This window comes from Lycorma delicatula, chromosome 8, assembly GCF_047948215.1.
Source record: "Lycorma delicatula isolate Av1 chromosome 8, ASM4794821v1, whole genome shotgun sequence".
In the NCBI taxonomy this organism is placed as follows: domain Eukaryota; kingdom Metazoa; phylum Arthropoda; class Insecta; order Hemiptera; family Fulgoridae; genus Lycorma; species Lycorma delicatula.
Genome location: NC_134462.1, coordinates 46,627,657 through 46,771,835, shown reverse-complemented (window position 1 = coordinate 46,771,835; position 144,179 = coordinate 46,627,657). Strand labels below are relative to the sequence as shown.

Here is a 144,179-nt window from a genome sequence, read left to right as displayed (position 1 = left end):
CCGAATTAGAAAGAAAACTTTTTTTCACGGGCCGAACAAAATATTATAATTAAAAAAATGTTAAATACAAAAACGATTCATTTAAGTAAACAAAATTTTATTATGGAATTTTTTGTACTTTTATTAAGATTCATTAAAGAAAACGTTTTTTCACAAATATAAGTTCACCTAATGATTACAAAATATTTCTTGGCAAGTTTTTTTAAATTTCCGTATTTTCCATTATTCAATTGCTTATAAAATATGCTAATATTGAAAAATTTTTTGCAGCCGTATGTTGGCCATGTCTGATATAGACTATTACATTAAAACAAAATATAAAATAAACATTTTTCCAATCAAGTTGTTTTCTTTTATTTCAATTAGTGTGATTTTTCGAACTAAAAAATTTTTCATCAATTTTTATTTTAAAAAAAATTGTAAGACTACGGGGTTAAGTGACAAAAAATTAAAATTTTTATGGAATAAGATTAAAAAGTTCTAATTTGGATTAGCGATTAGCATGGACAAATGTGTTAGAATTATCGGGATCGATAAATCTAAACCGTTAAGTTAATTCGCCCAATGGGCTTGTCTAATAGTTAACTCGTCGTTGCAAATCACTTGTGTAACTACTAATTTTCGAAATCGAAGGTTCTGAGATTCAAATCCTAAAAAAAAGGTTGATACTTTTATACGGATTTGAATACTAGACATTGGATAATAGTATATTTTGATAATTGGGGTTCAATTAACCACACATCTCAGGAATGGTCGGCCTGAGGCTGTGTAAGACTATATATCTCATTTACATGTTATGCACATTATCCTCATCTCATTGTTTATTGTTCTCTATTTGAACAGATTGCAAAGTATACGTTAGGAAAATAAAAATAACTTAGGTAGTTCTGATGGAGTCTACAACATCTATAATCGATATTTATCCATTACAAATATCGATTGTTTTCTATTATAATAGATCGTTCTATAGTATTTAATTATGATGGAACTTTAGACTGGTAAACATGCAAATAAAAAATTCCACAAAAAGTAGCGATGGTTTAACGGTTGCACCATGATTGTTTAATTCACTTTAATTTTTATCGGAATGATGTGGTGCTATGAGCTCTTAAAGTAAATTCTTGGTACTTAATTTGAATTTTTGATAAATTGGATCAGCATTGAACAAGAAGCATTTTGATAAATAAAGAAATGTACGAACACTTGAAAACAGATTCCGTAAAAGCAATAAAGTTATAAACTATTTAGTAATATAATTCAGTTTTAATCTACTTGTCAAAAACTATTGTTCGAAGGATTCATTAGAATTTACAAATGCATCAGTATAAAATTCACGTTATTTCATTTATTAAATAATGCGGATCGAGTTATCTGTATAAACAAAACTTATGTTACTGGACAATGAACATCTTAAATAAAATGTATGAAGAACCACTACACAATACAAAAATAAACTGTATGATTCTTGAGAAACGTCCTCGAGAATAGTCGATCAAAATTTCTTTGAAAAAAGTAATGGAAATGCTTTTATCTCACGCAAAACAATATATTTAAATGATTGAACAAGTTTTATCTCTTCAAATGTGGAGAAACCTGAAACAACAGAGACATGTGGTATCACAAGGATAAAGAGATTAGTCATACGGATAGACAGTCAATGAATACAGTTAACCCTTAATGTTTGCCGACAATATCGTCTCCAAACATGGCAATATTCCTTGGCTAGATCGTCCGATATAAGAGCATTCGATTTTTTTTTATCGGTTTACCTAAAGATTAAGATTAAGTCGAAGATTAAAGAACTTTAAGATTAAAGATTAAGCCGATCTATTTTCACAAAATGCTGAAGAAATGAAAGAAAAATTTCTCACGTTATTGTAATTTCTGTAGAATATTACGACTGTGATAAAAACATAAAAGCTCGATTGAAGAATGTGAGAATTGAAATGGAGGTCATTTTTATTGTTTGTATTTTTCATAACATAGAATCGTTAAATGTACGGCTTTTTTTGTTTTTTTTTTCTAATGAGGGGGGAATCCCATTTACGGACAAAGTGTCGGACTCGCAACAGGTTCCTCTAGTTGTTATTAAAATGCATATGTATGCCTGCGCCCTACCGACTAAATCTAACCACCTCATCAACTCCCATTCTGGGGCCGGATCCGCGATCAAGAACTACACGGCCCCAGGAGGTGCCTTTAGGCAAGGGGGAATCCGGAGTCTCCGTGCATCATCACCGCCGCCCACCTGCGCATGCGCGGACGAACGATGGCTCCGCAGGGAGCCGTCCTTCACTTCACCCCCGCCCACTCGGTTCTGACGCCTTAATGTAGGGATCCGTGAAGGGGACCCACACAGGGTATCGGTCTTCTTCACGAAGGGGCGAGGGAGTCCCAGTGTCTCATCACTATCGCCCATCAGTGCAAGCACCGACGAACGGCAGCTCCACAGGGGACTGTCTCTCATTCCCTCGCCATTCCGTCGTCTCGACTTTTCCGTTTTCCACAAGAATACTTGTGATAAAACTGGTTACTGCCCGAAACTCCTACGCTCCGGACAACATACACACTACGATGTTATCGACTGCAAGGCCCCAGTGACAATTTCACAGCCGTGGTTTAATGTGCAGTTAAATTATATTAAATAAACTACCATTTTTAGTAAAAGTTCTTTATTAAATTTATAGATAAAAAATTATAAAAATAGATTTGAATCGTCTGTTTTACTGATGCCTTTATATTAATTTATTATTTATCATTGGATTCATAATTGGGTTGAGTTTTAATTAAATGTATATATATTTAGCCGATCGACATGGCAGAGTGGTAGCGTCTTGGATTTTTATCTGGGGATCGCAGGTTTGAATCCCGGTTTGGTATGGCATTTTTCATACACTACAAAATTCAGAATCATTAACTATAATTTTAAATTAATTTTTATGAAATAATTTTGCTATTAATTATAAATAAACTGGAATATTTTTCAAGACACAAGATTTACACGAGTTTAAACAAACAAGCAATAATTATAAAGTAATCAATTTCTTTGTTATTAAATAAAACTTGCTTACCTACTTCATGTTCTTGGATATAAACTACAAAAGTAATGGTATACTTGACCCGCTGATCTCTTTGGCTAAGTAGTAATACCTTTCATAAGGAAAGTACTAAGTTTGAATCCTAATCATTTAGCTTGAGACTTTTTCTTTAATAAATAGTTACCAGTACTTTTTTAATTTATTTTTCAAAACCTTACAAAATATAATTAAGAAGTAATAACGTGGAAAATATATTTGAAGTATATTATATTTTTGAAGTCGTATGTTTTTTTATGGATTGATATCAAATTACTGTACGTATTAATAATGGTAAAGTTTCTAAGAGGTGAAACTGACGTATTACCAAATGAGTACTAAATTAGGTGGAAATAACAATTTACACATCAGTTCAGTTCAGTTGTTATCAATATTAATTTTAAGTTTAAATAAGCTGTAGGCTCAAATTATAAAAATAAACAAATTTAAAGAATAGAAATAAATTAAATAATCAACCCAGTAAGATACTTTATATAAATAAATACATTTACATAAAAAAACATAAAACAGAGATAAAATCTGTGATTAACCAAGATTCTAGGGTTAGAAACTGAAGATTTTAGACCGCCAAGGAATATCATAGATTGAGTAGTTTGTGCCTTTATAACTTTATTATAGGATCTGGGTGACTTTTTGATTGTTGCATTGGTATGAAGGATCAGTGATTCTGTACCTTTTTATTTATTTTAACAGCAAAGGCACAGCTGTCTGTATTTTTAAATTAAAATCAATACAATTTAAAGAAAATTAAAATGAATCAACCAATTTGCTTTTTACTTAAAATGTTAGTTCTATAGCTAACTGTAGTGTGTTTTATTATTCTTCACGATTATAGTAAATTTTAAAATGAAGTAATAATAATAAAAGTTTTAATTGGATTTAAATGTCCATATTAGAAATGAATTTTAGGCAGTTCAATTAACAACACTCTCCTGTAATATATATTATTATTTACTGAATACTCAAATAGAAAATTATTGAAAATTTAAATGTTAGATACTGGACAGCATTAAGATGATTTCTGTTTTAAGTAGGTGAATAACCTGTTAAAAGAGATTAATCACAAATATAATTCATACCTCATGCATTCCCCCCCCCCCCCCGAAGACCATTGAGGATGGTCCAGCAGTAACGCATTGCGCATCCTCAGTGGTTGCCTGGTCTCTAACCTGCTGGGACACCACAGGATCTGGCGATGCCATGCCCTGCAGGGGTTGCTCACCCAGTAGGCCAGGATTCGGTCTTTTCTTTGTGCCATACCTCAAACCAGTTCCCTTCCAAGGAAGGGATCTATCCGGGTCTTTTCAATTTTCCCGAACTCAAGGGGTCACTGGTCAATCATCGAGAGTGGCCCACCTCAGCAAACTGCCCTCTCATTAGCAGGGCTACCCTTGTATTCCCTACCTCCAGTATTTGTTCCCATCCCACTCCCTAGCATCTCTCTCCTTGATCTGTATTATTCTGGTTACCATAGACGCTATGTTTTCCCATTAATATCTTTCTTTTAGCATGTACTGCAACGTGTTTTCTGGATGCAATTGACTTATCCCAAATGAGTGCCTAATCTCGTCCCATCTATTACATCTTTATATCGAGTGCTCTACCGAGTCAATTTTGTTACAGTATTGGCAGTCTGGGGTCATCCGTCTACCAACTTCATGAATTATGTTGGCATAATTCAGCACATTTCAGTTAATTGGTATCAGATTTCCTGCATGAAACATTCTATGAAAAATGGATAGGCTCTTGATTTCTACCTGTGGGGTTCCATTTGAAATATATTATTGTTGGCTCAACTCAACATTGAGGATCTTCAACAAAGGATCCTAAATGAATTTCAAGAAATTAGGAATACTTCCAGAATTTTTGAACGGTTAAGACAATCTATCAGAAAAAGACTGGAGACTTGTGTCATTTCTAATGGTGGAGACTTTGAACAACTCTGATAACTTTTAACAATAGTTATCTGTTTAAGTACACCTAATATTCTACAATAATTAAAGTAAGATTATCACAGGTAGTTATTTTATTTTTTTAATTATCAGGTCTATGATTATGAAAAAAATATTACTTAATTTAATACTAATTTACAATACTAGAATTAACAATAAATAAAAAAAATTGATATTTAATCGAATTGAACGTAAAGTGGAGGACATGAAAACAGATACAAAATTACATCAATTTTCTGCCGTAATTCGGCTATTTGTTAACCCATTTAAAAAAATAAAATGTCATTTTATTCAAAATAAAAGGCTTAATATTTTAGCAAAGCATACATTTTGATTAAATTAATATTTATGGAGATATAATGGATTGATAAAATAAACATGGCCGCCATTTTGTAATTTGGGAAGGTATTAAAGTCCTGATTTTTCTACTAATTTTATTACTATTACCAAGACAAATATTAATGTATACCTGTATATGAACTTGAGATACAAATTTTTATATAAAAATAACAAAGTGGCGGGCAGGGGGAAAACGCCATTCATTTTAGAAACACTCTGAATATCGATATACCGTACATATATATATATATCGAAATTTTGGGAAAATTTAGTACTTTTTAACCGGATCCGAATTTTCGGACGAAAATCACAAATATCTTGAAAACGGTCGGTCCTAACGCTCTGAAAAATGTTTTCGACCTACCCCATCGCTCACAGTAGTACGCGTCAAATGACTATATTTTCAAGTGCCCTCAGGTCGCCGTTCGAAAACTGGGGAGGGATGCAATGGGGTGCCACCGTAATATCTCATTTATATTTTAGTGCGTTTAATTTAGTAGTGGTGTTTTAAGAATTTGTTTTACATTTTCTTATTTATTTATGCGATTGTTTTTCTTCATAAAATAATGAACTATAACCAAAAAATAGGCACCGGAATGTACCGATCACTAGTGAAGAATCCCGATTCGTTAGAATCAATTTCTAGGGTTAAATTTCTAATTTAACTCCAGTTATATCAATTTTCATCATTCAAAAAAATATATTTTTACACAAGAGGTAATCAATTTTGGACACCTAATAATCCCATTCCGAGACGCCGCCCGCCAGGGCAACCCACACGGAGGGCCTAGCTGCGGAGCCGTGCCGTAGGCACGCCCTGCAGCTAGTAATTATTACTAAAATGAATAACAAATTAAAGTTACTGTACATTTCAATACACTACAGTTTAATCAGTAATAAATTAAACTGAATTAATTTCAAGTTTTTTAAATTCTTAACATAATTAAGTTACCACAATTCACATTTTTTTAAACGTAAATTTATTATTTTTAATATTCTTGGCTGATATAACTTCAGTTTAACGCGCATAACGAAACAATTATTATTGTTTTATTAGTTTTCTCTTAGAGCTTTTATAAAAAGAAAAAAAAAACATCTGCTTAGACAGACAGACCAGCTGCTTGCTTGTTGCATTTTATATAATATTATATAAAGTATACACTGTATATTTTATACAGTAAGTAAATTATATCTATTGAAAGACATGCACTCTGACTGGTTATAACACCTGCTGAAGTTGTTCTGTAACTTTTACTTACTTATAAATAAAAACTGCAACAATATATTGAAGTTGAAATAAATGCATCTATCAACCTCAATTACAAAGTTTTTTTAAGAATGCATTTTTACACTTCAAGGAAATAAAAGTGGAAAGACAAGTCAACAGAATGAATAAACTTTATAAGTATAATTAATCATTTATCTAACTTCCTAACAACACTCATAAATGATTTTAAAAATGTTATGTTAAATATTAATAAAGAAGACTTTTTCTGGAAAATCTCATTCTTAATAAATTTTGGCTTTACCAATAATGCCGAAGCAGTTACAAGTTGAAATTTTCTCTCTTGACCTGTTCAAAAATATCAGAATTTTAACCCTTATTAAGCAATTTTTTAAATATTTATTGAATTCTTTATGGTGATCCACATTAAAAAAATTTGAAATTTAATAAAAAAAAAATGAAATTTAAAAGTCTTCCATATTTTTTATAAATATGAAAAATGACATTGATCATATTAATGGAATAAGTTAATGTAAATAATAAAAAGCCAAACATTAGACTGGAAAAATATAAGATTAATTAAAGACCTGACTTATGGAAATAAAGAATACTCATACTGAATGGTTCGATTCTGAAGAGTAGTAGGACTCAATCTCATTTAATACATATGTTGAAGATGGAAAACAACATTGAAGAGAATGAAAGACTAAGATAATAATAATGAAGTAAGATAAATAAATTTATGAGTTAAAAATGGCATAGTACTATTAGGAGATAAATCATAGGGTAATTAAAATCTGTAGAATGATTTCAAAATTAGAAGACAAGATAACGGAAAAATGAATGTTAAGAGAACAAAAGAACAAAAGTGATGAGGATGTAGGACAATAAGTCTTAAAAGAAGGAAGAATGAAACAAGTAAAACACTTTAAAATCTTAGGAACCACAATAACAGAAGAATTAAAGAATGAAAAGAAATAAATTCCAAGATAGCAAAGGCTAAAGGAACTTTCAGTAGATTGAAACAGTTATCATGTAGTAAGATGAAGTTGTACATGAAACATCTTGTAAACTATTCATATTATGTCTGGAGAGTTCATCATACATGAATGTGAAACATGGATATTAAAGGAAAGGGACAAAGAAAAGTTGAACAAAGAAAATTTAATTATTGAAAGGAGGAACTGGAAAAAATAAAATGAACGGAGAGGTTAAAAAACAACGCAGTAAGAAGAGTGAATGAGAATAAAAATTTTATAAGAACAATTCAGAGTCGATTAGGCAACATCAAAAAAAATTATGCATGGATCAGTAGAATCCATCTCCCTTCTTGATGAGAAAAGAGGTTGTCATCATAAACAATTTAAAAAAAAATCAACTAATAAGAACTCAAAATTCAGCTGGAAAGAAAAAAGAATGCAAACAGAAATGTTGCAAGGGAGTTGACTTAGGTGCACCCTTGCAGTTTTAGACACATGCACTTCAAAGATTGTTAACAGCTCTGGAGGAAGGAATAAAAGAATATAGAACAAATATAGGGAAAAACTAAAGTAATGGAAGTAAACAACAATGATATTTAGTGGTAAGAACAAGTGAATAAAAAATAAAATTCCAGATATTTGGGGACTATGTTGACACGAGAAGTGGAAATAAAAGAAAGGATAGTGATTTAAAAGGAAGCCTAAGTGAGAGGCGGGAATTACTGTGCAATAAAAGTTTGGACTTAGAGTTAAGAAAGAGGTTAGCCAAGTGCTGTGTGGGGTGGCTTGTTGAATGGAAGTGAAACATGGATGATGAGGAAGAGGGAGAGAGTCTAAATTAAAGCTTTTGAGATGTGGATTTGTAGAAGAATGGAGAAAGTAAGCTGGATAAATAAAGTGAAAAATGAGGAAGTAATAAACCGAATTAAAGAAGAGAAAGCACTAATGCAGGAAGTATGCAGAAGAAAGAAAACTGGTCAGGACATTTGGTTAGAGGAAGTAAAGTCATGACAACTGCATTGGAAGGACATAATGTTGTGAGGAAGAAAAAGGATGAAGTTTACAGGTGAGGCAAAGATTGGAAACACAAGAGAATGAAAAAGAAGGAGAAGGCTAGGACAAGAATTGATGGAGACAGTAGTGGTGTAAGGGACTTGTTGCCAATCAGAATACCAGATGATGCATTAACATAAAAAAATGTTTATTTATATTTTTTTCATTATCATTATTACCCACATTGCCAGATTTTATTTTAGAGGGCGTCTGGAACGATGTTTTGGCAACCTAAAACCAGTACAGTAATAATATTGCAATTTTTGTTATGAATTTTCATATGAAATAAGTTGTTTGATATGATTTCAATTTATGTATAGTGCCAAGAAATAAAAAAACAAGTTTATTTTATTGAGGATAGAGAAATTTCCAATAGTTTCTAAAAGTACTGTACAGATTTTAGTTTTTATTTTCCTCAGTTTTTAGTTTCCTTTACATTAAATTATAGCACAGGTTAGTATTCAGATTTTAGAATCCCCACAGGAAACCAATAAAGTTAGGCTCTTTTGACCCAGAAGATAATGAACGATTAGCAAAATAATAAAACAGGTAGGATAGCACTGGACATTTGAATGAAGTGTTGAATTCCAGGCACCTTGGACAAGCTTCCTTTTGAGTATAAGGCTGATTTTATCTTCATTCATTACTTAACAAGATATAATGTCTGGTTTGATGGTATTTTCATAGACATAACCCAAGGGATTTCCTCTCTACATAATTACCCATGTTTTTATCTCTACTTCATATTCATGCATTAAAAATCATTTTTATTTCTACATTTGTTAAAGAAACTTCCATCCTGTTTTCTTATATCATTTTATAAGATGTAATAATATCACTTTCACAGTTTAAAATTGCATCATCAATGTTCTTATAAAATTAACATAGAATCATATTAATAGAACACAATGTCAATTATTAAAACTATCCTTAACTCCATGGTTATCTAACCATACATAGAATTTTATTTTACTGTGAGATGAATGTCATCAATTTATACATACTGAAAAGAAACACAATGAAAGCAACATTAATGGAATTTTTTTTAAAATAGATATGTTAAAGAAATATTTAGTTTTATAAAAATTTCTGGTTTTTGGGAATAACATTTTAGATTGACATGTATTTATATGATATCTTTATAAAATTGTTGTGCACCTCCTCTGTTTGTGATATGTATTAATTAGTTAACATTTATTTAGAAGAGTTTAACAAACCCCTTCAATATATAATAGATATTATTTACGTTTATATATTCAGTATGGTTTTACCTAACTTACTTCATTATAATTATATGTTAGTCAACTTCAAGGTTTTTACACAATAACTTTTTTTCTTGGTTGATGATTAATTCACTAAAAATAAGTTCGACAGATTATGGGTGGGAATGTGGAATGAAGATTTTTTTTAATGTAACCTTTTAGATGTATGAATGTTGTTGGCACTTATAAGAATGTTCTCAAAATTAAAACAAAATAGATCAGATCATATTATGGCAACATTAACAAAACTATAAAAATTCAAATAAATTGAATTGAACACACAAGTTAAAGATCAACAACTTCACTAACTATTATAATGAGCGAACTGGATATATTTTCAATGGCATATAAAAATACTATTGCATCATGATCAACTTTTGAAGACTCCCCATTAAGAAATCAGACACATAAATAAAGCTATTAATTACAGCATATAAATTTCTCAAATGGCTCATAAAAGCTATGAACTCAAAATTGCTAAACAAATATGAAATTTGTGTATACAATAAACTAGATAAAAAATATATATTAGCTGAGCTAACATAACCATTTTTTATATGTCAAATAACTATTTGGCATTCTAAAACTGTTTACAAACTATATTACGATGGCTGATAACAACTAGAGCATCCTACATTTCCCAAAAAAGGAACTGCATAACACTTTGATAAGTATTAAGATCAATTAACCACGAAAATAGAAAATGAAAAATTTGGTTCACTATCAAATAAGTTCTTCTTCTTTATTAATGTTTTTTTCAGATATATTTCATCAGGGACTTATTAACAGATCAATTTAACAAAAGGCCTTATGGTAAAAAAATTCTTAAGGAAATGAACAATTTTGATTATAAGAGAGGAATGTTATCGTTTTCAATATTGTACAATAAAATATTTTTTCAAATTTGTGAGTTAATGTAATAATATGTATCTAATGATAATTATGATATGTATATTGTAAAGCATTTCAAAAAAAATATATGACTATAAACCAAATTTTTCTCAAATTTTTCTGCAGCTCATTGATCTTGACATTTAACATTTTAGCAGAGGAAAGATGTTTAATAAAATTGTTTCTAAAATGAAATTCTGGAAGTACATTTATATGTATAAGTAGGGCTACTCATATTTGGGAAGAAAATTTTTTTTCAAAATTTTAACTACATCTTGTCATACTGATTAATGAATAAATGAATTAATTAATGCATGAATTATTATTCTATATCAATGTGATGGTTCTCCAATATCCTAAATATTTGCAGGAGCAAATAACTTTAGTTAAAACATTTTATAGACTAGTTGTTTATCTATGTAAAATAACAGTGGTTGTGATTCTACCTGGTTCAGCAATTTTACATGAGTAGAATATTTTGGCAATGGCCTTTAGAGCTTATGTCAAAACAAATGTCCTAAACTTTAATTACATTCATTAAATTCATCATAAATAAAAAAATTACATTAAATTTACTTGATATAAATTATATCTTAAAATAAGCTGTCATGAAATAAATAATAAGTATTTTTTTACAGTTTGTTAATGATGACTTCTGGGATTAGTTTATTATGATATATTTATTTTAAAAAATTGTCAGACTGGCATATATTTGGTCCCACGGTAGTTACATTCAGTCAACCCTATTCTCATAATACAGTAGCTCACCCCTTAAGAGATCTTAATTCTACTATCAATTCAATATTCTCCTACCTCTTCTACTTTAGGGATTAATAAAAAAAGGTGTGTTTTTATTAACCAATTCATTAAAAAATTTCTGTTTATTTTTTAAATATTAATATTAATTTTACGATGGATGTTATAAGAATTAATTAAAATTATTATATTTTCATTAGTTTGAAATGATAAAACATACATTTTTTTTTTTAAATTATAAGAATACTCTAAAGAGAATTATTTATATTCCAGGAGGTTGGATTCAAATTCAATAAAATCTTGATTAATGGAGAAAGAATGCACTTGAAGAATGACTAAGAATGCACTTGTGGTGATAAAATGCACAAGTAAATTAAATTAAATTATTTTATTTACTTTTTTGTAATATAAAAAACATATAAAAAACATATAAAAACTCAGGGATGCACTGGTAAATTTTCCAGTACAGGAACCTTTGATTTTGGCTTTTGTAGACCGCAAGAATATGGTCCACAGCTAGAGGCAACATGACAGTGTTATGAATAATGAAATTTCATTTTGATGTTTACATTGATAAGAAGCAAAACTTATAATTTTTATGTCAAATGTTTAACTTTTTTTTGTGAATTAGATTTTTTGCCACATATTTTGTCTCCGTTTACCTACAGATATTTAAAAGCAAGGACCACTTTCATGCAGTCGTTTTTTTATAATTTAAGTTATGTTTTTTATCGGCCCATAATTTGTTATCAATAAAATTAAAAGTGAAGTGCAGGTTAGAATCAAACCAAACAATTTTAATATCCACAAAAACATTTATTACATGAACATTCATTACACAAATTCATCAAACACCATTTACGTAAGTGATATAATCATCCACTACGAAATGTAGTAACAATGAATAAATGAATGTAATCTTAATGTAATTAATCCTCCATCAAATAAGTTATCATTGTTTAATGATTGTAATTTAGCTCATTTATTGTTTCACAATATCAGTTTATTTAAAACACAAGTATATTATAATTTAATTACTTCAGAGGTATAACTTAAAAATAAATTGGGTTATATTTCAGTCCTGGATAAAGACATTAAAATACTGTTTTGTGTATATATATATATATATATATATATATATATATATATATATATACAAATTGCATTTGAATGAAAAGTACAAGCACTTTTCTTAGATTCTGGATTTTTATTATTAAAAATAATTTAAGAAATAAAACCAACATATGTCACAGGTGAATCTTCTAACAATATTTTAAATAAATGATATAATTTCAACACAAATGCTAAAAATCATGAATTTTGCAAAGTTAAAAAAGTTTAACAAATTTAAAAAATAATTTTTATCAGTTTTTTACATCTTTATTGCCTACTGAATTTTATGTTTCTAATTAATATAAACAATGAATAAGTTTGGAAGTTCTACTTTTAAAAATTAATTGAAACTTGACAGATTTGAAAGAGTGCAAAAAGACTTCTGAATAATATTATTTCATGTTTTTTGTCAAAATTCTGAATTAAAAACAAAATGGCTCATTTGGTTTATCAAATTTTAATATTTTCATAGTTACATGTTATATGCTATCTTTTTCATGTATACAAGCATCAGCAAATAATCTTCAGAATATAATTGCAAAAAGTTAAAAGTTACATATTTGAGTGGAGTGTACATTCCACATCATAAAATTCTGGCACCTTGTCTATTTTTTGTATGTTTAAGTAATTATGGGAAAATGCAATTTTCAATTTTTATAAAATTTTACAGTAACATCCCTGAAGTGGAATTATATAACTATACTTGTTTTTCACAAAATTTTCAATTTTGAAATGATGGTTGATTATTTTGCAACCATAAAATAATGAAGAAATATGTTGGAAGGGAAGTTTCCTTCACTTTGCCACTACTGGTGTAAACTGATCACTTATCCCTCCTCTAGTCCTGACATGACATACCCTCATGTATTATTTTCAGTTTGTCTCTTAGCCACTTTCACATTTATTCCACCTTTTCTGCCTGCCTAACATTTTTCTCATGAGATTGTTCTACAACTATACGCTTTAATCACCTAACACTTACTTCTATGTTTTTTTAAAATAATTTTTTATTGATTTCCTCACTAAACATTTCATTTACAAAGAAATATTAAAAATAAAAAATGTAAATATTCATAAAACTCAAAAGCGTCAATAATGTTTTATATCTCTGTAACCGAATTTGTGATATTACTACAGTGAGATTATAGTTTGTTCTGGTTAAAACCTTTCTAATCAATAATTTGGTACTATACTTTTAATTTGTTCTTTATTAATCTAGTTTTATTATAAAGCATATTTTATAAATTTAGTAGAAAATACGTTAGTTAAAATAGTTGAAGAAGAAGAATACACACCAGACCAAGTATTTAATGCTAAGGAAGCAGGTATTTTGGAAGAAGATGCTGAGCAGAACATATTTGGCAAAAACAGAAAAAAACTGTCAGCGGTTTTTAAGCTGCTAAAAACCGGATTGTCTTTTTAATGTGCGGTAATATTTCGGGAGATCTTTTAATAAGGCCTTTATTCATTAATAGAGCACATCGTCCATGTGCAATGAAAAGTGTAGACTTTGATAATCTGCCAATGCATTGGAAGACTAACAAAAAAACATGGATGATGACAGGAATATCTCCTATCTGCTTCAATAACCTTTTTATTCCTAAAACACATAAGTAAATGAAGGACAAGGGTCTTCCATTTAAAATTGTGAACATCCTGCATTGGAACACCCAAATGTGAAAAGCTTTATTATTCCTACCACACCATACAACAGCCTTTTGCCAAGAGTCTGGAGCTCCTCGCGAAGTACACTGATCCTCTTTGCGAGGATCTGATATTTGGCACGACGACGAGTGTACACCTCCAGAGACGGCGTCTGTAGCTACATAGACGCCAGTGGTGTTGATGTCTGAGGTCACCCAAAGGAAGATAGTGGCAAGGCTGGACTTGAAGTCCGGAAGGCAGTTGACGATGGTGTGGGTGATGGAGATCTGCCCCGTCTGGTCCTCCAGCGGTGGCCAAAGGACGCTTACACGTCAACCGATCGTGGATGTTAGTGGCCTGGACGCTCAGGTGTCCTACTTTCGATGATTGGACGGGGACTCCCTTTGGAAATTCACGACGGAGGTAGGTAAAGTAAGACGTATTCCCGGTGGGGGATCCCTCTAGGGTTCCCCATTAGAGGCGTGGCGTTAAGACCGGAGTCCCGGTGGGGGGACTCCCTTGGGTCCGCTTATTAGAGACATGGCGAATGATTAAAGACCGAGTTCCGGCTACCCGGGAACTTTAGTTCCTGCCAAGATAATAGTTTGAGGCAATGGCACCTCCTGGAGCTGTGTACAAGCTTAGTTGCGGATTCGGCTCCAGGGGAAATAGTTAAAAAAAGGGGAACGATAAAAAATATACATACGTTTACATGTTTGTTTATGTTTTTGTTTTGATAATAGTTTAGATTACATTTAAAATACATTTACATTTTAATGTTATTTTATATTTCGGGTTATTTTAGGTTTATTTGTAGTTTATGACTTTATTTTTGTTAACTTCTTGTTTTGACGTTTTAGTTTAGGTTATTTACATGTTTATAGTTTTACTGAACGTTAGTTCACGGATGGGAATGTCATTCGTATTGGTGGCCATACCCCATCACCTACGTACATAGTCGTTTAGGTACGGATGGGGTGGAGTATGGCATCGTAAATGCCATGGAAGGTTGACCCTTCGGGGTCAGTTCATGAAGACTAGTTTCTTCTCTTTCCGAGTACGCTGTTTGTGCATCGTTCGAAGATGCCTTACAAAGGAAGACTTGACTGTTGAACAGTGCGTAAAGAGCGTGTTGTTTTTTAATGAAACAACAACGTATTGCTTACACAAATACGGTTTCATGCATATTTTCAAACTCAGTGGTCACCCTCATTTAAAATAATATGTACACTTTACGAAAAATTTAATAGTGATGGTTCAGTATTTGAGTGTAAGTGCGAACGGCCTGCCAGTATTCGTTCTCCACAAAATGTCGAAGCTATCAGAGCAGGGTTGTTGAGGAGCCCGGGTAAATCAATAAGAAAAGCAGCAACACAACTTGGAGATCTCGGCGATCTGTCTAGCGAATTTTAAAAACTGATTCCCATTTGTATTCGTACATTATATTCGTGCTGCCTAAATTAACGGTTGACAACAAACATCAAAGAATGATGATATTTGCTGAATGGGCTGTGAACCATGATGTATTGCTGAATAATGCTTGGTTTTCAGATGAGGCACATTTTCACCAAGACGGGATTATTAATAAACAAAATGTGCGTTTTTGGGCTTCTGAAAATCTACACATGCTTCATGAAAAGGTGCATCATGGTTCAAGAATTACGGTACGTGCCACTATATCAAGTCATGGGGTAATAAGGCCATTCTTTTTTGAACAGACAGTGAAAGTGAACATTATCTAAACATACTGTATAATAATTTTGTTCCTCAACTTCTTGCAAAAGGGTTTCAATTAGAAAACAAGTGGTTCATGCAGGATGGAGCCTGACTGCACACAGCTAATGTTGTTTTAGACTTTCTGTAACTAGACTTTCTAAAAGATTTCCTAATCGTTTTGCGTGTGGACAAAACTGATCCCCAAACAGTCCTTACTGGAATCCGTGTGATTATTTTCTTTGGGAATTTCTAAAGGAAAATATTTTCCCTAACATCCTCATACAGTGATGTAACTGCGAGTGCTGATCATTGAGGCGTTCCAACGGAATAACAGAGGATATGTGTCGTCGAGTTATTAACAACATAGGAGTTCATGATGAAGAAGTTGCTAGAGGTGATGGTGTTCATATTGAACATGTGATAAGCAGAACATAATCTCCAGGTATATAGTAAACACTTTGTATTTTACTTTTCTGTGTTGCGATTCAAATAAATATTTTTTAACAAAACCAAATGTTGGATCATTTCATGCGCCAGTCTGTACATGCGCCAGTAAATAACTATTTAAAAATCATCAGAAACAATTATTTGAAATCATATGAAAAAGTATGAGAAAAATAATTTATAAATTAATACATAGAATGCCACAGATTTATTTTGTTATTTTTCTTTTTTACAAAGTTATGCAACTTTACGTACACCAAGAATAAAATGTCCTGGAGAGCATTTGTAAGAAAATTCACCATATGGATTCTCACTAGGCAAACACTGACTGGTACCACAGCATCGATAAAAACTTTTAGGGCCGCACTGAAATTAAATAAAACAATAGTAATATACATAAAATAAAAAAATATATACATGTAGTATTTTAATGTATAATTTTTGATCTTATATCAAACATGTACAAATACATCTATTTTTATCATGAGAATGAAATGAAATGATATGGTCAAAGAAAATTTCAGGAACTGAACTGGTTGAATATTGGCTCAAATTTCTACCAATAGCCAGTGGAGAGGGAATAAAACTTAACTGTTTTACATTATTTATTAGCAGGCAGGGATGCACCAAGGATGATTTTTGAGTTTAATAGTATATATATATAAAATATATGATGTATACACAGTATATATATGAGGTCTGTACATAAAGTAGTGAGATTGATTTGGAAAAACTTTTTATTTACAATCCAACTATAAATGGACTCTATCACCTTCAAAATAAAAGTTATTTTGTACTTGTAAACGCATGCAATGAAAATCATGACACTTTTTGGAAGTACTTATGTTAGCGAGCAATTATTTTCCATTATGAATATAATTAAAAGCACCGAATGAGGATAAATGACGTATTATTAAAAAGCGACGTGCGAGTTACTCGGTAGTCTATATCTGCAAATATAGACCAACTGGTTGCAAAGAAACAAGCCAAATTTCTCATTAAAATTTGCTTGATATTTTTCCCCATAATAATTATCTTTTGCTAAAACATATAATAATTCTATTATATGTTTTATATGTGTTATTTTTTTGTAGGGTTATTATTTGATTCATTTTGTTAATAAAGAAATAATTTGTGTTTATCATCTAGTGTTCATATTTTAATATGTTTCTTGTATGTGGCTCGCACAAAATTTTTAAATTTGTAGTTGGCCCCTTATAAAAAAATTGCTCATCCCTGCGCTTTCTTTCTCTTTTTGTTTGAGAAGGCTTGTATGAAACTAACGCCAGATTGTACAGGATTCCTCGTGCCGAAGGAATTTCTGTATTGTTGATGTACAACGAGAAAGGACACCTTCTGCTCAGCTGAAATCTTTAAACAGCTTTTCTTCCTTATAACAGGAGCATTCCTGAGACCTGGCCAAATATGGACCTTCGCAGTTATGCATTTTTCTTCTTCAGCCCATGTACTATCTTTGTCCCGTACAGCTGCAACGTGCACAAACCTGTTACTTTTGGCAAGCAGTTTTGGTGTGACCAAGACCCTGATATTTAAAACAGCGTCTTGGATTTGGTATGCACGCTCGCACATGAACAGAAAGGTAACCAACCTTTATTCAATCAGGAACGGTAGGATCAGAAAAGATTAAAATGGGTGAGGACGGTTGATTCAGCAACATCATTCTCCTTCCTCATAATCCTTTGCACGGATGTGATAGTCTATGATAATAGCTCTTACAATATATCCGCTAGTTCAATACCAGCCTGGTCACGGCAAAAAATCACTTCCTTGCTGAAATTCAGCATATAAAGTTATGAGATTGTAAAATAGAATTCAACATATATAGTAGATATGGGGTTCTACTACCACTGCATCTTTCCCTACATTCTTAAGGCCTAGGAGTTTTCGGCATTGGTCTTCATTAAATACTCAATCAGTAGTGTACTACTCCTAAGCTTCTTAACAGATTTTAGAGACCCACAGGCTGTTATCACACATTTATTAGAAAGGGAGAAAACCTTTATAAAGGATTTTCCTTTCTCATTGTATTTATCTAAAAAAAAAAAGCTTGTTAAATTACCACTCTCTGGTACATTTCCTGTATCCATTTCCCTAGATACATGTTCAGCCAACAACCATGGCTGAAGTCTCTTCAGACACCCAGGTTTCTTAGTTTTTTCAGGTGGACCAACAACCACCAAAAGAGTTTTATTAGGCACTGCTATATGGTTCTCATGAGTACTGGCAATATAACAGATCATTCCAGCAGGGCGGATGTGTACTGAAGCTAAAACTACTGAAGCTTAAAACTAAGTTCTAGCTAACTAGCTAGAACCTAGTTTTAAGTACATGATCGTGGAATAGAAAATATTCAAGGAAATTGCTCTGCAAGGATATCCTTCCATTTTTTGATTCTATAAAATACAAAGTATAATTGACTCAGAACAAGTGTGTTTTTCCATAAAAATGTTCCTTGTTTTAAGGTTAACAGAAGTTTGGCAAAAGTAAAATTGACTTCTTTATAATTATGTGGCAGAAAACATCAAATAAATCCTTAAGGATACAGATGAAATTCCAATGTCTGAAAAAATAATACTGTTATTTATTATTCACAACATTTTTTTAATAAAACATCTGGATTAGATGCTAAAAAATATAGAATTAAACTCTATTTTTCAAAACTCTTGTCAAGCAGACTAGCTACATACCATTAGCTGATAATGTATGATCCATTGATCTGTTTTCACCGTCTGGTAAAACCTTAAATGAAGTCAATTTTTCCTGAAAATTTGTTTTTTTTTTATTTTCATCATTACTCATCCTTCATTTTCAAGTTTATTCTCAACCACTTGTTTGGTGTAGAACAGTATGTGAACTGGAATCTAAATCCTTGCTTTCTTAAACATCAGTCATTTTTTTAGATTCTGTAGACATATTCTTTAGAATTGCAGTAATGTGAGAAATTAAATAATTATATAAAAATGAAAAAAGTCTGTATTCAATATTTCAAATTAAATGTACAACTTATTTTAAGAATTGTAATGTAAAAAAGATAAGATTAGATTAGAAGCTTTTGAAATGTGGTGCTATAGGAGAATGTTAAAAATCAGATGGGTGGATAAAGTGACAAATAAAGAGGTGTTGCTGCAAATAGATGAAGAAAGAAGCATTTGGAAAAATATAGCTAAAAGAAGACAGACTTATAGGCCACATATTAAGGCATCCTGGAATAGTCGCTTTAATATTGGAGGGACAGGTAGAAGGAAAAAAATTGTGTAGGCAGCAGGCAACATTTGGAATATGTAAAACAAATTGTTAGGGATGTAGGATGTAGGGGTATACCAAAATGAAACGACTAGCACTAGATAGGGAATCTTGGAGAGCTGTATCAAACCTGTCAAATGACTGAAGACAAAAAAAAAATGTAAAAAAAAACTGAAAATCTAAATGTTTTTGGATTTTGGGCTTTTTTGGACACTTTTGGTTCAGTTGATTGTAATCAATAAGGGAGATGCACAACTAAAAGTTACAACAGTACTAAATCCAAGATTTCAACATCCTACGGGTAATCATTTTTCAGTTGCTTGTGATACATTCATATGTACGTACAGACGTCACGCTGAAACTAGTAAAAATGGATATTTCTATTGAAATCTGAAAACCAAAATTCTTTGCAATCACAATACTTCCTTTACTTTGTACAAGGAAATAAAAAAACTTAGTTTGTTCTCATATGCTACAAACAAGAATATTTTGTTATTTTGTCATACTAAGGCCTCACCCACATTTAATTGTTATGAGTTCTAGAGTAATATTGCTAAAGTAGATTTTACTACTTACTCTTTCTCCTAATTCCAAACATGTACCGTAACAATATACATATGTTACAAACGTTAACAACAAAAGTAACTTCAGTATTTTATATGATGTTACCATAATGACAGTGATTAGAAATTTTTGGTAATATATATAAATCAAGTAGCAAGAATGGATGATGTAACTTAAATGGATATATCTATCCAATAATCAATACTGTGTAGTATCAAGATGTTAAGCCAGTATTTATTTGTTTTTATAAAATTATTATTAATAAAAAAAATTATGTTAATAAATTAAACAATTTATTGTGTAGCATCAAATAATTAATAATATTTTTATTACTTAAATTTTTTACTCACAGCTATTCTTTCTTTATTTTTTAATTTATTATCTCTATTAATGTTTTAAAAAATAATAAAATGCTTAACAAGCATAAAATTTCTATGATTTTCAGAGTGCATTAAAAGACAATAAAATACAGTTTCATATCACCATACACAAATACAATGATGTCATTCATTTTTTTAATATTTATTAAAAATTTTGTTACAGTGCCCCCCACACACACACGTGCAAACACACACACACACAAATAATTTATTAATTCTATTTATGTTTACTACTGTATCATAACAATAAAATGTCTGAAAAAAAATATGTATATATTAATCGTTGTATAATTTTTAAAGTAAAATTCCAACAACATGACAGGAAAAGTCCATAAAATAAGGATATAGAGAAGGCATGTGGAAATATTACTTTAAGGATGGTGTAGCACGTTTGCAGGACAACTCGTGCACCAGAATTTCATCCTAGTTAATTAGCTGTTCTAAATTACTCTATAACAGAACAGTCATTTCAGTTTAACTAGTACACGGGAAAGGGCCATCAAAAGATGTTTCATATAACCAAAGAAAGGGTTTCCAGTTTTTTTGAAGCTGTGTTCAGGATATCTTTTTAAGGTAACAAAATTAGTTTATTGCACTGTTCTGCGCAATGTTTAAAAGAAATATTACAGCATAAAAGTACTAAAAGTGATCCAAATTATGAGAAAATTGTTGGCAACCAAAATGAAAATTTAACAACGAAGACCCAAAGTGAAAAGAAATGCAAAAATATCTCATAAATCTTCAGTTGAATAAATACTATTAAAAAATCAATAAAACAAAAAATAGTAAATTTAAAACTTATCATACCCTCACATATACAACCACAAACATTCTTATGCACTTCTTTTTACATGAATACACATACATAAATGCATATATTACAATTACAATACATTCATAAACTCAAACATCTACAGCCATACACAGTAACAATCTAATTTATTTTTCTTAATTCATTTTTTTTTAATATTTCAGTTTTTGATCTTTTTTTTTGTATGACAGTTATAAGAAAAGGAGAATAATATTTTTATAACAACTATTTCAAAATATAAATTGTTCAAACCTATCAGTTTGAGTGGACTTAATTGTTATAAAAAAATTTTGTTTTATTAGTTAAAAATCATGATGGAACTAAACCAGAACAAAAATTTATTTACTCAAAAATGTACCTTATTTAATATGCATAGCATACAAATGTACTGTTTACAAAGCTACAGCTATTACTAAAAATTATGTGAAAGCATATTCTTACATAAAATTATATCCACAGATGTGGTGATAATAAAAAAAACTATTCAGCAAATTATAATAAATATAATTATACCAATTTAAATGACATTCTTCTATTGTGTCACTTGGTAGTTCTTATTAATATAAATTCTTACAAATATAAAACTTATAATCATAAAATATAAATCTCCGAATTATTATTAACAATAATAATAAATTTTCCTTCATTTAAATTAAAAAAAGGACAATTTTGTATAAAATAGTATACTAAATTTCATGTTTTGAATTAATATTTCCCTCCAGTTCTGATCTTAATGACAGTAAAATGACCAAAAAATGACTCTAACCAAAACACATTTGTTGTTTTCACAATAACTGCTAAAGCTAATGATGCTTAAACAATGCAGCAAGAGATTTTTAAATTAAAAAAAAAAAATTATACTATATTAAGTTTGACAGCAATACTTTTTTGGCAGTTGTGTTTTTTAATTTTAATACTTACCTCTTGTTTCTATAGTTTCTGCTACTACACAGTACATAAAAAATTTTCTTCTGAATGCACACGATGACTGAATTACTCTTCAATAATATTTTTCAGTATTAGAATGAAGCTATGAGCGTAATGAAAAGTATGCTTTGAAATATTATATTGTCACCCCCCCCGCATACATTTTAGAAATACATAAATTTACTTATTTACACAATGACTAAATTTATCTTCAATAATATTTTTCAGTGTTTAGAACTATGATAAATTAAATGTATACACTGAAAGGTAAAGTTGTTACAAGAATAAATTACACGTACTCTGAATACCAATTATAAATGTATTTAATGTAAAACAAAACACAGCCAAGCACAGAAGCCACGCACAAATGACTGTATCTCTCTCGCTTGAATAACCTCGGCTTCCCCAAATGAACATATCACAACAAAGCCTTACAGATCATATTTATTTACTACCCAGCTGACTGTTTCTTCCTCATTTGATTAAACTCTGCTCACTTAAATTTACCCAAATGAATGTTTCAGCTTGTAGCCTTACATGTCATACTTATTCACTATCCAGCAGACTATCTCCTCCCTCAGCTCACCCGAGTTTACACGAATGAGTGTTTCACTTCAAAGCTTGATGGATCAGACTTTTTCAAAATGCCCATCTAAAAGTGTGCGGTGTGCCTAAAAAAGTTTTCACTTCAAAAAGCTTCAGATTGGTTTAATGTAAAGTGTGCTGTGGAATTTATAGATTCTTCTTTTAATATCCTTTAAAGAAGTGGTTTAGTACCTAGGAAAATGAGGAAAGATACAATAACCTGTATTAATCTTTGATCTATCTGCAGTTTGTTGATGAATAAAAGGAATGTATGACATTATTATTTCTTTATCGTATCGGAAGAAAAAATTTCATTGGAAGGTTTAGATCAAACAAAATTAAGTTGTAAAAAAAAATTTTAATTAAGGAATAAAGCTAAGAAAAACAAAACAAATATAATATAAATATATATGCATCACAGTTCATAGACATTTATTAAAGATGTATAAGTAAAATATTCTGTGTATTTTTAATTTGGTATTACAAAAAATGCTTTATTTTGAAAAAATATTTTTATTAAGATATTTCTAGTTGGATTCATTCTTTTCTTTTTAAGTATAGTGGAGCCGTTCTAACAATCCACTTTCCTTTCTCTTATAGTAACAGGTCAAAGCCATTTATCAGAGTGGGGGCCACAGATTGCTCAATTTTCTGACACGTCGAGTTCAATTCAAAGTATAAATGAAATTTAAAAACATTAGCTATAGTACAATGATTGTACATACGAAATGTGCAGTGCCATATTAAAAAAATTTCTTTTTTGTGTAATTTTTTTATACTGTATTATAAATCTTTTAAAATAAATTCATTCATTGGTCAGTTTTCGAAAATGTACAAATTGTTTTGTTGCTTACATAAAAATTTTTTATAAGCATCTGTTGCATGCATTAATGTGTTTGTAAACAAATTCATAGCTGTCTCACTGCCAGCTACAGAATTTGAAATAGTCTAAACATACTAATCATCATGCTTGCTCTTGTTTCCTTTCAATAAATTGCTGGTTTCTTAAAATCGAATGTGTGCACAAGCCATTTGTTAGTCATCACTTCACCAACAAAAACAAACATTTTAATTCTACAATAAAAACAAAGAAACTTATTTGTATAGTATAGAAAACACTAGGCACAGTCGTTATTGTTAAATCATCTTGTGAATTTATGTAAAAAATTATTAATTGAATAAGTTTTTACAGATTAATTTTTATTTTATGATAGGAATAATGTTTATTATTTTTGGTTTTATTTAAATTACGCATATCTGTATATCGGGCGTGTCTCAGTGTTTTTATAGTTAGCAGTTTTACATTTGTAGTTATGGAAATTCCAAAGGAAATTGGTGGTTGTAAAGTTTTACAGTCAAACTCGTGAAGTTATTTTCAATGTCTGCAAAAAGAAGCTGCGTTAGGCCCATGGTTAATAATTAAAGTTCAGGAAAGGGTTGCTGAAACAAGAGGAGTTTCTCACTGTAGCATTTGGGGAATAATTGAGAAAAGTAATAAAAATGCAGCATCAGGTAGTGGATTTTCTACTCCAAACAAAAAACGTTTGTGAAATAAACTGAAAATAGAAATTAATAACTTTGAAAAATATGTTATTAGACAAACTATAAATGAATTTCATGTTTTCAAGGTCAACGATCTACTATAAAGATTATTAACAGTAGTAAAGAACAACTGTTAAGGATGGAAAATGAGGTTTGCAGGAGGTTATTAAAAAATTAGGGTTCAAGTGGAAAAAGATGCGTAATAATAGACAATTTCTGATATAGAAAAATTATATTCGGAAGAAACGAATACTATATCTAGAGGGCTTAGAAAAATACAGAGCTGAAGGAAGGCCGGTCATTTGTATGGACAAAATGTATGTGTATTCAAGAGACACAAGGAATAATTGTTGGACCGATTCGAATGAAACATCCGGGAAAGTTGCTACAATTTCTAAAGGTCAAAGAGCAATCACCGTTCACGATGGTGGGGAAAACAGTTTTGTAAAAGTTACGATATTGATTTTCAAATCTGGACAAAAATCTGGCGATTAGCATGATAGTTTGAATTATAGAAATTATGACGAATGAGTTACAAATCTACTCCTTAAAAATTTACAACATTCAGTGTTAGTCATTCATTGATAATGCACCATATCACAATCTGGAATTGAATGGTGCACTGTCATCAACCTCTAAGAAATGTAAAGTGATTGAATGGCTTGCAGAAAAAAATAAACCGTTCAATGAAAAATTGTTAAAACCCGAGCTATGTAAATTAATTTGTCAGTAAATCAAGATTTAAAGAGTGTAAAATAGATGCTTTATTTGCTGAAAAGGGTCACAGTGTATTACGGCTTCCACCACATCACCTGGACCTCAGTCAGATTGAGATGATATGAGTTATTATAAAGAATTATGTTGCCAATAAAAATGTGACTTTCAAATTGGATGATTGTATAAAATTAGTGAAAGATAAAATAAGTACAATTAAATTAATAAAGTTGACTGGATGCAAAAATGTCAGCATGTGCAACAATTAGAAAAAAATTATTTAGAGACTGAACCCGTGATTGATCAGGTATCTGAAATTATAATGGCTCGGCAAACGATTGTGAAAAGTATATTGGTAGTAATCGTAACAGTAAATCCAATGACTATGATGATTCAGACCCTGAAATTGGCGGTATTTTAGAGTTACATTAATTAGGGAAAGTAAATAATGTTTTTTGTATAGGTTAGAATACTGCTTCCTATTATGAATAAGTCCTATCCCGCATTTGTTGTATACCTCACAGTTGTACATCTACTTACTTTCGCAATAGCCTTTTTATAAATGCTTGTTTGTACATAGATTGGTCTGGTTAAGAGCAGTAATTCTTGTTTTTACATAATTTTATTCTCTTTTAGTATGTACTAAGATAACGATTTTTGTTGTTTTTTAAAGTTTCTTATAAAATATCATCTATAGTTCATTTATGCTGGCTAGTGTAGAAATTAGTTATTTCACAAAGTACAAGAACAGGTTTAAATTGTATGTATACTTGATTTTTGATTTTGACAATGATTGTTCTTTAGTGGGAGCTGTTATGTAAGGATAACATTGTTCCAATGTTGTTATGCAAGTATAAATATCAAAGACATATATTAATTTGTCCAATGCTGGTAATATTAAATTAGAAAAAAAAAATAGTTTAATATCAACTGAATCAAATTTTAAAATATTTTCAATTTTTGAAATTTGTTCAGTTTGTCGTTGGAATACTGTTTTGTTTCAATACTAAATATATACACAAAAACCTATTTAAAGATAATCAGAAACAAAGTTGTGAAATTATCATGCAAAAATATAGGAAAACTAATTTATAAATTAAAAAATAAATGTAAAATGTTTTTTCTCTACAAAGTTACATATACTTACATCTAAGTTCACCAAGAATAAATTGCCCTGAAGAGGATCTGTAGGCAGCTTCACCATTCATATTCTCACTAGGCAAATGTTGAGTGATACCACAGCATGGATAAAAACTTTGATGGTACACTGAAATAAAATAATAATATACATAGAACAAAAAAAAAGAAAAAAGATAGACATGTAATATTTTAATTTATTGTTTTTGAATTATTATTTTGGACATGTACAAATACATCTGTTTTTATCACAAGAAGGAAATTATATAACAGTAGAAAAAAATTCTAGTTATTGAAAGCCCCTGACTTATGCAAGAACTGAACTGAACTTGGACTGCCTGAATATTGGCTCAAATCTCTAACAATATCCAATGCAGACAGATAATAAAAATTAAATTTTTCTTATCTAAATACTGCTTCTTCTTTAAATACTTCTAATTTAATAAGACAATTCTTCTCAAATACATTTTAAAGTTTCATTTTCTCCATTTTTATAGTTATACATGAAGTGTCATCATAAAGTATCTGACTTTGGCTCTTAAAAACAAAAATACATAACCTATTCAGTTCAATGACTTGACACTTCAAAGTAGACCCCTTCCGATGTAACACACTATTACCAGGGATGTTTCCATTATTGAAAGCAGTTTTAGTAAGCACAAGAAGTTCTTTTGTCACATTTCTTTTAATCTTTTATTGGTCTTCAAATCTCTTTCTTTTAAGCGGAATTTTAACATAGGAAAGAGTCAAACCATCAGGTTCGGTGTTTGTAGATTCCAAAATGTCTGGCAGAACTGCCATCGGTTTTCCTTTTGTCCATGAATGTGCATTAAGTAAATAACGCTGTACGTCAAATTTGTATGTGGTTAATATTTTAGTCCTGTTCCTACGAAGTAATTTCCAGGTTTACTTCTGATATTGTTTTCTTCAGTTTACACTCATTCTCAGATACAAGAAATACAAACAAACAAAAATACAGTTTGATAAAGCTCTCAATTCAGATGCCAGTATCGTTTCTACTAAAATCATTGTGAATTTCTTTCTCCTCATGAAGTACTTATCAAATAATTTCCTCTTAATAGTCCTGTGTTCTCCTTTTTCTGTCTAGTGAGTTTGTTCAACGACCCAGAAAAACGTCCGTAAGCTACATCCAGTTTTCTGTAATTCTTTTCTATTCTATAACAGTACATTTTTTAGTGCAAAACAAGGTAAATAATTATATAATATTATAATTATAATATTAAATTTCTTATTAAAAATCTATTTACTTTATTTTTCTTATTACTGTTGATGCCTGGTTTTACTGGAAATCATCACGATGCATTCACAAGTCTGCACTGTATACAATGAAAATAAAAACTTGCTTGCATGAAGCAGACAGTCTGTGTGCAGAGCATTATATTACTCTTTTCTTGTAACATTAAGCTCATTCAGAAACCAAATATTCTGCAATACAGAAGTTTAATTATTTTCATAAATAGCAAACATTCTTTTCACAATTGAAATTTATTATCGTTTTGTTTAATTTCAGACAATAATTTCTTTTAAAATATTTAACATACATACAAATATTTCATACCACATACATTACAAAACCAAATAGTTTTTACTTGTATTAATAAATTATTAGAACACTCCCTCCATCAAGTAAGTCATAAACTGAATGACCAATTTATTTGAATAAAGGTAATCAAAATATTTCATTTGAGTTATATTTATATACAGTTGTAATGAGTATTAGTACTGATGAAGTTTATATAGTAATAAATGGATGGTTATAGTGGGGGATGGTGGGCAGTCAGTGGAAGGATAGTGGGCAGATTTTGGCTGGACGGTGGGTGGAAGTTCTAAACAAATTTAATATAATAATTATTGTACACGTTGCTTATGATGAGAATAAAAAGCTCTGTAGTCAAGTTCGTGAAACAGTAAATAATCTATACAATTTTGAACAAACAAGCTATAAAGTCAGGAAAATTAAGCATTTAATACGCATTCAAGAACCACTGTAGCTAAAGCTTGTGGAATTTCAAGATCACAAATTCAAAAACTCTTAAAAGAAAAATAGGAGTTTCTTAACACTAAATCGTAATCGTGCTTTAGAACACCAAAAAAGTACAAACAATATTCAAAACCAGTTAGTGGATTAGACAGTTTTGATCAAGAAGTGTAATAGTGTACGACAAACAGTTAAAGAGTTTTACGCAAAACATAATGAACTGCATATTACATGAAGAACTTCAAAACAGTATTCAATTTAGGTTCCAGAACTACACCAGCAGCTCTCCTAAAAGAGTTATGGGTTAAGTAGTGTAAAACTGATAACAGGAAACTCTTGATTGAGAAAGAAGACATTTGGTGGAAGAGGGCAGAATATTTAAGAAAAATTACTGATGGCTGGCTAGGCTTCCCATACGTCTGGGATTAACCTGAAAAGACCTGGTTTTTTGTACTGTTCAGGGTTTGAGAATTTTATGACTGGCAAGGATTTTTTTAAATTTTAGACCTATATGTTCGACATTATGCTTTTAAACATTCTCTTATGGCCGTGCATCTCTCAGCTGACCTTGTAGTAATCGCTGACGTCGATCTTGACGGGGGAGCAGCTACCAGTGTCACCACAACCTTTTAGTTAGTCATTTGGCATCACAACAGCCACAATGTGTTAATGTTGCTTTCATGTGAAGTAACTCTACATAGTTTTGATAATTTTATCTCTATTCATTTTTTGTCTCATCATTTACCAATGGGCAAAAGAAAATGTGTGTTTAATGTTAATCTGCAACAGGAATACAAATTTTTAAAATTGTGCAATGAGAGTAACAATGAATGTGATTATTGCACACTATGTACTGGAGAATTTTCTGTTGCTCATAAAGTAAAGGGTGATATTGAAGACCACGTGAACCAATTGTTTACCAATGCAATGAAAATTCTGAATTATCACTAAAGTTTATCCAGGTCCTGATCAATTGGTTCAAGTCGTCGATTTAAAGACTGATTTAATGGTCAGCTCTGAAGACCTGTGCATAAGTTGTGTTTGCCACCACTGACTGTTTTTTTTTTTTTCTTCAGTCATTTGACTGATTTGATGCAACTCTCCAAGATTCCCTAACTAGTGCTAGTTGTTTCATTTCAGTATACCCCCTCCTACATCCTACATCCCTAACAATTTGTTTTACATATTCCAAACGTAGTAAAATTCCCTTGTCCCTATATTTTCCTGAAACTAAACTGGTCTTGAATGAAGACCAAACTGTCATATTAGACCAAACTGGTCTAATAATTGAATATTATTTATTTAAAATAAATAAAAATACTTCAATATTACTAATTGAGAATATTGTTAAAATAATAATTTTATTGATTGATATTATACTTTATTATTGTAACTCATTTATTGTATTTTGTTAATGTGCTTTATATTATGGTTATATATTGTTATTATAATATAATATTCTGTATATTTACATCTTACTCATATGCTCTTCTAACGCTACTCACAGACTAATTATTATACTACATTACATGTACATACGTACTACACACAGGCACATATGCAAACAAAATGAACACAGACATACAACATACAGATATTATATTAGATTCTATAAGTCACTAGTGTGTGATAAGTTATCATTATTTACACTTTCTATCCAATGGCACCACGGTTATTCGGACCATTGGACACATCTCCAGCATCACGAACAACATATTTAAAGAAATCCTAGTTGCTATAAGATTATAGGTACAAGTTTCCAAGAATATATATTTATGATATTATTACAAGTTATTAATATTATGAGCATTATGTTTATTCTTATTACTGTACCATACTTATGATTATCATATCAAGGATTAATGAAACTGAGCATTACGATTATCATTCTCATTATATTATTCTTACGGTGTATTACTACTTTTATACATTGTCATTGATTTGTGATCACTATTATACATTATATTGATAATATATATAATGTATATATACATAATATGTATGTACATAATATGTATATATACACAAAGATATACATTGTATTCATATTTGTATTAGTGTAACATTTATGTACCTTATATTGTAATTCTCATGTTGTTACAAGAAAAAAGAACTTCTTTCTGATAGGCAGTATGTTCAGATGCATTTGTTTTCTTTGTCCTCTTGCTTAATTTAAAAATCTCCTGTCATTTTCTTCCTTCTTATTTGTTAATGAACCAGCTTAATCATTGTTAGAATTATTAATGTATGAATTTTCACTTTCCTTTAAAATGTTTAAGAAATAACATTACTAAATTCTATATATGTTCTAGCTACACAGCAAAATTAATATATATATTTAAAAATGTGAACTTAACTAAAACTACGAAACTACTGTAACATAATGCAGCTGTTGTACAGATAGTAAGAGTGGATGTTATATAAATAGATATATCTATCCAATAATCAATATTGTGTAGTAACAAGATGTTCAGCCAGTATTTATTTGTTTTCATTAAATTAAAAAAAAAAATAATTATATTAATAAATAAAATAATTTATTATGTGAATCACCGGATAATTAATAATATTTTTACATATTTTTACTAATGGCTATTCTTTCTTTATTCTTTTTTAATGTATTACCTCCAATAACACTTTAAAAGATGATTATAAAACAATGCTAAGCAAAGCATAAAATGTCCATGCTTTTCAATTTGCATCAACAGATAAAATATAATTTCATTTCAAAATACACATACAATGATAATTTTTTGTTATTAATTTGAGAATGTTATATACATGTGCATGCGCACAGGTAGATATGAAATATATAAAATACATAAATATATTATAATGGTATTATGATACAATAGTAAACATGTTAAAAAAAAATTATACATTATATATATATATATATATATATAAAATATATAAATTTAAAAAAAAAAAGTTTTTTTAAGAAAAGTCCTTGATAAGAAGAAGGCATATAAGAAATATTACTTTTAAGATATGATGAAGCATGTTTGCTAAATCACGTACTTGTACACAGGAAATGGATGGTCACCATTGAAAGATGCTTTATATAACTAAAAAAAGGGTTTCCAATTTTTTGATGTTGTGTTCAGATATCTTTTGTAAAAATGAGATTGTAAAAAAAATAATTAATAAATCAATATATTTAAATAAAAAAAAAAGTTATAAAAAATGAGATGAAGTTCAATTTGCACCGATATGCCCTTGTAAGATCCAAATATTTCATTTGACTATAATCTAGAACCAATGAAAATAAATACGACTTATGATATATCATTGAAAAGCTCTCAATGAGGGCCAATTACTGCAGTTAAGATGTTACAACAGTCCTAAATCCAAAATTTCAACATCCTACAACTAATCGTTTTTGAGTTATGCGAGATACGTACGTACATCCACACGTCACATCAAAAGCTACTCAAAATCGATATTTCTGTTGAAATCTTAAATTTTTCACGAGCACAATACTTCCTTTACTTCATACAAGGAAGTAAAAATCAATAAAACAGAAAATAATAATTTGAAAATTTATCATACATTCACACGTACACAGCCACAAACATACTTAAGGATCTCTTTTCATATGAATACAAATATAAACATAATATATGTCAGTGAACAATTACACATACATTCATAAACTCACACAAACATCTACTACCATACAACGTAGCATTTTAGGTATTTTTGATCTCTATTATTTTTATTCAAACTATTCTAAAAAATAAACTGCTCAAATACATAGTTTGAGTGGATTAGAGAAAAAAAAATTGTTTCACTATTTAAATCTACTTTTCTTCTTTCTGAGAGAAGTCATGCCATAGCAGGATTCATGGAATGGTAAAAGCTACTTATAATTTTGAAGAATAGTAAGTATAACAGTTTTCTCAGGCACTATTTAAATTTATTTAGTTTTACTAATTTTAATTACTATTTTATTTTTTACAATTACTAGTTTTAATTTTTAGAAAACTACACAATTGATACTAGGTAAAAAATTATATTTTACCATTTTTTTTTTAATATTACAATGAATATTTATTTATAATTAAAATATATAAACAGTCAATCAAATTCCATTCAGAAAGTAGAATTTAATTTGCTACATGATTACTGAAATCAAGTATAATGGTTAGTGGAGCAAACCAATGTCACTTGATCTTGAGGCTTATTGCAGAGAAACAATTTTTATTAGATACAGCTGAGCTCAATGGTTTTACTAGATAGATCACTGAAAGCATAAAGAAAATAATCAATAAACTAGAACCAACACAAATACTTTTACTTCAGAATCATGTATAAAAATTGCATACTGCCCTTTGTAAATATTTTAAAATCACAACTTCAACATTACCATGACTATATCTAGAAAATAGCCCTCTGACCTTGGAAATGCTAAACTAAACTGTCAAAAAAGTAGGCATTTATAAATTGATCTGTAAAGAGACAATAATCACATTGGTTATGTAGGGCAAACTAAAAAAAAAAACATTTAAGTAGAGTAAAGGATTTGGCTTATTTATGTAAAAAAGAGAAACTGGTGTAGTGTAGCCCAACATTGTCTGAAAACTGGTCACTAAATATTTTTTTTCAGAAATGTTGGTTTTAAAAAATACATGAAATTGTATAGTTGGGAACTCACTTTATCAATTCTTAGGCAGATACTTCATGGTTGAACAATGATAAGGGACCAATATCCAATAGCCTGTTTGAAGTAAAATTTGTTAAAACTTTTTTGATAAATTTCATTATAAGAATACTGTTATTCCCCTCCTTAAAATTCTGTTCATGGATGTGCATATCTCTTTGATTGGTTTAAGGTTCATGATGTATTTACCTTTCTTAAGATACAAGATGTGGCTATTAAATAACGAGACTAATGCTGTTACAGAACTGCGCATGTACCAAATTCATACGACCAACAGCTGTGTAGCATGAAGCCTTCTCTTTCGATTGTTGTTGTTACAGTTTCTGTAGATATATTAGTCTGGCCATGGCCTTCATTTGGATAACATCTGTTTTTTTTTGTTTTGGTGAAAAAATGATAAACATTTAGAACAAAGAACTGTCGTGAAATTTTATATGAAACTTGGAAAAACCACTACTGAAACTTATCTTTTATTAAAAAAAGTATATGGCAATGATTGTTTACCATGTGCACGGGTTTTTGAGTGGTTTAAGTGTTTCCAAGATGGCCGAGATGTTGAAGATGATGATCAAAATTCAAAGTAATGATGATTGTTTTTGTCAATATTTATGGGATTGTATACCTTCACTGGGTTCCTGAATGTCAAACTATTAATCAACATTACTACATTGTGGTTCTTGCTCAACTCTCTGGAAAATAAGAAAAAAAGACCCAAATTGTAGAAGAACAAGTCGTGGGTTCTTCATCAGGACAACGCACTGTCTCACATTGCATTGTCTGTGAAATGTTTCTAGCCAAGTATAACACTCAAGTGTTAGACCATCCGCCTTATTCACTTGATCTGGCACCATGTGACTTTTATCTGTTTCCAAAGGTCAAATCTGCATTAAAAGGAACAAGATTTCAGACCGTTGAAGCTGTGAAGAAAAAGTGGCATGCGTCATGAAAGAGCTCACAGAAAAAGACTTCCAGCACTGTTTTGAACAATGGAAAATTCACATGAACTGTTTTAGAGATAGAGGAAGGGTGTATATTGAAGGGGATAATAGCTAAATATGCATAAATTTAAAATAAAATATTTAATAGCATTAGTCTGATTATTTAATAACCACATCTCGTAAACTTCAGCTACCCCATCTATAAAAAATCCATGCACTAAGTTAAAGTGAGCACTCTAGATATTTTTAAACTAAATTCACACTTTCCACTGGGAATGCCTAGATGGCATTATTTTATTTGCTTACTTTTATTTTTTATTCATATTCTATAACCTGGCTAAAAATATTTTAGTAAGTGGAGTTAATTTAATTTTATAGAATTGCTCACTAAAAGAAACTCACAACTCCAGTGCAATACTGTATCCAACAATGATTACCACACAATGTTAAACACAGGAAAAATTTCATCATTTTATTATATTATGTATCGCAATATACTAGACTGTCTTTAAGTGTTATATTTTACGAAACCATGATGAAAAACATATCTGGGCCTTGAGAAAAACAAGGACCGTACTCATACATCCAGGAAAACAAAATAAATACACAGATAGGCATTACAATAGTGAAGCTTCATAAGCATTTTGAAAACTGGTCAGCCGAGCATATCATGATTTGTTTATCAATGTAGAAAAGCAAAATTTATAATTTTTTTTTTAATTTACCTTATTTAAAAAAAAAATAAATAAATAATATCTCTTTACTTTTTTATTAATATTTTGTAATAGGAACTGAACAAAAAGAATTTCGTGCAACTTCTACAATAATAAATATTTTATGATCTAACAGCAAACATAGGAATTTAATTTTCCAAAAAAAAACTACCACTCTCCTTACAGAAAAACTATAGAACAAAAATAATTAATTACATATACAAAATCGCAAGTCTCATAAAAAAAAAATTATCTTTTGAAGTACCAATATGTTTTATGTGAGGGTGCATATAGCACCCTGCAAATGATGTATATATATATATATATATATACATACATCATTTTGCTTTTTATTTTTATACTAACTCTTGTCCAAAAAAATCATTAGGCTTTGGTGTATACAAACAGAAACTTCTGTATCTATAAACGTCTAAACTTATAAAGATAAGTTTAGGAACACAAGTAGACTTGTGTTCCTATTTTTGTGCCACTTTTATCTTGATGGTCTCTATTGTTGTGAACAATTTCTTTTGAGAAGCATCATAAGCTGATAATTTCTCAATCTTCTATCTTGTACCTTCAGCTTTTTTTTGAAATTGTATGTGTGATTGTAATTGTATGTGAGGTTAGGATATCCTAACCTCTGGTGTAATTTTTGCTAATTTGTACAAATACCAATCAAGTATAGAGAAAAGCACAGGAGTTATCTACATCATCATAAGATTTACAAGTTATGGTGACTTTGTGTCTGAAGAATTGCTGCCACTTTCACTAAGGATTTCTTTGCCGCCATTTGAGTAAAACCAATTCTCTAGTTTGGCAAAGTTGATTTTCTGCAGCATTTCTGTTTCATGACTCACTACTTCCAACTTAAGGAGTGGAGACTTCCTACATCTTGCTAAATGTTGCCACTAGAGTTTTAGCAAAAAATAAGGGTTTTCTCTGCAAGCTTCACTTCATGCATCTATTTTTACAAAGATGTGTACCATTTCTTATAAATTTTCCTGCTGAGTTTCCAAAATGTGGAAACTCTTTTCCACATGAATTGAGTTTACACATTTTATACATGAGTTTACACATCAACATAGATATGTAATTCATTTACATATAAATGAATGATCCCAACTTGTATTAATTTTGGCAATGTTAGTTTATTGAATAACTTGTGAGGAAGAGAATCCAATTTCTCCATTCTATGCCATATTCAAATTCCTACATCATAACTGTTACTGAATATGCTCTTCAATGATCTCTTTTGGTAAATAATTTAATAGGCTGCAGCATATAACTAGACCAGTTAATAATTTAGTTTTCTATGACCCTTAATTGTTCCAGGCTGTCAGTATAGATTACTGTTGATATCCTCAAAAGTTCAGTTATCTTCAAATAAGATTGTTTTTTGGCAAAGAAAGTAAGTGCATACAACTGTTGCTATGATGATGACAAAAGAATTGATCATTGTAAAGGTGCTTGTCTGTGTGAGCAGAAAGAGTAGAGTAAGCAGTAAATCCAGGTATTGATGTCCAGGGTGTAATTGTTATAGCTTGTATTGGTTATTTTCAGGGCTAACTCATTAATACAGAAATATAAAGGTTGGAAATAAAAGAAAATTTCAAAAAATGGAGGATGATTATGAAAGCCCCTGAGTAAAATATTTTTTATTGACAATTCAAGATTTTCTAACACTTTTATTTTAAAATATATAAAATTTAAAATAACATGTATAAAATAAATTTTCAAATTATTCATAAAATGCATCATAAGAGTTGTCTCAAATGAAATTACAGAAATATTTTTTTTCAAAAATGAGTTCCAAGTTTTATGACAACCAGCAAAGAAGTAATCAGTATATGAAACAATTTTACTAAATCCTCCTAGTTTTATAGTTGTTTTGATAGATATATAGTAAGATTTCCTTACAAATAGATTTATTTAAGAATTTTTATTGTTATACAAAAAATATGCTGACAGTAACTTTCAAGTTTAGGTAAATCTAATTGCTGGTTCTACGATTAATGTTAAAAAATGAAAAATATCCAAATAAAAATTGATTTTAATGGAAATTGCACCTAAAAAGTGAAAAAAATAAACATAGCAGAGTCAGTGTCTCTACCTCTAGTTTGAATCCCACTCAGACATGACATTATTACAAACACTACAAAATTAATTTCTAATTAAAAAAAGAGTAAGATAGCTGTAATTGGGCGTAGGTCAGTAATAGTTAAAGGACAAAAAATATGTAAATAATAATAAACAAACACATCTTTCACTTTTAATTTCTGAAAAATAATAAATTAAAACAAAATAGCTTACTTCATTAACTGTAACACCATCTAATCAAAAATTCAATAATCTGTTTTTGTCAACTTTTTTATAACTTTGCAAATTTCATTAAGATTTTATTTCAATTACAACACATAAAAACTCTCTTTGCAGTTATAAAACTTTTAGAATTTAAATTTGAATTATAAGGTATAATTTATAATATTTTATAAAAAAATATATTATTTACAAATTTATGGTTAATTTAATCTGGACAAAATAATTTACAATTTACTGTGAATTTTTTTACAAACATTATGTTCAGATCTTCCTATAAACAGTTTTTCAATGAAAACAGGAGAGAAGCACAAAGTTTACAATCTTTTCTATGTTCAATGAATTTTTTTTCCTGATAACATGGACTACACAAAGTGGCACTGCAGCTTTATGAGAATTAAATACTGCAGTCATATGAGCTGATTATTGTAACTGAACAAATTTTTTTTATACATTTATTTTACACTGAAAATTTTTGATTTATTTTATAATGCTTTTTATTACTACTGAAGTTTATATGTTATAACTGAAGTTTAACTAATGAATCTGGAAAGATAACTACTTCAACTCTATTAGTAACTACATTACATAAAACAAAATTTTTTAAATACTACAAATAATAAATTTACGTATAGGAAGAAAGTGCTCGAATAATAATTAGTTGATGACAAATTAGCAGAATGATCTGGCAATTGGCCAAATAGATGTAACAGAAATATTTAATTTTAAGGAAAAAATTTAATTTTAAGATGTTACTCACTTTATTCATTTATTACTCTAACAAACTAATTAATTATCTACAAATAAAAGAAAATACTATTATTTTATTACTTTTCAGTTTTAATTGATTTTTCTTGATAACTACTATTTATTTAGGCAACAGCAAAGTTAATGCATTCTGAATAATGATCCTTTTGCAAACTTCTGCAGAACATTAGAAAAAGTTACTGCATAATTCGTTTACATACAAACTACAACACATCATAGTAATTACTTTTTTTAAATATCCATATCACGCAATTTAAAAAGAAAGCTTTAATTCATTGAATACACTAATATCCAAAATACATTATAATGACCTAATGTAAACAATCATTATGGTTTATTTGACATTATCAAAAGTAGGAACTGCAACCTCAGTATATCGGTAAGAATCAAGTCATCATATGAAACACCCATTATCAACCACATAAACAAAAGGAAACACATGTCAAATTTATTCCCTGGTTGCCCCTTAACCCTGGAGTAGTCGCGCGGTTGACAGTTGTCACCCACCTGCTATTATTTAAGGGTTATTCCCTTTCCATAACCCCCACCATTCTATCCCTTTCAGTATCTTTCAAGAAGACCCTATTGTTGGAATCTACAGTGTCGTCGTTCAGTTTACCCTTCAACTAAGAAAGGTATTTCACCTCAAACTAGTTTGGTTGACAAGTATCCCCCATGCGACCTTTTAAGTTATTTTACCGGTAAGTAATTTTTTCTTTAATAATTTGTTTTATGAGATAGATATTTATCAATTTGTTATTTTTCGTCTATTTAGTTTTTTCCTTCCAATAGAAATAATACCTAAACCCTATTTTATTTTTACATAGATCATGTCACAAACTAACAAAAGAAAAGTTGAGTACTCATCAGATCCCAAAATTTGGCAGCAGTGCCTCAAAGAATTATCTGATGAAGAGGAAGAAAGGGATCCCGAAGAATCGGATTAAGGCGAGATAGATCATCTAAGTGAGAGTGATCGCAATACGAATTCCGAGCAGTCAGCTGATGAAAACGATGATTACGAGGGTAAGTCACAAAATTCATTTTACCTCGGAAAAGATGGCAAAACACAATGGTTGAAGTGTTTACCTAAAAAATCCCACAGGAATATAACTGGAGACAATTGGTTCAGCAGTATTCCGATGGCCAAAAATTGTTAGAAACTAAAGGGCTCACATATGTTGGTACCCTCCGGAAAAACAAAACTGAAATCCCCAAGGAATTTCAGCCAAACAAACACCGTTCTGCATTCTCGTCAATGTTTGGTTTTCAAGAAGACTGCACAAAAGTTTCTTACTGTCCGTTTCTGTCAGTTTCTTACTGTCCAAAAAGGAATCTGGCAGTTCTAATCTCAACATTACATCACGACAATTATATCGATGAGGAAACAGGTGAGTTGTCTAAGCCTGAAATCGTAACATTTTATAACCACACTAAAATTGGGGTTGATTTACTTGACCAACTAATAGCGAGGTACAATGTGCAAAGAAATACTCGTCGATGGCCAATGGTTGTGTTTTTTAATCTCTTAAATATTTCAGCGATCAATGCACTTTGTATTTACAAATCGAATTCAAAAAATAAAGTGAGCAGAAGTATATTTTTACAAAATTTGGCATGGGAAATGGTTAAACCACAAATTCAATATAGGTCTACAATATTGCAACTACTATAGAATTAAGGCGCCGGGCATGTATCCTTCTTGGTACTTCAATGCAAGAGCCAGCATCAACAAAAGGAAGAGAAGGTGCTAGAGGACATTGCCATGACTGTGGGCGACAAAGAGATAAAACCACAAGGAAATGGTGTGATAAATGTGAAAAGTGGATGTGCAATGATCACTTAAAAAGTGTTTGCCAAAATTGTTTTTAAAATATTTGTATTTTGTATTAAATTTATGATATTCATAACAGTTAAAAATGTGTTTGCTTTTATAATAGAATCTACTTCGGTAAATTTGTGACTTTTACTTGTACTTAAAAATGCTTTTGTTTGCTTTTACAATATATTTTTCAAGTTATTTCATGATTGTTTTTATTTATAAACCCTTTCTAACATTAAAGTAAGGCATAAAGATTAATAATTAAGTAAGTAATTAAATTATAGGACACAAAAAAATCAATCTGTGGGTGACACTGGTCAACCATGCGACCATTCATGTAACTGTTAACCACGCGACTACTCCAGGGTTAAAGGACCTGTAAGTAATATTAAAAAAATAATCCTTTATTAGAATTTTTTTCTAAAAATGTAAAAAGAAACTAAGGGAAAAATATTATCAAGGAAGGCTGCAAACGCAAACAAATTAAGATAGTGTTATGCTTGAACTTTTAAAAAATTTTCTTAAAAATATACAGCAAGTGGTAGGGATGCTCCAGAGGTTTTTAATTTAAACAGACACCACTCCTTTTCTCTCATCTCCACCATTGCATGGTAAATGTAAAGACAAATTATTTAAATAGCCCTTTATAGATGACAACACAACCTAAATAATAATGCAACTAAAATTATATAAAAAATAAAAACTAGTTTAAAAAATAAAGAATAAGAAAAAATATATTTATTTGGAAACAAACAGAACGATTTTATTCAATGAAATGGAACCAAATGTTTCCATACTATCTCACTATAATAAAATATACCTAGACTATTTTGTAAAAACTCAACAGAATCTGATATTAACTTTTTTTTTCTTGATGAAATTCACTACAGCAACTTGAAACTTGCAGGCAGGAATATGAAGTGTAATTTTTTAGCATATGAAAAAATGCCATGCCTGACCAGGATTTGAATCTGAGATCTCCGGATGAAAGACAGACACTACCACTTGTGTGGCATGAGTTAAATTACATTTATCTCTAATTTATATTATACACAAAACAGTTACAGTTCTTACTATGATTAAAGATCACACAGCACTTATAAAATACTAGAAATTGATGTAATGATGAAATCACTCGGATCAGATCACACAGTACAAAAATAACATCCAACTGAATTGAAACTTCAAGAAAAATTAATTTTTAATAATGGTAAATATTTACCAAGATAAATAAAGAAAGGCACATAAAAAAATAGATGTTTAAATATAAAAATGTTGAAAATATCATTTAATCATTAAATAAAATGGAAAAAACAAACAAACTTACATTAGTAATAAAAATATTAATGCTGTCACCAAAACGTGTTTCACTATTACAAAAATTATGTTTACTATTGTAAATTTCCTAATGTAACAATATGGATTATACCCATTATTCACTTACTACAAAAATTTATATCATGATAAATTACTCTACATATAAAAATAATATAAATAAAAAATATTTAATAATAATTATTCAAAAATTCATGCAACCCAAAATTTGAAAATGTAACTTGATAGTAGGCATAAATAGAAAATTATTCTTTAGTTGTTTGTAACAATGAATCTTTTTCTTACATGGCATGCATTCCTTTAGTTGAACAGGCAATATAATCAAATTATTAGTGATGTGTCTTTTACTGAGATGTAAAATCAGTTTTTTACTAGACCAAACTGTTTTATTTGAGATTATCTGCAAATTAATTCTAATATGCTGATGGAAGAATTATTTTGGATTGTTTTCTGATATTCAAGAATAAGAGATGGTATCTACAAGAATACACACTTGTCTTGAGATAGATGATTAACATATCTGCCAATTGTTTTAGAATTCTTCTTTAAAAAATAAGAAAAAAAATCTGTTATAATGTTAAAACAAATTTAATACTTTCTTTTCTAATTTATTACCTGATAATTTTGAGTTACATGAATTTCAGACAATCGAATTACTATAACATTATACACTATTACCTCATAAAATTAGTATTTTGTAAAAATTGGCAACACTGTTCCTTTTTCCCTTCATTATTTTTAAGATCATCATAGTTATTTAATAAAATATCAACACCATTAATATTATAATTAAGTTCACTTACATCATCAGGCTTAACTTTAATTTTTTTATAATTAATATAATCCAGTCTTTCTTTATTATTATGAATTTTTAATTTATGATCTATAAATTTATGTCGATCAGTAAAAATTTTTAAACACTTTTTACAATTGTACTGACTCTTTTTGCAATGTAAATTAAAATGACGTCGATAAATATCTAAACGATTTGTATTAAACGAACTACATATATTACAATTTAATGGATACTGATTTTTATGTAATTTACGTTTGTGTATCGCACGCAATGACATATTACTAAATCTTAGATGGCATAATTTACATTCGTAAAGTAAATGTTCATTTTCATGACTTAATCTATGTATTTTATAAGAACTATATTTTTTAAAACTTTTCCCACATTTATTACAACTATAAAGATCATCCATGTTATTATGTTTAATATTAATATGTTCATTTAATGTACTGATATCAATAAAACTTAATTCACAGATTCGGCAGTATAAATTTAATTCACATGTATGACGTAACTTGTGAAAATTTAAAGATGATTTACTTTTAACCAAACGATAACACACATCACATTTATACATATTATTACCATTTCTAAAATGTAATTTATCATGTCTAATCAGTTCTTTAAAATTTTTTACAACTACATCACAAAAACGACATTTAAATTCATTTTTATGATACTTACAATAATGTTTCAATAATTTCCATTTAAAATTAAAATTACGATTACATTTTTTACAATAATAATTATTATTTTCATCATTTTTCATTAATTTATGTTTGTAAATTAAGTGCTGTTTATAACTTAAAACATTATGTGATTTAGATTTACATAAATTACAATACAATACTGCTATATCATATGAATGCACATGAATGATGTGATATTTCAAATTTAATTCATCATGAAAATTTTCATTACAATACAAACAAGAAATATTCTGTGGTATATTACTATGTTTAACTGCATGTTGTTTTAACATTAAATTATCATTAAAATTAACATTACAAATGTGGCATATATATTTATTTTCATTAAGTATCACTGAAGAGACAGAAGAATTATTATCATCATTATTGTAATAGCTGCTGGTATGGTTTTCAAAATGTGTTAATAATTCATCTTTTGAATTTCGATGTACTCCACAAATACCACATTTATATACAACATTTAATGTTTCACCTAATGGTAACTCATTAACAGACTCTGACAACTCCACTTTTTCATTACTTTTTGTTTCATGATCAATATCATTAATATCTTTGTCATTATTAAAATCGGGCCTACAAGACTGGAATAAACTTCTACTTTTAATTTCATCCATATTCTCATTTATTTTATGTGAAAATATGAATAACTTGTCTGAATTTTTATTAATTTTTCCTGAAAAATTAAGTTGATCTGGTGTTTCAACATCATAAGATGTAACTTTTTGTTCACTCTTAACTTCAACTAAACCATGACTAATTTCTACTCTCTTTGCATTACCACCATCATCAAATTTTTCATTATAACTGTTAACATCATCATCACAACAAATTTTATTATTTTCACAATCCCTGTTCACATCAATACTATCTAAACAACATTTATTATTCATATGTTTATTTAAATAATCTAAATTAGGAAAATTTTGATTACATAAATTACATACTTTTTCATCAATTAAATTTAAATGAGTTTTCTTCATATGATAATTTAATGATAATAAGTCGGGGACTTTAGTGTTATCACAATAGATACAATCGTAAGGTTTTGAATTAATATCGTGTCCATTTGAATGTTTAATTAATTTACAATATGAATTAAATGACTGACCACATATCGAACAGACTAAATCTCTTTGTGGACGTACCTCAAAAAAATGTTCCCTTAATGAAACTAAATCACCTCTGAAACCACAATTACCACAAACATGTTTCATAGGTTCATAATCGGATTCATCATCATCATCCTCTTCCATTTCATCTGTATCTTCACCATTTTCATTATCATCTTCATCATGACTTGCATAATCAACTTCACCAGCACCTACATACAACAAATAAATGATTTTATCTTTTGCATAAACAAAATATAAATGCATTAAGATTATCAATACAAAACCCACTACCATAACTTAGATGCAGTAAAAAGACAATTAGCCTACATCTCACTACTTTTTTATTTTTAAAAAATGCCATTTATGATAGAAAAAGTATCATCACTGTTCCACAAAAGTTGTGATCCACAAAAGTTGTGAAACCAAATCTGAACAATTCACAAGCACCGTTTCAAAATATAGTGTTATACGACTTATTGAGAAGTTCATAATTGTTCAGGTTATCATTTTATCAAAATTTTCTAATAACACAGATACTCTGAACGGAATATCTTCTATATATTACACTAAGAAAAATGCAGTGTTATAATTTCCTAATCGCATTTTTTTTTATAGCAGTCTTAGCTAGCATGCTGAAAATAGTCTTTGCTTATAGAAACGTTTGTAGCTTTATCTAGTACTTGGATGTTGAGTAATCCAATTTTTCTAACGATGACCCTTTGCAGACAAAACAATTCCTCAGTTTCACATCATTATTGCTTTAGCATTTGAAATATAAATATCATTGCAGAAATAATATCTGATAAGGGATATAAGGTAGATCATTGTATTTGGCAATCAATCATATCACTAAAATCTTATTTTACTTCTAGTATGAGGGCTTTCACAAAATTTTATTTTCTTTCATAACATCAATGCACTCTTTCAAATACTTTTCCTTGTCTCTTTTAGTATTATTTTTAGCTTAATGTCATTATTTACAGTTTGAGGCTATTTCATTTATTTTCATGCCTGATTTTCTGTTTCAAATCTCATGTTTTCTTCTTAAGAAATCACTTTTCTTAGTTTTTTCTTTGTTACATTAAAGCACTAAAAGCTGAGATGGCTGAAAAGATACATTAATACTACATATACATTATTTCCCAGATGAAAATAAGTAATTACCAGTAAAATAAAAACATAAAATAATAGCTACATCCTATATAACATAACACTAAAGTATGGTAATAAAAATTTTTCATCTAAAATAACAAAATAAATATTCTAATAACTGAATAAACCATCATAAGAAAACAGTGATATTTTTAGAATGTTGAGCCTGCATTGTAAACATGAAATTCATTCAGAAGAAAGAACAGCATTTTGTATCAATGGAGGTAATAAAAACAGGTTTTAGTATTACTCCAAGAATATATAAATAAACAGCAATTAATATCCCTTTTCTTTAGATAAACCAACAATTTCTAATTTTTAATAAAATAAAGGAGTTATTGAAAAAAATTCTTTGTTACAGAAATCAGTTATGCTATATATCAGGTATTACAATTTACAAGCATCTTACAATTAATTAAAATACAAACTACGTGTTTATAAAATAAATATGTATATCAAAACAATAACTGGCCATTTAACTAAAAACAACAATATTTCTATAAATAATCACTATCAGCCTGTGGTACATTCCAAGTTACGTTGAATCAAGTTTTAAAAGAAAATTACTTCAGATAGGATTCCTGCCTTATCACAAATTCAGCTCTTTTCAAACAAACATGACTTAAAAAAAACCTAATTTGAATCAAGTTTTTCACATCAATAATAAAACATGAATCACACTCTATAAAAACACAGGGTATATTAATATTTTTCATCTTTTAGAAAACCTAGTGAGAATGAACTATAAAACTACTTTTATAGGAAGAAAAAAATAAAAATCTATTGACACTAAAAAAAAATTAAATTAATTACCAATATCATCATCATCATCATCATCATCCTCTTCTTCTTCTTCAGGTACATTTTTAGTATTGTCAATTTCTTCAATACCTTTCACTAAACTATCATCTCTATTATTTTGTTTGAACATTTCACTGTTATTTTCTTTTATAATTTTAGAAGAACAACTGTCAACACTAACGTTTTGTTTACTATCATTACTTAAAAACAAACTGAATTTCCTCGGACTGTCTTTAGAATTACATTCATTACTGACATTATCGAAATTACTTTTTAAAATATTTTTAAAATTGATATCAGAAAAATTGGAATTTGATGATGAATTATTAATATTATTAACATTCTCATCATCTTCTAACATACAATTATTACAGTTATGCTTGTTAAATTCAGATTCATTTGAAAAAGATCTAAAACAATTATTACAATAATACGCATTATGTCTTGAGTGAAGTTTCTTTAAAAGTTTACTATTACTCTTTCTTTTTAAGTTATTAAATAATTCATCATTATTGTTTTCAACGACTGATTTATCAATCACATGGCTATTTTTCATATGTTCAATGCATTTATATCTAGTTACGTACATTTTAAAACAAATACTACATTTAAAAAGTTTAACTGAAAGTGATGAAGAATTGTTTTTTAAAAAATCACCAAAACAGCTACTACTACTTTCACTATATTCACTTTCCATAGCGAATGTAATATGACTTCTCACATGTTTGTCATACTCGTTCTTATCATTTGTATTGAATTCACATATATTACATTTTAATATTGCCTGTTCATCATTTTCTCCTGAATGTAGATCATTCAACTGTTTAGTTACATCATCATCATCTTTCCTATCATCTTTTACTCTAGTTTCAACAAATCTTTCTTGTCCTTCCTTAACAGCATTACTAATCTGTTAAACAAAAAAAAAAAACAAAAATTAGTATAGTTTTTAAAAATTGAACACAGAAATCAAATGCCTGATGCTAATCAAAATTAAAGATCTAGTCCAAAACCTGCTTTACACTTAATATAAAACTGGTTTACGATAAAATAATCTAAGAACTATTCTATTTTTTTATTTATTATAGATCAACAAATTATAAACTCAAATAGAAAAGGAGCCTAAATAAAGGGAAGGATACTTCTCAAGATGTATTTAGCTCAGCTCATTAAAAAAGTGTATATGATTTCATGATTTACTGAGCAAACATCTAAATTATTCCCTATCTCCATTTAAGTGCAATTAATCATGTCAGGTGTTGAAGTTATAACAATGATGAATCTCCTCTCTCATTCTCTTTCTCAAATGTAAATCATGAATCTTTTCAGTGTGGACGTTCGCCACTTTTCAATTGGTCCAGATAAAAATCTGTCAATATCAGGGATCTTGTCAGCTTGGAAAAGGATTGCCTCTCACAAACCAATAATCAGAAAACCTATTACTATTATAAGAGCATCTTGATCATTTTGACTGCAATAGGGTTGTGGTAAACTGTTTTGATGAAAGTTCACTGCTATATCTTCATCCCTTACATACATCAATAATCTGAAGAAAAACAAAATGTTCCAAGATATTCTTGGATATATATCCAAGCAAGAGTTGCCTGCAATCATTTTTTCAATAAATATATAAGAGATCCACCGCCAAATCATGTGTTTTTCTATACCAAATAAGATCAAGCGTAAAATAGAAACCAGCCAAAAAAAAATACATGAACTTTATAGGATATTATTTATGAAAATCATCAACAGACTAACATTTATCAAGATAACTAGGCTATAAATAATAATACAGATTTCTTTTTACAACTTGTTTGTCCAGTTTACAGGTTTGTTTGTCAATAATTATCTCAAAAAACCGTAATCAGAAATTAAAAAATCATATTGATTGGTTGTTTAGACCATCAACTTCTATGGTAGTAATAGCCACCAAATTTATGATGATTCCTACAGTTGTAATGGTTGCAGTTTAAATGCAGTCACTTAATCAGTGAACAAATGCTATTAAAAAAACTGTCATCATCATCAATTTTTCTTCAATTTAATAAATTTAACTTGTTTGGGATGATCACTAACTTTAATTTCATGTTTCAGCTGAATCATGTAGGCATGTTTTTTTAAAGGACATATTGAATAGTAGCTTTAGGCATATTAAACAAACAAGTTAACAATTTGAGCAATTAACAGATTTGTTCAGGCTACATAATGATTCCATCTAGAAAATTCACATTTTCTTTCAATGTTGGGGTTTAGTCAGGATATTTCACAATGTCCGCATTTTTGTTTCTTTAAATTGAACCACTGAATTATATTATAGGTAAGAATGTTCTGAATGCAACTATATCAATCAATACTGCTATTACAGTGTCAAGTGACCAAACTCAACGTAACACACCTCACATCGTTGCTTTTTGTTCTATCTTTCTACAACAGTGGATACACTACAGTGACATTAAGCAGTAAAATGGTTAATGTATACATCTACACTGCATTCATGGTCACTGCAGTAACCAAAATAAAAACTTTCAGATTTTTTACCCAATTTTAATACAATAATTAAACAAATAATTGTATTATTACCAAAGATATTTTATTTACATTAAAATCACAGATACACATTTTGATGATTCTCTATTTCAAAAAAAAAGAAAATACATTTCTGTGATTCCATTTAAAAGAGGTAATATCTTGGCAAAATAATGCTGATAACAGAATTCTTAAAAATAAATAAATGTAAATACATTTTTAATATATTCATGTCAGCCAACAAGAATGGTGTTTTTAATTGTACTAAATTTAATTTTATTAATTTCTACAGAGATTAATCTTTGTAAAAATAACTTCTCTCTAGAAAATTAAATAATAGATTATTTTCAAATGTTAAATTGATAAAAACAATTTTGAAATGCATGTATACATGATATAACATAAACTGCACAGGTTAATTATCAGTATAATTAGCATAATTAAAAAGGCAGCAAACCATTAAATTACTATTTGTAAAAAATAGATTATAAGATTTCTTTTTTTAATAATTACTCAACTTCAATTTTTTTTCTAATGAAATATGTTATCCATTGACTGTAAATTAAATTATTATGATAAAAATTTCAGAAGAGTTAAATAGAAAAAATGTATATAAGTAATACATCATTGAAACAAAAATGTAACTTTTATACCTTCATTATCCCCTGATAATATATTTTTATCTATCATAAGTGTTTGTAAAACTTAAAAATGTAGAACTGGCAATTAGAATATACTTAATAGACAGGTTACATTAAGTTTTTGTGAGTAAAAATTAATTAATGTTTACTTTTTTTAATTAAATATTTTATAAATCAACTAGTATATTATGTACCAATTTACTCAGAATTAGGATACCAATTTGCAAGAAAAAAAGGTTTAGGAAACCCATCACATAATAAGTAAGTCAATGTTTGCGTTATGTACAAATGCAGTCTAGTTAAATTAACTAGATCAGCAAGTTACAAAATCTGCAAATGGCTGAGTGGAAAATGTTACAAAAATCATTGAAAATAATGCCTCATAGATTACCTTCTGCACAAATTTTAAGTGATGAAAATAAAGCCTTACATGAAGATTTCTGTATTGGTGAACAAGATGGTTTCATTCATTGTTTAATTTTTGGTTACGAGTTTACTTTTCACATTAATGCACAGATCAAGAAACATATGCAAACATAGGAAACAGAAAACTCTACAGAAACTGTGCAACATAAACGTGATTCATCTCTCATTTTAAAACAATGTATCACAAGGAAGACCAAATGTAAATAATGAAGACTAATTAATTAGGGTGTTCCATGCACATGACAGTTATTGAAGTATTCATATGGCATACGATGAATAGTTGTTTTCAAATTCTGCCTGTGGAATATCATTATTGTGTCATTGTAATAACCAGAATAATCTGTTCATTGTCATATGATATATTATTTTATATATTTTTAAAATGAACTATAATTCTTACAGATATATTATATTGAATTCAACAATATGGCAGAGAAAAGGAAATCTTGATTGTAGTTCTGGAAATCTTGACTAAGATCTACAAGTGAACAATCATGCCCAATCTGTTGTGTTGCAATTTGTTCCAGTTTATATGCAAATGTTACATAAGTGAAATATATTAAATGACACAAAAGTGATAATTATAATTTTAATTATTATAATAATTTTAATTCATCAGAAAGGAGTGACATATATACATTAAACTAGATTATTTTACGTTTCAAAATAATTTAGTTCTAAAATTAGTTTTTTTTTTATAAATAATTCACAAAATACCCAACTGGCAAAACACTGACAAGTCCCTATCCACTAGAGAAGTTAAAATAGTGATAAACCTAGATTACTAATTTTGAATGGCCATAAAAACAAATTAAAAAACTATTCAGAAGATTTCATAATGTCAATTTTCTCTTTTCTAATGTTGTTAAGTACCTAAAAAATCAATTTTTCACTAATGATATTTTTTGATTCTAATCAAAAAAATTTTTATATGCTCTTTTTATGTTAAATGCTCAATGTTACATTTTTTTTAAACAATAAAATTTCCTGTTTAACATTCAGTGTGGTTTAACTCGCATAACAGGGTTAATAAATATAAACTGAATATTTTTGTAGCACTGATAAGATGCTAATATAAATCCAAGTGTGTGTTATTTATTATATCTATTACTGTACTTGTCAACTTTTATCATCAAATTTTAACTTGTTAAAGGTAACAACATATTTCAATATGGAAAAGTTGAGTGAATTAATAATAAACAATTAATTACATAACATTACTTCTTAATTATTGAATAAAAGCATTGAAGTCAAGAGAGACTATTGTACTCAAATCAGTACAAGTATTATTTTATGTAAATAAGCTTCTCTCATTATTGATTCAGCCAAGCAGGGTACAAACAATGCTCTTTTATTATTATTATTCCAGCAATCGCGACTAGACTCCAGCACAAGAGTATTTTGACTGACACCTATAAATTGATTTAGAAAAAGGAAGACATCGTACTTAACTGGTTCAACCAATTATGAATCTTTTTCTTTTTTGTTAATACTTTGTAAATATTCTTCAACTGAATGCTTCATGCCAAACAATTCAACAAAAGTACGATTTTGGTGATTTTACTAAACTCATTTTGGCAGTTTTCAATTTAATAGGTTTGCCAATATGTTTCTCTCTTTGTGTATGTGCATGTGCACACGTGTGTGTGTGTGGGTACAAATTCATTCATAATCTACATAATGACAAACATAAATACTTTTTACTCTTTAAGGGATTAAAGGTACACACAGCTCACAAGTTTGTAAATGTTGTATATGAGAAAAAGCTGACAACACAGTAGTAGGACTTTCCAGTCATGCAGCTTTTTTATGATGCACAGCTTACACACACAAAACTTAATTTAAAATATTCAACATTTTATTTAAATATAATATTTTTTGTTTATTTAATTCAATGATTCTAACTAAAGGTGCACGCGCATACTGTATTTCATTCGCGCAGATGTGGCAGTACTAGCGGCAACTTTAAATGCTTTTTTACACTTTAAATTTTATTCAATAATTTAATTATAACAGTCACCTGTGACATCACAACATAGCAGATGACTACAGCAGCTGTACATCAGTGCTACACAAGTGCTCCCTATGGTGAGATGGGGTATTAATGACACAGTTTACTCACTCAGCCACTAGTTCATTTAGAGCATTTTTTGGAGAGGTATATCATTTAGAAAACATTTTTTTTTATAGTATTTTTTAATTGTTCACAAATAAGACCTTAATAGGCAAAATCTCAAGATATTAAGGGCAGACATGGCACAGAAGAAATGAAAAGACAAAACCTTACATAGATTGAGCCTACCTAACAAACAATAGGTTAACATTTCCTGATTAGACACTCAAGAAAGTGCCTTACCTTAAGAATAATAATAACATACAAAAAAAAAACATTTCCTTGACATAAAATTCAGAGATATTTAAATGGATAAGCCATTAATCATTATAATAAAAACAAGAAAAATAAGAAGACACATGACAGAAAAGGATGACCCTGTTTTTATAATAATGACAATGACGACAATAATATATTAATCCTCCGAGGTAAATCCATCTCCATGTCTGGATCAATAACATCTACGATCCATGTCCGAGGGGGGGGACAACGGCTGTGCACTTGTCTCAGACTTGCACAATACTCCAAGCGTCTAACGGATCTCTGATCAATTTCCATTTTGGGTCATGTGGTGTGTGGTGATGGGGGTAACCACTGTCGTTTTTCATCTCGAGACTAAACTCCTCTGCGTGTTTGCCGTGTGCAGAGACCTGTATTGCTAGAAATGGGGATCCTGGCGCTTGAGCGAAAGCTAGCCGTTGGTCTGGAAAACCACGTCTAGGTGTAGCAATACGGCGCTTTGGCTAAACAGGAGGACGGTTTGCTAACCACTGCTGGTCAATCGGCTCGTTTACATCTGTACCTTTCGCTTGTGGAAGAGGCGGGTAAACAGGTGAGAGCCCGAGATGGGAACATACTGGAAACATCGATGAGGATATAACTGAGGCAACAAGAGCAATTATCAGTTCGGCGAAGGAAACCGTTCCTAAAACCACCCCAACTTGAGTGAAACCAAGTGCACCGTGGTGGGGGGTCGAAGTAAATCTAGCAATTAGCAGGAAAAAGAGAGCTTTCAATCTATTCAGGAGACAACCTACCATGGAGAATCTAATATCTTTTAAAAAAACATTGTGCCTACGCCAGACGTGCCATATTATCTGCAAAAAAAGCATCCTGGGAAACACATATCCTCCATCGACAGTGACACATCTGCTTCACAGGTATGGAAGACGGTAAGAGCCATAGCTGGCCGGTCCCATGGCCATTCATTGAACGCGTTCAAACAAGCCGGTGTCATCGTAGTCGATCAACAGGCTATTGTTGAATTGTTGGCCGATCAGTTCGAAACTGTGAGTAGCAATGAAAATCATCACATGGATTTCATTCGCATCTCAAGGCAAGCATTGCTAAACTTTGTAACAGATGACAACCTCTTTTATAACGTACCGTTTGCATTCGTCGATATTCAATAGTGTCCTAAATAGCTCCAGTGATAGTTCACCTGGATATGACGATATTCCGTATGTTCGTCAAGAAGCTTAACAACAAAGGTAAAGCGTCGATGTTATGCTTGCTCAATAGAATATGGGCCTCAGCTTCTTATAAACAAGTATGGAAAGAAGCAGTGATCATACCACTTTTGAAACAGGGGAAAGATCCTTTAGACGCTAAGAGTTACAGACCGATATCTCTCACATCGTGTATTAGCAAACTTTTGGACAAAATGATAAATGCTCGTTTAGTATGGTTGTTGGAAAAGAAGCAGCTTCTTCCACCATATCAAATCTGATATAGACAGCATCATTCTACGACTGACAACATGATACTTCTTGAGAACGCAATACAGAATGCTTTCATTAGCAAGAAGCACTTCGTAGGCGTGTTTTTTGACCTTGAAAAAGCGTTTGATATGATGTGGAGGTATGGGATCTTAAAACAGATGCATGACTGGGGACTATGTGGAAATCTCCCCATGATTGTCGCCAGCTACTTATCTCAGCGGACCATAAAAGTATGCATTGGCAATACGTATTCGCCAAGTAGGCACTTACAAAATGGGGTTCCACAGGGGTCACCCCTTAGCGGCACTCTGTTTACAGTTGCTGTCGATAGGGTTCTGCAGGCAATATCACCAGGAATTGGTAGATGTATGTATGTGGACGATCTGACGGTTTTCTACGCCGACACGGAAACTGCAATCGTCTGCTATAAGTTACAGCGGGCAATCGATAATATTGTTGATGCAGCTGGACAGTCTGGCTTTAGGTTTTTGGCCGACAAGTCGTGCGCTGTACATTTCAGTCACTTTCGGAGGGCACACCCTAGTCCACAACTTACAATGAAGAATGTTAGGATTCCATATAAAGAAGAGGTCAAGTTCTTGGGACTAATCTTTGATAGAAGTCTTACATGGCGTCCTCATGTACAACAATTGGCAGCTAAATGCAAACGGGCGTTATACATAATCAAATGAATGTCAAATATCAACTAGGGATCGTATCAAGAGGTAGTTCTATGTTTGTATACTTCTTTGATACTATCAAGGATCTACTACGGCTGTGCTGTTTATTCCTCGGCTCGAAAGAGCGTTCTAAGAACCTTGGACGTTGAATAAAACGCCAGGAGGTTTACAACCGGTGTCACGACTTGTACCAGACCAGCCAGGATCAGAGCTTGGGAATTGCTGGACAAGTACGATATTGTGCTTCTGAGAGTTGCTGAATCAACAGTGTGTGAATAACCACCGTGGCTGCTCCCATTGACCATCTTTCGAATGTATCTGACACGTTTTAGGCACTGCAGTTCTGAGGAAATAATTCTTAGTTTTCAAGAGCTTGTGAGCGAACACGATGGGGAACTGGTCTTCTACACGGATGGCTCTATGACAGCGAACGGCGTTGGAAGTGCCTTCCATTGTGTTGGCGTTAGCCATTCATGGTCCTTGCCGACAATTGCTTCTGTTTATACAGCTGAGTTGTATGCCATCTGGCAGGCTCTAAGGTACTGTGAGCACTATAATGTACCATCCTTTTTGATCTGCAGCGACTCACTCAGTGGTATTCAGGCACTGCAGGATGCGTACTCGACGGACCCCTTGGTGAAAATGATTCTTGCACTGCTTCAGGTGCTTAGCGAGAGGGAACAATGGAGCACATTGATGTGGATCCCCGGACACTCTGGTAATGAGGCTGCGGATGAGGCAGCTCGGATGGCTGCTGAAGAGCCTGAACCAGATGGGATGTCCGTCAGACCTGGCGATGTTAAGTGTCACGTGTCTGCCTGTGTCAGACGTAAGTGGCACAGAGTTTGGAATGGGTTAACCACAAAACTTAACAGCGTAAAAGACTCTCCTCGCAACTGGACCACTCCACTTCCGGTCAAAAGGAGAGAGCAGGTTGTTATAACACGATTGCGAATAGGGCATATGTACCTAACGTCTGGTTTTATGTTGACTGGCGGCAATCAACCAGTTTGTGAGAGGTGTTATTATAGGTACTTATTATAGGATTACATCATACATCGCGGTCTGCGTTGTCACTTTGGAATAACAGGAGTAATAAAACAAGTTTTGAGATATGAGGATTGTACAATTAAAAACTTGCTGTTTTTTCTTTATGCGGCCGGACTCTTCTATTGCATTTGAATTCAATTTTCGGAAGCAGGTCTTCAGCATGTACTCTGTGTCAAAAGCAGACAGCTGGATTTTCTTTTATTTGATTTATTTTCACTTTTTTGGGGCTGATTCAGGTGATTCACCTTCTATCAAAGTGTCTGTATTTTTATTTTTATTACTCTACTTTATCTACTTACTCTACTTCGTTGAATGCTAACGTTTATTTGTGCTCTTTGTTTTGAGAGTTGACAAGAACTAATTATCTTCGTTATCGATGGCAAAAAAAAAAATAATAATATACATTTGATTAATTTCTTATGAAGGAAGTCATATATAATTAAAATCAACACATCATGTGTTTAGCAATTACTACAATTAAAAACAATTACTAATTATTATACATTCATAAGTAATTGACACTATAATCTAGTTATAAAAAAGTAAATAAAATTATTAAAAAATGTATTAGAAAAAGATAAAATATATAATTAATTACAATATTTATTTCTGGAATACATTAAACACGTATGGATTACATGTAGTCAACAATTTTTAACATTTTATTTCCTTCTACCATTCTTTCTCTGTGAAAACACAAAAACTCTACTATAAAAGTATTCCAGATGATAAAATGTTATTGAATCAATTGTCCAAGTCATTATTTGAAATTTGATAATTTCTACATAAACGCATATACAGAAATGGTTTTGAATTTTTTAAAGAACCCTCACAAACTCATATAAGTTCTATTTTTTAAACCCTATACAAATTACAGTCTTTTTTTTAAATAAATATAAACCACAGTAAATAAGCATTAAGAATTAATTCTTTATTTTAACAACAACAAAAACCACATAAATCAAGAAGTATCAACTTCCTTCCCTAAAATTCAAAACTTAAAAACAAAAGAAAATTAAATAAAAACTATAAACAAACTGCACAATAATAAAAATTGGACCTAAATGCTACACTGTAAAAACAAAAAAAATTATTGAAATTATCTGTATTTCCTAAAAATAAAATTTTGAGGAGGTAAGTCACTGCAATGGGTTACCCACTACAAGGAATTTGCTATACTCAACCAAAGTATATAGAATGTAAAATTCCCAAGACTACAGAATTATGCGTGTAACAAGTGAATATGACAGACATCTTACCTATAGCTCTATAGGCAAATCAGAAAAAAACAACTGTTGTTATTTTCCCTCAATGTAAAAAAAAATTTAACTCAAATGTGAATTAAAAAAAAAATAAATATAACTATTATTCTTACCTTTCCATCATAATCATTTGCTAGATTGTACTTCTTTTTTAAATAACAAAGTAATGTATCTTTAACAACTGATAATTGCCTTTCCAATTTATCCATATTATTAAATAATGAAACACAATGTTTACACAAATAATCATCTTCTTGTACAATAATAAGGAACTCATCACCAAGTAGTTGACTTATTTGGCTAGGAAAACCACTTTTATTACTTGAACTACCAAGCACTAAATTTACTTTTTGTCTAGTTATCTTTTCATCACAAACAAAACAATTCACTGGTGGTTCAATATTACATGAAGGTGGCCGTCCAGGTCTTCTTCTTGTCTTAAAAATAAAACAAAAGAAATCATCTATGTATAAATTATTATTACACAAACATACAATGAAATATGATTAGTTAGAAAAAAATTTGATAATTCTGATCAGATGTAATTAATTAAAAAGAAAAATGATCGCCTTAAAGGAAACAACCTTTTGGCACTTACCAGCAATATCCAGATGGTGCTGCAAAGGTGATTTAGTGCTATTAATAGAATATATCTAATAATTAAGAAACCTGGTAAGCATATGGTCAAATACATTTATGTGTTGTTCTCAATTTAATATATAATTTTAATCTAGTTAATAAATATGGTGCTTTTCAAGAGGATGCCTGCAGCAAATCTGTAGTTAGTCAGTTGTTAGATGACGCCACTGAAAGGAGAAAATAAATGAATAGTACATATTTTTTTTATTTTTAAGTACATACATTGTACTGTAATATCATTAAAATAATACAATGATACTGTAATAATAAAATAGTAAAATAAAGTACAGTATTTTGTGAGTACAGTAATTTACATATATCATTTACTGTGTAACTTAACAGGAACCTAACCTGTATTTCTGCATTAAATGTGGGTCTCAATTTACACGATTTCATTATACGTGGAAATTTTATGAACATCTGGAATTAACATAAATATCCACGTAAATTGAAGATGCACTGTATAAATTTATTTTTTTTGTCTTCAGTCATCTGACTGGTTTGATGCAGCTCTCCAAGATTCCTTTATCTAGTGCTAGTCGTTTCATTTTGGTATATCCCCTACATCCTTCATCCCTAACAATTTGTTTTACATATTCCAAATGTTGCCTGCCTACACAATTTTTTCCTTCTACCTGTCTCCAATATTAAAGCGAATATTCCAGGATGCCTTAATATGTGGCCTATAAGTCTGTCTCTTCTTTTAACTATATTTTCCAAATGCTTCTCTCTTCATCAATCTTAATTTGTCACTTTATCCACCCATCTGATTTTTAACATTCTCCTACAGCACCACATTTCAAAAGCTTCTAATCTTTTCTTCTCAGGTACTCCAATCGTCCCAAGTTTTACTTACATATAAAGCTACGCCCCAAACGTATACTTTCAAAAATCATTTCCTGACGTTTAAATATATTTTTGATGTAAACAAATTATATTTCTGACTGAAGGCTCATTTTTCCTGTGTTATTTGGCATTTTATATTGTTACTGCTTCATCCATCTTTAGTAATTCTACTTCCCAAATAACAAAATTCTTCTACCTCCATAATCTTTTCTTTTCTTATTTTTACATTCAATGGTCCATCTTCATTATTTCTACTACATTTCATTACTTTCGTTTTGTTCTTGTTTATTTTCATAAGGTAGTTCTTGCGTAGGCCTTCATCTGTTCATTGTTTCTTCTAAATCTTTTTTTTACTCTCAGCTAGAATTACTACATCATCAGCAAATTGTAGCATTTTTATCTTTTCACCTTGCATTGTTACACCGGATATAAATTGTTCTTTAACATCATTAACTTCTAGTTCTATGTAAAGATTAAAAAGTAACGGGTATAGGAAACATCCTTGTTGGACTTCTTTTCTTATTACGGCTTCTTTCTTATGTTCTTCAATTATTACTGTTGTTGTTTCCTGCTTTCTTTGGTATATGACTATAACACTCTTTTTGAAGTCTGATGTAACTTCCCGTTTTTTGTAAATATTACACACCAGTTTGTATAATCTATCAATCGCTTCATCATCTGCACTGTGCAGTAATTCTACAGATATTCCGTCTATTTCAGGAGCCTTTCGGCCATTCAAATCTTTTAATGCTCTTTTAAATTCAGATCTCAGTATTGTTTCTCCCTTTTCATCCTCTTTGACTTACTCTATAACACCATTTTCTAATTAATTTCCTCCATACAACTCTTCAATATATTCCACCCATCTATCGACTTTGCCTTTCGTATTATAAATCGGTGTACCATCTTTGTTTAAAACATTATTAGATTTTAATTTATGTACCCCAAAATTTTTCTTAACTTTCCTGTATGCTGTCTATTTTACCAATATTCATTTCTCTTTCCACTTCTGAACACTTTTCTTTAATCCACTCTTCTTTCGCTAGTTTACACTTCCTGTTTATAGTATTTCTTAATTGTCTATAATCCGCTTTACTTTCTTCATCATTAGCATTCTTATATTTTCTACGTTCACCCATCATTTGCAATATATCGTTTGAAATCCAAGGTATTCTACCAGTTCTCTTTATTCTGCCTGTTTGCTTCTGCTGATTTAAGAATATCCTTTTTAACATTCTCCCATTCTTCTTCTACATTTTCTACCTTATCTTTTTTACTCAGACCTCTTGCAGTGTCCTCCTCAAAAATCTTTTTACCTCCTCTTCCTCAAGCTTTTCTAAATTCCAGATTCATCTAACACCTTTTATTCAGGATTTTAAACCGCAATCTACATTTCATTATCACTAAATTATTGTTGCTACCAATGTCTGCTCCAGGCCCAGCTTTGCAGTCGACAAGTTGATTTCTAAATCTTTGCTTAACCATGATATCTATCTGATACCTTGCAATATCACCTGGCTTGTTCCATGTGTATATTCTTCTACTATGATTTTTAAACTGGGTGTTGGCAATTACTAAATTATACTTTGTGCAAAACTCTATAAGTTGTCCCCTCTTTCATTCCTTTTGCCCAGCCCATATTCTCTCACTATATTTCCTTCCTTGTCTTTTCCAATGCTTGCATTCCAATCTCCAACTATTATTAAATTTTCATCCCCTTTTATGTGTTTAATTGCTTCATCAATTTCTTCGTATACACACTCTTCCTCATCATCATCATCATCATGGGCGCTAGTAAGCATATAGACGTTAACAATCGTTGTTGGTTTAGGTATTGATTTTATCCTTATTACGATGATTCTATCGCTATGCATTTTGAAATACTCTACTCTCTTCCCTATATTCTTGTTCATTACAAAACCTATTGCTGCCTGCCCATTATTTGAAGTTCAGTTAATTATTCTAAAATCACCTGACCAAAAGTCGTTTTCCTCGTCCCACCGAACCTCGCTAATTCCTACTACATCTACATTTATCCTATCCATTTCACTCTTTAAATTTTCTAAACTACCAACCTTTTTTAGACTTCTAATATTCCATGCTCCGACATGTAGAATGTTATTTTTTAATTTTCTGGTGACCCCTTCCTTAGTAATAATTCCCATCTGGAGATCCGAATGGGGGACTACTTTATCTCCGAATATTTTACCAAGGAAGGTGCCTCCATCTTTGTAAAAAGCAGCTGTAATTTTCCATTGCTTTCAGCTGCACAGAGAGGATTGAGTGAAGTTGATATGGTTGTAAGTCATTCTAACCTTTACCCTTAACAACTACTGAAAGAGCTGCTGCCCTCTTTCAGGAATCATTCCTTAGTCTGGCTCTCAACAGATACTTCTCCAATATGGTTGCACCTTTGGTCCAGCTACTCTGTATCACTGAGCACTCAAGCCCACTCGCCATCGGCAAGGTCTCATGATTCATAGAAGGAGAATAAATTTATATAAATAACTAAATATATATATATATAATTTTATATAATAAATAAATCTAAAAGTAAATATATAATCAAACCAAACTTAACCTATGCTCGCTTTGCTCATTAGTTAACGTTAGCCAAGCATAGATTAAGTTTGGTTAGATTACATTTAGTTATTATATAAAGTTAATTATAAATTTTATTTATTTATTTTCTCCTTTCAGTGGCACCATCTAACAACTAACTACAACGACACCTGACCTACTACAGATGGGCTGCAGCCATCTTCATGAAAAGTATCATAAATACTTAATATTAGCAACAAATATTAACATTAATAAATTACATACTGCTCAACATATATATTGTTCAAAGCTTTCATGAGCTACATATAAACATTTTTAAGTTATAGATAACAACTTTGTATAAGTAACCTATTACTAAATGAAATACACAAAAGTTGATTCAATTACTTCGTGTAAATATTATATATGTCGTTTATCTAAGGATTTATTACTTCGCGATCACATCTGAAATGAGGATATCTGCCATTGCTGAGAACAACAGCCAACGATCGAGGAAAGATTCAAAAACAAAGACTATGATGGTTTGGTCATGTCTGGAGAATGAGTGAAAACCGATACCATACAAACTTCTCTGGCATGAACAACCCGCCTATTAGAGTCCAATGAACAGCTCCAAAGAAAATGTGGATCAAGAAGATAAATAATGATACAAATAACTGCAGGCTAAACCTTACTGAGGCTAGGACAACGGTCATAGATCATCATACATGGAAGCATCTTGTTAGTGAAATAACAATCACCCATTCAATCATCAGACAACCATTGGCACCCACAGTAGCATACAGGCTTAGGAGTCAATCCAATCCAAACACCAGCTAGGGATCAAAAGAAAATGAAATAAAGTCCTTATGGAATTCAGATTCAATAGACAGCAATAGAGTATTTGCAATTTTTTCAGACAGAGCTATAATATCACAGTAATTATAATGAAAATGAATTTTCAATTTTACTTGCACCTCCAGCTTACCAACAGTAATCACTGATCTACCATCCAAAACAAAGTTAAAACCTACATCACTACACCAGCATTACAAAGTGCTTTCTATTAAGCAACTGTAAACAAATGCTTTTTATAATGTGACTGATTCATTCAACAAATACTTTGTTTTATTACAAGTATCCTAGTTTATCGATTTAATCAACTATATACCAGTATATCATTTTTATATTAGTTTTTATTACAAAATATGTAACTGTTGTTTGGTGTTATTGAATAGATTAATTCTGTACTGCAAATAATGTCATCAAAAACCTAATGACTCATGGTTTAAATACATTAAATTATTAATCATAAAAACAATCTGCAAAGAATTTTCAAACAGATGATGAATAAAAAATTATGTGTTCTTACACCTCCAAACGCACTATTTTTTTTGTTAATTACAATCAGCATTATCCAAAAACTCATTACAATCATACTTTACACAGTGTTAATACTACACTGTATGTATATATAGGAATAGTTATAGGGTCATTCCAAAGAAAATCAGCAAATGTTAAATTAATTAGTTGCATAACCAATTCACAGATTTTATAAAAATATTTCCACAATAAAATAAATAGAATTTAATCATACCAGCTCAAATACTACTATTTGAATGATGTTCCTTAAAATCATGTTTGTTTCTGGTAATACCTCAGGGATAAATTATTCCTTCCTCCTAAGAAAATAATCCTTAACATTATTTTTATAACCCTAAATTTTATAACAATTCTTAAAAAATGAATTTTTGTCAAGTAGAACTCATTAAAAGCTAATTGGGTTTACTTATTTGTAATTATATCAACTTATTTATTTGAGAATTCCTAGTTGTTTTCAGTTCTTTTCACTCATTTGATTTTTTAGAATAGAGCCAACTTTTTATTTTCAGTAATAATGACAGTGGTTTAGATTTTGTATTTTGTACTTCTACCTAACCTGATGAAGAGAATGTTGAAAATATTTTTTATTAAGAATTTTGAAAACTGTAGTCACCACTTTTTAAAATGAAAGTCGACAGGAACAAATAACAATAAAAATCAAAATATGGCTTTTATAGTTAGTATAATGATGAAGTGAACATTTTGGTTTTTTTAAACAGATGTGACATAAGCAAAACAAAACTTATCTTCGCAGTTTCACCGAGAAAACATCAAGGAGAAATACGATCCAGAGTAAACTTCCAACCTGAAGAAATATTGTCAAACCTTTAGTGATTTTTTTTTACAAAAGTAAAACAGAAAATTGATTTAAATTCCAGAGGTTTCTGGAAATCTAGTGCAGTTTTCTTAATTCAGGGCCCATAACCAGCTGCACCCCTTATTTATGTGGTAATGTTATAATAATTGCTTCCCAAGCAAATAGAATATGTTTTTAATATTAATAATACAGAATTAGGAGAGCAAGTATCATTGTAACACATATCCTGGCCTGGTGATCCAGTACCCAACAACAGAATGGTGGCCAGGGGCAGTGTCTACGAAGTATTAGCATGAAATGAGGAAATAGAACATCACCAAGAGCAAAAAAGATCAAGATAAAGTTGCACCCTATAGTGTTCGTCTGCTTGCAATTCAAAAATATGGTTTTTATCAACCATATTTTTTGGATTTTATAAAGTACAGCACTGAAAACTGATCATTGATCTCGATCATATATAATACACTTTTAACTAAAGTTAATAAGAAATGTCTTACAGCTTGTCACAAAACCAGCTTAATTTTCTTATGAGTTTAAGTTTAAATGCAAAAATAATACTAGAAGTAAATTTGAATTACATATTCAAAATAACAGAGTCACAAGTCACTGTGCAAATGAAAACAAATAATAAAAATAAAATTGTTAATTAAACCCTAGAACCAGCATACAATTTACATAAATATTTTCCAAATATATCAAGTAAAGATCATCAATCCATGTCAAATCACCTAAATGGTGGTTGCATGATCAATTTTATTTTTGTATTTTTTTATACATTAATTCTCAACTATTTCATAAGTTCAAAACCAACCTGTTTTAATCTTTGAAAGATTGTTTGTATGCACTAGGTTAAAGTTTACAGTGCCACGCACACCAATTTTTATTTTTTGGCATTTGTGCATATTCCAATATTTTTCAAAAACTAACTGACTAAGAGACTTGAAACAATAACCATTGTATTCTACACTGAAATTACTACTATTATGTTATGTACATAATTTTCCTACCTTCTTTATTTATGTCCTAAAATCAGCTCTGAATCAAGTATTTAGAATGTAAAAATTTAAATATTTCACTATGAGGAGAAAAGGAATAAATTAACTCTAAGATTTATACCCTTACTTAAGATAGTTCTAAAGAGCCTGTTTTTGAATTTTCAAGTCTGATTTTTCCTCTATTTTTAATAAAAAATCAAAAGTATAGAATTCTTTAAAATGAATGATTTTTGACTCAAATGAAAAAGGTAAAAAAATTCAGAAATTATTTGGTTTGAAGCCCCATAGGAGTAGAATAAGCAATAAAAATTATGACACTAATATTCAACTGATTAAAAAGATACTCTAGTTACAATATGCCAAAAAATTCTACAAGTAGAAAGTATCATTTCTTTTTTCAAGAACCAGATCTTTTACTTACAAAGAATTAAACTTTTGTTTAGCCATACAGTAAAGTTAATTTGATAAAGGTTCTTATAATGTTAAAAAATGATTTATATTGATGTTAACTGGTAAGAAAATTAGTGAAATATTGTTACATGGCAATGAAAATGTAAGGTGTATTGGCCATACTTAGGTTAATTTATATGTATTCTAAAGGATATATACACCAAAAAGTGCTAAAACTGAATGGTAATCAGATTAACTCGATTTAAATTTAAATATGTTTTTCAGACTACTTTATAAAATAAAAGTTGCTTAAACAATATTATCCAGTTTTCTACAGAGAGAACAGTTAAAAATTAGCTTATTTTAAATGGCTGCACTGTAAAATATGATTCTGGCTGATACACTCTTCTAGTACGAAACCTTCAAAAACAACAATTTTTATTACAAAGCACAATTATACTGTGATAGTTTGTAACTTCTTACTTGAATTAAATACCAAGATGCTTGTGAAAGCTACTACAGGTCTGTTGTTAATCGATACAATTTCATTAGTCTTTACATAATATATATGGACATAAAGTAAATGTTTTGAATAAATTATTATTTAAATACACAATTCCTAATGTTCTTTTTCAAAAATAATAAAACTTTTTCGTATTATTTAACTTAATAATAATGAGAAACAATTAACTAAAAAAATTAAATGATTAATTATATTAAATAATTATAAAAATACTCATACATATATATTACATAGTTTATACTTTATTTTGGCTTACGAATATTTTCGAAAAAGGCTAGGTTAGTACAGTTAAGTAGAATGATATTTTTAAAGTAAAAGTTACCATTCTAGAGTAATAAAAGAAAAGTAAATTTTACTACAATAAAATTCATTACCACTAATGAATTGTTGCAGGAAAATTTAATATTGAAATGGTGAACATGGATGTGCTAGTTATAAATAAGCATTCTTTTGTGGTGAAGATTTCTTTTGGGCTGAAACTGCATAATTTAATAATTCACCGTATAAAAGCATATACAACAAAATAATGGAATGGAATAACTACAACGTCGATGGTCGATGATCTCAAAGCAAACAGCCCAGAATAGTAAATATATATGTAATCTTACATTAAACTGAAAAAGTTACAATCTAAACAAGTTACACCACAGAGATATAACAGAAGATGAAATATTACAAAAAAATTAAACATCAAAATAATCAAAGCAACTATAACCATTTATTCTTTTTATGTAGTACTAGGAGAAATTGCGACATCAAAAAGTATCACGACTCGTAACATTACAGACTTATTTTAATTAAAAGATTAGAACAGTTACTCACCTTAGAAAACCTTTTATAGGAAACGTTATAATTATCACGGCTGTATATCTTTTCCATGTCACTTATAAAAAGACATAAAATATTTTTAAAACCTTATCATAAATTACAGGTTAGTATGGAAACGCACATTTCACCTCATAGTAATGGCGACTATCTTGATCTAATTAGTTTCATCAAAATAATCATTCATTAAAAAGATTTACGTTTTTTCTTCATTACGAAAACTATTTCTAAACGTCTAATTTATCAACCTTAAAATAGTGTTTTTAAAAATCACTATAATAACCAAACCTCTCAACTTTCTCAAATAAATCACTGCCGACAACTTCGAAATTGTAATAAAAATTCCAAAAAAGAAAACAATATTTTTCAACCCAATAATAGTAACGTAAGTAGAGAATACAGTGAATTAAAACAAATAAATACATTTACTCGATTCATATCACTACTTTAATCAGTATGTTTCATTTAATAGATAAACAATATAAAAAGATATGAAACAAAAAAATATTTAAAAAGCAAATAATTGATTGATAAGCTTATATAACATTTGAGCGAACGTTAAAGGCACATACAAATAGAAGTGTATTTAAATTGCAATGAAATGCAAAGGAGTTCAGGATTCATTTTGTAATATTACACAACCATTGGGAAAATTACAAATCGAATCTTGCATTCATAAAATACATTACCTTTGTTTTAAGGAGCGTGAGCGGGATGGTGAGATATTCAAAGAATTAAAAAGTATTGTTAGAGGATTGGCTACTGGTTCATCTAATGCTCGGAAAGGTTTATTTGCAGCTTTTGTAGGATTAATTAGAATTTTCGCATCTACAGTTTGTTTTCGTACGTGTTTTCATGTAATTGAAAAAGAATTATTAAGTTGTATTAACAATTAAGATGTTTACATACGATTTACATTAGCTTATGGTGCATTAATTTCTTCTGGAAAATTTTTAGAAGCGAGTCATGAAGAATACAAAAACTTACTACATAATTTTATAACTGTTACCAGTAAAAAATCTTATTTGAGATTAGCAGGACATACTTTTCTGATAGAAATGATAGACAAGATTAATCAAGAAACATTTAAGACATCAGTTTGGGATATTATGAAAAGTGAAGTTATTGCAGAATATAGAGTGAATAAGAAACCATCATTATACCTATATCATTTATTATTGATATTAAATAATAAATTTCCATATATTGTCAGTGAAAAGTTTTTAATGGCTGTTTTTCAGTTGCCATATATTTTCCATGAACACAATCTTAATATAATTGATCAACTGCTAATAATCCCACATTCTTCATTTATTGATTCACCAATTTATCAACAGTTGTTTAAAGGTTTGATAGAAAACAGTAATTTACTGAGGAAATTTTGGCTAAAAGCTGATGAAACTTTGCTGTCAACCAGCACTGAGAACTTGATTTATATATTTAAGTTATTTTCCTTAACCATTGAAAATATTAAAGATAAGAATTTAATAAAATATGCATTTAACATTAATTTTGTGATACTACTGGAAAAACAATATCAAATAAAATATATTGAAAAATCTCGTATAAATGCAATTCAAAATTTTATAAAAGTTATAACAGAAAAGAGAAATTTGTTAATTGATGAAGTTAAGAGAGAAATCATAGTCAAATTATGGTTTTATCGAGGCAATTTTAATTTTTTTTTTGTTAGGAATGAAAACTTTACAAGCATTGATTAGATATTCTGACAAAGGTACAGTAGAATATATAATTAATTTATTTACTGATATTATAAAAGATAAAAGCATGAAAGTTATAGGTTATAATTTAAAAAATGAAGAAATAAAACGTTCGTGGAAAGATGGACATAAGAAAAAAGCACTTGGTATCATAGGTCAACTGATTTGTCATCCCACAATAAATAATTGTGTTGACTGGAAAATAGAACAAATGAAAATAATCATTGATACAGCATTTTTTACCAAAACAGCATCACACAAATGTGTAAAAGCTGCTCAAAAATGTTTCTATAAAATATTAGAACACAAATTTATTCAACTAAATGATCTAAAGTTGTTTTTAAAAGGTTTAGTAGTTTATATTGATGAAAAGATAAATAGTAACAATTATATTTCATTATACAAATAACTAATAAAATGATAAAATCTTGGAAGAATATAATAAATTTAATGAGGCTTTTCACCAAATAAGTTCCACAATAAAGATACTACCAAAATCGATTGTATTGAAAAACTAACAATATTTTTTGACATTATATTTATTATGCTTGGATAACATTTTTTAAAGAATCTTTATTAACAATAGAATATATTGAAGAACTTCATGTAATATACAAAAAAATGTATTTAGAAGCAAACAAATTTACTAAATTAAATTTCAAAGATGATGACAATAATGAACCACACTGGACTGAAGTCTTAATAGATTTAATATTATCTTTACTATTTAATAATGATAAGTTTCATAGAAATATAATAAATAAAGTATTTATTTATTTGTGTACTTATCTCTCTTCGAAGAATATTCAACAGATTTTATATGAATTAAATAGAAAAGTTAATAGTAATCTGGATGTTTCATTATATTCAGATTATGTAAATAATGATTATGTTTCAAAATTAAAAAAGGAAGTAAATGAAAATGTTAATGAATATGATGATAATGATAAAAATGATTCTCTTCTCAAGAAAAAAAACAGCAAGCAGTGTTGCAAAATTCAAAAATATTAAAAAAGACATTGATTTTCACGAAAGTAAATTTTGTTTTAATTTAAAAAATGATAAAGTGATTAATAATGAATATGTTAATTTAGATGACATGGATGAAGATGAAGGTGAGGTGTTGGATGCTTCATTTTCAAAACTTATTAAAAAAGGGAATACTGAAAATTTAAAAATACAAATGGCTGAAATGAGAGAGTTAAATGATTTTAAAATAAAAGTTATTGAACTCTTACAAATATGGATTAAAACAAAGCCAGAATTCAGTTTAATACTTGATGTAATTGTATCTGCTTTAAAGCTTTTAAAAAATTCTATTATTAACAATAGTGGTGTTCAACTACAAACTAAAATAAAATTATTTTTAGCAAGATTAACATCATTAAAAAGATTTTCATTCAAAGAAAAATGAGATATTTCACAGTTAATTTACTTAATTGAAATGTTAATGAATAAAAATGATAACATGAGGATAACATACATAGTTTTATCACCAGATATTATTAAGTGTTGGACATTTATTTTTAAAATATCATTAAAAAGACATAAAAATACAACAAAAATTAAGCCAATTATAATTAAAGCTTATAGAGAAACTTTAAATAATTATTTTACAAAAAATAATTCAATTATACCTTTTGGATTATTAAAACAAGTGTTTAAATTATCATTTAAAGAATTATTTATTTTAATGAATGATATTATTAATTATTTACTCAATTCAGAAATACGTTCATATCGTCACAGACATGCTATTCAGTTAATACAAGTATTTTTTAAAAATAGATGTTTATTTGATTTTAGTATTTGTCAAAAATATAAAAATGACATTCAAATGATGTTAGAAAAATTAAATATATATATGAATTTAATGAAAGAAAAATCGATAAAGTTTTATTTGCTTCTAGTGAAACTGAAGAAAACCATTAAAAAATCAGGTATTTTGAAATATACAGAAGAAAAATTTATCAATGAAACATCAAAATACAAGACTGGACATGAAAATAAATTAGTGAGTGTTGGTAACTCAAACAAAAGAAAAATGTGTGATGCACATGGAAATAATAAAAGAAAAAAATTACATTATCATAATATAATAAAACTAACTTCAAAAAATGAGTAAACGATTATCTGATTACAGAAAAAGTGTTTGGTACTAAATACAGGCTGCATATTCAATTAGCTTTAGGTTGTATATGCATTACTTTTTTAGTATCTAAACAAAAATCAACTTTTTCTAAAGAGGTATCAAAAAGATCTATACTTCTGTAAAGTAGGTGTGATGTATCATTAACAGAAAATGTTTTAGTTTTAGCAATACTAATCAAAACAATGTAACAGATTTTGTTTTGAATAAAAACGATTTATTAAAATGAAAAATTGATAACTTATTTATTATTTAAATATTATTCTTCTCAATTTTTGAATCCAATAATTTATGGCTACCTGCCCTGAGGCATGTCTCTTGCACTAAGTCTGTGTCTCAAATTTATATTAGTAGCTAGACTTTTAAGATGCAGACAGCCCTTACTTCCTAACAGAATATTTACTCTTTTCTGACCTCTCTTTTTACACCTTTCTCTTTGTTGCTTTTAATGCTATTTTAATCAATCCTGATTCTATTATATGTCCCAGCCAACTAATTTACCTATTCTGAAATGTTCTGATTAGACTTCTGTCATTATTTATTCACCTCATTACTTCTTCATTTTTCATTGTCATTCCATTATCTTTTCCATATCTACATTTTAAATGCCTCCAGGCTTTTTTTCGTATTGTCCATGTTTCACATCCAAACATAACAGTTCATTAAATATTTCAACTCTTATCTTAATCTTGCTACATAGTAACTTTATGTTAAATGCTTTCTTATCTGTTGTTATTCGTTTTATTTTTTTACTTTTATAATCTTCTATTAACATAGTACCTATAAGTACAGATACTTATCTGTATTGTTTTGGTTGTTCAATTCTTCCTTATCTTGAACAGATATTCATTGACATACTGTGATCTATACTCGCTTGTTAGTTTTCCTAACATTCATTTCAATCCATAGTCTGTCTTTTAATTTTGAAATTATCTGTTGAGTATCTTAAACTTCATTTCATAAAGAAACCATGTCATCAACAAACCTTATACAATTTATTCTTCTAGAGCATTTTTTAATGCATATTAAACAAGATTGGTGATAGGCATTCTTGACTTAATTCCCTTCCTAAGTCAAACACTTAGTTCAAGCATCCTTTACTTTCATAACTATTGGTTATTTCATAACCATCTTTCTAATGTATTTTTTGGCTTCTTAATAGTAGTAAGACTAATTTATCCTATTTTACACAGGTGAATGCTTTCTCCATGTATAAAATAAGTGCTTACTTATTTTATTTACCTCTTTCTAAGTATCTCCATAATAATTCTTGTTAGCTCAATTATATTGCTTGTCTCGCTCCCCATCAAGAATTCATTTTGTTCTACTTTAAACCTTTCTTCTATTTTTTACTCTTTCTTCTGTTCAGAATTCACAGAAGAATCACTGCTGAATCCAAAATTAAACTAATTGCCCCATAATCTTTATTGCACTATACTTTTTTGTAATAGAATTATAGTTGTTTTTAAAAACTTTTGTACACACTACTGTAGAATGTATTACACAATTTTACATCTCCTTCTTCATTAAGATATTTAATTACTGCTATTGACAGTTTATCTATTACTATGGGTTTTACAATCTTCATTTGTTTTATTGTTTGTAAAACTATTAATTTTAGGATTGCTATTTCTAATTCACTCCTTTGATTTCAAACTGATAATCTTTATGGAAATGAGAGGTTTTCTGTCAAATTGGTATAGGCCCTCTTCTTCTACCATTTAAATAGATTTTCTCTCTCTCTCTCTCTCTCTCTCTCTCTCTCTCTCTCTCTCTATATATATATATATATATATATATATATATATATATATATATATATATATATATATATAGTGCTTTGCCATTCCTAATGGCAATTTCTTTGGTGCTTGAACAAAAGAACTTTTCCTTTACTTAATACTATTTTTACTTTTTAATACATTAGTTAATTTTTTCTTTGTAAATTTATTAAAAAAGGTGAGCAACATAAAACCGAATCCTTAATGAAACCACTACCCAACACTATTTATGAAAGACTCGCACACAACTAGCGGAACTAGTGGATGTATATGTTGCTGCCCTTTGTCAGGCGGTTACATGTCAGTGCAGTATATGTTTTGTTCCAGCACAGTATTGTGAGTGCAGTTGTCTTTGCGTAAAATACCTTATTCAATCAGGAGAGGATAGCTGTAGTTGACACCTATATTTGTTCTGGATCGTTTGAAGAATCACATCAAGTACCTGTAGAAAAATTTCCGAATGCCTGTATCCCAGCGATGAGCATCAAATATGATTTAGTTAAAAATGGTGTACAACAGGTTTGGTTTCAAATGCAAAACAAAATAGGCAACCTTCCGTTAGGGCTGCACAGGTCATTGCCAATATTGAAAGTAAAATTACTGCCAGTCCAAAAAAATCACATGCAAGTTATCCTAACAATCTGGTGTTAAATACACATCTTGTTGTAAAATTCTTCGCGAGTTAAAACTGAAACCATACTGCATTACAACTGTGCAAAAACTGAAGGAGACAAACAAACCAAAATGACTTGATTATTGCAACTGGCTTCTTGAAAACATTGTTGGTGGACAGATAGACTCGATGTTGTATTTCATGTCAGACGAGGCTTGGTTTCATTTATCAAGATATGTTAATTCGCAGAACACCAGGTATTGGATGGCATGGAATCTTCACAAGATATTTGAGTGTCCACTTCACTATGAGAAAATTTGTGTTTGGTGAGCAGTTTCTGGTAATCATATAATGGAACAATATTTTTTGACCTGGCTGTCAATACACAGGTTTACCTCACAATTTTTGAAGAATTCTATGTGTAATTAACTGATAATGAAAAAGAATATTCTTCTTCCAACAAGACAGAGCAATGTGTCCACAACTAATGTTTCACTGAATCGCATTCATGCAGCTTTCACAAATGAACGAGCTGTCAGCAGAGGGTGGTGGCCTCTACATTCCCCAGAGTTGTCTACTAGCAATTCTTTCCTCTGGGGTTACTTAAAGACAGAGTTTATGCATCCAATCCCCACAATATTGATGAACTGAAGTTGAACATTCAGCTTCAGATGTCTTGAATGTTTTGTGTCAGACGACTCTCAATATGATTTGTCTAGCTCATAAGTGAATCAGTGTCCAAGGTGGTCATTTTGAACATATTTTGTAAAAATAAGGTAAATAAATGCAACATTTAAATTATGTTTTATGTTTTTCTTATTTATCATTCACAAAATTTGATTCCAATATAACCTACCGATTCTGCAGCGGTTACGTTATGGGTTCGGTTTTATGTTGCTCACTCTATATATGAACATTTGTCTGCAAGCCATTACTAATTGGTTTTCTAATTTTACCTTCTTCAAACTTACTATTTTTCTACATTCTTCTTCTTCCATCTTTTTACTCATTTCTTTGGCAACCTATAGCTTCTTACTGTAACAAATTCAACTGTTTGTTCTGCTGAACAATCAGCAATTTATCTTAATAAAATAATGCTCAGAGGAGTTCCAGTCTTTTTCCATTAGTTAAAGAAAGGGATAGTTCTTTCATATTTTTCTCTGGAATCAGTCACTTGTGAATAAAGTATGAGAGTACTTTTGTTCTTTCTTTTTGAATGTCCATAGTTTAGAATCTATGATACCACAACTGGCACAAATCCTTAATTCAATGAGGATTCTTGTAACTATCTACAGTTCTTTTAAAAGCTCTTTTCCCAAACATAACCTGCTTCTTATTTCATGCATGCAGCTAATGTATATTTTAAATTAAGACATATTTTGCCTTAATGGTTTACAGACTGGTGATATTGATTTTGGATATTTATTAGAAACTGCTCAGTGGTACAAAAATGTAATAATTGCTAAGGCTTCATCCTTCAAAGAAGTAAGTAGATAGTGTAATTTTTTAATAATAGTCAAATCATCTCTATTATGTTATTAAATCAATAAATATATTAAAATAGTGCTGCCACTCTAACATACTACTTCTAAATACAGGTATATTATTAGGTTGTAGTTGTATCTGTTTAAATATTGTATTTAAATTCATAATTTATTAAATGTTGCAATTTGCGTTCTATAATACACAAGTCTTGCTCTCGACTTGTTAACAATACAAAGATGAAATTATCATCATCATATAAATGACGTCATATTTGTCTTACAAATTAAAAGATTCCTTAACTGAATTTGGTTCCCCAAGAACATAAGAAAACTGAGAGATTGTTCGATACAAGACCTTCAGTGATGAGCAAAGTCGATTGCTCTTATGTTTAACCAATATGGGCGGTATAAGTGTAAGTGCGGTATGTCATAAAACCTTGATTACTAGCCGAGGAGTAATTTTTTGCCGGGATCTTTTTGAGATGAAAGAATGGGAAGTCAAGGGCAACATGCTTGCTTTTATTAGAGGTTTCTTAAATGACCAAACCTTTCGTGTCATTTATGTGTTGGAGATTCTCCCTAGGGTAGTGGGTAGTGTCTTCTTGGAGAATGGAGTACCTCAAGTATTACTAAATGTGTGCAGCCACCTGTTTCATGTTCATTTGTTGATGATTTTGCTATGTATATTACGTCCTGTCAACAGCCATAGCAGAGAGACAAAGAGAGCCGCAGCAGAGAGAACAAAACACTATATCTCGCCTTGAAGCTTGGTTACGACTTTTTCACCTGAGAAAACAAAATGTGTAGTCTTTTCTCACCTGCAGGACCCCTTTATTCTGCAAGTCTTTCTCAGCGGAGAACTAACGAGTAAGTCTCCTGATGTCGGATTTTTTGGTTTATTTTTTGATAGCTGCCTTACATGGGTCAAACACATCAAAAGATTAAAAAAAAATGTTCCAAACTTTTTGGTATACTGCTAGTTCTTAGCAATATCAATTGGGGGCCAATCGGTTATATATGTTGGTTTTTGCTATTACTTAGTTTGTTCCTGTTTGGATTATGATTGTGTCGCCTACTCTTCAGCACTTAAAATGCTGGGTGCTGTACATCATGCTTTCCTTTGGCTTGCTATAGATGCCTTTAGACCAAGCCCTGTCATAAGCATCCTTGTTGATGGCAGTGAGCCATCACTTTGGTATATGCAGGATCAGGTTTTTGCATCTTATTTTACCCATCTTAAATGACTGCTGAATCACCTGGCTTTTGACGCCTCCTCGGAAATCCTTATTTTCGAAGGTATGAGGACCATTCACATTATACTGCACCTGTAGGTATTCGTACCCAATGTTTACTGTAACTTATAAATGTTGACAAACCTTCTATTTTTCTAATTTATCCGTGTTCTTATCCTCCGTGTAGAACCAGCCTTAATAATACGCATAGAGGGGGTTAGGCGGTCCAACCATGGGACACTGCCACGTACTTGGGTGTCTGGTTGGACCGCAGTAGGAAATTCACACCCCAAGTGCATGAGACAGGGGATAAAACTGGACTATTTTATTAAGAAGCTCACTAGACTACTCACTAATGTTGGAGGAACCCGGGCATCCAAAAGAAGATTATATGTCCATGTAGTGAATTCATTGTTATTGTACGGGGTTCCTGTGTGGGACAGACGTAGAAGTGGAGCGCAACAAACGAATACTCTAGGGGCTGCAGTGGTGTATTGTTCTTAAGACCATCTCGGCGTACGCCTCTGTATCAACGGAGACAGTAATGGTTGTGGCGGGAAGTCCGCCTCTGCAGCAACTAGCTATGTGCTCTAAGAATAACAGCTAATCAAGAGAGGAAGGACAGGCTGTTTTAATGCGTGATTGTCAACGCAGATGGGATGTGTCCATCATGGGCAGGTGGACACATCGGCTGATACTAGGTATCGAGGTCTCGGTCGGGAGGAGGTTTGGTGAGACCAACTTCTGGTTCACACAGTTCTTGACAAGGCATGGAGTCTTTAGGAGCTACTTGTGTGGCCAGAGGAGAGCGAAGGATCCTGACACATCCGAGCACATGGTATTGCAGTTTCAAAGATGGGAGGCGCAGGGGTGAGGGTGTGTCGTGAACACGGGGGTGATGGACGTAGAGTCCATAGTAGAGACCATGCTGGCAAGTGCGGAGAATTTTCACACGATAGCAACGTTCAATATAGGATGTTGCAACAAGATAACATCCAATCACCTAGGTATAGCGATCTCGCCAAGTTCAATCTATGCAATGAAAGCACCCTTTGCAATTAATTGCCGAATTTTAACCATTTAATGATAATAAAATTTAATACATTATGTGAGCCTCCTTATAACGCGCTTAGTTTTTATTATTTACAGAGTTCTTATCGTCCTTCGAAGATGTCTGCAGTTAACAAAAGTCGGGCCCTCTGACTTCTTAGGATACTCCTCTCGTTTATGACTCTCTCATCCACAAAGTGGAAGCAAACTACCACCAGATTATTACACAGTTTAGCTGTGTGTCAAAACTGGGGACATTTTTAACAACGTTGAACATTAACAAATTCTATATATTAATAAATGCTATATTGTATTGTGTCAGGAATACTAAAAGAAAAAGAAGGGGAAGCAAGGGGGGTGAGAGACAGCCTCGACTGGAGTCGTCATCTGTCCATGGGAACGTGTGACACGGGTAAGCGGCGGCGATTAAGGTCGGGAACTCTCAAGCCCCTGAGTTATTAAAACTGAGACCCGGCAGGGGTTCTTCTCGGGGTTACTGGTGTTAGAGACAGGCACAAAAAACCAAGACCTGGTTATGGAGGTGGGAACGGCATAGCCTGGCCTGGCTGCCCACCCTCGTGGTTATGTGAAGGCACTTCTCAGAGCTGTGTGATGCTTTAATGAGTATTCAGCTCTGGGAAGCAGGAAAAAATCGTTTGTTTTGCTGGTTCAATTAAATAAATAATAGTCTTTATATTTTATATTGTAAATTAATTTTATTATAATATTTGAACATTATATATACCACAATTGTATTAACACATGTTGAGTGATTGACGGCTGGCATAAGACTGACCAACAAGAGCGTAAGAGCATAGTTAAAAATTCATTTAAAAAGGAGTAGCAGAAAATGTGAGAGTTTAAAAAGGAGTAATGAAAAAAATAAAAATTTATAAAGTAACAAAACATAGTGAAAGATTTAAACAGGAGTAAGAAAAAAATGAGAAACCATCACTTAAAAATTAAATAACCTCATTTAAATAACCCTGAGACGTAACACGGGTGATTAAATGTTTGGCCAAAAATTGAAATTAGAGCCTACCACTTTTATTGTACTTTCAGTATGTTTTACAATAACTTTTTTGTTGGAATATTAGTAAATAATATTATTGCATCTTTTAAATAAATATTTAAATGAATAATTTTGAGAAACTCATGTGAATTTTTTATATCATAAATTATGGGGTTGTGGTACTTAACCAAAAAAAATTTCACTAAACAATTTCTGTTATTAAAAATATTTTTTTTTTAAAGTTAATCAGTAGAAGATTTTCAAATTTTCTGCATGTTATATACATTTGATAAATTCTATAAAAAATGAAAAATATTGTTAAGGGTCGATTAATTTTATGAGCCATTTATTATCACACATCATAAAAATCATCAATAGGATATTATAAAGATTTATAATTGCTTTCTATGAATTTAAAGAATTCCTTATTGTAACCAATAAATATAAGATGCATTTGATCAGCTTTATCTACTCGACAAATTCTTTTAACACGATTTTAAAATTTTGTATCATACATTAAATGATGAATCTGTACATAAAAAATTCATACCCATTAATGTATATTTATTAAACTAATTCATCAATGTAAAAAAAAATGTCATACATGGAATAACAAATGGCACTCCAATATGCAAGCAGCCCTGGAGTAAGTACCATTTTAGAATCTTCAGTAGTAAGAAAGCTAGATGTCAATGTGGTAAAGCGCTACTGCTTTAACTTTGATAAAGAATGTACTAAGCTTAAATACTAATCATGATTATATTATATTCTATCTACAAGTTTGAGCTTATAAAGATAATTTTAGTCATAAATAAAAGATGGTGAAATGAGAATATACAATTTTGTAAATAGAAGTGTGCAATTCCCATACCTATTTAATTAGAAAAGAAAAATTTTGATAGGTTAGTATTATTTTTCATCATTGGTCAATACCAATGGGTGGATTTTTAAGTGATTTATATCAATAAATAGCATTAATCCTAAAATTATCCAGAAATTAAACCAACATTTCTCATGTTACAATAATTTAAATCCAAAGTGACTGACAAAAAATAATTAACTTTGGGTACTGGTATATGCAAACATGAATATCAAATTTAAAAGAGTAAAATTGTTTCTAAAATTGTAAAATTATATTAGCAACTGAAAATATTTCATAAAAAAAGGGTATCTTGCTTTGACTGCGTGTTAGTCATCTACTAGAATCTCATAAAAAAATGAATATTTTTCAAGTTACAAAACATTAGACCAAAATAGACACCAAACAATAACAAATAACTTCTATAATTCACAAGAAGAATTCCTTGGTTATAATTAAAAAATAAAAATTGCCTAGAAATCCCTGCTAAAAATCCTGGTTTAATAAATTACAAAGAAATTGTTTCATAAAACAGGGGAGTACCTTCTCCTCTGTTAACATTTGAAACATCAAAAAATTTTCAACTAATTATACTGAAAGTCAGAACAAAATTTTCCATTTATTTGTTTAAATGCATCCTGAGTGATTAGAAAGAAATTCTAGAATTAGAAACAAAAAAACCCTGCTTAGCAAGTTATTTTTTTAATAGATTCAACATTTAATATAATTTTAGAATTAATAAATCCACAGTCAATGCATCAATAAAGCTCACTTATACCATACTAAACCTAGGCCAGCGCCACATACAGAAGAATTGAGGCTACGGCCAACATGATAATTACTCTTCGTTTGGCGAGCCAGGAGCAGCCCGTGAAGACATAAGTTTATTTATGGCGTTTGCTGACCTTTCCATCTTATTACAGACTTCTGTGACGTGTTCACTGAATCTGCTTGCTCTATCTATTATTACGCCAAGATATTTGACCTTACCCCTCCGATGCAACAGCTGATCACCGATTCTCAGTTCTATTGGCCCCACCTTGTGTCTCCCTGTTAGGGTTATGAACTCACCAGTTGTAACTGTAAAATACGACGATTCAAGGCTTTATTTAATTTATAAATGTAATAATAAAGCATTTTCTTCTCTTAAAATGTCTATAAAATAACTTCCAAAACCAATAATAAAAATATAGATATAAAAATATTTACAATAAATCATGTGTATAAAGTTGAATTGTGGTAGTGATAATTGTAACAAATTTTACACAGGCATGACCAGCAGAACTTTGTAAAAAGATTTAAAGAAGAACATTTATAAGTATTTAAGTATGGTAAACAAAAATTTAATTGTGCAGACCATATAAAAGGTAATAAGCATAAATTTATTTCTATTATTTTCATGTCTTGTAAATTAATGAACTAAAATGCAATCTCTTGAAAAAATCCACACAATAAAAAAAATATTATTATTATAAATGAACAATTAAATTTTGAACATAATGAATAGTTTAATGCATAATAAATGTTAATATAAGATTATCTAATAATCATAGCAGGCCCTGAGGAGATAATACTTTGTTGTATGAAGCAGTTTGGAATTCTGTTACTTGTGTTTCTAAGGTGATAACCCCTCTGGTTATTTACCTTTTAATTTCTTTTCTAATTAGTTCTAAATCATCAAAAACGATGTGTTTGCATCTTTCTCTAATTTTCTTTTAATAATATTTCAACATTAGTTATTTTTAATTTTTTGCTATGAAAAAGTTTGTTTGTGATTTATAATGTCTTCTAGATATGACTTCATGAGATACAGATATATTTTGTAACCTCCCAATTATATAGATCTACAAGGTACCAAAGTAATAAGAATGATACATAGTATTGCAGTTCTTATTTAAGTCTAAAAACAAAAACAACACACTTATTGTTTTTGTTTTCACAGGTTTTTTCCCTATTCCCTTGGGCCAGACATACAATGAAGTAAATCTCAGCCCAGGGGAGTGTCCTTCAAACTCAAACGTGCCTCCAGTTCGGCTCGCCGAACAAAAAGATCTTGAGATCGTCTGGGTGGTCAACTAGAGCGATGAATTGGGCTGCAAGAGAAAGAGAGGGCAGATGGTGAATGAGAAATATGCCGACAATGATTTTGCTAGATATAAAGAAGCTTTCAGTTCCATACCGTGGGGGTCCACTATGGAGTCATTGAGAGAGAGAGAGAGAGAGAGAGAGAGAGAATGGCATTAGTAATTACCTTTGCAGGCAGGTTGGAGGTTATCTAAAGGAGAGGTAGACCACAGCTGATACACAACCTGGTGGCTGTTGGTTTTAGCTACTTGGAGGTGTTCCATTAACTTCCATTTGATGCTGGGGCCCCTGCTTAGGAATGTGGTTTATGACAGCGTGTTGAACCTCTGTCTGCCAGTACGGATGGAGACCATTGCATCGTCATATTTTACAGTATAAAATATAATACAATTTTTTATTGTATTTTTCTATTACTATATTCTACATACTCTTTTTTTGAATTTAGTATACAAGCATTCCACTAAATGCTCAATGAGTAAGCATATAGATAATAATAATGTAATTTTTTAGCATAAAAAAGACTACATATACACTTTACTATATCATATAACAAAGTATGCTTACAGAACTGAAAAAAAATACTTTATTATTGCACAATATTAAAAACCTATAACTGCAAAAAAAGTATGAGGTTTGTGAAACACAATTGAGGAATTTGTCCGTGAACATCTGACAAGACAAGACAAATTTTAGAAATCATTATTTTTTCTGTCTACTTTAGACATATTTTCAATGTATTTTTAAAAACAGAGAAACATCTCTTATCATAAATTTTTTAATTCAAGAAAATGGATTAATTTGAAATAAAACAAACTGATTTTTTTATTAATTTTTTTTACTGTTACCATTTTATGTATATTTACACGTAGTGTATATAAGTATACAAAAACTGTATTTTAAATGTATGTTTAAAAAAAATTGTTATTATCATTAACAGATAACACTATTCATACAAATAAATAAAATAAACATATAAATTTACACAAATTGAAAAAATTTCATTCATACACACACACATATATAAAAATATACTTAAAAAATTACAGTAAGACTCTGCTTGGTAAGATTCCAGGTTACAGTATATCAGTTCTCTTCATTTTTTTATAATTAACAGCAAAACACCTACCACATTAAAAACACATTTTCTTCTACAATTTATTCTTTAAAAACAATTAAATTTAAAAACACACTAATACCACATTAACTTCTCAAATACTTATAAATTAAAATTAAATAAAATACCTGGCATTTACAAGAATTTTTGTGCAAATAGTACATAGGTATAATTGATTATTAAATATGACACTAATCTATACTTATGAATAGTACACTAACAACTACAGTGATCACAGAGATTAGCTGAAATTATTTTTTCTGTTCATAATTATAGATAAAAAAAAAGTTGTTTTTGTACTACTATAAATAGTCATACAACTACTTGTATTACTATAATACAATTATTACTTGTAGTAGTTGTACTACTACATATAATAGTATTTTAACAAAATTAATAACCATTCTTTAAATCAGAAATTTGATACACAAAGTAGTCAAATAGTATTTTACAGTTGCATGCATTCATATAAAAATATAATTCTGCCAATCGTATTCTTTTTTCTTACATAAAAATTAAATCATAAAAAATATAATTAAATTATATTTAACATTTTAATAAGAAAATTATAACAATTAAGTTTTATATTGATTTTTCTTTCAATCACTTTACAATAAAACAGGGGCAAGCCCAGAGTCAGATATTATATTAAAAAAATAAAAACACAGCAATAATAAGGAAATGTACAAAGGGTAGAGTGAAAATCAAATGTAAAATAAATATATTTTCATAAAGAAAAAATTAGCTGTCATTAAAACACATCTCAACCAAGTCATTTAAGAAATTTTTTGAAAAAAATTCTTATCTAATATTATCATAAACCAATCACATAGGCTACTCAGGGAAAAAAAGGTGGACTGAAAAATAAAAAGTCATACTATACAATGGATAATTGGTGGCATATTTATTTTATTCACGAGTAGACAGCTGAATTTGAAATGTGATCATTATTCTTTTAAAACAGAATAATAGAAAAAATATTACTGAGAAAGACAATTGAAGGGGCTTTATCTCTTCAAATATTCTATGAATGCTTTATATGGAATAATGCATAAAACACAAACTATCTGTTTTTTTATTTATGATACTTGCGAGTCAAGTAAATTAGTCTTCACGACTATTATACATCAAAACTAAATAACATAGGAGTACATATGGTAATCAAGCCCCTGAGATGAATATGTTGGCTTAAATTAATCAGAACAAGATAAATGTTTTTGTAATATATTTGTTACTAACTTTGTGGAAACATTTTATTACCACAAATTCCAAAAAGGTTTAGGACTCAATGTAGTTAATAAGTGAATTCAAACAATTGTTATCTGTATTTACTGTGAAAATTTCAGAATACAGAACCAAGTATTAAAATACTATAAAGTACTGATAATCAATTTTCTGTTTTATATACTGCTAATTGTAGTAACATTCTGCTGATTACCAGTAGATAAAACTTATGTATGAATTTACACAATAGTAGCTAACTTATTCAATAGGTAAATCAGGATTTGCAATTAATGCTTTTAATAACCAGAGAAAAATGTACATCTGTCAAACACATAACTTGCATCAAACATAAAATCTAATGTAGCATTTAACTGTATCTATATTTCTACTAAAAACCATCCTGCCTAACCAAGTTCATCACTTACTTTTAAATAATCTTTTAAATTCTCCATTATATTAAATACTGAAATGGACTTGGTGGGAAAAAATTTTAATTTTCCTTTCTTTCATTATATAATGCACAATGAAAATATTAATATTATATGATTAAATGAGTATATATTATATGCTATAATTAACAGCAATATTATATTAATAGGAATGGCAATATTAATAATAGGCTATAATGCACAATTACCTAATTGATTATACGCATCTAACAAACTATAATAAAAACTTTTTTATGAAACTGTACTCTTCTTATTCTTTACTTCTTTTTAGATATAAATTACATTTTAGAATTAATTAGATTTTTTAGTCTTATGATTTACTTAATTATCCAACATCCATCACGGTAATTAGACTGTTTTAAGTACTGTACTTACTAAAGTAGTATAAACAATTACAGTAGAAAATAAAAGGAATTTAATCAAATGGCAGAAAAAAATAGATATTACAGAAATATTTTATTTGTGATTAAAAAAAAATGTTACAGTAATAACATCGGAAATTAGGAAGAAAGAGGTTTGACAATTATGTAAGCAGGAAATTAATTTCTTTTTCAGCGCTTTTTTATTTTTATGCAGTACTTTTTTTAGCGCACTACATAGAAATGGAGTACTGTTTTGATAAAGCACAATTTCAATGTGTTACAAGTGAGATGTGATGCTACATACCAAAATTTTTATTTTCTACAGAAGTCAAAATGGAATTTAAGATGTGTTTATAATAATACAATAAAAAATTAAGTTTACAAGCAGTAAGTTTGTTACAAGTAAGTAAAATTTTTTTCTAAAGAAAGATCAACATCACTGATAATGAGAAATCAGGGCAACCATTAACAATTGGAAACGATAAACATTATTGAAATTCATAAAATTATGCTTAAAAAAATCACTGGATGATATTTAAGAATAGTAGAGAAACTAAAAATTTACAGAGAGAAATTAGGATGATTTGACAAGAGAAAGAAGAATGCAAAAATGGTGCTGAATTACTCATATAATAATAAGTAAAAGCTGAAGAGCAAACTTTGCCAATATCTTTAAACGAAGATCGAGTCATCACAAATGATGAAAGATGTAGCAGCAATATGAGCTACTAGTACAACAGAAAAGTACAATGAATGCACTGTTAAATCTCCACAGACAAAAGGTTTTGTCAAAGAAAATTAAATTATCAGAAACATTTAGGCAACTTTTTTTTTACTACTATAGGAATTATTTATTATGAATCTAGAAGAGATATACAATCAACTAGGTTTACTAATTTGCAATAAAAAAATTACAAGAAAAGGTTATACAACAATGACTCAAATGTTTACTACAAACTGATGAATGTTGCAGCATGACAAAACACATGATAAAAAGCACTGCATATGAGGGAGGTTTTTCCTAAAGAAAACAAAACTGTGTGCAACACGTCCTATTTACTGGTTCAGATCTCCAATAAGATATTCCTGCTCCCACAGTTAATGGAAAGCATTTTGATGTCAAAAGTAATATGATGACAACTCTATAAAAATTCTCCAAAATTACTTTGAAAGGATGGTACCACCATATAACTTACCAAGGAGACAAACATGAAGGGGAACATAGTAATAGTCAACAAAATATGAGCTAAGAAGAAGAGATATAAGTAGACTTTGGGCTTTTCATGTAGTCACTAGATAGGAAACGAATCCGTAGAAAAATCCTTAGCAGAGCTACATCCCATTAAATCACACTTATGTGGATCTCCACATCCTTTGCACAGATTCAATGACCATCCACCGTAAACCTAAAGAACATTAATAAGAAAGGAAAGATTTAAAAGAAAATGAATGGATTGTGACAAAGTGGTTATAAAATAAGATTAAATTTCAGCACCTAAGAGAATGAACTCAGGCTTCATTAAGGAGCAAATCTTTACCTAAATCCAGAATTACGTGGCATGTTGAAAAGTCAACTATTCAGCCAAACCCTACTCTTATTACATTACAAAGAATTATGTAAGAATGAATCTGCAAACATTATACTCAAACCTCAACTTTTTAATTAACTTGCAAAATTAATGAATATATTTCTATATCAGATCCACTTCAATTGAATCCAAATGTCTAAAAGCTAACTTACTGACACCACATATCAGGAAGCATGGTATTTTCTGGCAAAGCAATACCACTAGACATTTGTTGAAGTGGTGAACCAGATATTATTTCAAAAACTAAACCATTATTTTCTTCATTGTTAACAGTTGTCATGATACAGGGCATCATTACAGCTGAATTTCCAGTATCATCCTCTTCCATATTAACTAATGTAAAATTTGTTGTATCTGGAATGAATTCAAAATTATCCGGTGGTTCTCTTGAAGTTGTAGATAATTTTTCATTTTCTGTTGAGACGTCTGTGTTACGTGGACTTGTCACTGATTTTTCTTTAATGACCATTTTAAAATCGGTTTGTTTTTGCAAAGATTTTTTATTATTTAATAATTCATAGTTATTATGCATTTTAGCTAAATGTACAGAATACTTATGTTTTGTTGTAAAACCACGTTTACATGTATCACATGTAAATGGAAATTTTTGTGTATGTAAAATTAAATGTCTTTTTAATGTACCACCTACAGTAAAACTTAGGGGGCAATGAGGGCATTTATATGGTCGTTCTCCGGTGTGTTTTCTTTTATGAACAGCAAGTAGCGACGTGTGTCGGAATAATCGGCCACAGAAATTACACTTATATGGAAAAGGATTATCATGCCACTTACGATGTATCCAGTATGTACTCTGAAATGTAAATTTACGTCCACAAACATCACAAACATAACGATCTTCTTTCGTATGACAACTTCTATGTTCTTCCAACATCATTCTTGACATAAAACCTCGCTGGCAAAAATCACAAAAATATTTAAATTTGCCAGTATGTATGGCAAAATGATGTCTTAAACCAGTTCTTGTTTTAAAAACTCTTTTACATATATCACATTCCAGTTTATTAGAGTTATGTAAATCTCGCACATGTCTTTGTTCATGATTTTTAAGAGCTTTTAAATTAAAAATTTCTTTACCACAGTAATAACAATGCGGATCTCTATGTACTTCATCATAATGATTTTTTAACTGTTTCTCTTTCATGAATTTTTTGTTACATTCATTACAATGAAATTCAAAATTTTCTGGATGTAATTCTTCATGAGATTTTAATAGTTTTTTTGTTTTAAACGTTTCACTACAATATTGACATAAATAATCTTGCCTATCTTTTCGATTGTTATTTTTATTATTATGTTCTTTAATATGTTTACTCATTAATTTTTTATTTTTCGTTTCAAATGAACAATAGTTGCAATATATTGTTTTATGGCTATTATAATGTTCATTTTCATTATTTTTATCAATATATTTATCACATATATTACAAGTAATCATATCATTTAACAAGTTATGATCAATATTTTCATGGTCTTTAAGATCGTTAACTGGTGTTCCAGTATATGTACATTGTTGACCAGATAGACTTGTAATATTACTGCTAGAAACATCATTACTAATACTTTTATTCACACAACAATGATTGTTACTGCTATTATTTTGGACTGATGTATTTAAAGTATTAATTATTATTTCATTGACAAATTGTGATTCGATAATTGAAATGTTATTTTTGTTATCAAGAATTTTATTAGTATCATTATTGATAAAATGTTTATTATCTATGCCATTGTTATCAGTTTTTATTAAATTATTATACTTAAAATCATTAAAATTTTGGTGTAATTTATGATCATATAAAATAGCATGTTTATCTAAATCATTTTTACTATTAAAAGATACATTACACGTACTGCATGAAAGATTTGTAATCAAATTAATTTTATTATCGTGATCATTTTCATTATCAATATCATCATTATTATCATTATCATCATCATTAGCACCATCACAATGATCAGTCTTTTTATCAGTCAATGATATATCTGTGATATTTTTATTAATATTATAATTAAGATTTAATGAATTTTCTTTATCAGATGATAAATTAATTGACGATGATTCCGATGATAATGCCATGAAGTGTTCAACATTATCAAAATAAATTTCAGGAGCAGATTCATTATTTGTGATAATTTTTTTATTGTTATTTTTATGAAAATTTATATGTTCAATGTAAGTTGACTGTTTATCAAATGTTAGTGAACAAATACCACAACGTAGTAAAAGTGTATTTGTGGCCATATTTTCATCAATGTTATCAACATCATTATCATCACAATCATCATTATCGTCACCATCATCATCATCATCATCATTCAAATGTATTTCACCGACATCATTATCGTAATCATTTGTATTTAAATCAACATCAACTTGAATAATTTCTGTAGTAGAATCATCCTTTGTTGTCGAATAATCTAAAATTTTATTACATAACTTTGTTGATGATTGTAATGTATTATTTGTCTTATTAATATTACTAATTTTATGGCTACGTAAATGTTTAATTAAACTATTTTTAATGTTAAATGTTAATGAACAGATACCACATTTATATTTACACGACTTACTACACTTATTTTCATAGGTATTATTACTTGTAACACATCTATCGCTACAATTATTGCTATCATCAGTATTATTAGTATTATTGTTATTATTATTATTAGCAGCAGAACAAACATGTAAATTTAATTGTTTCTTATTTTTAAAAATAGTTAAACACGACTGACATTTAATAACATTTTTATTTTTAATATCATTTAATGATGTAGATGATGACGAAGCAGAAGAATTTGTAGCACAACATTCAAATTGATGTTTATCTAATAAAAAATTAAATTTTGTTTTAAATTTACAGTTTTTACATTTAAAAAATGTTTTTACTTCATTTTGATTATCGAAATCTAACGAACTATTATTACCATTGTCAGAAAAATTACTTTCACTTAAATTTTTATCAGAATTCAATTGTGATTGTAATTTCACATTTTTTATATGAATTTTCATATGTTTTTGATATTCACTGTCATTATTAAAAGTTATACTACAGAAATAACACGACCATTTATTTAAATGCGAATTCATAATATGTTTCCGAAGTAAAACCTGAGTATGGAATGCATCATCACACATTGTGCATTTAAATACAGGTCTATTCACAGAACATTTATTTGCTTTTAATTTATTACTATTTTTATCACTAATTATTCTATCACAAATTATTTCTTTTTTAATTTGAATATTATTGTTAATGGTATTTTTACCATCAACATTTATTACATCATTGCTATTATTATTTAGTAACAAATTACTTTTATTTTCAGCTATTTTAACATTACCACTATCTTCTTTAATTGCATCCTTAATAGTAAAGGAATTATGACAGCTTCCAACTGCTGATTGTTTTAATAATGAAGAAGGAGGGGAAGAAGAAGTTGATGATATCTTCACACTACTATTAATAAATTCATTTGTTTTTTCATTGGATGCTTCCTAAAATTACAATAAAAACAACTGATAAATAAAATAGAAGGAAAATTAATTATATTACCAAAGAACAATCAGATTTTATTCATATATTAATTACAAACATTTTGTTTATAATTAATATTTCATATATAAACAACTAAAAATATTCATTCAAAAATTCATTCATTCATGCATAAAACTGTTTGTAGCTGAGGTTGACTGCATAATTAATTTGACTAATTAGGTTAATTATGTAAACATTATATATTGTATCTATATCTGTATAGATACATTATTAGATATGTGTCGCTACAATTAATCTATGCTAATGTTGTACCAAGGGCAATAGGAAAGTTTTAAAATACAACTTTATTTTTTTATAATTTTTCAAAATAATCTCAACCACACATTATACACTTCTGTATCCTTTGAAACCAGTCTTAAAGAAACCCTGCCATGTTTTGTTGGAGATCTAGGCACACTCATCATCTCAAGCCCTTATGAGGTGATCAACATTTGTAAAATGCCTCTCTTTCAGTCTGTTCTTAAACTGGGAGAACAGCACAGAACTGGGAGAAGTCACCCAGAGCGAGGTCAGAACTGTATAGAGGGTACTCTAACCGTTTTATTCCAGAGCTGGCCAAATACTTGGAACGGGGCGCTGGAATGTTACCATGGTGAGAAAACTGTGTCCATCCTTCAGTTTGGATGCAGCTTCTTGAGAGCTTTGACAACTTTAGGCAGGCATTTCTTTGTATATGACTTCCCTGTTGCTGTCTTCTGGGTCTCTAAGAAAACTCATTTTAAAACTCCTCTCACACTAAAAAAAACACCATTCTCTTCTTCACTGATCTGGATTTTCAAACAGCCAAGGCGGGGGACTCCTCAATTTCAAAAACCCATACTTTGTTTTGAGCCTTGGTCAGGACGTCATAATAATACAGCTAAGTTTCATCAGCTATCACAGTACTGTTCATATAGGGAGATTTCACATTTTCAAACTTTTCAGTAATTCACAGCATTATAAAACACAATATGCAATTTCATCATTTATGACGTTATTCAGTACCTAAAGGGTACAAAAAGCTTTCTATCTTAAAGGTGATCTTACAGAACAGCACAAATGTTGGTGCATTAATGCCAGAGGACACCTCTATTTTGTGATAGTTCACACATCTGTCTGTCTCAAACATTTTTCATACTGCAGCAATGCTTCCCTCATACGAAGATCTGACCTTGGAGTGTACTCAAGTCCAAAATTTCCTCTTTTAAACACTTGGCACCACCTAAATATTGTTGCACAATGAGGACAATCCTCTCCAAACACAGGAATCATTTCCACTAAACAATGATCAACACTTAACCCACATATATAATTCTAGCGCAAAATTACCTGGTACTTAATTTTCAACCTTGACGACATTACTACTTATTTTCACTAACACAGTTAAAAAGCAAATGTCACTGAGGCAGTGACTAGAGTGGCTATAGTGCAGGTTGAGATCTGCCTAAACACACGCTAACTTGTAACTGTGATGATATCTCATAATGCATACTTTCCTAGTGTTCTTTATAGAATGATCAAGGCTAATATTATAAATTTTGTTAAGATCTCATCATTTGATATTAGAAAGAAGAAAATACTTTGTTTATAATAATTGCACTTTTTAACTTAATAAATAACCTGTAAGAACATTTTAATATGGCTTCTATTAGACAGATAGTTCTCAATTTTTCCATCAATGAAGAATATGTTCCTATACCCAAACTACTTTAAAAACATGCCTCATACATCCTTAATAATATTTTTTTTCTAACAGTATTCAACTGTGCAAAATGAACATAAAGAGTAAAACAATATTCACTCAGAATTTTTAATACTGTTACCTGATCAGTATACTAACTGCAATCTGGCATTCAATGTAATTCTACAACTTCTCTTCATTCCTATTACAACGCTTTTGGGAGATGAATATCATATATTCAGTAACCTGGACTTTCTATTTGAATCATTCCGTTTCATTTTCAAATATTTAATTCATAGATTTTTACACATGCCATTTTTCTTTCTTATTTAATATTCTAAATAATGTGAGATTGACAAAAAAATTATTCTATGATTAACCCAAAGCATCTGCAGCCCAGTACTCCTTAAAGAAGAATCATGTGTTCATTAAATTTTCAAAATACTGCAATCAAATTAACCAAAAAAAGTAAATGCTAATTAGAATAATCAGATAAAAAATTATAAATACCTCAATTATTTCAACATCACTATCAGATTCATTTACTACACACATTTCTTCAGTCTGGCAATCAGTCTGAAAAAGTAAGTAATGATTATTTAATAAATCTTTAAAAACTACTATTTCAGTAATATGACTGTTCTGCTCTAGAACAAATATACTTCAAGAATTACAGTAAATTAAATAATAAAATATTCATTGTTAATTTACAAAAAAAGTAATAATCACAGTAAATCATTCCTATCATTAAACAGAAGAAATAATCTAAATAAAATATTTTCTGAAGTTTTATAGTTTGAAAATACTCCTACCAGGTAATATAATTTGATTGGAAGAGTATAATTATTTGATTAATACTTTGAAAATAATGCTATTCACATCAAAAGCTAATATTAAAATAATAATCATTATGTAGTCATCAGTAGGGCTCAAATTAATCTTTTTTTTCATTTGGAGCTTTAACAGTTTATATTACTTCATCACATAATTACCACATTTTATTCATTGAATGCTAGAATTATGACATTCTTCAGAATTTGAATTATTTGCAAACCAATAAATATATTAATAACCAGATGAATTAGCATGCTTGGTGAAAAGAATTAGTAAGAAAGAAAAATTTTATGTTTTACTAATTGATAATTTCATCGAAATTCTACTATTATAATGCTTTTCAATATAAATCACGAATAAAATTCAATCTAAGCAAATCTCAAAAATAATAAAACTAAGCAATCTTAATTTTTAATTTAGAAATGAATATTCAGTCATAAAATAAAACAAGTGTTACATAGAGCATGGTATATTACATGAAAAATTAATAAGCCATAATTTTTTATTCATCAATGATAAAAAATAAATTGTGGCCAAACACATTTCTTTTGTTATAACAATTATTTTTTAAGTTTAATCGTTCTAATTATCTTTTGTTCATAACCAATACCTGAAAGAAGAAATTCTCTGTATCCTTACCATGTCTTTAGTAAAACAAGAAATAAACACTGGAAAAAAATGGCATATATGATCTGCAATAAATTATTTTACCATTAAAATTAAAGGGGATTACTTCTGTAACTTAACAACAAAAAAGATTACGGGTAAGCCACCAAAGAAAATATTTTCAGTTTATAAATTTTATGATAAAAAAATATTGTTAGGTTTTAAATGAATTGATGACAGTCTAATAAAAAGATTAATCCACTGATACCCAATGTACTCAAATGACTAAGTGAAGTTTTTAATTTGATTAGATAATTTAATAGAATAATATTTTAATCTAGTCATTATAGTTGTGGTAATTTAATAAATCTTTAATTAGATTTTATAAAAATATATTGTTTCCTTATTGGGTCAATTAATGAAACATATTATTTTTTAGGAGTAACTGGTCATTTGCAATGTTTTCAATCTGTAAAAATTATCCATTTCTTGCTTTAAAAATATTACCTTTTGTAAAAAATATGTTTCAAAAATTCAAAACATTTAGTGTTGGAAACAATGACCTGCATTCATTACAGTTCAAAAATGTCTCTTCTGATTTGAGGAGACTGGCCATAAATAATAATGTTTGTAATTGTACATTGGTAACACCATTACTGAAGCGAAGTGCTAGGAGGCACTTTACTAAAGTTTCTGGTTTTTTTACTGAACTAAGTGAGTTGTGATTATATCTTTTATTTTATTTACAAATTATAAAAAAAGATTCTATGTTTTTATCTGTGATAGTTAAGAATGAAGATTATTTAAAACTATAAGCTTTTGGCACACTAAACTGAACAAAATTTCCTAAATTCAATTATTTTAATAAAAAAATTATAAAACATTTTCAGTTGCTCACGTGACAACCTTCAGTGACTTTATTAGTCAGAGTTTATTACTTTTTATCATAGTATTTCTCAAAATTGGATTTTGATATGTACAAATTGTAAGAAGAAAGTTCACATGAGTGATACCAAGAAAATATCAGATAGATTATATAATGGTTAGATAGAGATTTCATATGAAAAATTAAGAAAGAAAATAAAACCCAATAAAGAAAGAAATGAAAATAAAGAAACAGACAGGCTAAAAGGGAATGATGTAAAGTTAAAATAAGAACAAATCATAGGTTCAGAGGCCAAGAGATTATTACAACAGAAGATTCCGTAAAAAATGAATGAATAAGGCTAAAAAGAGGAATAATTAAAGTAGATGACATATTAAATAAAAAGCTGTGGATAACAAGTAATATGCTGAAAGAAATTAAACACAAAAAGGGTAAGTGAACAAAAAAAAGTGATAAAAACACAATAAAAAAGATGAGAGCAGAAAATTATATTGACGTAGAAGAAAAAAGTTAGAAGTTTGAAGCAGCAAAGGAAGAACGGTAGAAGGAGTGATGTAATGAATCTTGCATGCATTTTAATGAATTACAAAAAATATAAATATTTAACAACTTTTACAAGAAAACAGAAATATATTAGAATTAATACCTTATTAAAATCATTTAATAATTCATCATGCATTTCTACACCAACATTAACTTCACTGCCTTCTGAAATTAATAAAATGATACAAATTAAAAAGTAAATAAATCTATAACAGTTTGTAACTTAAATGAATGAGTTTACCAGAAATGTAAAAATGCAAGTGTCGCACTATTTTATTACAAATAAAAATTAAAACTTTATTGATAGAATATTGTTTTCTTATTACAAGAATAAATAAATACATTTTTTATGCTCATTTCATTGCGAAAGTGCTAAAAAAAAGTTTGTTACTTTATAGCCCTAGTCTTATTTTATGGATGTGACATTTTTAAAGTACCAAAGGAATAATTGGTATCCATAAAAAGTGCTTGGTCAGAAAGTAATGATTTTCACTACAGCCAATCTTTGGGGTGAACAAAATGAAGTTGTCTCTAGTACAGTTGAATTTCACCTATGTTTTGTATGGTTTATTAAGTTTATGTGTAAGAGTATAATGTTTCTCAGTGAAAAGGCAACAGAAAACCACTCCGCTCTTCAACTTTTCAAGTAAGCTTAACATAGGATGGTGATAATTCTTGAGATTAGCTACTTCATTCTCAGGAGTAACTTGCGACTCTTGTCAGGTCACCTACAATCATTTGTTATTGGACCTAACAAACACTGATAATAACGTATAAGAATATTGAAAAAGAAAATAAATATTTTTAATAACATTTTCTTTAGAATACATTAACACAATGAATATGAAAGCCTACTATATCAGCAGAAATTTTCAAAGAAAGCCCTCATAATGTAATATCTCCTTTTTTCCATAGCTTGTAATTAATTTTATACCTCTGAAAACATTTTGGTGTCATTCAACAATAATACTGTTTTGTAACTAAGTGACAAAAATTGTGGAAACTTAACTGAAAGAAAAATTTATTCAACAGGTGGTAGAAATGTTGTTTTGTTGTTGAAGTTGTGACTAGTATGGCAAATAAGGCCAAACTGATAATGTAGTTTCTGACAAATTGCATAAAGAATGAAATTATAAGGAATTTGAAATTGATACAGGTGAAAGTGGCAAAATTCTTTATCCATGAAATTTCAAAATATTACAAAATTATTATAATATTAACTAATTATTTTTTTCAAATTTTTCAATCTATCAGTGTAGTTTTCATTTCTAATGTACAAATCAACACTTCTGGTTAATGCACAATACAGTAAATGAATTTACAAACCACATTTAAAGATTTTACTTTATACAAGACACATGCTTTTAAATATTTGTTACTAGTTTTTAATAAAGTGCTGAAAAAGCAATAATATATGGGTGAAGTCCTTTACTAAAATGGCTGGCACACTTAAAGTGTTTATAAAACACTTTACAACATTTTTATAAAAGACAAACAAAATTCTTTAAATAATGAAGACATTTAATGTCATTAATTAGATACACATAATTCTGAAATTTATCTTTCTCTTAGAAAATATAAGTTTTTGTTTTAAAAGGCAACTGAAATAGTAATATGATCTTCAGTTATAGATCTTCAGTTGAGTAAAAATCTGTCAACAGTAGATTCTTCTACAAATTTGAAGACAGTACTATATCCTACTTGACATCAATTTTACTAAAAGATATAAATAACATTAAAAAAAATTGAGTTACATTTATAAAGTAATAAATAAGTGCAATATTACATCACGGATTTTCGATTCGTAAAGGTATTAAAATTATACTAGTTTTATTAAAAAAGGGAAAATCTGGTATGAAGTGAATGATAAGACTATCATCAAAAAAACTGGCCGTGAAATTCAATCTGTTTGTTCTACGGCAATAAATTTTAATAATAAATTCATAAGATAACAATCAATAATTCATAAAAAAATATAAAAGAATAATCTAGCAAAATGCAGTGATATAAAAAAAATTACAATGAAATTGTACACCATGTGGTAAGAGTCTTGCATATGTCATTTCTTCTGCTTAAAAAACAAAAATTTCTGTAATATAAATAAAACTGTTTTTAACAAAACAATACTGATATCATAAAAGGTAAGACACTACATTTCTATTATCAAAATCTGTTAGACAATAGATATACAAGAATAGATAATAAAACCATGTTTAAGCGTTCCATAAGAAAAAAAAAAAAAAAATTGTTACAAAACTCTTACCGGCCCGATTTCATTTATTAAGCAATGAATAATACATATCATATTTACAGAAATAATACAATTCTTATGATTATTCATTGTTTAATAAATGAAATCAGGCTGGTAAGAGTTTTGTAACAAATTTTAATTTTTTTGCTTATAATATATGCTTAAACTTTGTTTATTATCTATTATTGTATATCTATTGTCTATTATTACATATATTTAACATGTATTTTTTTTTTAAAGAAAATTCCAAATTAATAACACATTTTGATAACAGAAATGTAGTGCCTTACCTTTTTTGATACCAGTATCATTTTGTTAAAAACAGTTTTATCTATAATACAGAAATTTTTGTTTTTTGAGCGAAAGAAATGATATCTGCGAGACTCTTACCATACAGTTTACAATTTCATTGTAATTTTTTTGGATTATAACTACACTGCAAATACTAATTGTAGGATTTCATTGACTATATGCATTATTCAGTATGAATAATGAGGAAAATATTCTGAGATAAATTTATATTGTTTTTTAAAACTGATATTATCTTTTTATTCATAATGAGATTATATAATTCCAATGTTTTATAACTTTTTTTAAATTACATTTTTTTACAGTTTCTTTAAATCATCTGCCACTGAATAACTATAATATACAAAAATATTTTTATATGTAAATTTGTAGAATTTTTTACTTTATGTCATTGCACAATAAGTAGCAAAAGGAATCTTTTTTTACATCAAATCCATTTTCAAATGCTAATTTTAAATGTAACCTATCTCAAGAAAATAGAGCTAAAAAAAATCTGATGTGGACATCACATGACTTCCTTGTACGCCTGTTAAATTACATATACAGATTTTTTTAAATTAAAAGTAAATAAAATTTTTTTTCATTAATAACTTCTGATATTTTTACTTCCTAAGTATTCCTAAGTATTACTTAGGAATATAATTCCTAAGTATTATATTTACTTCCTAAGTATTCGCAAAAAATTTCGGTTTTCAGATTTCATCGGAAATATTCATTTTGACCATCCCTGAATCCATTTTGACTAGTTTCGGCGTAACATCTGTACGTACGTATTTATCTCGCATAACTCAAAAACGATTAGTCATACAAAGTTGAATTTTGGATTTAGGACTGTTGTAACATGTAGTTGTGCACTAGACTGAACGAAAATTATCTAAAAAAGCCCAAAATAAAAAAAAATTGGATTCTGAACTTTTTCTTAATTGTAGTAATAAGCCAACACTGAGAGCTTTTCAACAATTTATCAAAAGTGGCACTTATTTTCATTGGTTTCAGAATTATAGCCAAATAAAATTTTAATTAGTTGAAGTATTTGTATCTTACAAGGGAAATGCACTTCAGTTCGAATCGGACTTCATCTCTTTTATTTTTAATTTAAATATATTGATTTATTAATAATTATTAACCTGTGACTGTAAAAAAACGTTTTACGATAAATAATAATTCAATAACAATAAAAAAAAATATGAAAAACATCAGAAGTTATTAATTAAAAAGAATTTTATATACTTTTTCCTCCTCTATGAATCATGAGACCTTGCCGTTGGTGAGGGGGTTTGAGTGCTCAGGGATACAGAGTAGCTGGACCGAAGGTGCAACCATATCGGAGAGGTATCTGTTGAGAGCCAGACTAAGGAATGATTCCTGAAAGAGGGCAGCAGCTCTTTCAGTAGTTGTTAGGGGCGTGAGTCAGGACGACTTAAACGGCCGTATCAACATCACTCAGTCCTCTGAGTACTGCGCAGCTGAAAGCAATGGAAAACTACAGCTGCTTTTTTTCCAAGAAAATGTGGCTCTCTGCATTTTCACATAGCAATAATGGAGGCGCCTTCCTTGGTAAAATATTCCGGAGGTAAAATAGTCCCCCGTTCGGATCTCCGGGTGGGGACTACTAAGGAAGGGGTCACCAGAAAATTAAAAAATAACATTCTACGAGTCGGAGCGAGGAATGTTAGAAGCTTGAAAAAGGTTGGTAGGCTAGAAAATTTAAAAAGGGAAATGGTAGGACAAATGTGGATATAGTAGGAATTAGTGAGGTTCGGTGGGAAGAGGAAGGCGACTTTTGGTCAGGTGATTTTAGAGTAATTAACTCAGCGTCAAATAATGGGCAGGCAGGAGTAGGTTTCGTGATGAACAAGAAGATAGGGAGGAGAGTGGAGTATTTCAAAACGCATAGCGATAGAATCATTGTAATAAGGATAAAATCAAAACCTAAACCGACAATGATTGTTAACGTTTATATGCCTACAAGCGCCCATGATGATGATGAGGTAGAGTGTGTATACAAAGAGATTGATGAAGCAATTAAACACGTAAAAGGAGATGAAAATTTAATAATAGTTGGAGATTGGAATGCAAGCATTGGAAAAGGCAAGGAAGGAAATATAGTGGGTGAATACGGGCTGGGCAAAAGGAATGAAAGAGGGGACCGACTTATAGAGTTTTGCACGAAGTATAATTTAGTAATTGCCAACACCCAATTTAAAAATCATAATAGAAGAATATACACTTGGAAAAAGCCAGGCGATACTGCAAGGTATCAGATAGATTATGTCATGGTTAAGCAAAGATTTAGAAATCAACTCGTGGACTGCAAAACTTACCCTGGAGCAGACATTGATAGCGACCATAATTTGGTGATAATGAAATGTAGAAGAGTTATACGGAGGAAATGAATTAGAAAATGGTTTTATAGAGGAAGAAGAGGAAGTTGAGGAGGATGAAATGGGAGAAACAATACTGAGATCTGAATTTAAGAGAGCATTAAAAGATTTAAATGGCAGAAAGGCTCCTGGAATAGACGGAATACCTGTAGAATTACTGCGCAGTGCAGGTGAGGAAGCGATTGATAGATTATACAAACTGGTGTGTAATATTTATGAAAAAGGGGAATTTCCGTCAGACTTCAAAAAAAGTGTTATAGTTATGATACCAAAGAAAGCAGGGGCAGATAAATGTGAAGAATATAGAACAATTAGTTTAACTAGTCATGCATCAAAAATCTTAACTAGAATTTTATACAGAAGAATTGAGAGGAGAGTGGAAGAAGTGTTAGGAGAAGACCAATTTGCTTTCAGGAAAAGTATAGGGACAAGGGAAGCAATTTTAGGCCTCAGATTAATAGTAGAAGGAAGATTAAAGAAAAACAAACCAACATACTTGGCGTTTATAGACCTAGAAAAGGCTTTCGATAACGTAGATTGGAATAAAATGTTCAGCGTTTTAAAAAAATTAGGGTTCAAATACAGAGATAGAAGAACAATTGCTAACATGTACAGGAACCAAACAGCAACAATAACAATTGAAGAACATAAGAAAGAAGCCGTAATAAGAAAGGGAGTCCGACAAGGATGTTCCCTATCTCCGTTACTTTTTAATCTTTACATGGAACTAGCAGTTAATGATGTTAAAGAACAATTTAGATTCGGAGTAACAGTACAAGGTGAAAAGATAAAGTTGCTACGATTTGCTGATGATATAGTAATTCTAGCCGAGAGTAAAAAGGATTTAGAAGAAACAATGAACGGCATAGATGAAGTCCTACGCAAGAACTATCGCATGAAAATAAACAAGAACAAAACAAAAGTAATGAAATGTAGTAGAAATAACAAAGATGGGACCACTGAATGTGAAAATAGGATGAGAAAAGATTATGGAGGTAGAAGAATTTTGTTATTTGGGAAGTAAAATTACTAAAGATGGACGAAGCAGGAGCGATATAAAATGCCGAATAGCACAAGCTAAGCGAGCCTTCAGTAAGAAATATAATTTGTTTACATCAAAAATTAATTTAAATCTCAGGAAAAGATTTTTGAAAGTGTATGTTTGGAGTGTCGCTTTATATGGAAGTGAAACTTGGACAATCGGAGTATCTGAGAAGAAAAGATTAGAAGCTTTTGAAATGTGGTGCTATAGGAGAATGTTAAAAATCAGATGGGTGGATAAAGTGACAAATGAAGAGGTATTGCGGCAAATAGATGAAGAAAGAAGCATTTGGAAAAATATAGCTAAAAGAAGACAGACTTATAGGCCACATACTAAGGCATCCTGGAATAGTCGCTTTAATATTGGAAGGACAGGTAGAAGGGAAAAATTGTGTAAAATTGTGTAGGCAGGCCACGTTTGTAGTATGTAAAACAAATTGTTGGGGATGTAGGATGTAGAGGGTATACTGAAATGAAACAACTAGCACTAGATAGGGAATCTTGGAGAGCTGCATCAAACCAGTCAAATGACTGAAGACAAAAAAAAAAAAAAAAACAAGTATACTTTTCATTTTAAAAAAATGTGTGAAATTTAAATGTAAATTAAAAGTAAGTGTGTGTATTAAATGCAATTTAATCGGCGTACAAGGAAATCATGTGGTCCCGTATCAGATAATTTTTTTTATTGTTATTATTGAATATTATTATTTATTGTATTTTTTTTTTTACAGTCAGAGGTTAATAATTATTAATAAATCAATATATTTAAATTTTTAAAAAAGTTAAAAAATGAAAGGGAGATGAAGTCGGATTTGAAACTGATGTGCCTTCCCCTTGTAAGATCTAATATTTCATTAATTAAACTCTTATTTGGCTGAAACTCTAGAACCAATGAAAATAAGTTCCACTTATGAAGTATCATTGAAAAGCTCTCAATGAGGGCTAATAACTGCAGTTAAGAAAAAGTACAAAATCAAATTTTTTTGGAGTTTGAGCTTTTTTGGTCCAGTGGATTGCAATCAAAAGGGGAGGAGCACAACTAATGTTACAACAGTTCTAAATCCAAAATTTCAACATCCTACAGCTAATAGATATATATATAGCTATGAGATATATATATGTAAATATGTATGTACACACAGACATCATGTCAAAACTAGTCAAAATGGATTCAGGGCTGGTCTGAATGGATATTTCAATTGAAATCTGAAAACCAAAAGTTTTTGTGATCACAATACTTCCTTTACTTTGTACAAGGAAGTAAAAATCATCTTTATGCTTCTATTCAACGATGTAAGTTATTAAGTTATAGTAGAAAGTAAGTCTTCATATTAGACAATTATTAAAATTTCTAGTTATGAATAAGAGCCAAATAATACCGTAACTAAAATATTACATTATGAAATTTAAATATCACAGTAAGTTGGTCTAAATCTCACTGCAAAGTTAGTCTAAATCTCACCAGTAATGCAAACCTTAGGTTTCACTAAAGGGATATAATGAAGGCAAAATTTAAGGGTATTAATAGTTCCAGATCTACCAGAAACATATCCATTTATAATGATGCACACACTGCTAGAAAAAAATACAAACAACAAAATTAGTATACCACTACAAAGCACTAAGTAATCACCTTGTTCAGTGAAATATTCATTGCTTAAATATTACATTTCATTATGGCATGTATGTCAGTTATCTTTATTATTAAATTTATAAAGCCCTCACAACACTTACTGTAGTAGTAGTAACTCATGTGTATACAAACATTAGAGTATATGAAAAAAAAAGATTAAAAGGAATAATTTTGACAGATTTTTTCAACTTACCTGTAACTTCAAAACTAGAGTTATTAACAAGCATATCACAAACATCATTTTTACTGACACTGATGAGTTCACTAACATCACTTTCATCAGACAGCTGATATTTACTTTTTAAATGACCAGTAATAACCTTTTTAACAATATTCAATTCAATTTCAAGTTTATCAGCTAAATTGATTAATTTGATACAAGCAAAACAAAGTCTATCATTAACAGATACGATGACCATAAAATCATCACCGATTAATTGACCTAATTTAATCGGTAAACCAGTTTTTGAATGTGTTGTCTGACCAAACTGTAACTTAACACTTTCATTATTAGTAACACTATCACATATAAAACATAATCCATCTCGTTCTTTCTCCATTTCTGAATGGTGAGGATGGGATGGTAAAAACGGTACCACAAAATCATCAACTCCAGATATATATTCAGCTGCTGACATCATCTCTGCTTTATTTTATATTACACCTTTACTTTACTGTTATCATTAATTCATACTAGAAAACATCTTGATCGATGTGTGACAATAACAATAGTGCCATAATGTTATCAAATCTTCTGATTTATCAACAGCCAATGACAGCATTATTTATATTATTTCTTCCATTAACATTAATTCATTCTAGATAGTTGTTTACCTAAAATATATAAAGTAAACATCAGTAAACATATTTAAATAGTTTAACAATGTATTTGTACTATAAAGCATTAGAAAAGTCACTCTATTCACTTGACTTACATATTGACATATACTTTACACTTGACATATAGATTAATAATATTAATATTGTTTTTTTTATAAATATTATTATTTACTAATAATATTTATTTAATTTCAGTATAACAGAAGAACTTACAAAAGATAGGGTAAGTGATCTTGTGCAGTTTAGCATATAATTCAATTTGTTTTGAAACACCCAACCAATTAATTTCACAGAAAATCATATTTGTTAAATACATGGTTACTAAAAAGTTCATTTGTTTGAGCCTACTTGAACAGTTATAGCTAGTTGTTTGGTTGATCCATATAGAAAATAGTACAATGAACTCAAATCCAGTGATTGAAGGAGGTAAAACAACTTTTAGGTGATCTAATCTTTACATATGATGCATGAATATTATCTTCATCTTATGAGATAATATAGATAGTACCATTCTGTTATAACCAGACATAACTGATCAATTCTTCTATGAACTGTTTGATTAAGTCATTTATAAATAAATGAACACCAATAACAGTTTTCACAAAGAAGGTAAGATACACAATATTACTTCTGTAAAGTTCAATCAATATTCCTGCTTTTGAACATGTAGAAGTCCTAAATACAAACAATAATTTTAAATGACTAGAGTTGAGTGTTCTGAGAACAATTCATCAAAACTTCAATTGTAAATAATGCAACATCAAGCGTATTTTAAAAATGTTATTATTAAAAAAAATATTGCAACAGCTAATAACCAGTTATTTGTTGGTACTTAAATTCAGTAGATGACTATTTGAACACTATAAATAAGTAATATGTATAATGAATACCGATTATGATGGTAAACTGCAAAATTGCATCCTTACAACCTGATGGTTCCACAACAACTAAAATATTAAAAAGATTAAAAGTTTAAAAAACAACTGTACACATACTGTAATGTGCTAATACAGAGTCTTGGTAAAATAACACAAGATTAACTATGTGAATGTTTAAGATAAAAAAAGGCCATCATTTAAAAAAACAAAAATCTTTTTTTCATTTTGAGGGGTCCCATACATAAGAGAAAGCTTCAAGTAAAATTAATTTTTAAAAAAGTAATCCCCTAAGTGGTGATAATAAAATTAAAAAAAGGATTTTTTTAAAAATATACTGATACAACCATAATTCTACATAAACAAAGTTGTATTTTTTTAGGAAGGGAATGAAAAGTTTTGGCTAATTTTTTTATTCATGAAATATTAGAATAAATTTTTTTTTTTACAACATAAAAAAGAAAACACCAGGCCCCCCTCAAAACTTCGAGTGAGGTGTTGTTTTCAAGGAATTTTTTATCACTAACAAGAATCCAGTATTACTTTTGGCCTAGTGTAATTGGGTCCCAAATAAATGGAAAAACAGCCCTTCAGGACTAGGAGGAGTCTGGCACACTCTCTGGTTGGAAGTAACAGCCATAGACGAGCTAGAAGAGCCAGTCTGCAAGAAACTGAATCCTCTGCTACAGAGATAGAGAAAAGACACATAGAACCGATGGAAGTATCTTCTTTGCATGTACAGAAGAGAAAAGCTGAAGTGACAGAAGACAGCAGCGATGATGATCTATCTGAAGGAACTGATATGGATCATTTATTGAAAGAGATCCACAAAATGATGATGATTATTCAACAGGCTGCCAATACGAAATGCGAGTTAAAAGAATGTGCTTATCGTATTTTAGACAAAGCAACAGACGTAGAAGTCACAATGCGATCGTTATAAGAATTATCCCTACTGAAGTTCACTTACTGTAAAGACACCGAAACGGAGGTTAGAAAAGAAGTAGAGGATAAAGGATGACAATCTAGAAACATGATTCGTGAAAAGGTGGAACATGTACTTGATTCCAGCGACATTGATGACTTAGAGAATATTATGGGCATCCAATGGCTGAGAGATATATTTAAAAAGGTTCGCAGGGCTTTCCTAAAGAAGAGGTAGAAGGGACTCGAGTATTCCTGACTTCACAGAGACTCTGGACAAACTGCTCATACATGCCAACTATCTGAGAACTTGCTCCGGGGTTTGTAGTAAGACTTGATGCTGGGTCCAAGATTCCAAGTGGCACCTTATACAGAGACACTAGAAACACCAACATTTTATAACTGGAAAATGAAGACACAGATAATCTTACCACCTTTATAATGGTTATTGACGAAATGAACGAAGATGTAATGCGACAAGTCAGACAAGCGCTTCATCGAATAAAAAACATAGAGAAAGGTAAACTATTGTTTTACACACCAAATGAAGAGATCGGAGACAAATTTGGCAAAATACTGGAAAAATGGACCCGAAGAATAGACACGACAGAAACTAAATGAACACTCTTTATTACTGGCCAAGAATCGAAGAAAGGGGTGCCACAAGAACTGGCTTCGTTGATTTTGACCATCAAGAAAGAAGGAATGACCTACACAGACTTATTGAAACAGGTCAAAGGTAGTATTGGCGAAGATTTGGCTGCAGATATGTAATCTGTTAAAAAAGGCAGATCTGAAACTTTGGCGTTACGGGTTATCGACTCGCCAGCAAAAAGAGAAGACGTTAAGAGACGCCTGGGTTCTAAAGTTGCAGATGCTGTGGTAGAAATAACCACATGAAGGGAGAATGACAGCTTTACATGTGAAAGATTTAAATATTGACGCCACTGCCGAAGAAGTCACCACGGCGATTAAAAAGGAAGTAGGATATGACATCCCGATCTCTTCCGCAATCTCTTCGATGAGACCCGCATTCGGCACAACACAAAAAGCGACAGTCCTATTCCGGGCACGAGATGCTAAGCTCCTAGACGATAAATACAAAGTAGGCTGGCATTCTTGCCGTATCAAGGTTAGATCTGATGAAGTGAAATGTTATAAATGCTGGGGCTGGGGACATATGTCGAGGGATTGCTGTGGGGCCAACCGCACTGCCCTATACTTCAACTGAGGGGATGCGGGACACAGGGCAATAGAGTGCATAGAGCCCTAAAAATGTTTAGAATGCGGCAAGGTGGGACGCCGGACCGGTGGCCGAGCATGTAAAACACCTACATCATGAAGTGTCTTCAAATTAAAGGGAACAAATTAACAACTGCACACGACGTTGCGTGAAAAATTGCAATAGAACTAGACGTTAATTTCATTGTACTGGGTGAACCGGACATTAAGTCGATTGCTTCCAGTGACTGGAAAATAGATAAATCAAGTGACACTGTTATTAAGAACGTTTCCAACCGGTTCGCGATTCTGGACGTCAAATCCCGTAGAGGCTTAACCAGTATATCTGACAACATGTGTCATTATTGGTGGATATATTTCGCCCAACTATGAAGAGAGAAAATATGAAGAATTTCTACCTGATCTCGAAGAAATGATAAGAACAGCGGGACATCCTATAATACTGATTTTAATGCCGAATCCCTTGAGCTTGGAGGAACAAGATCGAACCGCCGAGGGTAAGCATTAGCGGCGCTACTTCGTTCCCTTGATATGGAAGTACTTAATCTACCAATGATCCGGAAATTCGTTGACAGAGGATCCAGCTCAACAATTGATGTAACTGCGATTTCTGAGAATATAAGAGAAAGCGTTTTGTCATGGAATGTGCTACAGGAAGATCTTACTAGCGACCATCTAGAAATTGTATTCTAAGTCAACCTGGGAAATCCGATGATACAAGCGACCCGCCGCGCATGGAGACCAACGACGAACCAGACTAGTTCTTTTGCTAGATCGGTTGCGGAAAGAATGACAGATTCTTGCAAGTTATGAAGGAGGAGTGTGATAGACTTAGACCCCGATCAGAAACCCACCGGGTTGGTCTAGTGGTGAACGCGACTTCCCAAATCAGCTGATTTGGAAGTCAAGAGTTCCAGCGTTCAAGTCAAAGTAAAGTCAGTTATTTTTACACGGATTCGAATACTAGATCGTGAATACCGGTGTTATTTGGTGGTTGGGTTTCAATTAACAACACATCTCGAATGGTCGAACTGAGACTGTATATAAGACTGCACTTCATTTACACTCAGACATATCATCCTTTGAAGTATTACCTGAACGGTAATTACCGGAAGCTAAACAGGAAAAAGAAAGACCCCGGTCAGAGCTACGCAGGAAAAATATTTATTGGTGGTCTCGAGAAATAACAGACCTCAGAGGTTCAACACTTGCAGCCCATAGACAACTACAAAGAGGAAGACGAAAACACCCTGAAGAGATTGAACGGACGGAAACTCGTTACAAGAATACGCGTAAGAAATTCTGCTTTGCAGTGAAAACATCCAAACGTTGGGCTTGGAAAATATTGGTGCTTGAGCTAGATGACGACCCATGGGGAGGGCGTATCGGATCTTACTGAAGAGATTAGGTGCCCCCCCTCCGATTGCTTTCAAGCGGACAAGTTAAGAGAGTAATAACGAACCTCTTTATAATGAAAGAAGCAAATAGGATGGTTGCACCGTGCTTCGAGATGAGACGTTTCTCCTCATGTGGATGAGCTTCGTTGGGCAGCCTCTCAGATTAGCCCTAATAAAAGTACGGGGCTAGACGGTGTCCCAGGAATACTGCTTAACGAGTTAACAAGAGTGCATCCATGGATTGTACTAGAGGTCTTAAATGAGGCGCTGATGACGGGCAGTTTGCCTTTGGCATGAAAACTGGGAAAATTTCCACTCATCCCTAAATCGAAGACGAATGATCCGATTTGGCAGATCGACCGATATGTCTTCTGCCCACTGTGGGGAAACTTTACGAAAGTCTCATTGCGGACAGAATTTGTAGCGAAGTTAACGGTACGGGAGGACTGTCGCCGGCCCAATACGGTTTCAGAAAGGGAAAATCGATGGTTGACATGGACGAACACATGTAAGACGGGCACCTGGAGGACCAGAAAAATTCCCTTGATGGTCCTCCTGGATGTCCGCAATGCATTTAATAGTCTACCGTGGGCGGTGGTGGGTAATGAGTTTGCGGAAAGATCAGTGATTATTTGAGAGCAGTGATATGGGACATCCTATGCACGTAAACTACTCACCACAACGGAGGATGGTGAAATTAGATTCCGAATGCAAGGTGGGGTGCCTCAAGGGTCCGTACTGAGCCCCCTCCTTTGGAACCTTACATTTGATAAAATTTTTAAGCTAGAGTTTCCGGAGGGGGGTCTCTTTGATTGCTTATGCGGACGACCTAGCACTGCTAATGTCAGGACGTAAAGAAGACGTCGAATACAGAGCGAATAGAGGAGCGATTGATCAGGTGAGCAGATGGTTCCAATCCAAAGGGCTAAGTCTCGAACCCAAAAAAACTCAGCTTCTCACGATGGTAGGGAAACGTATCAGACCCATACACGTCACAAAGGATGGTTATCAGGTCGCTACAATGCCATGCATCAAATATCTGGGGATTTGGTTCCAACAATCAGGAAAATTTAACAAACACCTTGAGATGGTCATGTGGAAGGCAGAGAAAACCATAAACTCTTTAGGACGCTTAATGGAAAACACTGGGAGCCAAAGAAAAAGAAGACTGATCCTCACAGCAGTGACATCCAACACATTGTATGCCACTCGGGCTTGGTTTTCTGCTTTTAACATTAAGAACAAAATTAGACTAAACTCCCTACAACAAATAATGAATTTGAAAATTTCATCATTTTATAGAACTGTTTCTACAGCCACTGCAGGAGTACCATCCATTCACCTCCAGGCCCGGAGAAGAAAACGAGTCTACAAAGGCATGAACAAGGAAGACACTACTGGATTGTTATATCAAGAATGGCAGGAATAGTGGAACACGACCTGTATAAGTTCCTGGATGCAAAGGTTAATCCCCAGATTGAGACCATGGCTGGAGAGGAAACATGGGGAGGTGAGATACTACATCTCTCAATTCCTCTCCGGCGATGGGGAATTCGGTGACAACTTGAACAGGTTTAGAAAGAGAGAATTTGCTAACTGTGTCTATTGAAGAAGTGAAGACTCCCCATAACACACGATTTGAATGTGACAAATGGAAAAAAACACAAAGAGAGAGCTTGAGTCTTGGATGTCACTCCAGATACAATAGTAGCATTTATGCAAAAAAGTCAACAAGAATGGAGGATAGTTGAAAACCTTGTCACCGAGATCATAAAAACTAAATAGACACATTGTAAGGAAAGGATCAGACTTTAATTTCGAAATGGAATAAAAAAAAGACTGAGACCTGGCCACTGGGTGGGCCCGGGGACAACATAGTTGGGCCTGGTTCACCCCTCTCCGGTGGTTTGAGGCAGGCGAATGGAAGAATAAAAAGATCCAAGCCGACCTGCCGTGCCAAACATATTGCTGGTAGGTGGGCAGGCTCGTTTGAGTTGAAGGACATGCTCCTGGGTTGAGGTAAACTTGATTGCCCAGGAGAGCAGAGGAAAATAAAAAAAAAACTCTCTTTAAATATTACATCCAGGGTACTGTTATGAATTTAAACCACATTATATTAAAGTAATGTTTCATAAAAAAATATATGCAAGATGTGTGGTATTGCAAAAACATTGCATAAACTCATAATTCAAATGATATTGAAAAACATTGAAGTAGCATTTATTGTTTACCTATAGTTTGTATTTAAATATTTTGCTCATTATATGAATAGTGGCATTTATATTAACAGTAGCATTCAACTCAACTCAAATAATGTTACTCATTTTACAGTGATAACAATGTTGTAAGCTATAATATTGATGAGAGTAATAATTATAATATTGAAGTAACAATTGTTTCTCATATCACAGCTATTCAAAATCATTTACCGCAAAAAAATTATAGCCCTATAAATGTGAATAGGGAAGCACAATCAATGCTATTAAATGTATTGGCACATATGTTGGAGCAGACCGAAAGCCTATGTACTAGCATTTTGCATGCATTGACCTGTGCTATAAGCAAACTAAAAACATTGTCATTTTCTATGACTCTTGTGGTAAGGTAATATATAAAAAACAGGTTTCATAGACTTGCTTGCTGTAGCATATGTAATTGTTAAGTTTTATTCTTAATTATATATTGATGTTGTAATCTAGGCCTACTTCCTGTTATATAGCAACTAATAACAGTTGAATCATACATGACTAATGTGCTATTTATGAATTATTGTAAACACAACACGCAATTCTAAGAATTTCATTTACTTATTTTTAATCTACTCTAATCATTCCACTATGAAGAATCAGATGTCACACTTTGCTTGTAATTATGTTCTAGAAGTGGTTATTATAGAAACATTTATTTTGTGTATATTTTACTTAATGAAGTGAATAGCTGTTAGTGATTTACTTTTACTATTTGTTGTGTTGTTTTCATTTAAAGCTTTGTCATAAACTCAGTCATTTAATTTTTAATAATTCAATACAGTTATTTTCTTTTAAATGCCCTAGTTAAGAGGAAAAGGTACAGTAGTTCATAATCAGGCAAGGAAAACTGTACTCATGTTTACAATTTCTTGTAAAACAATTTCTTTGTAAAACAATGTCAGAACAATTCCTCAATAGCGAGGAAAACTGAAGTGCTGAATATGACTGTTGTTCAAGCTACATCAATATCAAAACGAACAGTCCAAAGAATTATAGCAGAAGGGAAATCAAATGAAACTGAGAAGCCAACCGTGTTCATGTCACTAAGAAAATGTGTAAATCGCCCCAGTACTGTGTGCAATTTAGATTCGTTTGACAAGGATGCTTTGAGGCATTTAATAAATAAATTTTATGTAACTGAAAAATGCATTCCTACTGTGAAGAGAATTATGCAAAAAGCCTGCCAAAGTGAAATTAATTTCAAAGGGAGTGAAAGATTTTTAAGGAGAATATTACGTAAAATGGGATGTAGATGGAAAAAACATAAGACAACTGGAAAATACTGATAGAACAGCATAACATTAAAATGAAAAAAAAGAATGAAATTTCTACGACAAATTTCCCTGTTTCACGAAGAAGGAAGACCCAATTGTATACACAGATGAAACCTACATTCGCAGTAGTCATGCGACACCAAAATAGTGAGTAGACACAACAAACCTTCATGAGGGACTGAAAACACCAGTATCCAAGGGCTTACTATTAATAAATGTTCATGCTGGCTATAATAAAGGATTCATTAACAATGCTTTACTTAATGTATGAGTCAAATATGAAAGGACATTATCACAAACTGATGGATTCTGAAAAGTACACAAAATGGTTACAGGAGAAGTGTATTCCCAACTTGCCACCTCGGTCAGTCATTATACTAGATAACACATCGTATAACAAGATTCTACTACAAAAGCAGCCAAATTCTAACTCTCTAAAAAGCAATATGATAATATGGTTGGCCAAACAATGAATTAACTGTTCTCCTGCTATGACAAACACTGAATTATATGAATTATTGTGTAATTATAAAATTACTCAAAGAAAATCAAAAAAAATTTCTAACAGATGACTTTTTAAAAATTATGGTCACACAGTTCTACAGTTGCCACTTCATCACCCTGGCTTAAATGCCATTGAAATGATTTAGAGTCAAGTGAAAGGGCAGATAGCTAAAAGAAATACAACTTTTAATAAGTCAGACATCCTTAAGTTAGCTGAAGAGTAATTTCATAATGTGTCTGAAGCTAAATGGAGAATGACGTGTCTGCGAGCATGTCATTAATGTTGAAAAAGAATACATTGAAGATGAACATTTATATGATGTGCACATTGACAATTTTGTGATAAAGGTAAATTCAGAATTGGACATGAGCTCTTTAGAATCTACCGACAACAGCGATTTCGGAATTTGCCAGCTACAGCACTAAAGTGAATAGAAAAATTAACTATTTGAAGTACTTTAAAATTATATTAGCTGAGACACTAAACTAGTTTTAATTAAATAGCATCATATGTATTTTTGTTATAAATATCATATATATTAAACTGACAATGTTTTCAGTCGGCCAAGTATCATGCCAAATGTTAGCTGAACTCTAGTAGTTTTTGTGCCAACTTATGTGCCGATAATATCAAATTCATAGTTTTATACATACAAATTACACTAATGGAAATAAATTAAACAGTTATTTTTATGCAATCATTAACTTGTTTTATAAAACTATTAGCTGACTATTAGCTAAAACTGACTATTGATGCTTGACTGATTATATAAAACTGACAAAAACCTAGATTGTTTCTAAAGGACATTCTACCAATACTGACAATTAGCTACAATAACCTACATTGTTTCATTGCATCTATGTTGTGTTTCCCTCTTTTTTCTACAGATGGATAATATAAATTTACTAACAATTAGTGAAAAGTATATAAGAACATCAAAAGTGATAAGGTATCTGAAGCTTAATATGGATTAGACAGAAAAACGTAAATGGGTAAAAAATGTATATAACTATTATATCAATACAACTGATTGAAAGCTTTATCGATATATTATTATAAATATTTACCATTTACACAAACAGATGTAACTCTTATATTTTTAATTTTATTAATCTTACAATTAAAGATTCTAATAAGTTAAATGTTTTATACAAATTTTAATCAAATCTTTTATAAATATATAATCTAATGGTGTATAAAATACTTTGTTAAATTAAATTTATGATTAAACAAAGATATTTTGAAAAATAAATTATCCAAATTAACAAAAGTATAAATTACAAAGTATCCTAAAACAAGAGTGGGATTTCATATTTTCATAATTTTGGATCAAAGCATAACAGAGGCATCAAGTATATATAAAAAGGCAGAGAAACTGTCAAGGTCTTGATACATAAATAATCTCTAGTAACAGTGCATGCAAAACTGCGTGTTACATCATCAATACCTGCATAATGCTCATTAGTCACCATGATTATGATTCAGAGGATATTCAGTGTGTTTTGAGGTCTAGGCATGAAAACTGTATCAACAACTACCACACAAAAATAACTTTCACCAATGGGACAAATAACTCAACGAAATGGGCAGCCTACTAAAGCTGTATAGTCCAGGACAAATGACTATCAAGTGTCGAAGATCATTGAAACTGTGCAACAAGTTATTTGCACAGCCCAAAAAAATCAGTGCAGAATTGTTTTGTACAGTCAGATGTTTCAAAAACAACTGTTGATACATTAACAGTTATAAAATTCAGGTATTTTATAAAATTTAACTACAGGACATAATTAAACCATTTGAATTCACTACAGAAATTCTAGATGGGTTAGATCACGGTAGAGAGAATTTGCACACAAGTTTATTCTAAGTGATTAATCCACATCTCATGTTTTGGGATGAGTACATTGGCATAATGATCAAATCTGAGATAATTTGGCGTAATGATCTTCCATACATCATTACAGAACATGGCGGCCCAAAATTTAATGTGTGGAGTGCAACTGAACAACAAATTGTTCTTTTTTGCTGAAAATGCTATAATGGGAAACACAACTTCCTGGGTATGTTAGGCTAAAATACACAGCTATTTTGAGGTGCCCCAAATACCAAAAAATTCCATTTACCAGTTACCTTCTCAATATTTGTACAATATTACCTACACAAAATAATTTCCTCGGTGAATGGGTCAGATAAGGGGTTATTAGCTTCACCTCCTTGGTCTCCAGATCTTACTCCTATCAATTTTAATTGTAGGTTATGCACAGAAACAAAAAGGTTTGGTTTTCTCTGTTTAAGTAAGAAATTTGGAATGATTTAAATCAAAACATCACAGAAGCTATTTTGTCTATCACACCAGATGTTCTCTTTCATAATACCAAGATGCTGATGATAATAATAAGATATCATCTTGATATCTGCAAGGCAACTGAAGGAATTGCATATTGAAATCTACTTAGCAAGCAAATGTACACTTCAACAGGTCACACTTTGTTACATATCTGTTAAGTGTTTAAAATCCCACCATTACTTTACAGGAAAATTGCATTTATTTTACTTAATTTTTATTATGTCCATTTTTTACAATTTTTATGTTTTAAGAAGAGCAAACTAACAATAAAAATTGATAATACACTACCAAAATTAGAAAAACATTATATTTACACTTAAATATAAAATCATCACACAAAATCAAATAATGAACTGCAAGAATGATATGCATTTCCAGGATGCCACACAGATAATGCTTCTCAACTGTTTGCATATAAGTGCAATCTGTTGAAGGTGTGGTTGCTTTCTAAAGAGTTGATGTTACAATTTATAATTGCAGTTTATGTTCAGGTTTATTTTTTATTTATCACAATTAAACAGCTGTCATTTCTACAAAACTTTTAACAGAAATATTAAGTTCTATTGGTTTTTTTTTTTATTGTAGGTTATGTGGATTATTTTAATACCTGGTAACATCTGTAAATGCTAACACATTTTAGAAGACTGGTTAATTCTTCTGACATATTACTTATAAAGAGATTTTCATTTCACAATGCATAAAATATATTAATTATGTCAAATCAGCAGTTTGTATTAAAAGTAGACATTAAATACATTTTGTCTTAGCAAATTAAATCTACATTGCAATCTAGAAAACTGGAGTAGATATTTAATTTGTTTTTAAAATTAAATCTATATTGCAATTTAGAAGATTGCTGTATAGATTTAATTTGTTTTGACAATCTATAAACATGACATTCTTTTTACATTCTATCTGAATTTGAGATTTTAGATAAATCACAATTAGGTAATTTTCCCATGATTCATCTCATGACAAATGCCCTGACAACAAGCCAAGAAGATCACTGGTGAACTCACTTGTTTCTTTTTATTAATGCTTGTGTAAAATTAATTTATGTCACTAATGTAATAAAAAATCTCCACTTTTTCTTACTTTCTCAGCTGGTCTTTGATAAATGACATCCCTTTTCACTATCGCAGCCAATATGTTAATTACCCTCTTCACATAATTAATTGATTATTATTGATAATATATATGATTTAGTTAAACATATTTGTAAAGAATACCATGGAGTTATTATTTTTAATTCAATAAAAATCAATTAACCAACCTTAAATAGTTAACACACAGAAGAAATTTATTATTTTTTAAATTCATTATGTACTCTTTACGAAAAACAAGTTTTCAGTTCCTTTACCTTCCATCATTCATTCCTTTTTATAAATAGGCCTAATCCTAAGCTTTAAAAACTACAAGTATGAAAAAAAGGGGTTAGATATTAAGATCCACAAATTTCTTTCATGTAATGAGATTTTTAAAATTCAGTATTATTTATTTATTTATAAAACAGAAATAATGATGGATATACCTCCAAAAACACATTCGTCTAAAGAATAAAGAATGAATTTATACCAAAAAAAGAGCAAGATCTTATTTACTGCTTATGGGATATTAAGTTAATTATATACTGAAAATAAATATCTCCACAAAATATGGAAGATCCATCAGGTCAAAAGGGTAAAACAGGTCCAATCCAGTAAAAAATATAGTTAATTAGATACAATATTAAACATAACACTGCAAATGTAAACAGCAATGGCTAAGGAAGCAATTAACTCAAAGTTATTATTCAGTATGATGGAACTATTATTGAAGAAATATCTGTTGTCTAAACATGGTAATAAAATTTAATTCTGTAATTAACTTTTGTACAGATGTGAAACATGAACATCAAGAAAAGGGGAAAAAGAGATGTTGGAGGTATTTAAACTGTATGTAAAAGCATATTGAAAAAGATTAAATGGGCAGATAGAATAGAAAATGAAGCAGAGGAGATTTACCAAGAATACATCAGAACAATTGAAAATAGCAAATCTAACTGGATGGGACTTATCATAAAGATAGAAGGATTGTTAATAAGTATTAGAAGGATCAAAAAGAAGGCCAGAGTAAAAATTATGATCTAATAGGAAATGGGAGCTATCAAGAGGTTCAAAAGGCTTTAGCTGGGAATAGAGGAGAATAAGATGGACATGGTGCAAGGAACCTGTCACAGAGCAAGCGATGAAAGAATATATTATTGATTAGAAATTTATACAAATGAATTTAGACACAGATAAAGTTGTATTTTAACTTTAAAAGTACTGTATACTTTTAAGTATACAACTTTTTAAAAGTTGTATTTAAGTATTGTATACAAGTTTATTCAAAATCTGCACAACATGCTAAATATACAGGTTCTTAGCAGCACAAAATCCAAGAAATTTTAATATTTTTAACAAATGTAATCTTTTCTTACGATTATGAAAATTTAATAACTGAATAATGCTGCCAAATACACACAAACAATATGAGTCTGAGAATCAATGCCTAAGTCGATTAAAATTATTTTTTACAGTTCATTAACCAAATGTAAAATTGGATATACCACTAAAAAAAATAGAAAACTATCTTTCAACTATTGATTATTAATATAGATTAGCTAACATTCTCCAGAGTTGTACAACCTTTTGTGTTATTACAGAATAATGAATTGTGTTTTATTAAGGAATAAAGCATAACAGATTATTCTGTACAAAATAATTTCATAATACATACACCCAGATATGACCTAATTTTCACATCCCATTTAATTAGAAATAAAAACAACAAAAATAAATAACTATCACGAAAACGAATTTCACTTTTGCGCTGGAAATCACATGTTAATACAATAATAAATCACATGTTAATAAATTCAATAAGTCTATAAACATAAAGAGGTTATTGTTGTATAATAATAAAAAGACATTACGAAAATCTCAAACTACAAGCAACTTACAATTTTTTCTTTTAAACCAGATTTTAAAAATGTTACAAAGTATTTTCAAACAAAATCATTCCTTTGTAAAAACGATAAATTAATTTATAATAATCAAAATCACTACGAGATTTCTGTGCAAACAGTCAGCAGCAGAGAAACAGTAACAATATTCACAGGAATGAACTATCGATTATAATCGTTCGATACTAGGCAATAAACAATAATCCTTCATTTACGTATTCCTAGGCCCTTTAAACATGTTTACAGAATACAAATTTGCGCTCTTCGTACTCTTAAAAAATTATACTCTTACAATTCGGAAGTTTTTTGTTATGTTATTGCAAATATGGGGACATTATAAACACTGGCATTTCTTATGTTTATAATGTCCTATTTTTTTGACCCGGCTAACATCGATTGAATCCGATAGTACGAGCTGGTGTGCGGTAATTCAATCAAAAAAAGTATTTCAGGGTTTGTTAAATAATAAAAAGTAAGATTATTCGTAAAGCGACCCCGCTTGAAAATTTAACAAATTAAGCAATGAAAGTTGTTATTTACTTTCACACCAAAATACATAGAAAGGAATGTCAATATTTTCACATAAAAGATTTTTTTATTTTAATAATGTACTTTGTATTTACTTTTTATTTGACACCTTCAAGGTATTATTATGCAATCATTTGCAATTTCAATAAACTGCAAAAATTCCTATATTGTAATTCATTTCCCTAATTACAATAAATAAGATACAGAGATTTTGAAATGTTTGATCAAAGAAAGTGGCCGTAGTATTCTTTCAATAATTTGTAGCTAATTACATTACTACAAGGGAATCATACTGTTAGCTCTTCCTAGTATCAGAAATTTGAAACAACCAAAATTTTAATAAATTATATAATTTTTGTATGATTAATTCTTTTCTTCATGGTTTCTATATTAAATATATTAATATGTACTTCTATTTGCATTTTTATTACCTAATATTCAGTGTACTTTTACTCAATTTTTTTTTTTTTTAATTAGGTGGTAGTACTTTTTTGTAATTGATAACTTCTTGCTTGTTGAATAAATAAAATTGACTGGATTTTTTATTTAATTCCTTGCCTTTATAGTATTATGACCATGTGCATGCTAAAGAAATATTTTAATATATGTGAAAATTAAAAAGATGAGTTGTATAAAATTATTAGTGTAAGAAAATTAAACCTTGCCAAGGGTCTAATCCAAGAGCAGTGATGTAGAACACAGCATGCTAAACTCTACACTTATTTTCTAGGCATCTGTCATAAAACAAGATTGGTAAAGATTTATAAACAAACACCTTTAATCTATAGCATTATGTAATGCAAAATTTCAGTTGCATTTTTTATTTAATATATTTTTCATAATGAATTTTTATAATCCAATGGTAAAATAATTCCTCAAATGAATGCTTCCTGGTAACACAAATGAAGAAAGAGAATAAATGTTTGTTAATAACTGAATCTACACTTTCAGCATTGGAACAATAATACCTTCTCTTTCCACTAGGCACAATTTATCAAGTTATTTTTAGAACAGAATTATACTATTAGTCTCTTTTAATCCCTAAATTGGTCTAACTGTATGCCTACACATATTGTTTAGGCATGTACTGTTGTTCAAGGTCCATAAATACTACGGGATTTAATTTATAGGGGCTTAGTTCTGAAGACTATTTTGCTCTTTCATCTATAATGTAAATTTTATTATTCAATTGTTTTATTCATCCAAACAAGAGCAATTCAGTATCAACCAATCAATTGCAGTAGAAAAACAAGTGTCTTGTTTTCTGGTTTATTACAATATGATTTATTGGTTCTCACACTTTTTACAACCATTACGGTTATGTAATCTCTTTGTGAATAAATCTATTGGCTGTGTCTTTCAATATTTTTTTTGTCATACATACTCTATTTATTCATATCTGTGAATGTTTTTTTGTTTAATACTACTCCTTGCAGATAGTATTGTGTCCCCAGTGGGTAATATTACCACATTTCAGATAATAATAGACTATTCTTTGTCTTGGATACATAAACAAACCATAATCATAAAACAGTCTGAAAAATAGTTTTAAAACAATTACATTTAGTTCATTTGTTTATTTGAAATATTTAACTCTAGCTTTAAATTTTAACTTAAAATGACAAAGATTTTACCTTAATATTTTAATGTAAATTCATCATATTTGAATTTTCTAGTGCTTATTTTGGTATTGATCAGTTTACTGATTTCAAATCGTTAAGAATAATTTTTGTTTGAATACTCAAATTTTGTCAAAAAGTACAATAATGATAGTTCATGACAAAATAAAACTTTTTCCATATCGTATTGTGAAGGAAAGATAAATTTCTAAAGGTAGAAAAATAAATACATATATCAATTTAATTTCTCGGTTTTACTACAAAAGATGGATTAAAACATAAGTTACACCCTTCTTGTATTCTTGAACTGAAAGAGATTTATTAATATCTTATGGTGGCAGCACTGGTTGCGTTGTCTTCACACTTCCCCAGCAGCAGTTCTGTAACCCACCGGGTTGGTCTAGTGGTTAACGCGTCTTCCCAAATCAGCTGATTTGGAAGTCGAGAGTTACAGTGTTCAAGTCCTAGTAAAGCCAGTTATTTTTACATGGATTTGAAAACTATATTGTGGATACCGGTGTTCTTTGGTGGTTGGGTTTCAATTAACCACACATCTCTGGAATGGTCAAACTGAGAATGTACAAGACTAGACTTCATTTACACTCATACATATCATCCTCATTCATCCTCTGAAGAATTATCTAAACGGTAGTTACCGGAGGCTAAACAGGAAAAAGAAAAAGAAAAAAAGCAGCAGTTCTGTACGACATTCAGTACATGTGTAGTATCGTTGTCAATATGGCGTGTCCTCTAGAGGTTTCGTCCAGCATAGAAGTACGTTAAGTAGTCCGATTTTTTTTGGACAAAAAATTACAATTGTGAAATTCATCGCCAAATTATTGAGGTATACGGTGGGAATGCAATGTCATGCCTGATGATCACAAAATGGAGCCAAACGGAAAAACAAATGTAAGCGACGAACTGCGTGCTGGGTGTCCTTCAACTGCAAACATGACGGATAATGCGGAACGTTTGAATGAAATGATCTTGAGTAACTGGCTCATTAAAATTAGAGAGATTGCAAGTGAACTTTACATCAGTTATTGTAGTATGTTTGCGATTATTCACGATCAGCTTAATTACCGTAAGATGAGTGCACGATGGGTGCCACATCTTTTAACTGTCAACCATAAACATCAACCTTTTGCGTCTGCCCTTTCTTTTCTTCAATGTTATTCCAGGACTGGTCCACAGTTTTTGAAACAAATCATCACAAGGATAAGAGCTGGGTGCTTCATTACACTCCTGAGACTAAACGAGCATTACGTGAATGAAGACATAAAAATTCACCGCAGCCAAAAAAAGTGAAAACATCCCCACATGTTCGAAAGGTTATGCTGACAGTCTTTTTAGATCTGAGGGTGTTGTTTTCAATGAATTTATGCCCCGAGGAGCAACAATCAATGTGAAACTTTAAAAAAATTGCGTAACGCCATTAAAGATCGAAGATCCGGAAGATTGAGCGACGGGGTCGTTTTTCTTCACGATAACGCTACTCCTATTTCAGCCTCAACGTGACAAAGGAGTTACTTCAAAAATTCAAGTGGTAAGTGTGGTCTCATCCGCCTTACAGTTCTAACCTAGCGACTACCACCTGTTTGGTCCTCTCAAGCGAGACCTAGAGGAGAGCGTTTCGCTAATGACGATGATTAAATTCATCATCATTAGCGAAACGCTAGCGGTCCTTAAATGGTTGAAGAAAATTTAACGAAATTTTATGAAAGTAGAATTGAAAAATTTGTCACAAGGAATGAAAAGTTTAGAAAAAATTGGTGATTATGTTAAAAAATAGATAGAAATATGTAGTTATTATTCAATAGGAAAAAAAATTGTCTTATAAATGCGTATTTGTTTCATAGAGGGGGTGTAACTTACTTTCTGATCGTCCCTCGTAGATTATGTTTGTATGACTGTAAGAAAAGATTATGTAATTCAGTCACCTGATGATACAATTCATCAAATTACGAAAATCTTTCATAATTCTTTTCAATAATGCACGTAAAATATACCTTAAGTAATCCGTTAAGTATGAACGGCGACCGTCTTATATATATATATATATTATAACACTTTCGTATCTCAAACCAATCGAAAAAACCGAATGTTTCAAGAAAATTATAAAATTCAGCAGAACAAAATGTTTCAAGAAGTACGATTTAATAGTTGACGTAATGACACGAACAGTGTTAAGAGGAACTGTAGTAAGTCAACTACAGGCAGGATGTTTAGCAGCAGCAGATGGGGAAGGTTAGTATATATTTTTATAGACTGTCTCTGAAAAGAGCCTGACTAGGAAAATCGGCTGTGGTAGAATACTGGATGTGAAGATGTCCGTTTGAGACCAACGTAAAGGCGAAATTTGATATGTATTTACTGATGTAAATGTCTGCCGAGGCATTTACATCGGTGGCATCCCGACCGAGGCCTGGCTGATGATTGTGAGATGTAATCAGTTAGAGCCAAGCCTCAAGGTTTCCAAGCGTTCCAAGCCTCAGGACTTGGAACGGAGAGGGTGTGTGGCGACCGGTAACGTCACAAGGTGGATGTCTTCCCCCTACGGGGTTGGGATGTTTTAAAACGCCCCACCTTCTCTGTATCGAGCTTCTTCATTGTTTAATAATATCATCTGGGTCTTTTTATTGACAACGATTTGCTATGGCCATACAAAAACTCTTTCGAAACTACTAAACTTCAGCCACAGGAGGCTTGTTCGGCTGAGCCGATGCACAGTATTGGTTTGAAGGACTTTTCTATTAGTTCCCTTGTCATCAGTATTAAATATAAATATTACAAATTCTGATTATTCAGAATTAAAATTTAAGAGCTAAATTAAAGAGTAACGGTAGAAAATTAAGGGAGTAAGGGTTAGTTAAATTAAAGAGTAAGCGTTAAATTTAAGTCAAATTATTCAAATTAGATCACTCATCGATATTTTTCATTACAAATCAAAACAATGACTTCGTAAAGGTAACGATAGAATACGACTAAAAAATTAATCCATTTGAACGAATACACAAAAATTTATTTAAAAATTTCTAATGTAAATATCAGTGAAAAAAATTACTCCGCAAAATGGAAATTATAAACAGGAAAAAATTATAAACATATTAAAATTCGCTAATCCTGAATAGATTGCAATAAACTAGAAATATTTTTCTCAATTAATTTTCGGTAAATTAAGAGAAAGTTGAATTTTATAAATTCTTTATATATGAAAAGGCTATCCGAACCAGCAATTATCTATTACTCATCTTTATATCTTTATTTTGGCTACTTGTAAAAACAAAACATCTATTCCAAAAATGAACACAAAATAATGGCTATTTTAAAATCCAGTAAAATAACTAGAATTCAGTTTACTGAAATTCTAAACTGTATGAAAATATTATTCAAAATATTAAGGTAGTATTAGATTACGCATTCGAGTAAACTAACGGCTGTTTACTCCATTCAAGAGGATGGATATCTGAATTTATATTTTTAAAAGATTAATTTTTATTCAAATATAAAATGTGCATAATTACATTCCACTAATAGAATTGGTAAAATTTTTATCAATTCTTTTCAATAATTTAACTGAAAAATTAAATTAATGACTGAATAATACACGAAATGACTATAACACCATTCTCATGTATTTTATTTTGGTAGGCCAGTTGTAAAATCATAACACGTATTCTGAATAATCCGTGCCGTGTAATTGATTATTTTGCGATTCAAACAAAACAATATATTTAAAAGAGTAAATTTTCAAAGTATTGAGTAAACATCCAGTCAGCGGTCACGTACGAGAAAGAAATGTGTACATTTTGATTTTCCACATTTTTACGTTCCGATATAGAGCGTAAAACTCATACGGAAATAATTGGAATGCAAAATACTAGAACATTTTCGCAAAAGTTTTCATAAAAAGGAGATAGCGATTATTTTAGCGACTGTTGAGGGCAAAAATTACGGTAAATATGGTAGTCAACAACGAAAGTTTAAGACATACCGATCCTAATTGGCTTCGAATACTACACAGCTAAAAGAGTTCATCAAAAGAATCACGAAGTTCTTGTATATAAAGGATGATATATTAGAAAATGAAGCAACTGGTTTATTAGGCAATTTAATATGAGATGTGGATACGTTAAATGTAAAATGAGTGAAGTTCGATGGAGACATTAGCAAAATTTTTGGTCAGGAAATTATAAAATGATTAACTTTAAAAAAACAGAAACACTGAAATAAAAATTATATTATATAGGAAATAAATAATAATGCAAGAGAAGCGGTGTGTTATAATTAATACTGAAAAAGATGTTTTGAGCAAGATAAACTGATTCAAAGTACCAACTAGCGACAATATTTCAATATTTTATTCGAATGTTTTCAGCGGCGTTTAAAGAACTAAACGATCTTGTTTCAATCATCCATTATTTTTTCATCTACAGTAAATAATATGGCATAATTTTTTCATCTGGTCCAATTTAATAACTTATTTAATTTTCATATAATATTATTCATTTATTTAAATTGTTTAAAAAATGATTTCATACATTCTTTTAAGCTTTCAATTCATAAAATCTATTATATAATACGTAAATCAAGCGGAAGACAATATAATCCTTTTTACTTCCTTCTACGAAGTAAAAAAAATATTGAGATCGCAAAAAATTCCGGTTTTCAGATTTCAACGGAAATATCCATTTTATCATCCCTGAATCCATTTTTACTAGTTTCGGCGTGACGTCTGTACATACATACGTATGAATCTCGCATAACTCAAAAACGATTAGCCATAGGATGTTGAAATTTTGGATTTAGGACTGTTCTAACATCTAGAGTTGTGCACCTCCCCTTTTGACTGCAATCGACTAAACCAAAAGTGTACAAAAAAGGCCAACAAAATTGGATCTTGGACTTTTTCTTAACTGTAGTAGTAAGCCCTCATTGAAATCTTTTCAACGATATATCATAACTGGTACTTATTTTCATTGGTTCAAGAGTTATAGCCAAATGAAATTTTAATTAATGTAATATTTGGATCTTATAAGGAGAAGGCACATCGGTTCGAATCCGACTTCACTTCCTTTTTTTAACTTTTTTTTTTAATTTAAATATATTGATTATTTAATAATTATTAACATCTGATTGAAAAAAAATCATTTTTTTTCTGATTGAAAAAAAATTTAAATCGAAAAATCGATATTTTCTTAATTTCTTCTGTCCATCACCCGCAAAATCACGTCCTATGAAATGTTTTTTATATGTGTATGTTTACTATGTTAAATGGAAGAGACTAAAAGCAATTCCCCTAAAAACGTTACCTAAGATTAGAGATAAGATATTTTTTGTATTAAAATGTCTGTAAAAATTAAAAATTCACCAGATTTCTTTCAGTTATAAAAATATAATCTATAATGTTACAGAGTACGGATATTAAGTTAAAATTCTTTTTAAAAAATGAAATTTAAAATATATATAATGTTAATAGATAATCAGAAATTGTTAATGGAATATAAATCGTACTTTATATAAGTTACAAACCTTGTTTATTTTGAGATCCCTCTCAAATTTGATGCAACTGAAAGCTCAGTGTGGGTCGGGTCCTCTCCATCCTGGAGTATTTTGAGATCCCTCTCAAATTTGATGCAACTGAAAGCTCAGTGTGGGTCGGGTCCTCTCCATCCTGGAGTCTTCGCTCAGAGGTGAGCCTGGTTCACTTTTACGTGGAATCTTTGCTCGGGTGTGAGCCAGGCGCAGTAAAAATTACTGAAGATAAATTGATGAAAACTTGTTCATATGGTGTTCATATGGTGTAAGTGCTAAGAAAGGATTTTTTAAATTCCGAGTTTAAAGGGTTAAAATGAAATAACAATGAAATATACTATTTTCTTTTCTTTTTTTTAATTTCTGGGAAACAAATGTCGATACCAACTTGATTTTTTGTGTGTGAAGTCATTATAGATTTTTCAAAATTCAACTTTGAGGAGTGAAGAAAAGTAAAACATTTTGTTCAATTGCTGAAAATTTTTCCCATTTCCAAATATACTAAACGAGATATTAACTCTATTTGGGAGTGAAAATACTCTTCAGATAATTAAAAACCATTTTCGGTTTTTTTTTGTATTTCAATTTAATAAGGAATGCGATGATGTACGGCGTGGCGGATCAACCAACTTAGCCACAGCCACTACCACTGTTACTGTATGGCGACGTCACTGGCAGAAACTGCCTCGGGTTACTTACATTAAAAATTTTAATAAAATTTTTGTGTTTTTCGGATTAACATTGAAAACCGGACAAAATACATTTTTACCCGTACGAAGGACGAGTAAAAATGCAAACTATGTATTTGAATATTTTTGTATTGAGATATTCAGCAAAACTAAAAGAAGAATAATTTACAATAAAATAATAAAATACTTTTCATTAATTGAAATTTTTTATTTGATCGAATAAGCGTAATTTTGTTACATTTGATTAACAATAATAATTTTTTCGTATGTCCTTTGTTTTTTGTTCTATTAAATGTGTTGAGGTTCTTACACAGTAAACTAATAATTTTCGTAAACCTGTTTAAGAAACACCTTTTCTCATTTGATTTCATAATAAAAATTATAATATTAAAACAATTAAATATAAGAATTCAATATTTAAAAAAGAATATATACAATTGTAAAACTACCATCGAAACATATCTACAACGTTTCACGTATATATATATATATATAGCCAGTAAATTAACACTATTTTTAAAATTTAATTATCTATACCTTTTGGGTGCGGGTCGGGTCCTCTTCCTCCTGCGGTCTTCGGTCGCGTCCTCTTCGTCCTCCGGTCGGGGTCCTCTTCCTCCTGCGGATGCGGGGCGGGTCCTCTTCGTCTTGCGCTCTTCGGTCGGGTCCTCTTCGTTCTGCGGTCTTCGGTCGGGTGCGGGACGGGTCCTCTTCGTCCTGCGGCCTTCGATCGGGTCCTCTTCGTCCTGCGGCCTTCGATCGGGTCCTCTTCGTCCTGCGATCTTCGGTCTTCGGTGGGTGAGGGCGGGTCCTCTTCGTCCTGCGGTCTTCGGTCGGGTGCGGGGCGGGTCCTCTTCGTCCTGCAGTCTTCGGTCCGGTCCTCGTCGTCCAGCGGGCTTCGGTGGGTGCAGGGTGGGTCCTCTTCGTCCTGCTGTCTTCTGTCGGGTCCTCTTCGTCCTGCGGTCTTCAGTCGGGTGCGGGCGGGTCCTCTGATAATAAATCACATCAAAATATTAATGGTAAATATTCCGTTATCAGATTATAGAAAAGGTTTATAATAATTTTTATTTTATATTAAACTTTGTTTAAAATAAAGAAAGAAGACGTAACTATAATTATACAGCTTAAAAAACATTTACACTTAAAATTTAATTATTACTTTAATTTACATCATATTTAACTTCATCATAACTAATGATGAAACGTTGCATTTACACGTTTCGATGGTATTTAACATTTCATGCTGCTTTTGTGTTACTACTAATATAATATATATATATATTTATATATATATATATATATGTAAAATAATTTTTAACATAGTCTTACTGAAGTTAAGTTTAAGAAAATTATTACTCTATTCTGTATGAACCCTCAACACAATTGATAAAATAAAACGAAATATACACTTAAAAATAAATGATTGGCATACAGATATAAATAATCAGCTGGATTCAATCAAATTTTTAAAAAAATTACTTTTTTATTTCAACGTTAAGAACTTTCTTTCCATGTTTAGTTTTTCTGAAATTCTAAGCACAAAAATTTTATATAAAATATAGTCTACGTTTTATTTTTAAATTATAGCATTGGGCTGATCTAGCAGTAAACTCGTCAAAAATCAATTATTGAACGGCTGATTTTCGAAATCTAAGTTTGAGTTTCAAAACCTAGTAAAGATTAATTGCTTTTGTACAGATTTGAATACTAGATAGTAGATAATGGTGTACTTCTGTGGCTCTCTCCTTTCTGTTCAGCCTTCAGAACCACCGTAAGGTATTACTTCAGAGGATGAATGAAGATTATATGTATGAGTGTAAATGAAATGTTTTGTACAGTCTTAGGTCGACCATTCCTGAGATGTGTGGTTAATTGAAACCCAACCACCAAAGCACACCGGTATGCACAAAATGGTATGCAAATCCGTATAAAAGTAACTGCCTTTACTAGGATTTGAATCTTCAAACTCCTTAAGTCAGCTGATTTGCGATGACAGGTTAGCCACTAGACCAGCCCGACGGGCGTACTTCTGTGGCTGGGGTTCAATTAACCATCGTTTCAGGAATGGTCAGTCTGAATCTGTACAAGACTACACCTTATTTACATGTCATTCATAGGATTGCAAATGATTGCAACGTACACATTAGGAAAATAAAAAAATTGTCGCCTGAAAAAGAAAATTATTAAAGAAATTATTATAAAATGTCGAGAAAATAAAAGCTGAGCATGTAAAAGAAAAATAATTAACATAATATTAATTGTTATAAAATAAATATAGTATTTATTCGAGTACCCCCACTTCACTTTTTTTCTTGGAATCTGAGAGAAAAAATAAGGGTGCGGGGCTTACTTGAAACATAGCCTTTAGCCAGGATAATTTATATGAAGAGAACGTTTTCTTAGAAGTACCTAAACTCAGTCACAAAAATATAGTTACATTACGCTTTCGTTTATCAATACCGGATGCCGCTTATACAGAATACATCCTTAATTATTAACATCCTGTTCATATTATCGATAGGAACGAAGTTACGGTATTTTTATAAGACTGATTCATTCTTTATAGGCTTCATCCGGTTCTAATGACACTACAGTTACAGTGTCAGTTACCCATCGTCGTCTTGTCTATTCGCCATAGTCACTGTACTGTTTGTATATGTGGACGGTTATGTGCATTTTATCTGTTTAGTTTACCTTGTAAAGTTTAATACGGTGACATTTTAATTACGGTATTAAAATGAGTAAAAAAGGACAGCGTCTACGATCTTTTACAGTAAATAAAAAACTGCGCGTTATAGAAGAGGCTGAAAAAATTGAAAATCGGGCGAAAGGAAGAAACTTTGATGTAGATGAAAGCTGCATTCGAGACTGGCGTAAGAAGAAACAACTTCTGATGAAAGGCACTGGTAATAAAAGGGCTTTTCGTGGCTTAAAACCAAAATACACAGACGTAGAAAAAAAATTGTATGTGATTGCTATGGAAAAAAGGAAATGCGGTTATGCTGTCACGACAGAAATCATATGGTCGTGAAATCGCTAAATCATTGAATAAAGTTGATTTTAAAGCAAGCCGTGGATGGATAACACGATTTTTTGCACGAAATGATTTGTCAATAAGACGAAAGACGACCGTTTCTCAACGACTTCCAGACGTTTATGAACAAAAAGTATTACATTTTCACAAATACGTAATTAATCTTAGACTTTAAAATACCGGTATATACTCTATCTTTTTTTTAGATTTTCGGTCCGGAAAATCGTGGTGCGGGGCTTATTCGTGGCGAGGGGTACTCGAATAAATACGTAGTTAAAATATTCATGTAAATTATAAAAATTTATTTGATTTCTAATAATTTAAAAATATTATATTGTTAATATCAATTAATTTATATACTTAAAAATTAAATACGTACATAAATTTGTTTATTTAACCCAACGTATCATGAGATCAAATTTTAAATATTCAAATGCTTACAAACGATAATTTTCAATGCTTTTGCTGAATATTTTCCCATTTCAGTATTTATATATATATATATATATAATAGAGAGAGAGAGAGAGAGAGAGAGAGAGAGAGAGAGAGAGAGAGAGAGAGAGAGAGAGAGAGAGAGTGCGAGTGAGAAGGGGAGAAAGAGAGAGAGAGAGTGAGAGAGAGAGAGTAAAAAAATGTTATTAACAAATGAAAAAGAATATATAATATAATAAATAATTTCACAAATATAGCATTAAAACTGAAAAAGAGTGTAAACAATGCAGGTACAATGGATACCAATGCATGGTATAAACATCAGAACCAACTGTTTAATTTTTACAGATTCAAAATTCATATTTTTGGATGAAATGTTTTTCATTATTTCAAGCTCTAGAATCAGTTCCCAAATTAATTTCCTATCTTCATTTAATCATTACTATTGTAATGCTTCGCTTTGCTAAATTTGAGTATATGTATAGATTAAATGAACACAATTGAAAGTTTGATAAAACATTAAAAAAAACTGAACTTCAAAAAATTTAATTTTTCACTTTTCCCTCTATCCCGATTTGCCTATTTCCATTTTTCCTATTTCCTTTTTCCCTATTTCTATTTATCTTTTTTCGTTCCTCCCTTTTCAACGTATTCCCTTTATTATTTTTCCCGTTTTTTCGCGCGTAAATCGGTCAAGTAGTTTTTTAGTTTATAGCGGACACACATACGAGCATTGTCTTTTAAATAAATATATATATAGAAAGTCTGTATATTTGTTTCTTTCGTAAATATCTCGACCCCAGCGCCACCTAGCGGATCCAGACTAATTCGGGGAGTGCGCACAACAACTCGCCAAAGTTTCATCAAAATCGGATGAATGGTAAAGGAACGCATACGGAACAAGAAAACAATCATTTTTGTATATAAAAGATGTGTCTGTGTGTGTGTGTGCGCTCGCGCGCGTGTGTTATTTTGAAATGATAATTCGATGTACAGTTAAAGCCTGGAAAATGTTCCAAATAACATTTCTATTTTATAATGTTATATTTTTATTTGATGTATTTTAACAGTTTGTTAATTATAAAGTTTAAGTATGTGCAAATACCTTTTAAACAACATTTTTCATTATCCATCATATTACTTTTTCCATTAATTTACCGTAGTTGTATCATTATTTTTACCTACATTTTATGTTATATTCGGATCTCTGTTAGTCTTAACAAAGAGAAGGCCTCTGAAGTCAGTCAGATACCCGACAATTTTTCGCTTTTATCTAGAGAACGATAAATTTTCAAAAATGAACACAAGATGCAAAAGGTGTTTTTGTTTTGTAGAATACCATCTTTAAAAAATTTTTTCTTCCGGTTTATCACCCCCCTTTCGTTCTACGTATGACAGTTTAAAATAGCCTATGTTACACACCGAAGTCCCTTAGATCTAACCAAAAATTGACAGAAGAGAACAAACATACATGACAGTTAAATACATTACCACTCCTCCTTTGGACGTAGTCATGTAAAAAACGGCAATTGACTTTATATATATATACATATTCATACCGGTATTAAATCTTTTTTATATTATCAATCAAATTGATAACTATTAATTGAAGAAATATGTATATAATATATCTTCTTTTTCTTAAGTTCAGTATTATTTATAGATTTTTAATCTGAAAAAAATTAAAAATACATTAAAATAATACAGAATATTTTATAACTGAAATTATATATATGATGATAAAGATAAATGTTACTCTGATACATTACTTAATAATTTTTCATTAAAATTTTATAAAATTTAAATACTTCTACCATATCTTCCAATATAAATTTAAAGAAAAGTTTGAAAATATTTAATTCGGTTAATAATTTTTACCGTTGCTCAACACACGGAGTACAAATTTAGCTCTTGGAAAAAACTTTTAAAAAACCCTACTAATGCGAAAATAAAAGTACACATGTATAATTGAACAGTATGTCTCATATTATAAATCCTTAACAATAAAATAAAGAGTTCGTATGGTTGATAACGTTGTCTACAGCCAGGAACGTGAGGCGTTTGGTTATACAACAACGTAGGTTAAACATACTTATCATCGCGGGGTATCGTGCGATCAGCGCCGAGGCGAAATCGATTATAGCAGTTACCAAGGGGGAAATTACTTAAATACTTCATTTAATCACAACTAAAAGATTACGCAATGCAAATAAAAAAATTGAAGTATACAAAATTAATAGTTAAAATAAAAATAAAATCATTATAAATTCTGTTTCATAGCAATCATTCAACAATTAAAAATAAAAATTAAATATCCACATTTATTATAACATTTTGGAAGTAGAAGACATGAGTAAATTGGAGAAATACTAAAAAAATTAACTCAAAGCCATAAACACAATGACTAACAGTAGATAGAGGTGTATATTATTTTATATTTTGGATACTGGATGCAAAATAGTAAGTCTGAAAATTTAGTTTTATCTTTATAAATCAACAAAAAGATTTTATCTTTGTAATACATTTAATATGGAATAATTTTCCAAATTTAAAAAAATTAAAAGGTAAAAAATAATTTCGAAAATAATTAAGAGGAATGATAAAACAACATAACTAAATAACTTACAAGATGACTATATAATTACAACATGACTAAATAACTTTTTTTTCGGGGTTAAGGGCATCGACTGCTGTGGTCATTAGCCCTTTTCTCAAACAAAAAAGAAATAACTTTCTTTTCCTCCCTGGTAAAATAAGTAGCGATCTACTCAGTAGTTTTGTCAGACAGATCATCCTGAAATAAACTTAAATCTCAGAACAACAAGAAGACAAGGCCCTTGTAAAGCGGTTTACATTCCATTACATATAGAATGTAATGTAATATATTCCTATATATTCCACATGTATTGGATCTTTTATATTGTAGGTAGTTGAGGATTTTCACAAACAGTTCCACACCGTCTTCCTTGGCTCCTTAACAGGTCCTCCTGTAGCTTCTGTGAGCCCTCGAGCTATCACAAGATCTTAGTTTAAAATCCTTTTATTCTGTTTATCACCAAATATGTTGGCAACGCTTCATTATCTTTTGGTGGAAACTTAGTTTGATCCTTTTTTATTATCATCAAACACAACGCTCTTCTTTCAGAAAAGCTATTCTGCACGAAGGTTTTATATGCACTCTCCGCCACAGAAATCGTGGAAGTTAAAGTTTCAATGAATGAAGTGACGCCAGTCAATACGTTGGAAGGTGCGGGCGGAAAGGCGGTTGGGTATATCCAGATCATGATCCTGACTGGATTCCCCCAGTCAGCTGCCTCCCACAGATTTATTTAACCCAGGCCGGAAAGTCAGGTACTGCCTGACCCAGCTATAACGACATCCTAGGTTTCGCACGTAGGAGTAAGGACTCCGATACTCTTACCGATGGGAAAATCCCTGCCAAGGACCGAAGTGACTGACTCACGTTAAACGGCGCAAGACTTCGACAGAACAAATTTCCACTACCGGAAAGGGGGATAAGCACTCCCCGTCCACATTCCGCTCGACGTCGACAAAATATCAGACCGCATTCATGACTCATGCCCCCGCTGCAAGCAACAAAAGCGAAAAGTAACACCGCGAAAACCACAAACGCGACCGATTAGGAAAGCTCGGGTCCGCCAATCTCGTACTTCACAGGGAGGCTCCTGAGTAAAACCAATTGATCGACATAGACTAGGTGAAAGTACAGAAGTACCTCGTCGTCGCCCGCTCCGGACGTGTGTGTAGATGTAAGTGCACGGACGTGGGATTGGATTTTGTCTGGGGTATTATTATTAACAAGATTAACTTGTACATTTATAGCTTTTTCTTCAGTAGGCCTGTATCTTACTCTTAAGTTGGGGTTTTTCAGATGTTAACTATTTATATAGTAATAAATGTGAAATAAAAGAAATAAGAATACAATACCCTATATTGGGATGAATATTTTGAAGTAGCGGGTATTAAAGTAATGCAAGATTGAAATGAAAAAAAAACAAAGTTTTTACAGATAAAATCCTCCTATTGTTTTAAAATATTTTAGATATTAACTACATGAAATATTATGTCATCTGAAAATAATTTAAAAGTAAAATAATTGTTCTACGTTAAATTGTTTGTTAAATGGGGATACCAAAAAATCGTTAAGATATGAGAATAAATTATAAATAAAAATAGTTAGCATTTGAACTGTGAAAAAAGGTAACTGAATAGTTGAATTATTTTTAAATATTTTCATTTTGATAATCTGTTGATAATTTTTAAGAAAAAAAAAATTATTATATAAAATAATGTTAATCAATATACGTAAACGGTTAGTTAATGTATAATTTTTTCAGAATATTTTTTAAACGATTTTTTTAGCATATATGTACATTTATATATATATATATATATATATATATAATTTTTTGTTTTTGGCTTGATGATATCGTCACGCAAGCATGAAGCTTCATGGGATATGAAAATGGAATTTTGTAGCGTGTGAAAGATGTCATGCCCGATCGGAATTCGAACCTAGGATCTCCGTATGAAAGACCGAGACGCTACCAGTCCTCCACGGAGATAGGCAATTGATCATTTATACGAGTGTAATATTTAAAGATTAAATCCATATTACTTTATCGATAATAAAATAATTCATTTCCCAATTAACAAACTTTTCTAATGCTATTTTTTAAATAATTTTTCGATGCGTTATTTACGAGTACATAAATATTATTTTAAAATAATAATAATAATAAATTCATTAGAAAAACATAAGTTGAATTCAATATGAAATTTCGTTGGACTGTACAAACCTGAAACATTCATTAAATATTATTAATATTTTATTTACGTATTACTATTATTTACTAGGATTATAGGAGCCCCGCCGCCCGATCCCAGAAACTGACCCCCCTTGTCAGAAACTGATCACCCGTCGTCGAACTCCAAGTCTCTATCGATCCGCATCTCCTCTGCCTGTCGTCGCCTCTTCTCATTGGCCTTCTCTTCTATCATTGTTGCGATCGTAGTCGAGATACATTTCCATTTGCCACTATTGCTGAGTATCGCCTCGATTAAATCGCCTCCATCCATGATTCTCGAGCACTATTCTTTAGTGGCGCCATCTAGGGCAAAAGAACGCTACATACACTGCTGTATCCAGCCCGCCGAAAACATTGACAGCGATTTGTATTGAATCTGTCTATCCTGTACAGGTAGTTCCGGAAACATCCACGCCCAGACAGGAACTGAGTGAATTCGTAACCTGTGTTACCGTGCTTTCGCTCCACCCAGTTCCTGACATCGCTTATGAGCCCATAGGTCCACCTTCCTTTGTCCGAATCCCGCCATCTGTAACGCTAAGTAATCTAGAGACCGTCAATTGCTTCCTTTCTGTCCCGTCCGGCCATTATTGAAGCTCTCATTTGCGCTTGTAAGTTTATCGGCGGTACCCAGCTATAATCGATTTCGCCTCGGCGCTGATCGCACGATACCCCGCGATGATAAGTATGTTTAACCTACGTTGTTGTATAACCAAACGCCTCACGTTCCTGGCTGTAGACAACGTTATCAACCATACGAACTCTTTATTTTATTGTTAAGGATTTATAATATGAGACATACTGTTCAATTATACATGTGTACTTTTATTTTCGCATTAGTAGGGTTTTTTAAAAGTTTTTTCCAAGAGCTAAATTTGTACTCGGTGTGTTGAGCAACGGTAAAAATTATTAACCGAATTAAATATTTTCAAACTTTTCTTTAAATTTATATTGGAAGATATGGTAGAAGTATTTAAATTTTATAAAATTTTAATGAAAAATTATTAAGTAATGTATCAGGGTAACATTTATCTTTATCATCATATATATAATTTCAGTTATAAAATATTCTGTATTATTTTAATGTATTTTTAATTTTTTTCAGATTAAAAATCTATAAATAATACTGAACTTAAGAAAAAGAAGATATATTATATACATATTTCTTCAATTAATAGTTATCAATTTGATTGAGAATATAAAAAAGATTTAATACCGGTATGAATATGTATATATATATAAAGTCAATTGCCGTTTTTTACATGACTACGTCCAAAGGAGGAGTGGTAATGTATTTAACTGTCATGTATGTTTGTTCTCTTCTGTCAATTTTTGGTTAGATCTAAGGGACTTCGGTGTGTAACATAGGCTATTTTAAACTGTCATACGTAGAACGAAAGGGGGGTGATAAACCGGGAGAAAAAATTTTTTAAAGATGGTATTCTACAAAACAAAAACACCTTTTGCATCTTGTGTTCATTTTTGAAAATTTATCGTTCTCTAGATAAAAGCGAAAAATTGTCGGGTATCTGACTGACTTCAGAGGTCTTCTCTTTGTTAAGACTAACAGAGATCCGAATATAACATAAAATGTAGGTAAAAATAATGATACAACTACGGTAAATTAATGGAAAAAGTAATATGATGGATAATGAAAAATGTTGTTTAAAAGGTATTTGCACATACTTAAACTTTATAATTAACAAACTGTTAAAATACATCAAATAAAAATATAACATTATAAAATAGAAATGTTATTTGGAACATTTTCCAGGCTTTAACTGTACATCGAATTATCATTTCAAAATAACACACGCGCGCGAGCGCACACACACACAGACACATCTTTTATATACAGAAATGATTGTTTTCTTGTTCCGTATGCGTTCCTTTACCATTCATCCGATTTTGATGAAACTTTGGTGAGTTGTTGTGCGCACTCCCCGAATTAGTCTGAATTAGTCTGTATCCGCTAGGTGGCGCTGGGGTCGAGATATTTACGAAAGAAACAAATATACAAACAGACTTTCTATATATATATATATATATATATATATATATATATATTTATATAAAAGACAATGCTCGTATGTGTGTCCGCTATAAACTAAAAAACTACTTGACCGATTTACGCGCGAAAAAAGGGGAAAAATAATAAAGGGAAAACGTTGAAAAGGGAGGAACGAAAAAAGATAAATAGAAATAGGGAAAAAGGAAATAGGAAAAATGGAAATAGGCAAATCGGGATAGAGGGAAAAGTGAAAAATTAAATTTTTTGAAGTTCAGTTTTTTTAATGTTTTATCAAACTTTCAATTGTGTTCATTTAATCTATACATATACTCAAATTTAGCAAAGCGAAGCATTACAATAGTAATGATTAAATGAAGATAGGAAATTAATTTGGGAACTGATTCTAGAGCTTGAAGTAAGGAAAAACATTTCATCCAAAAATATGAATTTTGAATCTGTAAAAATTAAAAAATTGGTTCTGATGTTTATACCATGCATTGGTATCCATTGTACCTGCATTGTTTACACTCTTTTTCAGTTTTAATGCTATATTTGTGAAATTATTTATTATATTATATATTCTTTTTCATTTGTTAATAACATTTTTTTACTCTCTCTCTCTCTCTCTCTCTCTCTCTCTCCCCTTCTCACTCGCACACTCTCTCTCTCTCTCTCTCTCTCTCTCTCTCTCTATTATATATATATATATAAATACTGAAATGGGAAAATATTCAGCAAAAGCATTGAAAATTATCGTTTGTAAGCATTTGAATATTTAAAATTTGATCTCATGATACGTTGGGTTAAATAAACAAATTTATGTACGTATTTAATTTTTAAGTATATAAATTAATTGATATTAACAATATAATATTTTAAAATTATTAGAAATCAAATAAATTTTTATAATTTACATGAATATTTTAACTACCGTATTTATTCGAGTACCCCTCGCCTCCGAATAAGCCCCGCACCACGATTTTCCGGACCGAAAATCTAAAAAAAAGATAGAGTATATACCGGTATTTTAAAGTCTAAGATTAATTACGTATTTGTGAAAATGTAATACTTTTTGTTCATGAACGTCTGGAAGTCGTTGAGAAACGGTCGTCTTTCGTCTTATTGACAAATCATTTCGTGCAAAAAATCGTGTTATCCATCCACGGCTTGCTTTAAAATCAACTTTATTCAATGATTTAGCGATTTCACGACCATATGATTTCTGTCGTGACAGCATAACCGCATTTCCTTTTTTCCATAGCAATCACATACAATTTTTTTTCTACGTCTGTGTATTTTGGTTTTAAGCCACGAAAAGCCCTTTTATTACCAGTGCCTTTCACCAGAAGTTGTTTCTTCTTACGCCAGCCTCGAATGCAGCTTTCATCTACATCAAAGTTTCTTCCTGTCGCCCGATTTTCAATTTTTTCAGCCTCTTCTATAACGCGCAGTTTTTTATTTACTGTAAAAGATCGTAGACGCTGTCCTTTTTTACTCATTTTAATACCGTAATTAAAATATGTCACCGTATTAAACTTTACAAGGTAAACTAAACAGATAAAATGCACATAACCGTCCACATATACAAACAGTACAGTGACTATGGCGAATAGACAAGACGACGATGGGTAACTGACACTGTAACTGTAGTGTCATTAGAACCGGATGAAGCCTATACAGAATGAATCAGTCTTATAAAAATACCGTAACTTCGTTCCTATCGATAATATGAACAGGATGTTAATAATTAAGGATGTATTCTGTATAAGCGGCATCCGGTATTGATAAACGAAAGCGTAATGTAACTATATTTTTGTGACTGAGTTTAGGTACTTCTAAGAAAACGTTCTCTTCATATAAATTATCCTGGCTAAAGGCTATGTTTCAAGTAAGCCCCGCACCCTTATTTTTTCTCTCAGATTCCAAGAAAAAAAGTGAAGTGGGGGTACTCGAATAAATACTACATTTATTTTATAACAATTAATATTATGTTAATTATTTTTCTTTTACATGCTCAGCTTTTATTTTCTCGACATTTTATAATAATTTCTTTAATAATTTTCTTTTTTCAGGCGACAATTTTTTTATTTTCCTAATGTGTACGTTATCCTATGAATGACATGTAAATGAGGTGTAGTCTTGTACAGATTCAGACTGACCATTCCTGAAACGATGGTTAATTGAACCCCAGCCACAGAAGTACGCCCGTCGGGCTGGTCTAGTGGCTAACCTGTCATCGCAAATCAGCTGACTTCAGGAGTTTAAGATTCAAATCCTAGTAAAGGCAGTTACTTTTATACGGATTTGCATACCATTTTGTGCATACCGGTGTGCTTTGGTGGTTGGGTTTCAATTAACCACACATCTCAGGAATGGTCGACCTGAGACTGTACAAAACATTTCATTTACACTCATACATATAATCTTCATTCATCCTCTGAAGTAATACCTTACGGTGGTTCTGAAGGCTGAACAGAAAGGAGAGAGCCACAGAAGTACACCATTATCTACTATCTAGTATTCAAATCCGTACAAAAGCAATTAATCTTTACTAGGTTTTGAAACTCAAACTTAGATTTCGAAAATCAGCCGTTCAATAATTGATTTTTGACGAGTTTACTGCTAGATCAGCCCAATGCTATAATTTAAAAATAAAACGTAGACTTTATTTTATATAAAATTTTTGTGCTTAGAATTTCAGAAAAACTAAACATGGAAAGAAAGTTCTTAACGTTGAAATAAAAAAGTAATTTTTTTTAAAATTTGATTGAATCCAGCTGATTATTTATATCTGTATGCCAATCATTTATTTTTAAGTGTATATTTCGTTTTATTTTATCAATTGTGTTGAGGGTTCATACAGAATAGAGTAATAATTTTCTTAAACTTAACTTCAGTAAGACTATGTTAAAAATTATTTTACATATATATATATATATATATATATATATAAATATATATATATATTATATTAGTAGTAACACAAAAGCAGCATGAAATGTTAAATACCATCGAAACGTGTAAATGCAACGTTTCATCATTAGTTATGATGAAGTTAAATATGATGTAAATTAAAGTAATAATTAAATTTTAAGTGTAAATGTTTTTTAAGCTGTATAATTATAGTTACGTCTTCTTTCTTTATTTTAAACAAAGTTTAATATAAAATAAAAATGATTATAAACCTTTTCTATAATCTGATAACGGAATATTTACCATTAATATTTTGATGTGATTTATTATCAGAGGACCCGCCCGCACCCGACTGAAGACCGAAGACCGCAGGACGAAGAGGACCCGACCGAAGACCGCAGGACGAAGAGGACCCGACCGAAGACCGCAGGACGAAGAGGACCCGCACCACACCCGACCGAAGACCGCAGGAAGAAGAGGACCCACCCTGCACCCACCGAAGCCCGCTGGACGACGAGGACCGGACCGAAGACTGCAGGACGAAGAGGACCCGCCCCGCACCCGACCGAAGACCGCAGGACGAAGAGGACCCGCCCTCACCCACCGAAGACCGAAGATCGCAGGACGAAGAGGACCCGATCGAAGGCCGCAGGACGAAGAGAACCCGCACCACACCCGACCGAAGACCGCAGGAAGAAGAGGACCCGTCCCCTACCCGACCAAAGACCGCAGGACGAAAAGGACCCGCCCCGCATCCGACCGAAGATCGCAGGACGAAGAGGACCCGATCGAAGGCCGCAGGACGAAGAGAACCCGCACCACACACGACCGAAGACCGCAGGAAGAAGAGGACCCGTCCCGTACCCGACCAAAGACCGCAGGACGAAAAGGACCCGTCCCGCATCCGACTGAAGACCGCTGGACGAAGAGGACCCGACCGAAGATCGCAGGACGAAGAGGATCCGCCCTGACCGAAGACCGAAGACTGCAGGACGAAGAGGACCCGCACCGCACCCGACCGAAGAACGCAGGAGGAAGAGGACCCGTCCCGTACCCGACCGAAGACCGCAGGACGAAGAGGACCCGTCCCGCACCCGACCGAAGACCGCAGAACGAAGAGGACCCGACCGGAGGACGAAGAGGACGCGACCGAAGACCGCAGGAGGAAGAGGACCCGACCCGCACCCAAAAGGTATAGATAATTAAATTTTAAAAATAGTGTTAATTTACTGGCTATATATATATATACGTGAAACGTTGTAGCTTAGAATTTCAGAAAAACTAAACATGGAAAGAAAGTTCTTAACGTTGAAATAAAAAAGTAATTTTTTTTTAAATTTGATTGAATCCAGCTGATTATTTATATCTGTATATCATTTATTTTTAAGTGTATATTTCGTTTTATTTTATCAATTGTGTTGAGGGTTCATACACAATAGAGTAATAATTTTCTTAAACTTAACTTCAGTAAGACTATGTTAAAAATTATTTTACATATATATATTATATTAGTAGTAACACAAAAGCAGCATGAAATGTTAAATACCATCGAAACGTGTAAATGCAACGTTTCATCATTAGTTATGATGAAGTTAAATATGATCTAAATTAAAGTAATAATTAAATTTTAAGTGTAAATGTTTTTTAAGCTGTATAATTATAGTTACGTCTTCTTTCTTTATTTTAAACAAAGTTTAATATAAAATAAAAATTATTATAAACCTTTTCTATAATCTGATAACGGAATATTTACCATTAATATTTTGATGTGATTTATTATCAGAGGACCCGCCCGCACCCGACTGAAGACCGCAGGACGAAGAGGACCCGACAGAAGACAACAGGACGAAGAGGACCCGCCCCGCACCCGACCGAAGACCGCAGGACGAAGAGGACCCGCCCTCACCCACCGAAGACCGAAGATCGCAGGACGAAGAGGACCCGATCGAAGGCCGCAGGACGAAGAGGACCCGCACCACACCCGACCGAAGACCGCAGGAAGAAGAGGACCCGTCCCGTACCCGACCAAAAACCGAAGACCGAAGACCGCATCCGACCGAAGACCGCTGGACGAAGAGAACCCGACCGAAGATCGCAGGACGAAGAGGATCCGCCCTGACCGAAGACCGAAGACTGCAGGACGAAGAGGACCCGCACCGCACCCGACCGAAGACCGCAGGAGGAAGAGGACCCGACCCGCACCCAAAAGGTATAGATAATTAAATTTTAAAAATAGTGTTAATTTACTGGCTATATATATATATATATATATATATATATATATACGTGAAACGTTGTAGTTATGTTTCGATGGTAGTTTTACAATTGTATATATTCTTTTTTAAATATTGAATTCTTATATTTAATTGTTTTAATATTATAATTTTTATTATGAAATCAAATGAGAAAAGGTGTTTCTTAAACACGTTTACGAAAATTATTAGTTTACTGTGTAAGACCCTCAACACATTTAATAGAACAAAAAACAAAGGACATACGAAAAAATTATTATTGTTAATCAAATGTAACAAAATTACGCTTATTCGATCAAATAAAAAATTTCAATTAATGAAAAGTATTTTATTATTTTATTGTAAATTATTCTTCTTTTAGTTTTGCTGAATATCTCAATACAAAAATATTCAAATACATAGTTTGCATTTTTACTCGTCCTTCGTACGGGTAAAAATGTATTTTGTCCGGTTTTCAATGTTAATCCGAAAAACACAAAAATTTTATTAAAATTTTTAATGTAAGTAACCCGAGGCAGTTTCTGCCAGTGACGTCGCCATACAGTAACAGTGGTAGTGGCTGTGGCTAAGTTGGTTGATCCGCCACGCCGTACATCATCGCATTCCTTATTAAATTGAAATACAAAAAAAAACCGAAAATGGTTTTTAATTATCTGAAGAGTATTTTCACTCCCAAATAGAGTTAATATCTCGTTTAGTATATTTGGAAATGGGAAAAATTTTCAGCAATTGAACAAAATGTTTTACTTTTCTTCACTCCTCAAAGTTGAATTTTGAAAAATCTATAATGACTTCACACACAAAAAATCAAGTTGGTATCGACATTTGTTTCCCAGAAATTAAAAAAAAGAAAAGAAAATAGTATATTTCATTGTTATTTCATTTTAACCCTTTAAACTCGGAATTTAAAAAATCCTTTCTTTGCACTTACACCATATGAACACCATATGAACAAGTTTTCATCAATTTATCTTCAGTAATTTTTACTGCGCCTGGCTCACACCCGAGCAAAGATTCCACGTAAAAGTGAACCAGGCTCACCTCTGAGCGAAGACTCCAGGATGGAGAGGACCCGACCCACACTGAGCTTTCAGTTGCATCAAATTTGAGAGGGATCTCAAAATAAACAAGGTTTGTAACTTATATAAAGTACGATTTATATTCCATTAACAATTTCTGATTATCTATTAACATTATATATATCTTTAAATTTCATTTTTTAAAAAGAATTTTAACTTAATATCCGTACTCTGTAACATTATAGATTATATTTTTATAACTGAAAGAAATCTGGTGAAAAATAAGCTTTTTTAATTTTTACAGACATTTTAATACAAAAAAAAAATATCTTATCTCTAATCTTAGGTAACGTTTTTAGGGTAATTGCTTTTAGTCTCTTCCATTTAACATAGTAAACATACACATATAAAAAACATTTCATAGGACGTGATTTTGCGGGTGATGGACAGAAGAAATTAAGAAAATATCGATTTTTCGATTTAAATGTCAGAATAACTAATGCCATGAAAGTATAAAAAGTGTTGTCAACTTTTTTTATTTTCTTTATTTATTTTTTACAATGCTAATTATTTAAGTCCAAATATACAGAGAATTAGATATAAAATTAGATATTGTATTTGCAGTCTTTGGGACGGAAGGTAGCAGTGGCGGCTCGCGTGTAGGCACTGTGAAACTGCAGCACCTCCTATTTCCACTTGATATTATCGATAACATTTAATATAATACGTCCTTTTTTCTTTAATTCTTTCTTTATACTTGTACAATATATAATCCTTAAACTTAATATCAATAGTCATCCCCCAGTTTATGAAAAAGATACAAACATCTTTTCACGGAACTGTGAGCTTAATAGTTCCAGCAGCGTGGTATTTGGCTGTTTTGAGCATGCGCACATAGGAAGCTGTACGCAAGGCTGCGACGGAGAGAGAGCAGTGTCGCTCCCGCAGTGACGACCTTGGAGTGCTGGTGAAAGGTAGTTTTTTTTACTCCGCGTGTGTATGGAACGTTTCTTGATCGTTCTCTTTTCCAGTTCAGTCGGTGGAAGGAATATGAAAGCAGTTTAGTTTTTTTTCAGTAGCGATCAGAAGATGGCGGAAAGCAAGTGCTCTTTGATCGCTAAATCAGCCCAAAAACATCCTGGAAGGATAAAAGAGAAGGTAATTAGTAAAAACTAATTATGTATTTGTTGCTGTGTACATAGAAATTTAAATCAAGCACCGTTTTAAGCGGTCATTCTGTTATGTTATTGTCTAATAGTACAAAAAAATGTTACCTGTTTTGATATTTTAACGGTTTTTTATGCCTAAGCGCTTAAAAACCGTGTACCATATTCTTGAATGTGGTAAAGTGTCGAATTAGGTTCGACACTTTTTTCAGTTCTTTTATTTTACATCAAATTTAACCGTGGCCTCGAAAAGGCCCAGAAAAATATTTTCTGTAGCAGCACCCTCAGTAATTTTAGCTACGAACTGCCACTGGAAGGTAGTTCGTATTAAAATACAGAATCCGACTGAAATAATTCCCCGATTTCCCACCGCTGCTGGTGGAGCGCTAATAGTACAGGGTATAGTGTCAGCACGTCATTTTGTAGCGGATGTCTTGTCATTTCAATTACAATCACGGCACGGAGCGGTTACCATCGCAAATGGTGATTCTTTTGTCAACATGCAGCGATTATTTCGTTCACACTTACAGAAGAAAATTCAGTACTGGTGTCCAATTTTCGAGCTACCGGCTCAGCTTTGAAGAAGAAATCACCAGGTAGACCACCAAGCGTTCGAATATATGAAAATATTGAAACGGTGAGACGCAGTTACACAATCTCCAGTCGCTCAGTTCTTAAACACGCTGCTGCGTTACAAATATCTGTGCGAACTGTAAGGAGAATTTTACACGTCTTTCATCCTTATAAAATGATGGTCGTACAGCAGGTAAACGAACGCGACTGGATTAGCCGTATTGCTTCTTGCCAGGCCATTCGAAAAATGTTTTCGGTGAACTCGATTTCAGATGAGGCACCTTGACGAGGTTGTTAATGAACAAAATGTGCGTTTTGGGCTTGGCTCCATCCTATATGTACCACTCGTTTTATAATGGAAACCCTTTTGCAAGAAGCCGAGAAACAAAATTATAACGCAGCATGTTTAGATAACGTTCAGTGTTCACTGTCCAAAATAGAATGGTCCTATTACCCCACGACTTGAAATTCTTGGAGTATGATGCAACTTTCACGAAACGCGTGTGGATTTTCGAAAGCCCCATCCACACGTGCTTCATGAAAAGTCGCATCAGACTCCAAGATCTCAAGTCATGCGGTAATCTTTTTTGGAAGTGAAGGGTGAACGTTATCTAAACGTGCTGCGTTATTTTATTCCTCAGATTCTTACAAAAGGGTTTCGATTAGAAAACGAGTGGTACATACAGGATGGAGCCAGACTAATGTTGTTCTCTCTGCATGAAACGTTTAACGTAAATGTCATTTCAAACCGATTTTCTGATCGTTTTGCGCGTGGAAAGAACTGGTCCTTTGAATCCGTATGATTTTCATTGGGAATTTCTGAAGGAAAAGATTTTCCCTAAACATCCTCGTGCAGTGCTGGAACTGCGAGTGCTGATCATTGAGACGTGCAACGAGATAACCGAGAATGTGTCGTCGAGAAATTAACATAGAAGTTTGTGTTAAAGAAATTGCTAGACGTGATGGTGGTCATATTGAAACGCGATAAGCAGAACATAATTTCCAGGTATACAGTAAACACATATTTTTTATCAAAACAAAATTTTGGATCATTTCGTGCGCCACTCGGTATTTTTAGAATTATTTTTCTAACTTTCTTTTTAATGGCGATTTCATACACTTTATTTATAATTTCGTGATAGAAAAATTTTGTAAAAATTTTTTCATACGGTTTTCAACGACGAACCGTTTAAAAAATATGAATATGAAACTTTGACCGAGGACCTTTTTAAACGGTTAAACTGTCCTCTTCCTCTAAATTTAAAAAAATTACGATCAGGGTTTAAATTTCTAAGTAAAATAAATACAGAGATGAAGCACCGGAGGGAGTATCTTTGATTACAGAGGTATTAAAGGGCGATTTATTTAAACATTTACCTCTTTAATCAAATTTATCGAATATTTTTAATATTACGTTTTTATTAATTTGGGGAATTAATAAACAAATAAGAAAATAATAAGTCAAAGATGATGTTGAAATTTATAATTACGAGAGAGATTCTATTGTAAGCTCAATTTAAATGCCAGGACAGAACAGCGACATTATCGGCTTCCGTGGCGCATCTGGTAGCGTCTCACCCTTTCATCCGGAGGTCCCGAGTTCGAATCTCGGTCAGGCATGGCATTTTCACACGCTACAAAAATTGTAGTTCTATAGGTAAAAGTTCTGAAATTATAATACTGTTGTTAGGGCCGACTGTCGCCGCTTGTACTGCTACACCTTCGGCTAGGTATCCGGTGAGATAAATCTCGCGGCTACACCAGTCGGCCGACTAGACAAATGAAATTACTTATATGTAAGTTGTAGAATTACAATACTTCAGTTAGCCTAACTGTCGGCGTTAGCACTGCTACATACACCTTTGACTAGGTTCATGGTGCGTTAAGTCTCGCGGCTAGAACAGTCTGCCGACCGTACAAGAGAAATTATACCCATGTAATTTGTGAAATTACTGTATTTTAGGTAGGCTCGACTGCCGATTAAACGATTCTTAACTTTGAGGAATTATATACAATTTTAACACAGATTGAGGCTTTTCTTAACTCCCGTCCCGTATTTTCTGTTTCTACAGACCGTAAAGATCCAGAAGAGCCTCTATCTCCAGGACGTTTTCTCATTTGGTCTCCGTTTACTTCCTTGCCTGAGCCCAAATATTAGAAAATTGAAGTCGATCGTTTAGGACGCTGGTAACTAATTCAAAAACTAATTCGGTCTATTTGGAAGCGTTGGTCTAAAGACTATCTGCAATATTTACAGCGACGAAATAAATGACATTTTCCATTGTTGTTGGGGATTTAGTTTTAATCACCGACAAAGATTTCACTCCCGTGCGATGGAAGCACTGCATTGTGACCCGGTTTATCCTGGTTCTGACGATCTACTGAGGGTGGCTGATGTAAATACTGCTAAAGGTCTACCAAAAAGACCTATACGTAAACTATATCTACTACCGATCGAAAAGGATTGAATTAAAATAATATATGTTAATAAGTAATAACATATTTTTCAAGGTCGTAATAATGTCTGTAACAATATTTTATTTGATTTATTATTTATGGTTCGTTATTATCGTGTAATTTCATTTGTTTTGTACTCTCATCGTATGTTTGTCGATTGATATTTTCTTAAATATTGTATTAATGTATATTTTAAGATGCGTACTTATATTAATGTAACTGTATTTTCTTTCACTTTCATATCGCTCCCGTACTATTATAAAATATACAGACTGTTATTCGACATACGTACAAGCATACAACATAAACATACATATACACAGAAGATATACAAACAAACATTATCGACTACATAGGCATTAGGCTATTTAAGTTCCTTTTCGTTGCATTGAGGCACTAAAATGGTTTGTTAATCGTTTGCTTGAGGGTTATATTCCCGTGCTTTATTTATATTAGTAACGATATAAAGGTTATACATCTTAACGCCTAGGCTTCACGAATATTATCAAATAAATCCTAGATCTATGCGATGCTAGGTGCAATTTCCCATTGTCATCGCTATTGCTCTGGCCAGTGGACGGATCTTGACGCATAATGCTTCACAACATTATCAAAGAAATCCTTGATGTATGCAACGCTAGGTACAATTAATCTAGAGGTTTAGCCTATTCTAGATAATGTACACGTAATCCCCCATCGGCATCATGATTGTCCTGGCCGATGGATACATCTTAACTCATACGGCTCCACAAACAACATTATAAAAGAAATCGTAGATCTATGCGATGCTACGTACATAATAATTAAGATTAAGTTATGTAATAACTTTATCATTAAGTTATGTAATTACTTATAAGTAAATACGGGTTGTAAACCGATTTATATATTATGAAATTTATGATTCGGTCTAAACATGGATTTAGGCATTTGTTCCTATTATGATATTGTGGCAGTATGCATATTGTTATTTTTTGTTATCTTGTTATACAATATTATGATTATACAGAATGAGCAGCATAAAACCGAACCCGTAACGTAACTGTTGCAGAATCGGTAGGTTATGTTGGAATTGAATTTTATGAATGATAACGGATAAATTAAATAAAAAGGACATAAAATGGTCATAATTTAAA

At 30.8% G+C, this 144,179-nt stretch overlaps 1 protein-coding gene across 1 annotated transcript; it reads right to left on the bottom strand.

The window, feature by feature from the left end:
• Positions 1 to 40,875: 40,875 nt before the first annotated feature.
• Positions 40,876 to 114,101, bottom strand: LOC142329229 (uncharacterized). The gene is made up of 11 exons (XM_075373637.1): positions 113,986 to 114,101; positions 99,543 to 100,183; positions 91,835 to 91,896; positions 89,373 to 89,438; positions 85,347 to 87,141; positions 84,417 to 84,695; positions 83,777 to 84,080; positions 68,829 to 68,943; positions 56,055 to 56,378; positions 45,535 to 46,432; positions 40,876 to 43,778 (listed from the first exon to the last, which is right to left on the bottom strand). The coding sequence occupies exons 2-11, from the start codon at positions 99,988 to 99,990 to the stop codon at positions 41,626 to 41,628; spliced, it is 6,444 nt and encodes a 2,147-aa protein (XP_075229752.1). The 5' UTR covers positions 99,991 to 100,183; positions 113,986 to 114,101; the 3' UTR covers positions 40,876 to 41,625.
• Positions 114,102 to 144,179: the final 30,078 nt, after the last annotated feature.

What these genes read in the sequence shown, in the direction of transcription:
- LOC142329229 (XM_075373637.1), bottom strand. Translation starts at nt 99,990, where the DNA reads ATGATGTCAGCAGCTGAATATATATCTGGAGTTGATGATTTTGTGGTA. An exon ending in TATTAAATGATTTTAATAAG is followed by an intron (nt 89,439 to 91,834) that starts GTATTAATTCTA and finishes TTACTTTTTCAG; the next exon opens with ACTGATTGCCAGACTGAAGA. An exon ending in GAGTACATACTGGATACATC is followed by an intron (nt 84,081 to 84,416) that starts GTAAGTGGCATG and finishes TGGTCATTAAAG; the next exon opens with AAAAATCAGTGACAAGTCCA.